Source organism: Rattus rattus, chromosome 7 (genome assembly GCF_011064425.1).
Source record: "Rattus rattus isolate New Zealand chromosome 7, Rrattus_CSIRO_v1, whole genome shotgun sequence".
NCBI lineage: Eukaryota > Metazoa > Chordata > Mammalia > Rodentia > Muridae > Rattus > Rattus rattus.
In genome coordinates this window covers 48,322,723-48,466,901 of record NC_046160.1, presented here as the reverse complement: position 1 = coordinate 48,466,901, position 144,179 = coordinate 48,322,723, and the positions used below count along the sequence as shown (strand labels likewise).

At 38.5% G+C, this 144,179-nt stretch overlaps 1 protein-coding gene across 1 annotated transcript; it reads right to left on the bottom strand.

The window, feature by feature from the left end:
* Nucleotides 1-29,476: 29,476 nt before the first annotated feature.
* Snx13 (sorting nexin 13) lies at nt 29,477-132,490 on the bottom strand. Its single transcript, XM_032907648.1, is given in 27 exon segments — nt 29,477-32,882; nt 35,859-35,971; nt 37,759-37,827; nt 38,050-38,195; nt 43,266-43,337; nt 44,478-44,639; nt 48,554-48,664; nt 50,052-50,159; nt 53,530-53,702; nt 58,754-58,823; nt 60,623-60,660; nt 63,980-64,112; nt 64,598-64,702; nt 66,060-66,253; nt 68,271-68,348; nt 68,351-68,369; nt 70,316-70,404; nt 70,754-70,892; nt 73,176-73,259; nt 79,735-79,823; nt 81,014-81,115; nt 81,200-81,321; nt 91,106-91,227; nt 92,188-92,277; nt 94,997-95,099; nt 98,939-99,051; nt 131,767-132,490. Coding segments are annotated over 27 exon segments (3,432 nt in total). The 5' UTR covers nt 132,307-132,490; the 3' UTR covers nt 29,477-32,634.
* Between the last annotated feature and the right edge of the window lie 11,689 nt (nt 132,491-144,179).

Here is a 144,179-nt window from a genome sequence, read left to right as displayed (position 1 = left end):
ACACACACACACACACACACCACATACATGCGCACACATGCGTGCATATGTGTGCACGGGCACACATACACACATACATGCATATGCATACACCCTACAACACACACACACTAAAGCATACACTCACACCTGCACACACACACACACACACATGCATGCACACACAATTTCTGGATCCCAGAGTGTCTTCAGATGATGTGGACTCGGCTTGGCCTGTGTTCTGACCCAGTCAAAACTGATAATGCAGAATTCCAAAGCCACCAAGAGCAGCAAGAAGATTCATTTCTCCTGTTTCAAACTTTCTAGAAATTTTATGTCTGTAGTGTCTCAGAGAGATATTCTGAACCACCTTCTGCATTTTATTCAAATCCTTCTCATAAAAACAATTTCTAAGACCGGGGAAGTCCAGAGGGACAGTTCTCATGGGAACCTTGGTCCTACTCCTCTCCAGAAGCAGATCGTTCTGATATATTATACAGTCAGATAGTTTCTTCTGAAAACACTTGCCTGAGAAGCAACCCTAGCATCATTGCCAGGATGCTACAGCAATGGCCGACAGTGTAGCCCCCCTCAGGGGCCTCCACATATTTCTCTGCATAGGCCAGGCATCTTTGATTCTATCTACTTCTCTGTGCTTCCAGCGGTCCCTTTATCAATAATTAGAGCCCACTGTCAGCATGGCTTAGGACTCAGACACGTTCTGTTTTTAAGGAAGCCAATTTTAAGGAAGAAATTGTCACTTTCTGGGCACTAATACTTGCTCGGCTCCCATGGCCACCAAATGAAAACTGAAATGCCAAGTCAAGTACCAGGAAGGCATAGTGCAGTGTGCTGCTGTGTGTGCTGCTGTGTGTGCTGCTGTGTGTGCTGCTGTGTGTGCTGCTGTGTGTGCTGCTGTGTGTTCTGCTGCTGTATGTGCTGCTGTGTGTCTGCTGCTGTATGTGCTGCTGTGTGTGCTGTGTGTGCTGCTGTGTGCTGCTGTGTGTGCTGCTGTGTGTGCTGCTGCTGTGTGCTGCTGTGTGCTGCTGCTGTGTGCTGTGTGTGTGCTGCTGTGTGTGCTGCTGTGTGTGCTGCTGTGTGCTGTGTGTGCTGCTGTGTTGCTGTGTGCTGCTGTGTGCTGCTGTGTGCTGCTGTGTGTGTGTGCTGTGTGCTGCTGCTGTGTGCTGTGTGTGCTGCTGTGTGTGTGCTGCTGTGTGTGCTGCTGTGTGTGTGCTGTGTGTGCTGCTGTGTGTGCTGTGTGTGCTGCTGTGTGTGCTGCTGTGTGTGCTTCTGTGTGTGCTGCTGTGTGTGCTGCTGTGTGCTGCTGTGTGTGCTGTGTGTGTGCTGTGTGCTGTGTGGGTGTGTGTGTGCTGTGTGTGCTGTGTGTGCTGCTGTGTGTGCTGTGTGTGCTGCTGTGTGTGCTGTGTGCTGCTGCTGTGTGTGCTGTGTGTGCTGCTGTGTGTGCTGCTGTGTGCTGCTGTGTGCTGCTGTGTGTGCTGTGTGTGCTGTGTGTGCTGTGTGTGCTGCTGCTGTGTGCTGCTGTGTGTGCTGCTGTGTGTGCTGTGTGCTGCTGTGTGCTGCTGTGTGTGCTGCTGCTGTGTGCTGCTGTGTGCTGCTGTGTGTGCTGCTGTGTGTGCTGCTGTGTTCTGCTGCTGTCTGTGCTGCTGTGTGTGCTGTGTGTGCTGCTGCTGTGTGTGCTGCTGTGTGTGCTGTGTGTGCTGCTGTGTGTGCTGCTGTGTGTGCTGTGTGTGCTGCTGCTGCTGTGTGCTGCTGTGTGCTGCTGCTGTGTGTGCTGTGTGTGTGCTGTGTGCTGCTGTGTGTGGTGCTGTGTGTGCTGCTGTGTGCTGCTGCTGTGTGTGCTGCTGTGCTGTGTGTGCTGTGTTGTGTTGTGTGTGCTGTGTGCTGCTGTGTGTGTGCTGCTGTGTGTGCTGTTGTGTGCTGCTGTGTGTGCTGCTGCTGGGTGTTGCTGTGGGCTGCTGTGCTGCTGCTGTGTGCTGCTGCTGTGTGCTGCTGTGTGCTGCTGTGTGTGCTGTGTGTGCTGTGTGTGTGTGTGCTGTGTGTGCTGCTGTGTGGTGCTGTGTGTGGTGCTGTGTGTGGTGGTGTGTGCTGCTGCTGTGTGTGCTGTGTGTGCCGTGTGCTGCTGTGTGTGTGCTGTGTGCAATGTGAGTGTGTGTGTGTGCTGTGTGTGCTGCTGCCGTGTGCTGCCGTGTGCTGCTGTGTGCGGCCGTGTGCTGTGTGCCTGTGTGCTGCTGTGTGTTGCTGCTGTGTGCTGCTGTGTGCTGCTGTGTGCTGCTGTGTGCTGCTGTGTGTGCTGCTGTGTGTGCTGTGTGTGCTGCTGTGTGTGCTGCTGTGTGTGCTGCTGTGTGCTGCTGTGTGCTGCTGTGTGTGCTGCTGCTGTGTGCTGCTGTGTGTGCGGTGTGTGCTGCTGTGTGGTGCTGTGTGCTGTGTGTGCTGCTGTGTGTGCTGCTGTGTTCTGCTGCTGCTGTGTGCTGCTGTGTGCTGTGTGCTGCTGTGTGTGCTGTGTGTGCTGCTGTGTGTGCTGTGTGTGCTGCTGTGTGCTGCTGTGTGTGCTGCTGTGTGTGTGCTGTGTGCTGCTGTGTGTGCTGCTGTGTGTGTGCTGTTGTGTGTGCTGCTGTGTGTGTTGCTGTGTGTGCTGCTGTGTGTGCTGTGTGTTCTGTGTTTGCTGTTGCCGTGTGATGAATGCTGTATGGAGACAGCTCAGTCAGAATCTCTCTGCTCACATGGGTCTGCAGAGATTGTGAGCAGCGTTGTGTTTACATGTTCCCGGCAGCCCTTGTCAGGTGACCTTTCTGCTTAGCATTGCCTCCATTTGCAGATGAGCAACTTTTGCTAAAGGGGGGGTTGGATCAAAGGGCTGGGAAACTGATCTGGTAATGGCTCTGGGGAAGTGACTGAGAGAAGCAACTGGCCCTGAGACTCACTTTTCTGCCCATGTGTTCTCTGTTCACCTGCACAAGTTCATCCCAATGCCTGCAAGTGTGCCAACTGTTGTCTGTAGAGACTGAGGCACAGCTCTGATGGTCATGGGGAAGAACAAACCAGTGAAAGAATTCCTTTTAAAGACATGACTTTTAGATTCCTCCCTCACAAGAGACCCTGCAATGTGTGTGTCCCAACTACTGCAGAAGAAAACCTAGCAGATGAGACGATGGATCAAGGGAACCAACCTGGACTTACCATGCACCATCCTGAACATGAGGCTGTCAGTTTGGCCACCACTCAACTTGGCTGTTTTAATCCAGAGGATTTGAACCAGTCTTATCCCACCACTCTCCTACCCCAGCAATGCAGCTGCACCAATCACAGAAAGATTAAGAAGCTGAATTGTCCTCCCATCCTGAACAACAACCTGGTCCCCAGAGACTCTGCTTAAAGGCGCCTCACAGGTTCGATGGGAAATAAGTACAAACAACAAGTTCATTAGCTTATGATAAATGTTTATAAAAGAACGAGGGAAACACTTTTTAAAAGGAATAAAGTTGCTACTTTGATAAAGATGTGAAAACAGAGAAATAATTTGGTGGTGATAAAATAACTTGTTGACAAAGTGTGTTGTATGCCTATGTTATGCATGTGTATTTTGTATGTGTGTGGTATGTATGCATGTGACACATGCACATGTGCATTCAGGTATACACACCCATGCCCATGTAAGCAGAGGCCAGAGGGGGCTATCCGGTGTCTCCCTCTATCACTCTCCACTTTATTGCCTTGAAACAGTCTCTCACTACGTTGGAAGCGCCTTCATTCAGCTAGGCTGCTGCTCCAATGATCTAGCTGGCTGTGTGCCTTGATGCTGGGGTTATGGGCATGGACAGCCAAACCTGGCTTTCTGTGTTGGTGCTGGGGAATCCTACTTGTATCTTCATGCTTGGATAGCAAGCTCTCTTATCCACAGAGCCATGTTTCCAGTCCCCCAAATATTTTAGTTGGCATAGGAAATAGTATGTATGTATATATATATATATATGTATATATATATATGATACATTCAGTAAATGTGGTGATTTAAAATTGATAGAAAATCAATTTAAACAAACAAAACATTCACAGAAATAATAGCTGTGCTGAGTAAGACTCCATGAACAACGTAGCAGTCCCTCTAGGTGCTATACTGTTATATTAGAAAGAAAAACTCAGAGAATATACAGGGGCTGGGGAAAGGGCTCGGTATTCAAGAATACTTGTCGCTCATGCAAATGACCTTACCAAGCAGTTCCCAGCACCCACTAAGGGACTGACAATCATGTGCAACTGCAGTTCTGAGGAAAACGATGCATTTCTCTGCCCTCTGTGGGAACCAGGCCCAAATGCACACACATGCAGGTAAGCACTCATGCACGTACAATTAAGACTATTCTAAAAGAGCAGCATACGTAGCATTCTGTCTGTTGTATAATGTAGATAAAGGGAATGATATAATTTAGTAACAACCACACAGAGGGAATAAATCTACACTGAAACATAGTGTTAATGGACAGTCTCAGGACAGAGAGAACTTCAATGTAACCCTACACTTTGGGAGGTGTTGGTGTTGGTGGCTCTGAAAGGGTAATGTACTGCAACTAGGAACAAACTAACAAATCCAAGGACACTGTCCAGAAGCAGAAGTTCCAGAAGTTGGAAAAATGGCTCATCCAGTGAAGAGGCTGCCATGTGAGTCTAGAACCCACATTTTCAAACTTGGTAATGTATGCATGGATCTGAAACCCCAGCATTCCTCTAAAGGCAAATGTGAGGAGAGACAAAAGAATGGCCAAAACCAACATGCTGACATACACAGCAGCGAACTACAAAGGGGAGACCTATCTCAAGCAAGGAGGAAGATAAGGAGTGATACCCGAGGTTGTCTTCTGACCACTTTAAACCCACTGTGGCGTGAGCACTTACAGACACACACACGTACACGCACATGCACCCACATACACCAGAAGTTTCAATGTAAGAGAAGTATCATATATATATATGTATATACATATATATGTATATATACACATATATGTATATGAATGGGCAAATAAGAAGCATTCCTACATGTTGATTTTAATTAGAAATATCAATGTAGCTGATAAACATAGAAGCCTAACTTAATCTATTGAAAAGGTCTGTATCTGTCTTCATTAACAGGGAACAGCAATCTGTTTAAATAAATAATTGGTTACCAGATTTGTATCAGTCTTGAACAATTCATTGCACCAGAAACCAAGTAGCCAACATTAGTAAGACCCGAGTAAGAAGACGCAGGAACTGACTTTAGAAGCCATGCACTGGGCTACACTCACAACAAAAGAGAACACAGCCGCCACTAAAAAGAATCCCAAGCTTAGAGCTCTGTAGGACGTGTCTAGACTATTCCAAGGAGACAGTGACCAAGAACAGTGTGAGACAGTAGATTGTTCTAACTGAGGGAAGACTAGAGATACATTTAAAGGCATAAAGTGTTCAACATAAACATAACGAAAATGTATCTTTTAGAAAGGGCATCAAGTTTACCAGGGGTTTTTTTGTTTGTTTGTTTGTTTGTTTTTTGTTTTTGGGGGGTTTTTTTGTTTGTTTTTTTTGACAGTCCAAGGAAGAGGCATGGCTCCAGAGCCTGATTCAATTCGTGGGATACTCATAGTGGTAGGAGAACCCACTCCCCACAAAACAAAAAAACCTTTTTGTATGTCATGTTACAAAACAAACAGGGGTGGAGAGATGGCTCGGCGGTTAAGGGCACTGGCTGCTCCTCTTCTAAAGGTCCTGAGTTCAATTCCAAGAAACCACATGGTGGTCATAACCATCTACACTGTGATCTGACACCCTCTTCTGGCATGCAGGTGTACATACAGATGCAGTACTCATAGATATAAAAATAAATCTTTCAAAAACACAATAAAGTAAAAAACAAAGACTTCCTTAGGTTTTGAATTACATCCATGAGGTTATCAGTTTGGGTATGAATGAAACTGGTCACCATCATCCAAGAAACCATTTTCCTTCTTAATTTAAGGGCTCCAAACATAAATTTGTGTGTTTAAAAAGTATCTAGTGGGAAACAGCAGGAATTTGCTCTAAGGAGTGGAAAATGGGATTGTTGAAAAGCATCTGCCAGGAACTGCCGAGTAGCCACCAGCATGCAGTGGGCAAGAACCTGTGGAGCAGAGCATGAGACATGCCTCGATCCCTAAACTCTGAACTCTGAGCTGGGAGAGTCCTGGGTTCTAGACCAGCCTGGGTTATTCAGTGAGACGTCATGAGCTGGGGATGTAGCTGAGTGGCAGAACCTCATCTCCCCGTTTCACCTCAGGAAGAAGAAGTTAGCACAAACCCCATCAGCCTCTGGTTTTACCTATAAGCAGATTCTGGATTCTTGCCATATTTTTCTTGAGAGTTGTTGTTATGGAAACAGGTGGTCTCCTTTGGTTGATTGGTTGGCTGCCTGATTCATAAGCCTGAAGATCTTATAGCTTAAAAGGCCAATGAAGCGAAGCTCCCCGCCGCCATCCTGAATGGGAATCTGCTTTAAAACACAGTGTTGGAGACCAGGAGAGCAAAAGGTCTCTAGTCTCCACCGAGATTTTGCCTTCTGTAACAAAGCTATTAGACAAATGATTAAATGATTTGGGAAGCTAAAAAATAAATCACTTGAAAATTAAGGATGAGTCCGTGTGAATGTCACAATAGTGTTCTTGCAACTTAGGGGAAACATGGCAAGAGATAGTCTCCTTTTGGTCAAAATGAAGAAATGTATTAGTGCCTTTGAGTGACCCTAAGGTGCTATATAAAACAGAGGCTTGATTTGATAGTGTTTATTGGATATTTCCTTAACAAACTTTTCTTTGGGAAATCAAAATGCAAAGAGACTACATCAGGTTCCACTGCGTGAACTACAAGCAGAATTTTTTTTTAAGTGGGACAGGGAGGGTTGGAAGAACAGATGAGTGATGGGAACCTGCCTCCATCCCCCACCCCATCCCGTGAAAGGAAGCCTTCACTTCACTGCACTTCAAAGGGGACACTGGGGAGCAGGTGGGCTGCCCTGTAGGGAAGGTGAGGGGCAGTTGCTTGGTTGGAATGCACATGTGGCCAGGCAGCAAATAAGGGTCGAGAAGATCAAAAAGAAGCCTGAAAATCACAAGTCACCCCAGTCTGTCCCTCAACTAGGGTTACAGCACCAGGCATCTGAAAGAGAGCACCTGATCCGTTCAAGGTCAGGAGCCAGAACCCCAGCGCATCAGTAACCGACGCAGGATGGTCTGCCTCACTGCTGCCCAGCAGAGAAAGCATGGCCGCTGCAGAACTCAGCTCCAGGAGCTTTAGAGTTCACAGAGGAAACCTGCATTCCACAGGCTCTGTGCTCCTCTGAGGCATCTCTGTAGGCAAAAGGATCTTTTAGCTCTGCTCACTTACAGCAACCGCTCACCAACAGTAACTACTGTTTCCCCCCAAACTAGCCCTGTTTTGTTTGCTAGCACACAGGCTGACACCCAGGTTGACCAGGTTGGCAGTCTTGTGCCCTACTGCCCTGTGAAATAGTCACACACATGCAGAAAAAAATAATTATAAATCCTTTCGGGTATAAATGGGATCCAGTTCCAGTAGCTTACTTGTTAAGTCCTGGTCTTTTTCCAGACAGACATAGAAAAAGAAAGAGGGAGGGAGGGAGGGAAAGAGGGAGGGAGGAAGGAGAGACAGGAGATCCTTTTTAGGTTGATTTAGCTTTAATTTCCCATATGCAGTGTTAGCAGAATCAGGGAGTGAACAGACTCTGAGATATAGCGAAGGGCCTGGAGGGCACTATTTCCTTGCACCCTATGAAAAGGAAAATAACCTAGTCATTGATTCTGCTAATGACCTCTGTGAATACAAGCAATGCATAGGATACTCTGTACTCTGCTTCTCACTCTCCTCAAAGCTCGTAGTCCCAATGGTACATATGAAAAATGTTGACTAGGTCAACCTAACATCTTAAATGGTGGCTCACAGACTAAAAAGTCAGTCAATGTTTTGCTCCTGTGTGTCATAATAGATCCCATTTCCAAAATTAAATATTTGATGGACTTCTACTACTTCTCTTTAATACTAACATTGAAAAACGTATGTAAAATATAGTCATAGTTTGGACCTCCTTGGAGGAAAGAGCCTCTGGATTGAAAATAATTTTCTTCTAGTTGAAATCCATACTTATGTGAGTAATGTAAGGACTATTACATAGGGCTTTTCCTCCTCAGCTAGTGCAAAAGTATCTGGATAGGTTAGACAAAAGCAGACTTAGTTCTGTGGCTGATGTGGGCAATTTATTACATTTCATATCTCAGCTTATGATGTGAGCACATATCCAGTGTGCCCATCAGCAAAATTTCACAAAATAACAAATCCAGTCCAATAAATGTTTAAGTCATGCTCTTTCTGTTCAGGTCCCTAGTGATGTTTATTTGATTTGATTACAAAAGAGCAAATCAATAAAATGCTACCGCCAGAAAATATCAAGCTGTGCCCACTCAATAAATGTATTCATTCGGTTGTCAGAAAACACGGCAACTCACAGAAAATCCATATTAGCTGATTGTATGGGGTTAAAACTGAAGCACACCCAAATAGGAGACAATGGTCGTTTGTACAAAAACTCTGGTAGGGAATCTCCAATCATAGGACAATCAAGTTTTCTGTTGAGGAATTATAAAATTTGTTATTTAGAACCTTTAAAGAAAATAGGAACTGAAAAACATGAACTCAGTTATAAAGGTCTCAGTTACAGGGAACGTAAGTGCCAGTGACTTGTGGTGACTGTCACAACAGAATAAAAGGGAAGGTCTCATCACTAAGTGAATAAATGAAGTGGTGTCACTGAGGCAGGGACAGCAAAGGTGCAAGGTGGCATGGTGTCACAGTGACATCCTTGCGGGTCATACAGTATCGGGGATACACCCAACCTGTCATGGTGTCTGTTGCATTGTTTTCCAGCGTCCCCATAGACTGCATTCATCTGTGTATGTTTCTGATAGATGCCGTCTCTCCTTCTAAACCACATTTGCTCATTGCTACCCCGACTCATACTACAAGTACAAAGTGTGATTGAGGAAGAAGCGTGGTGAATACAAGAACATCAATGTAGATCTGAGTGGGGGACTAGGAAAGAAAGAAGCAAGAAACCACTGGAAAGTCGCTACTTATCTCAGGAAATGGTACCGCAGCTGACTAGAGAGCTTGGGGTTTTTTTTGTTTGTTTGTTTGTTTGTTTGTTTTTGTTTTTGTTTTTTGGTTGTTGTTTTTTTTTAAGCTTGAGGTACTGAGGCTACATCAGCAGGAAATGGAGAAAATGTATTCTGTTGGCCTATGCTGATAACACAGCAGGGTTGGGGGGAGAAATATGGGCAAGGTAGTAGCCCGTTAGAAAGCAGAGGACTCTCATATTGCTCGGCTGCTGAATGCAATCGTGTCTGGGCTTCCTCTGTCAGTGTTAAATCCCTTCCTTCACAGCCTCTTGACTCATCAGTGACTTGCCATCAGATCCATCTCAATACAGCACTAAGAAAGCGGAGTCTTCATCTGAGTCTTGGCTACATATCATGTTCCCAAAAGGAGCATGTGAGGACCCTCCATTCTTGCCTCTCTCCTCATAGGAACAATTTTTTCTTGATTCAAGTTGCAATCCCTGGCATCCAAATGCTGGATGGTCTAGGCATAAACACTCTATCACTCTTATTCCTAATGGTACTACCAAAGTCATGACCACAGCGTCTTGGTGTCCACCTTCCTTTGCATTAGCTTGAAACGCACAATCCCACAATGCCTTGCCTTATGCTCCAGGTCACTCTCTTTTTTTCCTCCAGCTTTTCCATTGTGGTTGAATCAAGAGAAGCTGGGTGTCTTTAATGGTCATACGTTTGCATGCTGGAAGTGTTAAGATCAAGCGAAGCAATCTTTTCCTCAGAAAACCTGTTCTAAGCTTGCTAGCTCGTACAGCCTCTCAGAAGACAGCCCTGAAAGGCAGAGCAGTCAGCTGCATTGGTACCACATGAGAGCAAGCTCAAGGTGCCAGGCCTTGAGCAGTTCTTTCTTAGCAGTACCATTCCTATTCCTTCCCCTCTACTTCTCTGGGACTGTTCTCCCAAATAACACATTGATAAAATAAGAGACACGAGTTTTGCTGGCTGCATTTTCTCTAGAAGCTGATCTGAAGCATCCCTGGTATAAAGTGTATCATCCCAACCTTCACCTTAGATCTCAGCCTTATGTCTTCATCTCCCCCCAAATGGAAGATATCCTACATTTAAAGTATGCCATCCACTTTGATATTCACATTGAGGGAGAATCCAGTTGGTAGCCTACGGTTTTGCTTTGTTTCTCTCTGCCTTGTTCTTTCCAGAGTTGCTCTTTCCCCAGACTACCTTGAAGTCCAGGATCACCGGTCTGACAGACAAATTCATTTGGGTCCAGATCATCAAAGATGTCACTTCTTTTCATAATGCCCTCCAGTGTTGATGGAGCTCTCCTCACGTTAGGTTGTACTGTACAATTCAGCAGGAGAGAACCGTTTCTGGTTCTGGCAAAGCTCTTCAGTATCTACAAAATACCCTTTTGGTTCAGAATCCATGCTTATGCTGGACTGATTTTACTCATGGTTTCCTATGACCTCGAAGCTTGGGTTTCAGAACCCTGAAGATGTGTTCACCAAAACATGTGTGAAGTTGGGACTAGGTGGGGTTCATCAGTCACTACCAACATAGTGAAGAAGCTCCCTGGGTACAGCAGAGGGGGAGAGGTGCAGAGGCTTGGTAGGAGGACTCTGGGTGGGCAGGCTCGGGCTGTAAACATTGAGTAGAGGCTGCTGCTGTGCTAGTTTTCGCGCACTCTGATAAATCACACATCCCACACTCACAGTGCGCCTACCGACCTCTCTACCTGACCGATACTGGTAATGGCTTTGCCAATTGCCCCATGGGTTTGAGTCCCTTGGAGTGCTGTATGTGTGTGGAAGTACTCATTCCCTCAAAACGTCACCACTGAAGCTCCCTCCTCCACTTCCCACAATGGCTGATGATAGCTCCCAATCCAAGAAAAGACTGCAGCCTTTAAAATCACATTTGCCCCTGGAAGTCATACTCTGAAAATCTTATTTCTCTTTATTAGTGGGATACTTTTTTTTTTAATGTGGTTGACTGTGGCAGATTCACCACCAGAAGGCACTGTGCGTCTCGGAGCCCGTTGACTCTGTCCATAATTCAGGTAAGTCTGCCAATGATCATCAGAGATATTCCATCTTCCCAAAATACTGATGAGAAATAATAAAGTGACCAGAACTGGTTCTAGTTGGCTGTTTTATACATATGTACTTTTGTCATAGGGAGATAGTTAAATGAAAAGACCAACCATATTGTGGTGATGCATTCCCACACTCTAGCACTAGGGTATGTCTTTCTCACGGTTTCTACTGCTGTGATGAAACACCATGAAAAATGTCACTTGAGCAAGGGATTTACTTGGTTTATGTTTCTACACCACTGTACAGCAACTCAAGCAGGGCAGGAACCTGGAGGTAGGAACTCCTGTAGAGGACACAGAGGAGTACTGCTGACTGGCTTGCTCCTCATGACTTGCGTAACCTGATTTCATATAGAACACTCAGGACCAACAGCCCAGGGGTCCTCCCTTACAGATCACTAGTTAGGAAAATGGCCTAGAGCCCAGTCTTAGAGGCGTTTTCTCAATGGACGCTCCTTCCTCTCTGATGACTCTAGCGTGTGTCAAGCTGACACACAACCAGCCAGCAGAGGGCCATTGTGGAGGATCCTGCTTAAAGTCAGTCTGAGGTATATGTAGAATTTTATCTCAAAAATCCAAGGTCTGGGCATGCAGCTTAGCACTCATGTACTTATCCATCACTCACAAAGGCCTGGATTTGATCCCCAGCACTAAAGGACAACAATAAAGTCCTTATTCTGCTTAAGTCTTCTGTGCCAGAGACAGTCACAGTAGTGAGTCTGTGCTTGCTTAGATCCTTGTGCCTGAGGCTGTCACTGTGTTTTTACAGTTACCTCCTAACACCATTATGTAATCAGGGTGCAGGTGACTGATGTCTAGACAGCATAGCTTTTCCCTACCTTGCCTTACAGATACTAGAACCCAAGACTATAGAAGGGCAGAGGAGGACACAGAGAAGGCTGGGTATGCTCTTAGCCACTCATTCTATATATTTCTTGCATTTGAGCAAAATTATGTTCATAGCCAATAAAGCCCATCCACTGAGAGCTTGCCTTTTCAAGAGGTTTACATTATACTAAAGGCACACTGCAGGTAGATTATCAAGAATATGCCTCCCCACTACAGTGCGAAACTAAGCCAATCCCAGACTAGGTTGTTAGGGGGAGCAAATGAAACATTTAAATGTAAAATAAGCACAGAGATTATCCAACACAACTCTTCAATAAATTAATTTATGACATACATGATTGATATAAAAAGGTGCCATATGAACTCACAGTTTATTTCAGTGTATATATATATATATATGTATATATATATATGTATATATGTATATGTATATCCATGCCATGGCCTTCAGCTCTCTAAGTATAAATAAGACAGTTGCATATTCTGGTTTTTGAAGAAGAGAATGATACTGCCTTGAAGGGAGAAAGCTGAGGCTATATTAACACTTGATAATAATATATGTAATCCCACTCCCTTCAGAGAGGACAGTGCTGTTGGTAAAATAGGTCACAACATCGTCCACCTTTTGGTTGTCTCAAAAACTAGGGAGCTGTGCTGACATTCAGTGAGAACAGGGACTCCAGTTAAGCTGACAATACAAAAAGTTGTTCCACGGTCCTTGGAATGTCCAAACAGTGATTCATTTCCAGCAATAAGCAAAAATACCCTACATTGTAACTGTCTATAAATACTCAAGGTGGGATCTATTGCTTTTTGACTTATAAACTCCAGTGCATATAAACATGCTTCTTTAAAAACTCAGAAACTTGGGAGGTTATGTGCCAACTGCAGTGGGAACACTTCAGCATTTTAACAGCCGAGGGTCCAGATCGGTCCAGATGAGCTAAGGCTCTCAAAGCTTGCCGCTGCTTTGTCGGTGTGTCAGGGAGTCTCTGATCCTGTCCTTTGCTCTGGTGCTCAGAACGTGAAGCTCTCGTGCTAAATTTACAAAGGCTTGTCCTTTGTGTGGCTCGTAACTCAACATCTCACCTTGCATTAGATGTGACAATTTGGAAGTGAGCAGAGCTTTCAGGATAATGAATTTATATCATAGTTCCTAACTTGCAATTAAATTGTCATTTCTCTTTATACTAATTCCTAGCAGAGTAAGTGGATCACACAGATCAGATTTCCTGTCAGAAGGGTAATTGTCAGAGTCAGGACTATACGTTTCTTTTAAAATTTTATTATTTAATTTAAATTGGAAATTTCGTCTGAGTGTGGAGTTATGTTTTTATATACCTAGCTATAATATACATTTTTTATGTTTTGTGTAGTACATATGTATGTATGTACATATGTATGTATGATATATTATGTGCTATGTATGTGCATGCTATAGTACATGTGTGACGGTTGGAGACCACCATGCAGGAATCAGTTCTCTCCTTCCACCATGTGTGTTCAAGGGAAAGGACTCATGTAGTCTGCTTGGCAGCAAACTCTGTATATGGCCGAGCCATCTTTGAGATCCAAAATACTATACCATATATACTTTGTAAACTCAAAATGTAATCATAGGTGGTTCTCAAAATTTTATATTTCAATAAATGATGTAAAAGACCAGAGTTGAGTATTCCCCAGCAATGCTCACTGCATCAGGCACCATGGTCTGTCTAGGGATCCTTGGACATCCATCTTTGTCCTTCTGCACTGCCACGGCACTTCTGTGACACTCATGGTGACATTGTTCCAACATCAAGTGGACACTGGACTGTCCCCATTTGTTTCAGCCTATTCAAGCAATGTGGTCCTCTCAGCACACAATTCCATGAGCAATGATTTTACCGTTGTGAGCCGCATCTCAGGATGGCAATGAACCCCTAACTCCAGCCATATGCAAAAGGCTCAGATATACCCATTTCTTCTCTTGACAGTGGCCCATGCTATCCTAATGTTAACCTTTCCAACATGGAGCCATCTCCTCTGCCTCTCATGCCTAACCCCAGGCCGTGGCCAACACACTCGACACAAATACCAAATCCTGCACACCATGGGCCCTGTGCACCTACAGGGTCCTCTGGGGCATGTGAAAACAAAACAAAACAGGTTTTAAGTAATTTGCATGCCCATGCTTTTTAAGGAAAGTTTAATTCTCATGTTCGTCAAGCTCTCCAATTAAAAGGGCAGAGGTGATAACAGGCAGACAGGTTACATCGTGTGTGCAAAGCCCCCTGGAATTGCAAATGATGTTTGGTTATTTATGGGTATCCCAAAAGAATTTTAATACTGTCTGTGGGGAGGAAACCGTCTCCGAGAATAGAATACAAGTTCACACATAGGAAAAGGCACTTAGATATGGATGGAGGGTACCAAACGTGCTTTTATAGTTAAATGTCTCATTACTTGGTAGGAGAGGTTCCTATTGCTTTACTCGGGATGGTTTCTTAATCCCTCCTCACAGCCCCCTTAACCACGAATAATGATTTGCCCTTTTCTGTTATTTCTGCATATCAAGTAAGCATTTCTCTCGAGGTACATTGAGACTTTGCAATGTTCCTTCTGCAGAGTTACTGGAACTTGGATCACCCTGAGCTGGTTACAGGCTTGCAGTGCGGTACCTGGTGAAACAGGCTGTTTCAGAGGAACGTTCCTTCCACCTCATTTCTTTTTGAGGCCAGCTTTTTGCTTTTCTGTCTTGAGTGTGCACACCCAACAGGAAAGCAGAAAATTAAGGAGAATAGCTTTTGGCACAAGAACGGTCTTTGACCTTGTGAGCCTTTCTGTTAGTGAGCTCTTCCTGGGCATTTTCACGTGTGTTTGTTACAAAGTCCAGTGAGGCTTACAGAGTACAGTATATTTTGATTTTTGCTTCAGAATAAGTTTGGAATCGCAGGACAACAAGCAGTACTGTACATTGTCGCATACGCTAACTTAACTAAAATCATAAACATCACAGCCATTATTTGTACAGACCTTTATACACTAGGGCTTTCAGAAAAGTTTCCAGAAAATTTTGCCCATAGGCTTCCCAGCATCTCACAGTCTGGGGCGAATACCTACCATTGAGCTGCTTCCCAACCCTCTCGGTTTTAATTCTGAGACACTGAATTAGCCAGGCAGGCCTTGACTTACAACCCTCTTTCCCTGTTCATATTAAATCTTTTGTAAGAAGTAGTCGTGTAGGACACAGGGGGGAAGGGGGCAGAGAAATGGGCAATGGTAACAGCATCACTGAAAACTCTGTGTTGATTTGGTTTATGACCTTTGAGGGAAATGTTAGTGGTTTTTCTTCTTCAGGTACAATGGTGACTTGCAGGAATTTATAAAGCTGACAACAGGTTTATATGATATCATGTATTAATAGTAATCCCAACAGCAATTTATGTAAAACTGCCCAAGTATGTCTCTACATGCAGGTCCAGAATCATGACCTCTTAGAACTGAGTACATCAAAGTATACAGTAATATTTTGGCTAATACCTAGGGTGACTATGTTAAAAAACTTCCTACCACCGTAGTTGATTTATTTTGTAGAAAGAAAAACCAGCCAGACATGGTACAGAACTGTAATCCCACTACTTAGAAGGCTGAGTCAGGAAGGTCATAAGTTCAGGTAACAGTGAGACTGTGTCCTACAAACAAATGGAACATATGTTGGTACAACATTAAAGTCAAAACATGTTTCGGGTCCCTGAGATAAACATGAGTCCTGCTCTGGAATCCCCACACAATGGACCAAGGACACAACCCCTTGCCCACATGAGCCTGCTGCCCTCCAAGGGTTTTCCAAAGGCCAGGGTGAGAACACCATTCCCTTGAGTTCCTTGGTCAACAAGGCCCTGCATACAGAGACCCACTGGTTATGACCAGATTCTCTACCCTCATCCCACCTAGCACACAGAAGCCCCATGGCGTTTTTCTGTCAGTGTACCTGGAATGCAGTCAAGGAATCTGCTGTTTCAGTGGGGTCATTTGATGATTCTGAAAAGCACCAATATCAGTGCATCTAGACCAGTACCCCAGGACATGTCCTCATGATGGATTGGGGCTTTCTGTGTTCTCAGCATCAGTCTGCCTCTGCATCCTCAGGCTACCCCTCAATAAAATGGTGAACCTGGGCAATGCATATTAGAATTCAGGCTCCTCACCAGGTTTAAGGACATAGATCTCATGTTAAACCATGCCTGGCTATCTCTCTATGTTGCAGAAGCTTTGAGCATCACAAATGTTATACAGTCAGAACCCAGGATTTGCAGTTGATGACTACTTTTGAGTCTGGCGATGTTGTCATGAATAAAAACAGGTTCTTCAGCCATCAAACAGATGCATTATCTATTTCATGTTATTCTTTTATTTTAATAGTTCATTTTACTGAGATTTAGTTACATATGGTGCATTTCAAAAATACAGTTAATGGCTTGCAAAATGGCTCAGTGCACAGAGACACATGCAAGCTGACCTGACAATATGAATTCAAGTTACCAGAGCCCACAAGGTGGCAAGAGAGAACCGATTCTTGAGAATTGTCCTTTGACCTTCAAGTGTGTACTTTGACATTTAAATGTGTGCCTGCTCCAGTACTCAACTTTACCCACAGATCCACTCAATGAACTCAAGAAACTTTCTCAACATTGCCAGCCGCAGAACTGATAATCTGGGGTTCAGATTGAACAATTAAAATGTATACATCTTTCTGCCATACCATCAATTTCAATTGTGTAGCACAAGAGTTAAGTTTTAAACCTTTAAACTTTCCCTTTTCTATAGCATCTCAAAGCAGCATTATAATATTAACATGACTGCCTCGAGAATACACACACTGGACTCGGGGTTAGAAATACAGTTCCCTGACCTCCACATAAATTAGGATGAAAACCACAGATCGGCTGGAGACAGTTACAAAGTGAGCACCTCGATAAAGCCAGCAGCGTGAACTCTGGAACCTTACTGGACCTGTCTCCTCTGGGCTGGTTTATGAAGTTATAGAAAACTCATGGCTTACCTTTTAAAGAACTTGAACCTGACCAATTTCCCTAAGGCCTTATACTTTAACATCAGAATCTTCTACCCAAGGACCATTGGCACTGCTTAAGATGCTGCCGTTCTCCAGATACACAGGCAGCAGAGGATGGCCTTGTCTGACATCAATGGGAGGGGAGGCCCTTGGTCCTGTGGAGGCTGACACCCCACTGTAGGGGGATGCTGGAGGGGTGGAAAGAGAGAGGGTGGGTGGGTGGAGGAGCACCCTCATAGAGGCAAAGGGGAGGAGAGGGAGGTTTGTGGGATGGAGGACTTGTGGAGGGGTAACTGGGAAATGGGATAGCATTTGAGATGTAAACAAATGGGATGATTAATTAAAAACATAAATATTAAAAATAATAAATAAAAGAATTTTAAAAAAGATGCTGCTATTCACTGAAGTGCAATCCCAAAGCAAATTAATTAAAATGCAGCTTCCAGAGCCTGCCCTTCCGCTGAATGGATCCCAGCTGGTATACTTCTGAGCAGCTCCTCACTGGAAAGGAAGAAGCCCAGGAGGTTGTTGCCTCACCCTGGGGCTGACTTTGCCCCAGGAAGGAAATAATCTTCTTTAACTTCTCTCAGGGATTGGCACTTCAACAGACTGTTTCATGACTTTCTCTGGGAAATAAATTCTGCTTAGCACAGACAAGAGACCAAGACAAAAGCAAAGGAAATATTGCACTGAAGTCTACCTTGGCCAATCAAGGAGTTGAATTTCCATCTCAAGGGTGGCTACATCAAGAAAGGAAAGGCTCCTTCTCCTAGCCATCATTAGCTACTTGGCATCTGCAAAGATGGATAGCACATGCACACTGCCTCTTGGGCAGTGTTAGTGGGCCCAGCCCTGTATCTCCTGCAGGCTACCACATCTGTTCTCATTTTAGTACTGCACTGGCCATACCACGCCTGGAGAAAGGGTTTTATGACAAGGCAGAAGTTTATAAAATCAGCAAAAAACTTCTATTGTCTAGAATGCAGTGATGGCCATGACATTTCTGTCATATTTATCCTGGCCCAGATGCCATTCTAAGTATTTTATCTATATATCAATAGGCTGGATAATCACAGCAGTATAATATTGACATTATTAATATCAAATCTCTTCCATACACTCAAGGCTGGGAACTGAAGTTCCCAAAATTAAAAGTCACACCTGTTTTTAAATACTCCACAAGGCACATTGCCTGATAAGAACCCCAGAGATTGTAGAGACATGGACTGTCATACAGGTCAAGGGTAAACTATCCTGGCTTACTTCAGCTCCCTTTGCAGCCATCCATTGTCTACTTCCGTGTTTGACTTAATCACCAAGCTTGTGATGGGTTATTAGGCAAATATTTATGAAATGCACCATCACCTTCCAGCAAAGCGAAGGCTGAGGATCTCACCAGATCATCTGAGTCCATAGCAGTTTTCCTCACTTTGGCATAACCCACCTGACAGTCTCATCAGTAAATCTGAAATGTGCATTGATTATAAAACCTTCATGAAACTGTTACATTGGAACATGCTATTTTTGAGTACCTTAAATGAGCCCCTCCAGGCTCTAGGGACCCATTTTCAGCTCTGGAATAACCTACCTCTTATTCCACCTGAGACAGAGGCATTTTGTATCAACAAGGCCAAGTCCGTGCAGATTGAAAGCAGGAAAGCCAGAACTTGAACCACAGGCAGTCAAGTCCACAGTCTGCTCTCCTAAACGCTGCAGTTCTTCCTCCTGGGAAAAATGACTCGATGATAAACTGGGGGAATTGTTTTTATCAAAAGTGGGCTGGTTAAAGAAACCATTCTCCCAATGAAACACACTACCAAAAGGTACCAGAAGCCCTCTTTGAGCTGAAGAGCAAGGTGAGGATCGGTACTACACACGCTGCCTTTCTAGTGAAAATTATTTGTTAAAAATAATTTTGGGGACACCTGTGAATATCGTGTGTATTTTGGCACCTTTCAGGTCAATTTCAAGTTGTCAGCTTTGCTTACGAATAATTTACAAGTTGGAGGGGTTGTTATGCATTTTAATTAACCCTTATTTCATGTCTCTTGGATTCCCAAGTCACCGTTAGAAACATCTTCCTCATTTCAGGAATACCAAGGAATTCTCTATTTTCTTCGGGTGCTCTTAAGACTTCTTTACAATGCGAATTTGTATAAGATCCCTATGACATACAGGTAGGACGTAAACAAACCTATCTATGACAACTCACATTGTTAACTTGCCTCCTTCTTCTGTTCCCCGTTCCCCACCTCTGCTTTGAGATGCCTTCTCTCTTGAAGTAAATTCTCTTGTGCAAATATCAGCCTAGTCCTGGCCTCATTTTATTTCATGGGGGGAGGGGTGTTTTTCATTTCTAAAGCAGCCTGAGGCCTTTGTGCCCAACTATCATTTTATTTCTTGAGATAAATTTTTGTTGTGTTTAGTGTTTTGTCAACTTTCCTTATCATCCTGGAAAAGTCACAGAAGTGCTTTTCCTGCCATGCTCTCACCAGAAACAGGCTTCCAAGAAATACTTTCCGGGATCAGACCTCTCTCTGGTTGACTTTCAAGTTTATGTTTTACCTCCTTAATTCTATAGGTAACTTGCCTTTTGGAAAGTAGCGGTAAAGTCTAGATGGCCTCTAACTTGCGGTTCTGCTTGACAATGGTTCAAAGGCAAGAGGCATTCAGTAGAGAGCAAGCTGGACCTCTTTTTCCTGTATAGCAAGCCACACCCACAAGTCAGTCATGGTCACAAAGTGACCAACACTCTGTACAGTGCTTACATTAATGTTTGGAAATAAACTGCACACATTCTAAACTCACAATGATGTTAACTTAGAATGTGTGTAATAGGACATGACTGACACTACCTCTGTCCATCTACATCTACCTGGCATTGTGGAAAAGCTCAAGACCCAAAGTAATCTTTCTAAATACCTAGGTACATGCATCTGATGTTTGCTCCTAGGGTCTTAAGAGTTCACTAAAATTACAGCTGCAGAAGTATGAGGAGGTCAGGAAGGCTACTCTAATCAAAGTCAGTTTTCATATTACAAAGGCCAGGGATGCGTAGAATGCGAACTTGCTAGCATCTACAAGGCCCTGGGTTCAGTTAGAGAAAGGGAGGGAGGAAGGGAGGAGGAGAGGGGGGAACCTGACTGCCCACACTGCAAAGCTCATCATGGGCCACTCGTTGATTGAGGTTCCTTTAAAGTCTGTTATAAATCTGTTTGAATACAATAAATGTCCTGAGATTTTGAGCTTTGCACAGTACACAAAAGATCCACAGTCTCATGTTAGCAGTAATGGGATGAGGCACTGTTCTGGCTGGTCCTCAAAGTCTCGATGTAATGTGGCCAGTGATCTTGGCTTAATCCCTGATCCCTGTCAAGCTTCACCATCACCAGCTGCAGTGGGAGATTTTTTTCTGTGTGTGTGTGTGTGTGTGTGTCTGTGTCTGTGTGTGTGTTTGTCTGTGAGTCTGTGTGTTTATGTCAAGCTTCTGTTCTTAAGTACCAACTTATGTCTGTGTGGGTCTCTCTCTCTCTCTCTCTCTCTCTCTCTCTCTCTCTCTCTCTCTCTCTCTCTGTGTGTGTGTGTGTGTGTGTGTGTGTGTGTGTGTCTGCAGGAGCTCTCTCTCTCTCTCTCTCTCTCTCTCTCTCTCTCTCTCTCTCTCTCTCTGTGTGTGTGTGTGTGTGTGTGTGTGTGTGTGTGTGTGTGTGTGTGTGTGTGTATGTCAAGCTTCAACATCACCAGCTGCAGTGGGAGATTGTGTGCGTCCCCCCACCTCAGTTTGGACATCTGGGAAGACAGCCACAAACAAGTTAAAAGGTGTAAAATTTGGTGGAAAAAAATAACAAAATAAGATGACAAAAACAGGTGCCAAAGGGCGTTTGCACTCAACTCCATCGGTTTCAGTTCTTTGTGTGTGATTAGCAGCGTGGCTGCAGCGGGGCACATTCCATGCTTGTTTGCTCTTTTGATGTCCTGGGATGAAGAAGGAGCACCTGCCCCTGAGTGTACCAAGAAACCTGCAGGCAACTGCCCTACAGTAGGCAGAGCCCTAGACACTGGTCCTTCAGAAGCTCCTCAACACGAATGGCTGAGCAGTGTAATGGTGCCCCTTATCGGGAGTTACTGAATTGTGAGGGGAATATCTAACGTCTTGGCTTTCCATTAGGAAGCTGCAAGCTTTCATGACAACAGCACTGACTGCTCTGTCACAGTCCAGTGGTCTCTCAGATGTCCTGATCATTCATAAATTCTGAGCCCACTTTGATGGCAACATCTCCACAACTCCATCCTATGCCAGTAGGCATTGACTGTGTCACCGCACAGCGCCCGATTGCTGAATGGCTGTTGTCGTCGGGACTGGCGGCTGTATTTATGCCTCAATTCCTTCTGAATTGGTCTAGGAAGTATCCTTGTGGCTTAGCCTGATCTCTGAAGCCCTCCCTCCCTCACCTGCTCAGGCTTGCTGCGTTGTGTTAACTGCCACGGTAGAATGTCTTCCAAGGTTACCCAGGAACTTTCCATCCTTCCTACACCTTATGAACTCTGGATCAAAGGGCCGTCTCTTTGTGCTAGTGTTCAGATTTCTGACACCATTTGTTCTTGGCATGCTGGAATGACTTGTTTTGACCTATCCTGTCATTATAGTCTTCCCCTTTTGGATTCAAAGTGATAAGATTTAAAATAATCTCATGAGCATCAGGCATCCCACTCTTCTCTTAGAAGCCTACCATAGTGAGTCCCCTTCCTTCATTTGGCACACGCTGTATCCCAGAAGGTTCTCAGTCCCTGCTGGGAGTACACCTCTGGCCTGTCTGTTCACTCGTTCAGTCCTCTAGCCAGCTCAGATCCAAACCAAACACATGCTGGTCTTCTCTTCCTTCTGCTATTCCAAGTAAACCACTTCAGACATTTTGTATCTTCTTTAAATTGGAGTTCTGAATGTATGATCTTCATAAGAAGTGGCTCAATAGTTTCACCTCTGACAAGTATTAGAACTTTGTTATTTCTTTCCAAATTACTGAAATGGGATAAGAACTGATGATACAAAGAACCTGATCCATTCCTGATAGGTCACAGATACATGCCTACTAATCAATACAAGATAATGATGACATCATTGCCTCCAGAGCACTATAATCTTAGATTCATGAAACAAAGACTGTTTGACCTCTCATGACCTATGCTGTCAGGCTTTAATGTCCCGGGTTTACCCCAGTGTTACTCAAAATTCAGTCCCATTCCTTCCAAGCTAGGATTTCAACCTGGTCATGTTATACACACTATTCATAGGTAGAATTATGAAGTCACGGAGAACAAAGTGGAATTCTGGATCCACCAAGTCTTAGCAGTATGCCTTTGCACAGGCTGTGTGTACTGCCCCTGTAATTAAGTCTCTGTAGGTACAGAACAGGGCAATGCTAACGTTCATCTCATGATGATCCTTTCAATGACACCGGAGATAAAGCATGTAAACCACTTGAGCATCAAAACTCAAGAAATATTGCCTAGTGTGATTCATCATCAACCAAAACTCTACAGGGCCACTCTAACCTTCAGTGCTAGAAGATGCAATGCTCTTCTTATGAAATGTAAACGGAGTCTTACGTGGTTTAACCTCCAACACTGCAACAATAGAAATAAACTGACTCTGAAAGCAGAAGGCTAACACGTTGCACTCGCCTTGCAGTAACAGCAGAGGGCGCTCTGTGTGTCCTGGCTGCCAGACAGACTGAAGGGATAGACGATTTTAAACCCTACCGATTGAAACTTTGGCATTTTACCCATGCAAGAAACCGCTCCCACCCTGCAAAGTAATCTGTACAGTCAGCAAAAACTGAGAAATTACAAATAGCCCTGCAAAGGACAGTGCAACCTCACAAAAACAAGGGTAAACCTGGCCTGGCAGAGCACACCTCTAATCCCAGCAGAGTAAATAGGACCTCTGCGTTCAAAGCTAGCCTGGTCTACAAAGTTAGTTTCTGGACATCCAGGGCTAAAGAGAGAAACCCTGTCTTAAGAAGCCACGGTGGTGAGATGTGGGCAGGGGATTTCTCTCTCCCTCAGACTGACAGGAGAATAACTCCTAGGGAAACATGCAGAGGGAGAAGGGCCAGGGACTTCATGTCTGCCAGGTCATGGGCCTGACAGACACAGGGCCAAGATGTGCCCTGTCCTCCAGGGACCTGGTACAGCAATCCCGCTGGTGAGAATTCATTCTGGCTCCACCTTTGGGTGGCACAGCTCCTAGGTGATTGTCCTGTCCGAGTCAATGCCCCTCATTATTTCTTCGTTTCAATTATCTGGCAATGTGGTTTGGCAGACACTCCCTCACTTGTCTTAGGGATTTCTCTTGTAAGGACACTCTAGTAACCTCCCTGGAAAGAATGATTTTTGTCAGTGACCTGAGAACTCACTGTTAGGCTGAGTACTCCATTGTCCTTTTACGCCGCCTGTTGCCTTGCTGGGTGACAACAACTCATGTAAACTGAATAGCAGCCATAGTTAGGAAGGGACAGGGTCTCGGCACAACTAATAAAGGATTCTCCTCGGGAATCACTCTTCAGCAGAGGGGATTAGTGGATTCTTAAAAGCCCCCCACCCCCGCTCCTTTCTTTTGTCCAGCTCTGCTTTGCCATCTGAGGATAGGAACCCACGCACCTATGACCCAAGCTGCAGTTTACCACTGGAGGTAGGGGACACATGCAACCCCTCAGCCCTGGTCTATTCACCATTTGAGGTTAGAGAGCCTACACTTCATCCTTAGCTCTGGGGTTAACCACCTAAGGTTGGGAGTATACTCATACTTTAGCCAGTTTCTGGTCACCATTTGAGGTCTGGAAGTACACTTTGACTCTGGCTTACATACCACATGGCCCTGCTAGCCCAGGGCATCAGCCAAGAAGACACAGTCCCACACCCAGTCTCTCCCAGCTCTTGTTGCTCTCTCACATTCTCCCTTATTTATATAATCCCCAAGATCCCGCCAGTCCCTGGGTTTTGTTTGCATCTGCCATATCCCAGCATCTTTCCTTGGCCTCTCCCAAACAACACAGACCAGCCCAGTTTACAGTGTCTGTGGCACAGCCTCCTGAGAGATGACCGCTCTTCACCTCTCTCTTCATGCACCATGAGTTACATTCCTGTAGCTCACTCCTTACTTTTGCTTTGCTTCTGCCAATGTCCCTCTTGTCCTCTGCTCCTCTAGTTCCTAGCTAGCAAGTGAATACTATTTAATCTTTCTGGCAACTAGTATTAATTCTTTCTCTTTTCTAATTTTTATTCAGTCACAATAAATGATTGTGTATTATATAAAATATAATTATATATAACATTATAACTTTAGAAAGTTAATTGGGAGTTGCTCTTTAAATAAGAATTTATATTATAATTTAGAAACCCTACCCTGAAGATTTGTCCATAGACTTGTACATGAGTATTTATTCTGATATCACCTGGTTTTATGCTAATATGACAGCTAGTCTCATACTCCATAGTCTGAAAACATAATCCAAAGAAGACTTATCTTTGTCTGATACCAGTTTTTCTTGTCAGTAAACAGGTTTCTGGGAGTTTGGATCAACTGGCAATAAATCCTACAGGATTTATTCTTAGGGGCTTTGAAAGTTCAACAGAGTGAATTCAGAATCCAGGAAAACACTTTGCCCCCGACTGAAGTGTTACTACAAGAGAAACAATTAGGGCAAAGAAAGAGGTGGTTTTAGAGGCTGTGCAGCAGTGTTCCAGGCGGCTTCCTGTGGAATCAGATGATGACGGGCAAAGGATACAGCAAAGCCCAAACAGAATCACATGTGCTAAGACTTTTCCATCACCAAACTGAAATCTAAGCTGTTTGCTTCTGAGAGCTGACCTTCATAGAGATGAGGAAATGACAGCTAAACCCAGTGAAGCCAACAAGATTCGTTTATATCTTATAAAAATGTCCAACCCATTACTTCTTCTCTAATCTTCCCTCTGCTTTTTGCTGCCTATAAACCCCTTGCTCTCTGCAGTTCCCTGGCATTCCTTCTGATTTTGCAGACAGGATGCTGACTGATTCACAGGTCATTTTAAAAAGGCAACTCAATCTTGGAAACTACATTTATTGACATTTTGTTCTTTGTATTCATTTTGCACACTTAATGTGCTCTCCAATCATATAAGCATGCCAGTCTATTCAGACTTCTTATTGGAGTTTCACTTCCTGTCACAGTGACTGGTCATGACTGGAGGGCAACCTTCATCTCTTTTTTCATGGATGATCTTTCTGGAGAGTTGTTCCATCCTAAGTCATTTCTAGATTTTTTTTTTAAAAATTATTTATTTACATTCTAAATGTTGCCCTCCCTTCTTGGTCTCCCCTCCAAGAGTTCTTTACCTCATCTCCCTTCCCCTTTGCCTTGTACAGGGATGATTAACAGACACTCTTAATATCCAGGAAAACTTACAAAATAGTTTCTTCTAATACTTGTGACAGTGTTGTTAACAATCACCAAAGCCTTAAAATAACTCAATTTTCCTCCAACTGGGTAAATGGATAAACTGTGATTCCTCCAAACAATATGATTTTGTTAACAATAAAAATAATGTACCAAGACAGATAAATTTCAAAAATTAATCAAAAAGGCTATCAATATGCACCACTGTATAATTTCAACTGCAGAGGATTAATCATCTTTTATGAAGCTCCGATTCAGCTGTTTTCAGATCAGAGCAACTACTGTGTGGATCAGTTTGTTCTTATGGAAGGAGCTATAGAATGTAAGTGACATCTGTAGCCTCTCTCCATTAAAATACAAGCAGCAGCTTCTCTATGGCTACCAAGTGTGTCTACTAAATAAATACGAAGTCCAGGGGCAAGTGTAGGATACTTCCTTTTGAGATTTTTGACCACAGAGAACTCACAATCTAACCCCTCACACCCACCAATATAAGTAGTTGCCATTATTCTAGGTTGCCTGTTAGAATGAGATACAACCCTACTGCTAAAGATATATTTTAGTCACAGAACACAGAGAAATCAAGCAGGAGCTGAACTGGAAACTTCTGTCTGCTAGCTTTTATAGTGCTCAAAGGTGCTATACAGACTAATGGGAAATTCATTAATGGTGTTAGGGAACTGTGAGCCCTGAAAGTACAATATTAACCTGCCATGAAACTTGTGCCCATTGGTGTAATAGTGGCAATGTCTATTAAAGGAGTAATCAATTGCTACCTTGTAGGATTCCAGGCATGCTCCACACAAGGGAATTCACACGCAGTGCTGCTAATCTCATCAAAACCCCATGCATGGCCGGGAAGGTCACAGGCCCTAGATGTAACTACTACTGCTATTTTGCTATATGAGCATGTAACAGTGGCTTCCAAACACTTATGTTTTTACCTACAGATTGGTGCAGTGCCCAGCCTTGGTCAGAGACGTGCTGACTGTTGCAACTGGCTGTGGTTAATGTACCCACTTAGAACTGGTGATACTGGAGAGACTGTTTAGTGCTCAGACCTACATGTGACATCTGCATTACTTCCTTCAAGGCTCAGGGATCATCACAGAAGAGGAGGCTGAGAACATTTACGAGACTGAGGATGGGAAAGGGTGCTATGAAAAGCTGTCTTCTGAACATGAAATAGTCTGCTGCATTCATCAATAAACAGCAGAAGTGGTTACAAGATTTATAGTGTGGACCATCAATACTACCATGGAGGTGGGGCTCATAAGCCCCCATCCACCCCTTCTAAAGAGGTACAGGCAAGTTAATGGTCACTGGGGAACTGGGATGTTCCTCACTGGAAGCTGCTAGTTAGGCTGTCCTTGTAGAGGGAAGTAAACCCCCATCCATGGTCATGCCAAGTGACCCTATTTAAATGCAGTAAAGAAGCCATGAAGATGAAGAGGGAGTTATCAGAAAGAAAAGGGAGGCTGGCAGGAGTAGGAAGGATAAGGACACCTCAGATACATTATACGTGGATTCAAGAAATAGTGGGTGTAAGGGTATTCTCAAATATTCCATGAGGATGAAATAAAATATCTTCCAGCTTGGGGAAAAAAATCTCTGAGCACATTTTTTTTTTAAATTATCAGAATCTTAAAATCCTTTGGGGACACAAAAAACCTACTTTGAACCACTTAATTAGTTAGAAAGTCAGTACTCAAATTGGGCTTTCCAAAAGGGAAATATAACTAAGTTTTACATGATTAGAGTTTAATATTGCTAGTCTCTTTAGGAAAAATGTCTGTTTATTTTAAATTATCAAACATACATAATTTATCCAAATATTTTGTTTTGTATTACCTAAGCTTCTTCACTATTTACATATCAGATTGCAAACACTTTGCACTTTAAAACCAATCGGCACCGGCACTCGTTCTTCTCGTTCTTCTCGCAGTTATTTGACAATGTATGTATCCTGACTTCTCGTAATGCAGCCGTTGAGGCCATTACTTTAAACCTCTTTCCTTGTCCACTTTCTTTGCCAGAGTCGAGTTGCCATAAATACTTAAGCTAGCAAAGGTACCCACTCCTGTTTTGGTTAAGTTCTAAAAATCATTTGGTTCTCTTAAATTTACAGCAATCCTACTTAAAGTAGCCTGTGTCAAGACCTAGGGACTGAGGGGAGAGGAAACAGAGCCAGCATGGCACAGGAGGTGTCCCTGGACGTGAGGTGTGCCTGGGGGGCGATGAGCATTCTGTGTACCATCACCTCAGTAGGACATCCACCTACCAAAAGAAAACTCTTGGGAATGTGGTTGTGAATTCACCTTCATGTAAACCTTTGCTGCCGTGTTTCTCCTTGAGGTTGTAGATGCTCCAACACTGAAAGTTACAGGGAAGTAATTTTCAGGCTTCAGAAGGACAGATTCAAAACAAAAATATTTGAAAGAAAAACATCTTTTGTAAATGCCACTACTACTCAGTTACCTAGGAAACAAATGATCAATTTTCTCATATATAATTGTCTCACTACTTCATGTACCCTGAAACATCTATTTTCTTTATGCCTCTAAACTCAGTTTTGGAGTGGTTATGACCTAAAGGTAAGGAAAAATGCTTGGTTTTTTTTTTTTCTGCCTTCACCCCGCCCTACTTAAAGCAGGTAGGAATTTACTTACCTTTTCTTAGGGAAGCCACAAGCTTTTCAGATCTTTTCTCTTTGAGCAAAGACTCCTTTTGTTGTCAGGATGGCTGCCCCGTGTATAAAACAGCATGTCACATGTCTGTGTTAGAGGCCAGACCGTCTGGGGCTGGCTGCTTTAGTACTTCCCAGTTGTGAAAGTTTGGAGAACCAAGTCCCATCCATAAACTGGAGAAGGCTAAATGGCACATCAATGACCTGTTCACTTTGGTCATCTTTACTAGAAATGCAAATCGTTCTTCCCAAACAGTAACTACTGAACACTCTCCCTTCACATCATGTCAATCTTTGCTGCCATGTCTCTACTTGATGGTGTATGTGTTCCTTAGCCCTTCCTTGGAACGACTGGGCTGAAGCAGTGGAAGAGCCGGCCTGGCTGGTGCCTGAAAGCAGGGCTGTTGGTCAGCATGGTTGGTTCAGCTGTCTGAGAACTATGTTTTACGAGTGTCCCACTAGTAGGATAGCTCGAGAAACCTAGACTATAGGAAAACCATGGTTTATACAGAGTATATGCTTCCTTTGAGTCTGGACTTTTAGTAAAAGCCAGGAAGTCAGGGAAGAGGATGTCAACGATTCTGTTTACAATGAAGTTTAGGAAGTGGGTAAGGTGTTTCAAAGACTCTAGTACAATATACTGGGCTGTCACCATTGTGGCATTCTGGCCACCACTACTGACGGTTCTGTCAAAGCACATCTTAAAGGACATCTTAAAGCACAATAACTCATCTTAAATGGGGCTGATATTTACAGTAGTATTCTAGGAAATATTATGCCAGTTCTTAGTAAGGTAACAGGTATTGATTTGATGTCTGAGCAGTTTCTGGATGTAGACCAAGAAAGCTATACATATTTGACCAACAATATTACTGAATGTCAAATTGACTATCTTTTAGGACAGAACATGTCTAAATACCAGCCAAAATGTGAATTGCAAATGACATCAAATAAAACTTGCTAAGTTCTAGACCCTTGTCTTTCAGAAAGTCACTATATAATTTTATGTGACAATAAAATACAGTTTCTTTAAAAGAAAAAATTAAATCCATCCAGTTTTAATTATTCTGTAGCTCATCTATAATCTTGGAACTTGACTGCTCAAATTCTAAACCGAAATTAAATTATTCAGAGACGATAAAAACAAGACTACCGAGCAAGCATTTTTTAAAATAATAATATTGCCAAGTAAACTCAACAGAATTGTTTGTTAATACTTTATTAGTATTTTCTAACAGACAGAACATAACACAAACCAAATAAAAATTTTAATTCTGTAGTTAATAAAAATAACTGACATTCTGATTCTTTCCCCTTGGTTAAAGAAGGAGAGCATTGATAGAGCGGTTAGGCACAATTGACACTTATGTACAATGATATGCACAAGGTAATTTTTTAACAATTAAAATCTTAAAATGTGCTCTTTAGTTTTCCCTTATAATACAGGAGCCAGGCTCCCATAAGCGAAACTTTCTACTAAGAAAAGAATTTTACAAGGAGTGACAAAAAGACTTTTAAACAAGTCCTTAATTAAGGTGCGGCAACAACGGAATGAAGTTGTTGGGTTAAGAAGACAGTTAAATTAGATCTCAAACATTAAAAATGTAGTTATTTTACAGTTACTCAAATAAACATGCATTAAATGAAAATATTGCACAAAATTAAAACTGCAGATTGTGAAATTTATGTTGTTCTTAATTTATTTTTTAAAAAATGGTACACTTTCATTGCACTTAACTGTTTTTTTTTCCCAAAACACCTGCAGCAAACTTATAGTGATCAAACTGATATATTCAAGAAAATTTTTTTTTGTTTTAAATTAAGGCTAACAAAGTGCATCCACTGGTCAATGGCACAACTGTTCCAGCAACTACGTGGAACACTCGAATTACAGGAAATACTCATCTAAGTGCTACATTTAAGTCAGACAATCGGACTTTAGGAGAGTAAGCTGTGATAGTTTCTTTGCAGTTTTACGGTACCTGAAAAAATATCAGAAAACCCAAAAGAATGATTAATTTCGATGGTTCTTGCCTAAAGGCACCACTGACTTAAAAGCATTCAGCAGAAAACATAAAGCCTCTTTGTGTTTATGTTCATATGTGCAACAAATACACAAAATATAATAACTTTATGAAACGCAGAACACTGTACTTTGCTTATGGGTTAAATACTCTCCATGGCTGGACCAAGCCTAGGCTATCTGCAGCTATAGCATGACCTCAGTCTCCGTTGTAAAACACAGACGTGCACACAGACACGTGGCCATTCGACATTTCTGCTCCTGAAATATAAATGCTTCTCAATAAAAATTACCTTAAAAAACTATTTACTCAAATAGTTTTCTCTTTGCTTTACTCTGTTTGGTGTGTTTGCAGTTGTCTTGCAGGGCTATTAGAAGAATCTGCATTTTACATGACCTCTTTTTCCCCTGGTTGACAGTTTTCTTTATATAGAAACACTTTTCACATGTACACACTAGGCTCTTGCATCATGAATCCTTCTGTATACATTTTAATGTATTCACGTAAAAATATAATTGAAATTGGAGGCTATTTATGAAATTATTGCACTTGTGGCCATGCTGATGCTTCCTAATTTTAAGCCTGGGGCCGAGGAAGGGCCGGCAGGGCAGGGGCAGGAGCATATGATGAGTACAGGAAACATTTCTTCTGCCAGAGAGACAGAATCTTTTCTCACTTGCAAGTTTCAAAAAGGGGTTTTACTTACGTGATTCTGAAAGACATGCAACACAAGCTGAACATGTGCACACTAAACACATATGCACGCAGCACTGACAGCATCCTAAGCTTCACAGGAATGCTTCCCTCGCATTACTAGGCTGCACTGCATAAGAAGGATCTGAGTGACGACAGCAAGAGCAAATCCTATTCCAATCTTAAAGCTCCCAAGTAACTGGATCATCAATACTCTGTCCCTTTACAGTGAGCACCCAAACATCCTTTAAATAGCAGGGTACTGGCTCAGTGGTCTGAAAAGTAGTTTCACTATTTTAAGGTTTTAGTGTTAAATATTTTTAAAACAAAAAGAGCTGATATATCTAAACCCCTAGTCATTGGAAGTATTTAAAAGTACAGAAATCCTGCATATATGGGATATGAAGACTTCCTTATGGACAAAATGGAGAACACTAAGAAATGCAAAGGCTTCACACCTGGAAAAGGTATTTGTTTCACTGATATAAAATATTAGGGCGTTAAATGTATACACCAAAGGGTTTTGTGTACTAGCTTTATTTAGAATTTTACATTATGCGAAATATAAATAAAAGCATATTTTTAAAAATAGTACAGTTCTGTTTTCATTATTTATTTTCATATATGTACACATAGTAGAATTAGGCATTTGTATGTTTACATAGGACTATAAGCTCATTAATCCTTTGATTTGCTATATTGGTAGTTACCTAAGGCATGTCTAGATCATACGATTTAAAGTTATCATATGGTAACTTTCAATAGAGTACTGTTTTAATTTCCAATTTTTAGAAGGACAATGTATTTGGCAGTTCTTACAATAAATAATTTCCCTTCTATATAATCAGTAATCTGTTAAAAGATTAAAACCTGAACTCATAAGAGAGCTACCACATGCTTCTGCCCAGATGCCAAAGGAAGGGTGGACAGCTGAGTGCTGTAAGAGCGAAGCTGAGCCCCAAAGCACATGGACAAAGACAGTCAATGAAAACTCTATCGATGAATAATAAACCCAATCAAGTTGTGGTTTTGATTGGTTTTATTTTATAGTGCTTTACTTTACACAAGACTGTAATTTGGGAAGGGCTGTTTCCTACACTAAGGGCCTTCTTTCTCTCACTTTGCCCAGGCCGCGTTGAAACAATTGAACAATTGTTCTAAAGATCAATCTTACCTGCTAACCCACATGATAGCAAAATGCTGACGACCCACAAGATCCTTGAGTGAAACCAATCTCTCCAATTGTGCACTGCGCTCTGCAGCTACTAACCTAGTTAGTTAAGTTACCTATGACCCACGGCTGCATGTTTCCCTCAGCTCTCACACATGCACTCTGGCACTCTGGCACTAGGAGAGAACGCTGATTAGTTTGGAACGGAAGAGGCCAACTCCATTCTTGAACGAGATGGGGCAGTATCCTCTCAATGTTGCAAATTATGCACCAAATCATGTAAGACACAGGAATCTCTCTTGGTAGTGGCTGGATTACAGAGGAGAATGAGAGAACAGTCTATGGGTGTACTAGGAATCTGTGTTGAGACATGGGAAGACTGCTGTAGACGCAACAGTATGTGAGTTACATCCCAGATCTGTCCACACCATTAGTCCTGGACAAAATGAACACCACCTTCACAGGTTGGAGTGTCACCTTTTTTGTAAAGAAGGCGCTTGAGTACTTTGAAGTTTTTGTTTATATTTCTGCATTTGCTTTGACCTTGAATGAAGTTTGTTGAAAAGTTCACGAAATTTATACTGTGGAAATAAGGTTTCTAAAAAGCCTTCTAAGAAGACATACACCATCCTCCTGTTTAACTGGTTGTGCTGAAACATTTCAAAAACACGAAGAATACCTTTCCGTGTTGTCTCAGCGCCAATAATGTGCTTCAGTTCATCTGAATGAAGTAGAGAAAAAACACAAATATTCATTCCTCAGAAGGAAATACACACCTAAATTATGATCCTAAGTGTGAATCTAAAGCACACAGCCGAGTAGCTCGTAAACAGTAAGTATACAGTTATCAAGCTCTGTGTAACTGAGTCTTAAAGCCTATGCATACCTCTACCAGAGAGAGAGAGAGAGAGAGGGAGAGAGAGAGAGAGAGAGAGAGAGAGAGAGAGAATGAAAATGTGAGGAGCCATACTCACAGGTTATGGACTACAGTCACAATTCTCTCTTAAATCCCATGTGGTAGTCACTTTCTTTCCCCCACTACCGAATGAAGATTTCTAATAACCAATATCCTTATAATTGTACAGATTTGTAAGAGTTTAGTAAGATGTAGAAGCAATGACTGTAGCCGATTTTGTTAAGTGGGCAGGCTGAGGACAAATACAAGGAAATTAAGGATTATCCCAGTCACCAGCATATTAGTAACCAAATGGGAAGTACATAAAGCGTGGTGAGAACCGAGGTAGAGAAATCCGGCTGGAATTTACAATGCCTATAAGAGAAAGTAAAAGACAGAGACACTGTCCGGACTGTGAGGGCAAGCTAGTGTGGTGCTTACATGGACAAACCAAATTATCAGAGAGAGAACAATGGAGAGCCACTTGGGACTGTCCTGGAATTATTCATAAGGACCCCCAAAACAAAGCCACCATTTTGCTGTGTTAGGAAGAAAAAGCAAAATTTATAAGTTTACAGATGTAAAATGTAATAATATTAAATAAGAAAGGCCACACAATCTCAGAGAAAAAGAACCATGCTCTCCCTCATATATGGAGTCAACCCAATAATGTAAGTAGATATGTAAACAAAGGAACGTGTCTGTATTGCAAAACATGTAAAACAATGAAGGCTAAATATTAGATGGGGAACAGCTGAAAGCAGGTAATGCACATGAATTATGAAAGAGGATACACAGCTAACTGTTTTTCTAGTTCTAATTCTGTGGTGGGGTTTTCATTTTTTGGTGGTAGATAAATACATAAAAATATATTCAATAGTAAAAGAACTAACTGTGTAGAAATTCATTGACATGTATAGACTCTGGATCTGATTAATTTGGGTATATGAATTATGTTTATTTGCAAATTTTTAATAGTAAAACATTTTAAAAACATAAAAAAACTTGCAACTTCCAAAAGGTCATCATTTAATTAGAGATACACTATAATTTAGCAAAAATATATAACCGTACCACAAAACACAGGATTAAGTACATACAAAAGTCATACAGTTCCATCTACCATCAACCCTCTTTAGGTCTTCTTTGCAGGAAGAGCTTCTCTGGCAATTCCCTCTGCAGCTGGAACATATGTGACACAGCTTCTCTCTTACTGTACTATTTTTTCTTTAGAACTGATCACTATTATATTACGTCTTACTTGCTTGGTTTGCTTCTTGTTCCCTCTAAAATAAGCTTCAGGAAAGCAGAGCAGTGTGCGTGAATGCCTAGCACACTGTCCACACATCAAGTAAGTACCTGTGTGACTCAAGGGTTCCTGCAGCAGGGCTGGCCACAGCACAGCCTCTTTCATTATAAAGGTGCATGAGAAGTAGTCTACGTCACTGTTTCTTTTATTTTTTCTAAAGTATCATTTCTTTATGCCACCAAATTTAAACAAGTATAAGGAGAAAGTAACAGCAATGTGACCGATTTCTAATTTAAGATGGAAAAGTAAACACTCAAAATCTAATTATAAGTCATAACAAAGGTCAGGCACACTGGCTTATGCTCATGTCTATAATACAGAACTTGGGAGGCTGAAGTAGGGCTGCATTGAGGTTAGACCAGCATGGGCTACCCAGTATCAGGCCAGCCTGATCTACAGCATGGGATACCATCTCAAAAATAGTAAGAAAAAGAAAAGAAAGTAAAATTGTAAGTAAATAGGTAACTACAGATGAGACAACTTGTAAATTCATTTTATCCATTCTCTACATCCATAATTAACACAGGAATATATCTAGGCATTGGCTAGTAGTTATACATTTTTCAAATACTTGTGGCCCAGTGACAAAACTACCCTCATCATCCCCTACTCAGAAAAGCCCATTGGTCACAGGCTCTCTTTCTTAGAGGAAAAAGAAAAAAGAACAAATAAATCTATATTAATGACACCAGAGTATCATAAATATTCAAGAAAGATCAGCAGCGTGCTCATTTAAGAAATTAAGTTTAATATGCATAGAAGTTATGACCAATCAGTTACCTGTACATCAATGTACTTGAATATTCCTTCTTAAAAATTCATATTGGTTGTTGTTGCTGTTGTTGTTTCAGTTAGGAGAATCATGTAAAACAGGCTGACTAAATGCTAGGAATACGGGCATGTGCCTGTGACGCCCACAATATTCCATGCTAGGGATCAATGCTAGGCAAGCACTCTGACAACTGACCTACATTCACAGCTACATTCACATCTGTCTTTGGAAAGACAGACAGACAGACAGACAGACAGACAGACAGATGTAAGCAAATAAGTTAGGAGGGGGACGCGGAGAGGGAGAGGGAGAGGGAGAGGGAGAGGGAGAGGGAGAAATAATAAAAGGCTATTCCCCAAACCATGACCTATCTAGTTCCAGGTCATACTCACTTCTATTAGCTCATTCATCTGTCACATTTTCTTTACATAATTCTCAGGAATATTTTAAAGCAGTAGAGTAGGTTTTACTCATTCAGACATGAGTCGGAATCCTGCTACGCACTACTTACAAACCTTGGGTAGGGACTTCGAGCCTGTATCCTCATACATGAAATATAAAGTAAATATTGACTTGTTTCAAATGACCTGTTAGAGAAACACTTACATAGTCCTTGGTAGATAACAAGCCATCATCTGGTAGTCATTAGAATAATAAAAATGAGGTCAAAAGTCAGAAGAAATAAAAATAAGTCCAGTCTTAATCAAATGTGTTCACTCACCTGGCATAACTGCAAATAACTTTGTTTTTCCTGCAATTCTTGTTCTCATCCTAATGGCTTTATCCCTGCATGGAGCAGCCTCTGCTAAAATGCCATTGGGCCAAAGTGCGTCTCTATTTAAGAAAATGAAACAATGTTGTGAGCAGTTTCATCTGACTAATGATACTAGTTGACAACTCATTACAAACTGCTAAAAAATATTCAAACAGAGAAAGCATTTCTAAAATTTTATATAGACAAATAACAAAGAGCATCTAGGAACAGGGTTCGATTTAGGGGTGAAAGAATATATACATGAAAAAGTAGCAGGTGAATCCTGCTTCTGGTTCTTCACTAGTAAGATGGGATTATATGGATCAGCACATGAAGAACATTTAAACTCAAAAGTGGGGACCTGTTAAGTGAATATCTTCTGCAAATCCACACATAGCACCCTGAAAAGGGACAGCCTAGCATCTCAACAGCTCTTCTCTCTTGGTTATGCCATCCCATTGTCATCCTAACTCAGCCAGTAAGAATCTCAAGTTGGTGTCTGCAGTGTACCTCACTCAAAAAATTCATTCTCCTGGACTCCCACCCTGCTTCCTATGGTTTGGTTCACAGGTACCTGCACTGAGCAGGTCTGGAGGAATGGGACTCTACAGGCCATCAGAGTTTTCCAACCTTTTGGGACAGAGACATAATCTCAATACTGTCATCTATAGATATGCTAAGCCCCTTCCATTGTTATCTGGGCCACTGGTTGGCCATGCCGGCAGAAAAATCATCTTAATATGCCCCAGAAACACTTTAGATATCATGAAATAAAACGACCTATTGTGCAGACCTTCTACCTGTTAAACCAACCCAATCATCTGGAGAAAGATGCACACAGAGGTAAACTTCCCAGTTGAGTCCCATCTACAGTCAAGGCTGAGAATCACTGTCACAGAATTCAACTGCCCTGAGTGAAATGAACAGGCCAGGGCAGGCAGTCCAACTTTAGGAAACAATAGAGTCTAAAAGGGAGAATCTTTGCTTTTGAGCAGAAAACCAGCTCCCCTCTTGCCATCACTAGAGCCTTTGGGAAAACTGCTTTTCTTCTCTAACCCTCTGCTGCCTCATAACCAAATGAAGAGAAGTTGCTTGGAGCTGATGAAAACGATGTAAGATCGCAAAGCAGATGGGGCTCACGGGGAAGAAGCAAGTTAGGACAACGGTGACAGCTCCTTTCTCCTTCCTTCCTGACAGCCAAGGTCCAGTGTCAGGAGTGGCTATGCAGGTTTCTCTTCCCACTCACAAACGGGCTTACTGCTCTATTCATCAGCTGTGCTTCAGCTTCTGATCCTCTCGCCTCTATCCCAAACCCCATGCCAAGTTTTCTAACACGATGTCAATAATTTCAAAGATATTCTATAGGATAAATATCTAGCCTATCATTGTAGAAATGTTTCCTTTGTGCCTTTGCTAGTCTAGATTAGAAAAAAATCAATAGCTCTACAGAACAAAGTGCTTATTTATAATTATCATGTATGTAAATGCAGTGTGTGTGTGTGTGTGTGTGTGTGTGTGTGTGTGTGTGTGTGTGTGTGTGTGTGTGTGTGAGAGAGAGAGGGGAGGGGGGTGCATGGGCCACAGAGAGAACACATGGGGTCAGAGGAAAACAGTATAGAAGTCGATTCTCCCTCCTTTAGGTGGATTCTGGGAACAACCTGGGGCTGCAAGGTTAGTGTGGTAAGTGCCTTCACCCTCTGAACCTTCTCAGCAGCCCCCAATACTTATTATGATTCTCCTACGTCTTTGCTCACCAAACACACTGTTAAGGCCAGTAAAGAAACAAAGGTCATTAAGTGAAAGTCGACTGGGTATAGCAACACTAAACTCTGGGGTGTGTGGACAAAGTGACTGTCCTGAGATATACCTGAAACGCTTCACCGAGTCAGCCACTTGTTCCGGTGAGGTCATCCAGTCAACATGGTCAACTATTTTTCTGAAAGTAAAGGATCTTGAATGAGTAAGCTTAAAGTCTTTAAGGCAAATAAAACTGACACAAGTTTCACAGAGTGATGCTTTCACTTCAGGATAAGCTGTTTCTGAGAAGAGGAGCTCTAATGCTCTTTAAAAGCCCAGAGAAAAAAGTCCACAAGTCATTTATAGAATTAAACTCTACTCATCAATGGGCTTGAAGTAAAAGAACGGGAGACACAGTTACCTGTTAATAGTATCACCATATGTAGCTCTAATAAGTTGTTGCAGTAAATTCTTGATATTCCTTCTCAACCACTGGTTTCTCTCTTTTAAGTCAAATACCTCATCCATTAGAAGCAGCATTACCCTAAGTGGAATATTGTCATCCACCTGAAAAAAAGGAGAAAAGAAGATTAGGATAACTGATAATAGCTTTGTACTGTGAATGGCTATTTCTATATAACAAACAGTACAACTAGAAGAAATCAGAGACTATGTGACATGAAAGCCTCCGAAGGCTCACATTACATACTAATTCAATAAAAATTATTTCCTACAGCCACATTTTGGGGGATACAGAATTTTACAATCCTTCACCCAGAAGTTCTTTTATTGTTGGGAAATGTTTTTGCTGTCCAGGATTTTTTGTTATTTCAAATGAATTTGCAAATGGTTCTTTCTAACTCTATGAAGAATTGAGTTGGAATTTTGATGGGGATTGCATTGAATCTCTAGACTGCTTTCAGCAAGACGGCCATTTTTACTATATTAATCTTGCCAATCCATGAGAATGGGAGATCTTTCCATCTTCTGAGATCTTTGTTTTTCCTTCAGAGACTTGAAGTTCTTGTCATAGAGATCTTTCACTTACTTGGTTAGAGTCACACCCAGGTTTTTTTATATTACTTGTAGCTATTGTGAAGGGTGTCATTTCCCTAATTTCTCAGCCTGTTTATCCTTTGAGTAGAGGAAGGCTACTGATTTCTTTGAGTTACTTTTCTATCCAGACTCTTTGCTGAAGTTGTTTATCAGCTGTAGGAGTTCTCAGGTGGAAGTTGTGAGGTCACTTAAGTATACTATCATATCATCTGTAAATAGTGCTATTTTGACTTCTTCCTTTCCAATTTGTATCCCTTTGACCTCTTTTTGTTGTCCAATTGCTCTGGCTAGGACTTCAAGTATTATGCTGAATAGATAAGGAGAGAGTGGGCAGCCTTGTCTAATCCCTGATTTTAGTGCCATTGCTTCAAGTTTCTCTCCATTTAGTCTGATGTTGGCTACTGGTTTGCTGTATGTTGCTTTTACTGTATTTAGGTATGAACCTTGAATTCCTGACCTTTCCAAGACTTTTATCAGGAAGGGGTGTTGACTTTTGTCAAATGCTTTCTCAGCATCTAATGAGATGATCGTGTGGTTTTTTTCTTTAAGTTTGACCTCAAGCTGTATTACAGAACAATTGTGATTAAAAACTGCATGGTATTGGTACAGAAACAGGCAGGTAGATCAATGGAATAGAACTGAAGACCCAGAAATGAACCCACACACCTATGGTCACTTGATCTTTGACAAAGGAACTAAGACTATTCAATGGAAAAAAGACAGCGTTTTCAACAAATGGGGCTGGTTCAACTGGAGGTCAGCATGTAGAAGAATGCAAATTGTACATTTTATCTCCTTGTACAAAGCACAAGTCCAAGTAGATCAAAGACCTTCACATAAAACCAGATACACTAAAACTAATAGAAGAGAAAGTGGGGAAGAGCCTCGAAACATGGACACAGGGAAAAATTTCCTGAACAGAACACCAATGGCTTATGCTCTAAGATCAATAGTTGACAAATGTGACCTCATAAAATTGCCAAGCTTCTGTAAGACAAGAAGGACACTGTCCTCAGGACAAAATGGCAACCAACAGATTGGGAAAAGATCTTTACCAATCATACACCCAACAGAGGGTTAATATCTAATATATACAAATAACTCAAGAAGTTAAGACTGTAGAGAATCAAATAATCCTATTAAAAATGGGGTACAGAGCTAAACAAAAAATTCTCAACTGAGGAATATAGAATGGCTGAGAAGCATCTAAAGAAATGTTCAACATCCTTAGTCATCAGGGAAATGCAAATCAAAACAACCCTGAAATTCCACCTTACACCAGTCAGAATGGCAAATTTAAAAAACTCAGGTGACAGTGGATGCTGGTGAGGATGTGGAGAAAGAGGAACACTCCTCCATTGTTGATGGGATTGCCAAGTTGGTACAACCACTCTGGAAATAAGTCTGGAGGTTCCTCAGAAAATTAGACATGGTACTACCTGAGGACCCAGATATACCACTCCTGGGCATACACCCCAAAGATGCTCCAACATATAACAAGGACACATGCTCCACTATGTTCATAACAGCCTTATTTATAATAGCCAGAAGCTGGAAAGAACCCAGATGTCCTTCAAGAGAGAAATGGATTAAAAAAAGGGGAGTACATTTACACAATGGAGTACTACTCAGCTATTAAAAACAATAACTATATGATATTCTTAGGCAAATGGATGGAACTAGAAAATTTTATCCAGAGTGAGGTAACCCAGTCACAAAAGAACACACATAGTATGCATTCACTGAGAAGTGGATATTAGCCCAAAAGCTTAAGAATACCCATAGGAAGAACAACAGTATCAACCATCCAGACCCCACTGGAATTCCCAGAGACTAAACCAACCAAAGAATACACATGGGGGAACCATGGCTCCAGCTGCATTTATAGCAGAGGATGGTACTGTCTGGCATCAGTAGGAGGAGAAACCCTTGGTATGTTTGGGCACTTTTTGTCTCACTGGTCTTTTGCTATAATAAATTATGGTTTCCAATTTGTGTTTTTATGATTTGGGAGTTTTGTGCATGAGTATCTTTCTTGAGTATTTTCTCTATTTCAAAATGATTTGTTGAAGTCTCCCAAGGTGCAATGTGTGCTTTGAGCTTTACTAAAGTTTCTTTTATGAATGTGGGCGCCTTGTATTTGAAGCATAGATGTTCAGAATTGAGTTCATCTTGGTAGATTTTTCCTTTGACAAGTATGAAGTGTCCTTCCTTATCTTTTTTGATAACTTTTGGTTGAAAGTCAATTTCATTTGATATTAAGATGGCTACTCCAGCTTGTGTCTTGGAACCATTTGCTTGGAAAACATTTTTCCAGCCTTTTACTCTGAGGTGGTGTCTGTCTTTGTCACTGAAGTGTGTTTTCTGTATCCAGCAAAATGCTGGAACAGGGTCCCCAGTGGAGGAGTTAGAGAAAGGACTGAAGGAGCTGAAGGGATTTGCAACCCCATAGAAAGAACAACAATGTCAACCAGTCAGACACCCCAGAGTTCCTAGGGACTAAACCACCAACCAAAGAGTACACATAGGAAGGAACTCATGGCTCCAGCTGCATATGTAGCAGCGGATGGCTCTGTCTAGAGCCCCTTGGTCCTGTGAAGGCTCGTTTCCCCAGTATAGGGGAACGCCAGTGCACAGGAGGAAGTGGGTGGGTGGGTGAGCACCCTCATAGAAGCAGGGAGAGGGAGGATGGGATAGGGAGCTTATGGACAGGAAACCAGGAAAGGCGATAACATTTGAAACGTAAATAAAGAAAATATCCAGTAAAAGAAAAGAAAAAGAATAAAAATGGTTTGTCTGTTTTCTAAAGAAGGGGAAGTGGGCTGTGGAGCTGGGTGGGTGAGATGTGGTGAAAACCTGGACAAGATGGGAGAGGAAATGCATGATCAGAATATATTCTATGGAAGGGTTTTATCAATTAAAAAAGAGAAAATAAATTAATATACTTTAATTGTAAAAGCCTTCAATTATATACAAAACAGAAAAAAACAGCTATAATGCTTTTATGTGAAAAATTATGCATGCCAATAGATAATAGCAACTGATTTAGAACTATATATAAGTGATCATTTAATGATTTTCAATAGTTTAATGCTCATTTCCTAATTAACGCTATAACTGAGAAGACAAGAAAAAGTATAGGTTTTTAATTTTCATAACTATGTTCTAAACATTTGATTAATATAATTGTTATGCCATGAAAGGACAGTTTATAACGTAAACAGTCCACAGGGCAGAGGGATTCACTTTATTACTGTGGTAAAATAAATACTGCTCAGTTATCTAATAAAAAAATCAGTGTAATGATCCAAGACATTAAAAAAAGTAACTATATAATCCAGAGTAAAAGATGTTACAGATATTACACATTAAACTCAGTAAGTGTCTTAAAATGATCTTGAAGAAGGAAAATATATACATATATGATACTTTATTATTAACAAATCTATCTGGAAATTGAAAACAGAAAATTATAAATTTAACATAAATCTGTGTAAGAGCCCAGAAACAGATTAACAAATCAAAACAGAAGCATACTTAATATGGTAAAGAAAAAACCAGCAGTGGGGAGAGATGGACTTTTAATAAACGGAGCTGAACTCTTTTTTAATCTATACATATAATTTACCACAGATGAGGTACAAATTTAAATGTTACCATGGCAAATCAAAAAGAACTGCAAAAAAGAGTCACAGAGCAACATACAGAGTTACAAAAGCAACAGACAGAGTCGGCGGAGGTATTTCAGAAATCCATAATATATATCATATCTATGTTACTCATACTCAGATTATATTCAGCACCCAAATTAATAAAACACATAAAAAATAAACACATCCAAGTCAATAGAAAAATGAGATTTAGACACCCATAAGACATGACACTAATGGCTAACATACATGAATCTACAGACATATAAATATTGGCTCTTGCCAGGATGTAGAATATTAACGTTCATATTGTGCTAGTAATAGTAAAAATGGTACGGCTTTGGAAAAGTATTTAGTAGCATATACTACAACTTTATATACATATATTTTTTTCCTGACTCTTAAGTAGAAGAATATATATTTATCTTTTTTAGTTTTACAATATGCACAAAATATTCAGGGTTCTGTGCATAATCCAATATATAAATTCACAAGACTAAATACAAACACCGCAAAGACACAAGAACTGAAATATAGCTACTAAATAATATGACATAAAAGACTATCAGAAGGTTGAACAACAACAAAACAAAGCAAAATAGACATAAGGGAACACATACTGCATAGTTTCATTTAAAGTATAAAGTATAAAACTGGGATAAAAGTTAGGAGAGCAGTACATCCCTGGTGGAGGAGCAGGCTGTGACAGCAAGAGAAGAGGGTGGTTTCTATGCCCTGGTAATTGTTCGTTTGTTTGTATTTGTTTAAATTCAAATGTTGAAGTCAGGAACATAGGCAGTCTGTAAGAATTTCTCATGTTTAACAATATGGGAAACTGAATGAATGAAACATATGCACATTTACTAAGATTATCTGCCAAAAATGATTTGAATTATAGCTTAAATAAAATTATAGAATAAAGTTAACTCACATTATCATCAAGCTGAGCTGAGACTCGACAATGCTCAGGATCCGAATCAGTCTTTGTAATTAAAGGAGGTACCTAGACATTTAAAAAATAAAAGTGAACACAGTAGCACAGCAAAAAATTCTAATACCATCAGAAACCAAAACAAACCAGAATTTGATTTGATTTGATTATTGGTGCAATGTGTTAACAAAGCTTAATGTTCTAAATTCTGAACTTAGCATCCCCAGGGAACAGACGTCGTCCAATCTTCTAAGCTCTCTTGAAAGCATGTTAATAGGCTTAAGCAGTTAACAATTACTTGATAAGGGGAAGAAAAAAAAGCAGAATGAGCTGAAAACCCACTGCAACAGGAGAGTCAGCTAGGACCATGTAGGGGCTGGAAAGGTCAATGGCTTCTCTGGCCAGCCAGGGTCACATGGCTGACTGCCAGCAGAAGCAGGGCTGCCCCTCACAGTAGGGTTTCACTTTCACAATTGCAGCTAGGGACAAGCAGCCCAGAAGGATAATGGTGAACAGAAAAGGAACAGCCTCTAACACACAAGACAATCTGCCTTCAGTAATGTGTCTGTGCCATTCAGATTCAGATGGAATTAGTTATGACCCTCTTCTACCCCTCAAGTTTTAGGTTTATGGTTTGCTATTTACAGCTTTGATGGCATCCTTAAAAAGGGGAAAAAACTGTCAAAATTATTTTAAAAGTGTAAGGTGGAAATGCAACAAAAGTACTTAGTTTAATCCCATTATCTAGACATCAAATAAAAATGCTTCCTGGAAACATCTATACCACCCAGAGGTGTGTATATTAAGGACAGGTGGAGACACTGACCAGGTGAAGGACTTCTTACTTTGATTTCATGACCCTCTACTGTGTGAAAAATGGAGAAATCAGACTTTATATTTCAGTGGATGAAAAGTACAACTCATTTGCAAATATAACTTATTTGCAAAGCAATCTATACCATTAAAGAATCAAAACAGCCCAGTGCAATAAATTGATACTTAACTAATTTTAAATTTGTATTATAAATGAATTTGTAAAATTCTACTAAAGACTGATGAATGAAAGGATTTTTAGTATCAGTATCTAAATTTTTCCTTTTTAACTTTTCTTTTTTATGAATACATGTCTGAAAATTTTGGAGAAGAAGCCTAATATATCATAGTGACATAAAAAAACGTTTGCTTTAGAGATCACTGGAAATGTCTTTTTACCTTAAAAAATGACTGCTTTATGTCTTGCCCTAATCTCTCTGACATTCTGCCCACGTTGTCCGACATTTTTGTCACTCCTTCTGCCAAGCTGTCAGGAAGGGACTTGACTGCATTTGAAACATTCCTCATAGAGTTACGAAGGGGATTTACAAAAGTGTCCATCTAAAATGAAAAAAAAAAAAAATTATACTCAGATCAGTTCCAATCTCAGAAGCCTAAGAAAATACAGAGTTGCAACCATGTGAAGATAAAATGATTTTCCAGTCAATAATATGCCAATGCCTTCAAAACAAAGCAAACAAAAACTGTTGATATATCTTAAAAACACATCTTAATACACACATAGATGACTTTAAAATTTGACTGAGGAAGATACTATTAGGATAGGAATATAAGCCTTCACTGTTTGCTTATTAAATTCTGAATACCTTCCCAAACAAAATGTGATACAAACAGAATTAACTATCCCATACTGGTTGGGGATTTAGCTCAGTGGTAGAGCGCTTGCCTAGGAAGCGCAAGGCCCTGGGTTCGGTCCCCAGCTCCGAAAAAAAAAAAAAAAAAAAAAGAAACTATCCCATACTTTCACCACAATCCAAAGTAATGGTAAGTAATGCTTTGCCAGAGCATGAGATATCTACCAAAAACCACAGAAAGAGTGGGACCACACAAGAGAGACAAGTTTGCTGCAAACCAGCCAGCAAAGCTGAGGAGTAGAGCCATAAGCCTTTTGACAGCAGGCATGGAACTAGAGCTACAAACGGCGGCAGCTTCCCTGCGGGATTGTGGATGTGCTTTGGTCCAGTGTTTTCTCACTATTACCATGATCCTCCCTTTTGGAATAATAATAATAATGCATATTCTGTGAAACTGTATGTTGGAAGTATGTTATTTGCTTTTGATTTTTACAGAGGGTTACAATTAAGTGATTGTCTGAAGACTCAGAATAGACCTTGGACTGTGCAAGGAAGGCTCTGGGGACTTTTAAGAAGACTAAATGCATTTTGTGTTCTGTATGGCCATAAGCCTATGGGAAGTCAGAGAGTGTGATAGAGTGGCCTTAATGAGAATGGGCCATATTGTTGAATACTTGGTCCCCAGTTGATTGAATTGTTTGAGAAGGATTAAGAACTATGGACTGAAGGATAGGATATTAGCAATTCTCATATAGTATAATATTCATTATAAAGAGAACGCCACAAGCATAGGGACATGTTTTGAGGTTTAAAAAGAGATACACCATTCAGTGTGCTATCTGATCTTGCAGATCAAGACATAAGCTCTCAGCTCCTGATGCCATGGACTCTAGCCCTCTGAAACCATGTGGCACAAATAAACATTTCAAATAAAAATTGTCTTGATCATGGTGTTTTACCACAATAGAAAAGTAACTGAGACAGCCAACAAATAAAGCAGGTATGCTTTGTGGAATAGTCAATCTTAGTAAAGAACACACAAATAGAATTCATTTGTTTGCCTGTTTTGTTTTTCAAGAGTAAGTTTCTTTGTGTAGGTTCCTGGAAGTCCTGGAACTGTCTCTGTAGACCATGCTGAGCCTGGAATTCAGAGATCTCCCTGTCTCTGCCTCCTAAATGCTGGGATTAAGGGCCTGCACCACCATGCCCAGCCCAGCATACAGAATTCTAAGAGAGTCCTTAAGAGAATATCTATGAAGCATCTATTACATTTAAAACATGCAACTATAGAGAAAATTGCAACCCTCAAATATAATATTCACTAAAAAGAACTTCGCAAGCATGAGAGTCCATTCTACATTATTTCTACAAATACAGGGTTTGTTTAAAATAGAACTAGAAAGGATTCTGAAAACAAACAGGAAAAAAAAAAAACAAACCTTAAAACTATGAGACACAAGAGTAAATCACAGAGGGCCAGCACAAGCACACCCTCAGCATAATTTATACAGGTGCTGTCTATATACGTTACCAACTCTACTCAGTTCTGTTCTAGTAACATAACATTCAAATCGAATTTTAACTTAACACTTCTAACTATGGTTTCACATAGTGATTCGCATAATGATTTCACACAACATATCCTTAAATAAAAAGTTACTTCAACCAGAGAAAGTATTCTTATTACTTATTCTATGAATTAATTTTTCTACAGATTTTTTAAAAAAGAAATTGACAAAATCAATGGTTTCTAAGGCATTTGTCAAGCTGTGAAAAGCCTCTCATAAAATGTTGCAGATTATTTAATTTAATGACTACTTAGAGGGGTCTTTAGACTTTATTAGTAATTTAAAATGTAATATGCAACTAACCTGCATGTACTCCTGCAGATTATTTAAAATGATGGTGCATATTTAATATAAAACTTAGTTTATCTCAAACAACTGTTATCAATTCTATAGTTAGAATTAATGTACTCATAAAATAGAAAATAAGGCAGAAAACTGAAACACGTCTCTATTAACATGTAAGAGTGCATCCTGAATACAAATACTCAGGAAATAAAGCTTGAAAATATGCACATGCATATATGTGTACTTATATACACATATGTATATACATATAGATACACACACACTTTACTATTTTAAAGTCTATTTATGAGAATTTATTTTTAAAACATTCAACTTAGGAATGTTAGCATCCATTAAGATGTTGAAATTTAATATGAACTCCAATTTATAAATCCTAAGTATTATTGATTATTTTGTATCAATTCCCCAACCTCTTGTTTTGGTTTTGGTTTTGGTTTTGGTTTTTAATGGCGAGATGGGAAGAAGTGTGGTTGAAGCTTTTCAGTTGTTATTTTAAAATCATCTAAAGTTCTAAAATGCTGGAAAGGGTTATTGCACACCATCCTAAATTTTGCTTTGCTCATATTATTTATTACCAGCAAACATTTATTAGTTATGTGTGGGATATAGTTAAACACAAAATAAGATCTTACTTGATTTATGCAGTGGCTTAAAAGAGAAAAACCTTGGTTTCTTGAGAAAACTAAAGTTATAAAATGAAAAATACACTGATGACCCCTAGCAAAGAAGGAAGCAGGACTTTGAGGACTGTTTATAAGGCTTCTGTTGATACCACAACACTTAACTCCAAGTGCAGGCCTGGTACCATATTTTAAATTAACTGAAACAGTTTTAATAACAAACATTTCACCTAGGAGGTAAAAATACTTTCAGGACACATCCTATTTAACATTTTTTCTTGTCTTTAATTCAACTGAAACACATTTCCTCTCAGTGAAATAATGAAAAGTTTGTAACCTAATTCAGGCAAACTTTCATAATGGACTAACTACTTTAGACGTTTGTTAGTTTGTTTTTTCTTTCAAGCTCCACTAGATCATAATGTAAACTTATATATATAAGATATGATAAATTAGCCTGTTCCCATCTTTGGCTTGAGAGCAATCCTATACTAAAGAAAACCTAGGTTCATTCTTACTTGTGATTAAATCTGTTTCTCAAGGATTGGGCTATTAGCTTGCCTGTAACCTTAACTATAAATGGTTTACATGGCTCTTCTAGGAAACGACAGCCATATCTGTTTCAAAAACTTGTTACAACCATCTTACAACTGTATCTTTGTCTTAAAAGGTTTTTATGACTACTTGCTGTTACAGCTCCCTGTGGCTATGACTGTCTTATGCATACCTTGCAGTCATATCTTTTGTTTCAGGAGGTCCTTCCTATGGTTAACTTGTCATGCTTCTTCTGCTCCTGTAGCCCTGCCTACTTTGCCTGCCGCATTCTCCGTTTGGAAACCTCCTCCCTCTCAGCAGTGAAAACCTCATCTTCTTCACATCTAATGTCGACCTCCTGAGCCCCACTTGTAGGGAGAAGCAGCCCATGCACATAAATGTTTAAGAGTGTGCTTCAATTAATTGTTTGCATGAATTAATGTGGCCATGATGATTTGGGTCAGTGGTCTATCTTTTGCATCTTTGGTACTAACAGATACTCCAGGCAATAGCATATTGACTAAGCCAAGACATACTTAACATATCATTTTAAAATATATGTAAATCTATATCTTCCTCTATTAAAAAAGAAGCAAGAAAGATCTTAAAAGGAAATTCAATAGTATGCTTACCTTTCGAGCAAAATCGCCCTTCCCTTTACTGTAGGCTTTGTTCTCAAGGAAATCATAGACACAGTGAGCCAGCGCAGGGGACGCCTTCAACATTTCAGGGGTCAAGAGTAACTAACAGGGAAAAGAAGAAATCATAAGAGGGTAAGATAGCACTGATTACAATTCTATTTTATAAAATGTCTGGCTCTACAGCTTATCCATACTAGAAGACTGTGCTGTTGATATAATACTGCTAAAGTTTAAGAGTAATAAAAATAGAATTTTATGACATACTTATAGAAACTTTCAAGTGCTATAAAAAAAAGTCCAAAACATATTGCCTTCACAAATGCAAATGAACTTAATAATTTAGTTTAGTGGCTTCTAAGCCAAAAGTGGTGATACACTTAGTGCAGGAGCTAAAAGTGCAATAGAGCCAGTCCCCTTTAAGAACAAAATATACTACCAAAATTGGGAATGTCATTTTATCAATTGTAAAAACATGAACATTAGGGATCTTAATACAACTAAAACTCAGTATTTTTGAACTAAAGTGTTTAGCAAGTTTTATAAATGCAACTTATGCACTTCAGTTCCCAGTTGGGAAAGTAGGAAGTGACAGACAGCTTTCTTCCTTTGCCTCCTGGCCTTTCAATACACAATAGCAATTACCACTACTGGAACTATACAAATCTGTTACTTGTGAAAAACAAAGCAAAACAAAACAAAACAAAACAAACAAAAACCCATCTATAAGCCACAGATATAAATCCATGTTCCCAAACAGGTGGTTTCTAGCTGTAGAACACAGGAAGCTAAATAATGGAATGTTTACTGTCCGATGGGATGACACCTTCCTTAGATATATAAATCATTATAAACCACTAACTAGATGACCTGAAAAGGTTCATTACTCTACCTGGGTTTGGATATTCAGATGTAAAATCAATCTCTAGGCATTCACCAGTCTATACAATATGTAACTTGTAAAATATGGTATTTCATGTGAGAAAATTTTATGACCAAAATGATGGACCCAGAAAACATCTTCAGCTCTATTTCTCTTGAACTATTCTGGGAACAACAAAAGGTACCAGGTTTTGAGGTAACCTAAAAAGCTCATATGTATTAAGTTATAAGCATTTAACTGTTGGGTACACCTTACTATATACCTAGTTATAATAACCTGAAAACCATGTTACATATACTCATCTAAACACAAGTAAGCAAAAGTCTTGAGTGCTTAAAAGAAAATGTCTAAATTTAACATTAAATACAGAAACAATAAACTATCGAAAAGACTACATGTCACATTTGATACACTATTAAAATTGGTTACTCGTTCACAATTACAGCCAGCCACAATATTTGGTTGTGTTGTTCTTACTGCTAATAAGGCTGGATATTGGGGCACAGGCATGCCATGTATATGCTGCACCAAACATAACTCAATAACAAAATCGATCTACTTATGTGCTATAACAAATGAAATCTGAAGGAAATAATAAAATGGCCTTACCTGCAAATAAGCATTTAAATCCTTTTTCCTCTTCTCTAAAAAATCTCTATCCATATTGTTGAAAGTCTTTTTACCAGGAAGCTTCAATATACTTGACAGATTTTCAAACTAGAAGACAAAATACATTTAATACTTCTCTTTTTAAGAGAAATAATTTCCACATAACAATTTCCCTACATGTCAAAGTATCTTAATAATAATAATAATAATAATAATTCAGGGCTATATTTTCTTACGTTAAATAAAACATCATATATATTGTCCACAACACCAAAAATACAGTTACCCTTCTTAATCATAAAGAACTGGCAATGGGGAATAATGCCAGTGAAAACCTGATGAAACAGGCATTCAGACATACCACTTTTCATTTTGGAGTCTAATTTTCAGATTAGTCAAAATTCCATAGTAAAGCAGTTATATTTTTCTTAGCAACCATTTGTCTCACAAATAGAGTATTAATAAATTTAAATTTGATTCGAAGTTATGATATTATGACTTGTTAAAATCTAAGGGACTATTTCAATATTAGTGACTATAAAATAATCACTGTAATATGATCTTTAAAAAGCAGAGAAGACAAATTACTAATTACACGTAGGAACTGTATTATAACTCTGCATATACTTATAATAAATATTAATAAACTTTTCTCATCATCATATGAAAAATAAGCTCATAAATTACACTATGAAAAAGACCCAAGAGTCACTCTTATTGTTTTCTCTGTAATGTAAAAAATACAGAGCAATATAGCAGTCTAGGCTTTTCAGACTTAACATTGGGTGCAACCAGGACAGTAATCTACTATATCTTCTCAAGCACGAGGTGTTACTACCCCTATTGCTAGAGTGATCTAGGACAAGGCCTGGCCAACAGCCAGTACCTAAAACTTTAGGCAGTCTCTTCCCTCTCTGCATATTACACACACTGAGGCAAGCAAAAGTTTCTGTTGTTTAAAATATATTATCTTTATGAAGAAGACCAATTCCTGCTGCAGACATTAAGAGGAAGAGGAGGAGGAGGAAGGTGGGAAGAAGGGAGGGAGGGAGGGAGAGGAAGAGGGAGGGGATATATGAGCTTCAGAATCATCTCCATCCCAAACAGGAAGATTCTGACAGTTAAAATCAGTGAAAAATATAATGGTTGTTCAGAATGAAAACATGAACAAGTTCATTGCATAGTATATACGTAAAGTAATTATTTTGCTTCAATAAGTATCAAGAAGAAAAAGCAGACGGGCAATACATTGAAAGTATAGAATAGTAGTGACAACTCACAAATTTGACTATATAAATGAAGCCAGAAGAAACAGTATTCATTGCATCTATGCAAGCCTTTAAAAAATTACACTTTGTGGAAGTCAACATGTATGTTGTTTCCAAAGATACACAATTTCCTAGAATATTACTTATACATATGACTCTAAATTACCCACTCATTTTTTTTTTCAGAGTGGATGGTATATATCCTTTCTTCCTAAAGAACAGGGTCTGAACTGCATTTCACCAAATTCACATGTGGAAGGCCTTACACTATAACTACATATTCTAAGACAGGGTCAGCCTGCCTCTGTGCTATACTCATAGCTCACACCGGGAATGCACAGATACAGGGAAGAGGCCAGGTTCTTGTCTGAAACAACTGAGAAGCCTTAGGAGAAGCCAAACCTTTTACCTGATCTTAAGACTGTCAGCTTTTAGAATTTCATCAAGTTTAGATTTGTAATACACCACTAAAAGTTTGAAGTAGGTTTAAAATTATGTTAAGAAAAATTCAAATAGGGGATGGGGGCTTATGGAAAAAAAAAGAAAAATTCAAAATGTGTTAATACTCAAACACATAAATTTACTCATTTGAATAATGAATATTTAATATCATCATTGGCATCAGTATGTTTGTGTACTTATACAGACTTTACAAGGGGAAACAGAAATGTGCAGTATCTATACAAATGTATATAGAATCTGCCTGTCTGGTACACTGTTATTTTCCTAGAACTGAGAAGAGTCAGACACACAGGAAAATCTTAATAAAAATTTCTCGAATAAATAAATGAGCAATTCAGTTATTTAAAAATGCATGTGACATTCAATTCTTAACTTTTAGTTTATCAACTCTGTCTATAAATATAAGACCTTTATAAATATAAATACAAGGTCTTTTAAAAAAAATAAGGGATTTTATACTCATTTATTTAGATTGATAAAAAACATTGCTCACTAAATTAAACAAAATGAAGCCAATTTTAAAATAATTTCACCTTTAAATACTACTTAGACTTAACAGTTGTGTTAAGAGAAAAATTTACAAGTATTTGTACAGAGAAAATGTCCTACAAATTCAAATTCCCATTACTTAGTACTAAGTAAAACAATTCTTAGCTGTATATAATTTTTAAGAACCTGTGACTGGGTCAGAGCATGAAGAGAAGCGATAGGGGCTTCATGCTTTTAGACAATGATCTAATAGATAAAAGTGAGCACTCTTCCTCCAGTGGAGCAGGAAACTTTGTATCTACAGATAAACCAAGCTAGCACCAAAATGAATACATGAAAAGACATATCCAAAGGCAGTATGATTAAAGGTATCATTAATGCTGTTAACAAAGCAGAGGAGTGCATCAACACCTCTTCTTTTTAATCATTTTAAGGCTATCAGCATGTCTTACTCTGGATGTAGAATATTTTAATGAGAAGATTATCATAATACCAACCAAGTTTTCTGGATATATTAAGTGAAAAGGATATTTTCTGACTCTACAGTATATGTCATTTGAAATCTGTGTTATCTTTTTTATTGACTTGATAGTACTTATACAATTAAAATTTTGACTCAATCAAAGATTCTCCAGAGGAAAAAAAGGAGGAAAAAAAATCTTTATCAAAATAGGAAGAAACAATTTCTTTTCATTTAACTTTAAAAATCTTTATACTTAACTCTACAAAACAAGACTAAATTTAGTAAGAATTTAAAACAGTATTTCGTTAATGTCAGGTTCATTTTAGACTGTGGTTCAAAATGACTTAAGCAAAGGATTCAAGCTTAGCAACATTTTTGGATGACGTACCATTCAAAATAACGGTAGCTTTGACTTAAGCCTCTGAAACCCACCTTTGTGTTCAAATGAGACACAGCAGTCTTCTTCCCTGTTCCAAAGCAACTCCTCTCAAAACACAGGCTCTCCCTCCCTTCCCCTCACCCACTTGCCTTTCTCTCACAGGACAGAAATATACACACATTTAACTATCCCATTTGAAATACCATTGGTGCTTTGTTGTTACTCCACAATGAACTAGATTGCCTTAACATCTCATTTAGTAGCTCAGCTCAAAACTATGCCCCCAATTTTGCCAAGTATATAAAATATCAATACATTTATATAATATGAACATCCTTACAGAAATGTAACATCAAAGCTGAACCAAGAAACAGTGTAAAGCCCATCAGCTTGACACAGCTTTACAAACCTCATTACCTGCTCAGTGATTCTCATGTGGAAGTCATGGAAGTCACTATAGCGCCGATAGGTTTTCCACATCTCCTCAGTGTTGAGGCTGCGCCGGTGCACAGTGATGGCATACAGTGCATATGTCTTGCCATGATCATTACAAACGCCTGCCACAGCATATGGGTCATAGTCAGCATATACTAGTCATTTCAAACAAAATGAAGAGGAGGGACAAGACACCAAAGGAGGGAGATGAAGAACAAAAACAAACAAAAAAGACAACATGAAATGAAGAATTTGAAATGACAGACTGAGACAAAAGAACGGCAGCAAAGGATAAAAGATTCCTATCCTCTGTGCACACATGCTTATGGTATTATAAATGATGACTACAACATAAAACATCCTCAACATTTATGATGGCACCAATCCATCATAAATTGTGGTGTCTGCACTGAATTTTCTTCCCAAGAGCTTTTATTCATTATCAAGGATGCTACCACAGTACTACTCAGAATGAAACAGTACAGTCTCCTAAATCCATACACCAGGAACCCAGAAACCAAACAATAAGCTTTTACCATCCCTTCATATTTAACTAAAACCTGTTCAACTAAACAACAATAAAACAGCCACAGGGTAAAGCTTATCTCCTGGTAATTCTGTTCTCAGATGACATTGAGCATTTCTCAAATGTACTTTATACTGGGACTTAGCAACAGCAGGAGAAAAGACAAAACCCCACAAAACTTTCCCACATACCATAAGAGTCAGGGAGCCTTTAAAAGTGAAATCTGCTCTGTTTCTGATTTTGCTACTCTTAGATAAAGAGAAGAACTCTGAATTATGTTCTTGTCTTTCTAAGCTTGTTTTCCATTTCATTCTAGGGTAGTGGTTCTCAACATTCAAAGCTGTGACCCTTTAATGTACAGTTTTCAGTTGAATTAACACCAACCAAAGAATCATTTCGTTGCTACTTCATACTTGTAGTTCTGGCACTGTGAATCATAATGTAAGATATGCAGAATATCTGATTCCTGTGGGCACTGTGACCCACAAACTGAGAAGCACTGTCTAGGTCTCCCAAACCTTGTTGCTTCCTTTCCATATCTATCAAGTGTGTGTATACATGTAGATGTGCAAGCATGTGAGCATGTGTGCATATGCATTAGAACAACACAGTATATCAATGTCAGGTATCTTTTTCAGTCTCTCATAGAACTTGGAGTTGTCCACAGAACTGACCAGACCAGTTAACCAGTGAGGCTTGGGACACTCCTGTCTCTACCTGCCCAGCACTAGGTTCACAGGGGTAGGCTGCAGTGCTGACATTGGGATGCTGGGAATCTAACTGTGATACTTCACCAACTGAGTCATAATGCTTCCTCAAAGTCTATGGCACGTATATACTCCGTCCTTCAGTCATTTTATCTAATGCCATGTGTGGCAGACAGCATGGCGTTTACCCTGCTCAAGGTCTTAAATCAAGTGCTTATCTTAATTTCAATCATTGTATTTTTTATTTTACATTTTTTATTGGTTCTTTTTGTGTTTGTCTTAAAATTTACTCTTCTGAATAATTTTCAACATATCTAATTACTATTAAGATTGTCATTTCTGGTTTCTCAAAAACACAACTTTTCCTTACTGTGACTCTTACTTGCTCCTGGAGCTGCTCTCTAAACTTCACTTTCCACCTTAGCCACATGAGTGTTTTGTAATTACGAAAGGACACACTAGGACTGCTGTTCCCATTGTATATGCAGTTTTCACAGTCAGCCCTCCTACAATCAGCAACTGAGCAAAACATCGTTTAGATGTGCTTGTATTAATATGTACAGACTTTTGTTCTTTCTCTTATTCTCTAGTCATCAACTGTTTACACAGCGTTTCACTGCACGGGGTTATAGAATCATTCTAGAGCTGATTCAAAGTATATGGGAGGATATGCATAGGTCATATATAATATTCTATAACTTTACATTTAAAAATAGCATTTTTAGGAGTTGGGGATTTAGCTCAGTGGTAAAGTGCTTGCCTAGGAAGCGCAAGGCCCTGGGTTCGGTCCCCAGCTCCGAAAAAAAGAACCAAAAAAAAAAAATAATAATAATAATAGCATTTTTGCTATCTGAAGGTTTGCAAATTCATAGCCCATGACTTCTGAAGAGATACTGTATTACCCGTCTGGAATTGAGACCATGGGGTATATGATCACTAGAGACAGTAAACTGCAGTTACACTCAGGTTAGACATAAACTGAGGCTTTGCTTTCTGTGGATATCGGATACACTTCCCTACCATGGTCCTCAGAGTCCTCAATCTTTACACCTGAATCTAAACAAGTTTCCTAGTTCTCGCTTCATGTTTAGCTGTCCTTTATGACGCTAAGTTGTAAGTAAAGAACTCAGTTCTGCTGTTTCTCAACCCAAGGGCATAAAATCACCATCAAACCAAGGCAGTGGTCTTCCTGTTTCTCGTGCCTCCAGGCTTCACTGCCTCTTCGCCTCCCAGAACTCGTTCCTCCTCATGCCCTATGGTGCCTGGACACTTCCTCAACTATTTCATAGCACTGCCCTGTGTGGGAGGCACTGTGGGAGTTTAGACTACTAGCCAAAAGTCTAAAAATGATGTAATGATATGATACAATGATCTGTAATTGTGAAGAATTAAAAAAAGAGGTTTTAGAGCTGACCAAATGTTTTTCTGTTTTGCAACCATCCAGTAGTTTCTATGTACCTTTTTAGTAAATTATTTCAATAACAAAAAAAGTAGATATCTATATTAGCAAATACACATGAACTAATTCTAACTATTCACAGTAACTTTTCTAAAATTTGCACTTCCTACTTAAAATTTGCTTTCCTTCATCTTATATATATTACCGATATTTTTGGCCAATGATAATTATACTGATGATAATATTAGTAATAAAAATACTTTGGTCATCACACTCTACCCACACATTTTAGGTGTATTCACTGCTAACATTTACTGTCAACTTTTTCATATACTCAAGCAGATAAAAGGATCATAGACACATTTTTCATCAAGTTAAAAATTTGGCTTTTCTAAACACTGCTGACACATCAATAAAGAAATGGTTTTATCAATTTTGATCAAGACATGTTTGGAAAAGGTAATATAGAAGCCAATTAGGTAGCTCACCATAACTAATTACAAATTGATAAGACGAGGAGAATATCAAAGAATAGAAAAGAGACAGACTATGTATTAAAGTACTTTTAAAAAGAATCATCCAGACCGGCCACAGATTGTTAGGGAGAGGAGCCTACCCAAGTACATGTACAACAGGGGAAAAATGAAGCTAATGTTTTCAAGTGCACATAACACACAGCTTGACTTTAAAGGAAGACAAGAAGCTACCGTGTGTTATAAAGTTTAAGAAGATGGAGACAGAGCTGGAATATTTTGTTTTAATAAGGCCACTGCCACCCCCAGAAGCCATATACACATGACCATGTAAAGAATTAATTTGCCAAATTTAAATTAACTTCATCATCCTAATCACATGTAGCTTGTCAAATATTTTTAAATAAGGAATTTTGATGAAAGAAGACTCTAGAGGTCATGGGCTCAGCAGTGCACTGGATTCCAGTTTTTATCTTCGATAACAGAAATGTTAAGGACATGAGATCATGAATCAGTGATCAGTTGGAAAATATTTTCAGTAAGCACCCATACATGATGCCTGTCATACATAAGTACCTGCCAGTGTAATTAGATAGACCAACAGCTATCTCACAAGATAGGCATTTTTACCCAGGTTCCTCTCGCCAAAGGGAGAAATTCCAATAGAGCCCTCACAGGAAGGAGTTCATCTAAATGAGGCTACAGAGTGCGTGGTCTGAGCCCAGGCGACTATGTTCCTAAACCTACTGTACGATGCTGCTTCCCAGAATTTCTCTATGTTTGAATGAAAGAAACAGCAATTTATTAAAAAGTCTTATGCTTTCATGCCTTTAAAGAACAGTATGTTGTTGAAAAATAAACAAATGAATAAAACAACTAGAAAATCATAACAGCCTAAAAATAGAAATATTAACACCAGAGACATGGACATAAATGTCTTCTCCTAGATATAAAATTTAATGTTCCTAAGAAATAAAAACCTACTCTATGAATAGACATTTAAAATTAGAAGAAAATCACCAAAGAATATGGAGACTTTTTCAAATCTTTAAAAATTTATGAAAGGAAAAAGTAAACAGTTACGCCAAAAAATTGAAGGGAAAAATAAAAAGACCTCTAATTGAACTGACACTGTGTTCTTGAGTGGTTTCTAAAAGAAGAGTAATAGGAATATCCACTACATTTCAAAGGTGAAGAAACGGGTGACAGATAACTTAGTATAACTTAGTCCAGAAGTCCAGCAACAAAAGAGCATAAAATGCATCTCTAACGCCATTGAGAATCACATAAAATCAAAGCCACTTTTAAAAATGCAGACTATTTTAAAAACTAGATTTACATAACAAAATCTCTTTTTTAATGTGTAAAATGAAAACTAAATGAAATTTAATTGATGCACACAGCTGTATAATTTAGCATGTAAGGTATAGCAAAAACACTTCTACACTCCAGGAACAGGGAGAGGCCAGGGAAGAAAACTGTAATTTCTAATATGCATTACCAGTATTAAGTTGACAGTTAATGATAAGGATATTATTTTACGTATTTATTTTTAATTATCTATCTATCTATCCATCCATCCATCCATCCATCCATCCATCCATCCATCCAACCATCCATCCATCTACCTACCTATCTCTGCCTAGTGCAAAGTACTAGGTTACTCAACCTATTAGAATATAGGTGAGATTCTGTGAGAATGTGTTCAATTCCGCCTGCCCTTGGTATTTATGCCAACTCTTGAGTACATGAAAGCAAACACAGATCAGAGATCTTCGTGAAAAAAGAAATAGGAATTAGGAAATTGACTATCAGCAACATTCAAGCACAAAGAGGAAAAGAATGGCTTATAGAATTTACTGGAAATGATAAAAATGCTTAGAAAAGTAAGCACTTTCAAATGTTAATAGGGGCAACCACAGAAAAGAAAAATGTACACAAGCAACCAAATATTACAGGACTTAATGAAGAATGTGCTTCAAGGAAAAAAAAATTAGAAAATATAATCATAAAACAAACTGAATGTAATATTTAATGTAAAAATAACAAGGATATTAAAACAATCCATATTTAATAGTAGTGTTTTCTACAAGTCTCTTACCAGTGTCTGAAATGTAGGCATGAAGTTGTACAGAATCATCAGACGTCACACTTGAAAGGTCATCTAAAGACTGTAAGGAAAAATTAGGGACAAAATATTACAGGACCAGTATTAAGAACTGTAAAGTACATGTCCGCCATTCACACCTCCTACATACCTTTTATGGCATGTGCTCCAACACCCCCCCCCCTTACTCCATGCTCTCACTACACTGAGGGAGCTATATTCCTGTGCTCCTACCACTTGGGAACCTTAGGACATAGATATTATCTACTTTAGATGCATATACCTCATGATCTAGTCCCAGACACCTAATACAATGATGTAAGTTGTTAGTGAGTGTAATACATTTAAATGAGTTACTCAGTCATCCACACAACAGGAAGTCATTTATCACAAAATGCATTCCATAAAAGAACCCTACTTCCTGACAACAATTGCACACTGGTGATATTCAGCACTTCTCTGGTTAGTTTCCTAAGACAATCGGATAATGACGTTTAGTCCTGGTGACACCTGACACCTGCACAGATTTCAGGCATCATAGCTACTCTTTTCCATTTTCATTTCCAAGATAAAATGGCATTACGAACAGTTTCACCCAATTCAATTCACTGACTTCCCATATGATTTCTGATCTAGAGATTTCTGGATCTCTCTTACATTTATTTAATGGGGTTATTTCCACATAAGGAACCACATAGTTGCCAGAACAAGACAATAAATCTCTAAACACAGCACAAATCACAATAAACTTCTGAACGTATTAGAGAAAATTTAGAAGAAAGGGAAAGAAAAGCAGAAGTTTTGAAAAGCCATCCTTTACCTCTCTGCCTTCTCCATCTCCCCAATCCACCTTAATTCTGAACTGAATATTTCACAGAACATCATATTTCTTCTTAACAATATTTTAGGAAATAAGTTATCCAATGGCAAGAACAGATGTATAAGAGAAATATGTTCATTATTGAACATAACATCAAATATTACCCGTGGAGTTTATAGGCTAAAAACCTATCATTCTTAATTCTTAACCTTAATAATAAGATAAAACTGCTATAAAAGTCTGAATAAAAGTATTTTGTTTTGTGTACATTTTATGCATATGTGGTAGTTGAATGAGAATGTCCCCCATGGACATATGTTTGCATGTTTAGTTCCTAATTTGTAAACTGTTTGAGAAGGAGCAGGAGGTGTGGCCTTACCACAGGAAGTGTTTCTTAAGGGTAGGCTTTTGTCTGCCTGTCTGATGCCCCAACTTCCCTCCATAATGAGAATGGCCTAATAAGCCTCTGAAGCTAGAACCAAGCCCTCAAAAGTTGTCTTCTCAGAGCTGGCTGACCATGTCTCTTCACATGTCTCTTCATAGAAGAGTAGCTAAGGTGAAGGCCAGCCTAACAACTCAATATTTCCTTTGAAAGTAAGAGAAATGATTTAAAGTTTTAAAGATAATAAATATGTGAACACAGTATTTTAAAATGATGAAATTTAGCTGTTTTTTTTTTTTTTCTTTGAAAGATATGGTCTCACTATCTAGCCCTAGCTGGCAGGGAACTTTCTATGTATATCAGGCTGGCCTTGAGATCAGAGATGCCCTGTCTCTGCCTCCAAAGTGCTGGGGTAAAGAAATCAATTCCTTTATAAAATGTAACTATCCCTATGCAGAAGTGATCTACTCACATTTCTTAAAAATGAAAGCTCAAAGTCACATATATCTTATAGAGTTTGTATTTCTTTAAAAGCCACAACAATGTCTTTTCATTCTAAGGAATAAATTGAGGCTCCTAATATTTACTAACATATATCAAAAATCTGTCACATTATTTTCAAGTTACTTTACTAATTAAAGTACCCATAAGTAGTACTTACCAAATTTATGCTTCCTGTAGGAGACCCATTAAAAGATTCTATAAAAGAAAACCACAGCTTAATACATAGAAACAAAAACAAAACCTAACAAAAATGTACAAAGCTGGTGTTTAAAGTTTAAACATCAACGACACAGATCATATACAGTCATGTTTTTCACTTATAGTATCTAACCTCTTAAATATCCAAGCAAATTAGGCATTAAATAAAAATATGCGTCTGCCTGACAGGTGGGAACAAAGAAGCTCACACTCCAGTACCAAGTACCAGTGAGAACCATCTTTACACTTCTTCTCATGCACCATCAATACTGTTTAAGGCAGCATGCACATGGCAAGAGCCTGCAGGTAAGGAGCACTAGGTAACTGCAGAGACTAAGAAGTCATATAAATAGTATCGGTCTTCAGTGTGAGATACAAATACTAGTTTTAAAGTATCTGATAGTCCACTGTTTCCTCATAGATTTGGCATAAAAACACTGAAATCTAGATTCTGAAATTATTTGTATGCAATGTCATTTAATTAAGCTAAGCAATAATGACAAGAAAACAGTTTTGTTTCGTATGTTAATGAATATTAGGAAACTATCTGGTCCTAAAGATGGGTGCTTATAAAGAGACAGAAACATAGTCAGAAATAGGAAAGGAGAAAACAAGTACAAGATGTCATGAGACTCACTGCTTTGTAAGCTGACTTAAAACAAACAAAAATCATAAATAAAACATTAGCAAAGCAGTCAAAGATTATTAACAAGCAGTAATCTGCTCTTCTTTCCCCTTGGGTTTTATTACAATCTAAGCAAATAAAACTTTCAATTAACGTGTCTCTGCTAAAAAACAACAACAACAAAAAAAAAACAAACCAAAAAACAAAAGAAATAGCTATGCTAAAACAATATTCACATACAGATTGAAGTTAATGTACCTTTCCAGATCTTAATAATTTATAAATTTAATTTTTTAAAATGAATCTTCAAAAAGACCGAATTACTGGTGCAATCCTGAAAGAGGTAGCTGGTGTGGCCTTGTATTCTAAACAACATGTTATACAAAGACCACTTCTTAGTTCCCCAAACCTCTGACCTACAGAAAATTTCATTTAGCAATACTCTTTGGTTTATAAGCAGATAATTCTTAAGTAAATAAGTACATTGACTGTCCTTCTTTGGAATTAAATGTTTCCTACTCATTCTGTGGTCTGGCGACCTCTTAAGCCTTGCCAGCAAAGAGAAGGTTCAAGAATAAGTAGTAATAGAAAGAATTAAGCAGAAAGCAGACAACTTGAGACATTAGACCTGTGGACTAGAATCTACGTATAAAAACAATCAAGCTGACAGTCATTTAAATCATATTATTTCTCTAATATAATGTGGCTTTCACAACTGAGTTACTTTCTATGTGCAAAATGTATAAAAATCTATCAGTTAGGATAGTAAAATATTAGAAAGCAATAAAACATTATCCTAAAATGTGGACAACGAGATGTCTTAACAGATTAAGGGTGACAGGTACAAGTTGAAAACCGAGAATGGATCTGCCAAGTAGTACTCTGACCTTAACATGCGTCTCTCACAAACAAGTGCACGCGCCCATGCACACATATACACACATGCACATGCATACGCACATACACACATATACACACACATGCACACGCACAAACACACACATGCACATGCACAAACACGCACACGCACAAACACGCACACACACACATGCACACACATATACAGAGACACAGACATACATGCACACACATGCACACATTCACACATATACAGACACATACGCACACATGCACACATGCACACATGCACACACATATACAAACATGCACACACGCACATACATGCACACACACACACACAGACACACACGCACAATATAATTACAATCTACAATCAGTGATTCAACATGAAGACACTCAATAACGGATACATGAGAGAAGTACATGTACTTTAGAACAAAGCCAATTCAAAACATCTTAACCTAATTTATGTTTAAAGTATAATATTTGGAATGAAAGGCTAGAAATGTGAACTGAAACAGTAAGCCAACTCTATTCACATAGAATATGCAGGTACTATCAGAATTTTTAATCACATAGCACTTAGGTTACTTGACCATGACTCCGTTTATCTTGTTCCATTCTAGACTAAACAACAAACACACTTCAAAATTAACAACAACAATAAAAATTTCTGAATGGATGAAAATACAAATAAGTACTTCACAATAGTTATTATTTTAGTATGGTAAGTTGACAGATGCTTTTGCAAACTTCATAAAACATGTAACATTTTCCAGCAGTGATATGAAATACTGGTAAACTGTACAGCTTTACTATACTCTGCCCTGCAAAACAAATTACATTTCAAAAAAATAAACTACTTCCTTCGCTACACAATAATAAAAGGCTTGAGTACTACTCTATCTCTGTTTTCAAATGATACTGTTCAAAAAGCTTATGGATGAGTAAATGGTCACAGTCAAAAACTTTCTTACAGTAATTAGTTCATCTAAAACTTCCACTATCTTTATACTGCTTACTTAATTAGAACATACGAGAAAGTTCCAACTCAGATAAATAGTTGGTCCTTAGCACAATCTCTGAATTTTATCACAATAAAATAACCACTGGATTTAGGAGTTTGTGTTTGAAGGCCACTTGCTCCCCAGAATATATTATTTTCCACTTAGTAACTTTAGGTTGTGCTTTCCCTCATAAAACATTTTAACACACAAGTTTGAAGATATGACGATGGAATATCACTCCAGATTGACAAATGACAAAAAGGAGGCTTGCAGCAAATCAGCTGCTCCACAAAGGTGGTGATGAGCGCAAAGAGGGTGACGTCTAAATGTCCTCTGACCTCAAAGCATTTCAGTAGAACATGTCACACAAATCCATTTCATTCTCAGTATCATCATTTGGAAAAAAAACAAAAGCTAGAAACGAATGACCTCGGCTTCTAGTAAAAGCCTCATCCTTAATGAGTGAGCAGTTGAAAGTGACACAATTAGAGGACGCAGCTCTAACCCTGTCCTCAGCTTTTCAGCCTGGGCACGCTCTCAGAGGCACCGCTTCTCTCCTCAGTCATCACCCTCAATTACTCGACCTGTCACACAAAAGGGTCACTTCATGATTACTTATTAGCAAAAGGGAAATCATCATAAAAATATTTTGGCTGACCTACATAAGAAAACATTCTTACTCTGACATTCATTTATATACTTTAAAATATATTACAATTCACATTTAGATTTTAAAAACAACCATCTTTCATTATGTTTCAAAGGTCATTTATTTGGTAATCAGAATGCACACTGAGGCACACACAAACACTTTCTACCTTACCTCCGTCCCCATCATCTGATCCTCTGAAACTGGGATCTTTTAACATGTCAAGCTCGGCTAGCATTCGCACATAGAGTGGATTCTGCCTAAAGGAAGGATAAAATCTTTCATCTCGTAGCATCAATTCATATACCTGTTAAAATAATTTAGGTATTCAAAAATTAATGCACATTAATCAATGCCTTTACTACATAAAGTATTGCAAAAGCGTCACTGATTTTTTTCTACAATGTATCTTTATTTTAAAAGCATCAACAATAAGATAATGTAACATATCTGTATCTTTCAATGACTAAAAGGGTCCCACCTTAATATAAGTTATGTGAAACTACACCATTTTTATGCTCTAGGAAGCAATACTTTCTAAGAAACAATTATATATTTTGAAGACTTATTTTAAGATGGGGTTTTGAGGCATATATATATATATGGATTCTAAGACTACTCACTGTCTTGCTTTTAATTCAGACTCAAAATAACAATTTTTCTTATTGTCCATACAAGGAAATAAAAAGTCATTTACATTTCTGTAATTAAGTTATTACTACCCTACCATCATTTCAGTAATTAACCTGTATGCAAACAGAAATATTTTTTCAAGAAACAGACTACTAGTACCTTTCTCTGAATGTCATCAAAGATTTCTGGAGTTGGATCTTCATGATTCAAAGTATCTGCTAATTTTGCTACTAAATAGTCATCAACAATAACTCTTGGAGATGCCTAAAAAAAAAAATAATGTTCTTTTTAATTTCTAAGAATAAGTAAGCACTAATAGGAGGTAATAACAGAATCATATCATTTATGATTCTGATCAGAACCACTGCCTTCAAAAAACCACTTCAATGTTTAAGAAAGGTAAAAGACAGCTATAGTGTTTCCTCCTTTCTGTAGATTGCATAAGACTGACATTTTTTTTCTTTTTTAAGAGTTTTTACTTTAAATATCTAAGTATTCTTTTGTTCTATGTATCGCAGGTATTCCTGGTGCCCAAAGAGTTAAGAAAAGGGTGTTGTATCCCTTGAAACCGGACTCACAGGGAGCTGTGGGCTGCCCTATGGGTGCTGTGGATAGATCTAGGTTCCCTGGAAAGGCAGCCAGTGCTCCTGCATCCTAAACCTTCTCTCCAGCCCCTGCAGACAGATTTTAACTCTTGGTTTTTACTGAGCAAATTTCCTCTTACTAGGCCTTACTCCTCAATTGGAAAAAATGGAGATAGTTCTGCATAAGGTTATTTAGGGTTCCTATTAAGGATTAATAAGGATTTACTTAAGTCATCCCGGTAGAGTTTGGCATACAGAATACATTGTCATCAGGAGATAATCAGTCAAGCAGTGAGTAGTTAAGAATGTAAGTATTATATAACTCACTTATTTGACACCAGGCAACCCTTCTGAATGACTTCTGTTACCTGAAATTTGTTTTAGTAACCAATGTTGTACCAACTTCCAATGTGATACAGGAACAAACTAAATCAGAAAGCAAATCTATTACTAGAACTTCCATTTCAAAACATATGGTACGAATGCAGATACAAAGTCTTGTCTTTCTTTCTATATGGTATTGGGGGGACTGAACTGAAGGCCTGTGCAAGCTAGACTGGTGCTGTACGCTAAGGTCCACCTGCAGCTCTCTTCTGCTTCTATCACATGTTCTATTTCTGTACCCTCATTTCCAGCCATCATGTCCTTGAATCTAAAGTCACTACCAGTCTTGACTTAGTCAATTTGTATTTTTCCATGAACCTGAACATATATATATATATATATATATATATTTTTTTTTTTTTTTTTTTGGTTCTTTTTTTCGGAGCTGGGGACCGAACCCAGGGCCTTGCGCTTCCTAGGCAAGCGCCCTACCACCGAGCTAAACCCCCAACCCCCAACCTGGACATATTTATTTGATTTTATAAACACTGGATTTCTCTCTTGAGCAATGATAATAAAAATACACTGGAAGATTATCCTCAGGAATAAACAAGGTAAAATGACTGAAGCCACCATGCCCAGTATAGTATCACAGAAATCATTATGAATGATGCTGCCAAAGATAGAAAATGGTGGCTATAATGAACCCTTACCTTTTCAGATAAATACTGTTCATAAATTCCAACAGCTGCTGCTCTTAAAAGACCTTTGGTTTGGTTGGTCTGCTGTTTGCCATCTCTCTGACGACTCGATAGAACCTCTAGCTGCTGCTGGGCTGTAACCCGGTACCCTTCCACTGTCATCCAGAAGAAGAGATGTGCTTGGCCTCCAGTTTGCTGCATATAATCTACCACACAGACACCACAGGAAAGACAGTTACTAATGTTGTACTTTTAGGTTCATGTTACTGCATGACAAATACGAAGGATACAATTCCAAATATCCAGAACTCTACATTTCACATACTGAAGCGGACTGGAAAAAATCCATGTGTCCTCAAGCCTACACAAAGAACTACAGGCAACTAAGAAAAGCTGAGAGGGGAAGAGCACATCACTGGGTCATCCAACTCCAAATGGTAAGTCCTGAAAACAACGCCTACAAGTACCAATATACAGACAGGTCAGGCTCTGTTGGATATTAAGAAATATATATGTATATACATATATGTATGTAAACAGTTAAAGAAAAAGGAGGTCACCAATTTGAAGAGCAAGGTGGAGTACATGAGAAGGTGTAGAAGGAGGAAAATGATAGAATTATACTAATCTTAATAAGTAAAAGCTTAAAAGCAAAAGGTTTTTACTAAGTCTCTAAAGTCAAAAAGTAATGTTAAAATGTAATTGTAAATTGGTTATGCTAAATAACAGTTATATAGGAAACAGGAGAATACATTTTCTTTGTTTTTGAGAAAAAAAAATCTCACTAGCAGTCCAGGCTGGCTTGTGACTTAAGGTCTTCCTACTTAATCCTTATGAGGATAGGCACAAATCACTATGCTCAACTCAAAGCTTTTTAGTACCATGTCTTGAAGATAAAATTTCTAGTGAACATGCTTCATGAGACTTTACATTACTAACTACTTTAGAAACATTCAATACTCAATCTGAATAAAAGAAAAGTTAGTGCTAACATGAAACCTTCTAGATATATTAAAATTAAGATTAGCATTGTATGAAACCACATACACTTTGATCAAACAAGATGACTCAAGGATTTTTACTAGAAATGTCTACCATATAAAGACAATTCTAATGTGATATTAAAAATATGCAAGTACTATAAAATCAGCATAAAAACAAATCATTCACAACTAAATATAATTTTACATACTACATGTTTCCAATAAAGCACTACTTTTGTATGTTTGTTTTGAGACAGGAACTCGTGTATCTCAGGCTGGCCATGGAACTGCTATAGGGATGACAGCCTTGTTCTCCTAATCCTTCTGCTTCCATTTACCAAGTACTGAGCCAATAAAGTATTATTTCTCAATGAATTTTAAAACATACTAGAATTTCTATGATTTATGTTAAAAATAGTTGGCCAAATGTTCATTAGTTATGAAAAGCATTTTTATTTCCAAACAAATATCTACCTCCATAGTTTCTAAAGAAAAAAAATAAGCTCAAACTGGAATGTAAAATAATCATCCAAAATTCACCAATACTTTAAATTATTAAATGCAAGATAGCAAAACAAGAAGCCAACTCCATGATGAAGTACTGGCAGAGCCTGAGAGAACTCTAAAGGAAGCCTAGAAAGACCTGGAAGAGTGAACTAGTGAAAATGTAAAATGGGGCAGTCACTGAAAAAGAGTATGGTGGGTTTTCAAGAAATTAGTACAAAAACTTAATATGATTCACTAATTCCACTTATTGTGATATACCTAGCAGAGCAGAAAGAAGTATCTTAAAAAGCTACTTATACATCTATACACACTGTCACCTGACTCACACTAACTAAACTACAGAAGCAACCCAAGAGCCCTGTGAGGATATGCAGACATGCAAAGGGGACTGGGGGACAGGGAGGTAAGTACACATGCACACATGTGTGTTCATGTAGGCTACAGCCTTGAAAGGAGGAAACTTCTGGCATATGCTACAACATGGAGGAATCCTGAGGATGCTGAGAAAGTAAGTCAATCACTTCCATAAGTAGGAAGTCTGCCAGAAGAAAGAGAAGAACCAGTATAGAGAGAGACGTGGAATGCTTGGACCTTAACAATGTATTTAATATCACTGAACTATACACTTAAAACTATTATGTTTTGGAAATTTTGTATTACTTGTATTCTTACCACAAGTTCAAAACCCAAAAAATATTAATTTCCTCTATTATTTAAATAAAGTTTTACCTACCCATAAAAAATTGTAGTGCAACATTGTCTACAAGAATGCTGTCCAAGGGGACTGTACAAAGTTTCCCAAAGTTTGGTTAGGCTTCACAGTATTTATTTCCTGGCAAAACACAAGTGGATACAATCTTCATTACTTCAATCATCAATCATATGTAGGATGTATGTGGAATATAAAAATGCAATATTCTATCAAATGTGACAAAAAAAAGATTCCCTCCGTAGGGATGGTTCCCAATAAAATACTCTCTTTCTCAGTAACTTAAATGCCTATTCATTTTAAGAAATAGTTAGCAAATGATCATTTAAAATAGAATAAACATTTATTTTCTCCAATATAAAATAATCTGTATCACTGTATTTTCATGTATTCTCTATTTCTACATATTCTACAATAAAACACACATTACAGGAAATAAAAGCAAAAGACTATGTTTGAATGTTTCATGTATTCAAAAATCCATAATGAACCTCATTAACTTTTCGTTTTGATTAGCATTTATCTAAGAGGAAGAAATATATCCAAAAAGCAATGTTGCTTTTTACGCAGTAAAACCTCTGTTACTATTAAACCTATATATTTCTTTCAGACTATATAAACAGTAAACTATATAGTCAGAGCAATACAGTAAAATAGCTACCCGCAGAGAAGTAGAGAAAAGATTCAAAATTAAAGAAGCATTTAGTGCCAGGCACTACCCTAGATGCATTCCATATATTACTTCATTTAAACTGTATAGCAATTCTGTTGGTTACTACCAACCTGACTTTACAGACAAGGCAAACAGACACCAGAAAAGTTGGTTACTGTCTTTACTGATAATGGAAGTGGGAGGGCACGTCCCACTATGGACAGCTCACTAGACTACTTGAGTTTGTACTGTGTAAGAAACTAGCATCAGGAGCCAAAGAACAAGTCAGTTAGCAGTATTCTTTTATGGTTTCCACTCCAATTCCTGCCCTGACTTCTCTTCATTATGGATTGTGACCTAAAGTGTAAGACAAAAATGCTTCCTTCTTGAAGTTGTTTTTGATCAGTGTTATCCCAGCAAAGAAAGGCAAGCAAGAACACACATGATATACAAGTTGACCATGAACACTTTCTTTTCTGTACTCATCTCTAGTCATCTCCAACTGGGCTTCAGATTTTGTTCATACCAACTAACTAAAACACTGTGGGCTAGCAGTAGACCAATATAATCTGCTGTACCATTACCTGTTAGGACAATTTGCACATCAGATGTTGGTAGTGCACGTGCTGATTCGAGAGACTACCACATCACTTTCTCTGTGTCCATAAGCAGTCTCAGAAACTAAACCTCTGTTGTTTCTAACAATCATCATCAATATTTGGGGTTTTGAACTTATTTTTGTCCTGATACATCAAAGTGTTTCAGAAACAGCTGTCAAATTCATCTTATCATCACATAAATTTTACTAATAATTGCTTAAAGCAAACCACATTCTTGACAACTTTAACAAACCCCATCCTATAAAACTGAGACCTTGCTCCATAGCTTAACAGAGGTCACCAGAGTCCAGCAGCACTGCACAACTTTCAAGCAGTGTTATGATGAGTCTTCCTGACGGCTTTGGAAAGTAGCATACTGTATCACGTACAGTTATTGCTTTGGGGCTAAGAATATGCTCAGCTGGCAAAGTGCTTGTTGTGCAAGCATGAAGATTTGAGTTCAGATCCCCAGGACTTATCCAAAACAGCCGGCCACAGAGGCTTGTTTCTACGTCCCGAGTACTGGATGATATGGAAGAGACAGTGACTAGCTACTGTAGTTGTCGGGTAAGCTCCAGGTTCACGGGAAGATCCTATCTCAAAATAAGTTAGAAAACAACCATGGAAGACACTTTTAGTACACACACACACACACACACACACACACACACACACACACACACACACACACACGAGCAGTGCAAGCATACACATACATGTGTTCTTTTTGTTTAATTCCTGTTGTAAATAGTTCCATTAATTAATATCCTAGGTTTTTCCACAAACTAGGCATTATTTTACAAGTATTTTATACTTACTTTGCCCGACTGTAACCGCTGTATTCTTGAGTCACATACTTTCTTTACAAATAATAAGCTATTTATTTGATTTTTGATAGTGTTAATATCTGAAAGAAAAACAAATTTATTATAAACTAAAAAATGGTTGAGATATTTCAGAATATTTTCAACATTATCATTGTAAATTGACAAAATATAGCAATTTTCTTTCAATAAAAAGATGATTGTTTCATTAAATTACTTATATCCTGTAATTTAATCATACCTATTATCTGCGTGCTCGATGGAGAAACTGCAATGCCATCACCCTCACATTTACAAAAACAATGCTGCTACTCTAAGAACATGTTAATACAGCAAGGAATGCTTAAGTTGAGCATTAAAAAGTTTAAGACTCCTCTTATGTAACTCCAAAGTTTTATTAAGGTTAGGGTAGCCCTTGAAGAGATCACTTACCATCACCGGCTGTGTCTAAAGATCTAAGGTACTGTAGTTCTTCTGCTGCCTTATCTCTGACTGCTTCTAACTCTCCAATATTGTCACTTAATTTAATAATGTTCATAAAGGCCTCATAGTTGCAATTTGTATCGCGGATCTAAAAATAAAATTTTAAAGAATAGGTTGGCAAGGGATTGCTTACTAAGACAAACGTTCACTATGAGACCACAGACACACGCCATTTCCTACAAGCCAAGTGTGTAACCAAAGGGACAAAGCACTGTGCAGGTGCTTACATCAAAATGACACACACTATATAAAGCAAACAGAAGCACACATATTACATACTGAAAAGCACAGCACCATGCTCAGAATGAGTGACAAGTAAGAAAGTCAAGGTGGCTGAAGCTAAACCAAAGACTTCACACCAGAAGATGAACTCAACAGGAACAGAGTCAAAGTTCGTTAGTACTGTGAGGGGTTGGAAGAAACCAAGTCAACTAGGGCCAGACACTCATCTCTATTCCTACTCTGCCTTGTACTCTTGCTATTTTTCTTTCTTTCTTTCTTTCTTTCTTTCTTTCTTTCTTTCTTTCTTTCTTTCTTTCTTTCTTTCTTTTTTTTTTTTTTTTTAATTTTTCCATTACTTGTACCTTTTTAAAAAAAAAAAAAACCAGTCTTGGTGCTGTATGGGAAACTTTTCCTGGGACACCCAATATGTATACGTCTCCTCACTCCAGAAAGAGAACCCATGGCAGACCAAAGTCAAGTGAACCAATGAAATATTATTGGGACTACTATGGGGATGTAGACAAGGTGTTTCTTACATGGGGCAGGGATGATTTAAAAGCAGGTACATAACTGAATAACCTACCCCCAACATGGGTAATGACTTAGAAAAGTTACAGCTCTGCAAGTTTACAAAGTTTCTTGGCCTGGGCTGGTATTAGTAGTCCCAGTAATAAGTCATTATTTATTTGGTGTAATTATTACTTTGGTCTGCCATCGGTTCCCTTTCTGGAGTGAGTAGACATACATCTTGGGTGTCCCAAGAAGTTTCCCATACAGCACCAAGGCAGTGTTTTGTTTTGTTTTGTTTTGTTTTGTTTTAAAGATGGGAGTAATGGAAATATAAAAACAAGAAAAATACCAAGAGAACAAGGCTGAGTAAGAATACAGATAGGATGAGTCTCATTTACAAACTCATAGTGATGGAAGATCCCTGATTACAAGCACAATCAGCAACTACAGGAGGGGGCTATGTTAGACTTACTCATGGCTTTGTTATCACACGGTGAGTAACTGAACATTTAATAGCTGCGCAATGATCTCTATTTTAATCACTGTTTTAGATAAAACACTTCCAACTAGGCCAAACAACAGAGCTATGAACAGGTAGCAAAACTCCTCTAACTCTCAGCAGAAAGCCAAAGAACTAGAGACTCCACAGGTTCAGAGCCACAAAAACAGACTGTCATGATACTGACGCTTGCTTCTCGTTAGAAACAAGGAAAGCAAGAAGACCGGCTTATTTTCTAATCAAATACCTTTAAAAGTACTAACATAAAACTGGCGAGCACTCTAGAGAAAATAGAGGTATTACGGAATATTAGAGCGAACATTTCCCAATAAGCGAAGGCTCAGTGAGCTGAACGCTATTGTGGCCAACAAATATAAAAATTATACAAATCCTACAAGAAAAATTTCAGAATAAAAGAAAATAAGAAAAAAATTAAAAATTATAAGAAAAATGTGGATCATTAAAAATGATACATGTAGACTGATACTCGGGTTTTCTTTCTCCTTAGTTTTTTTTTTTTTTTTTTTTTTTTTAAAGAAACTATGATACAAAAGCCTAAGTCGGACTACTAAATGAATTCTTTACATGTACAGTATATAAAATATACGTGACATGAGTCCACAGGGCAAGGCACAGACTAGACATGAAACACTAGTCTATACTTACGCTGTTGAAGCAGCTCATTCTAACTTTTACAATAACCACTAAAACTGTAATAGTTACAAAAGAGGGGGAAGAAATTCACTGAAAATTCACCTGACCTACTAAAACCTACTAAAATGAAATACTACAAAATGAAGCCTAAAGACCAGAATATTAAAACCATAAGCCTCATACTTTGGGGCCAGCAAGACAGGTTCTAACCATTTCAGATAGGTAAGATGTAACATATAGAAAGAAGCATTGTTAAAAGTATGTCTAGATAACACAGGCAGTAAAAGCCATTACTGTAAAATAAATGGTAGCAGCACCATAATAGTAAGGAAGGTACTAGAAAATATAGAGCGATTTTTAAAATTCCTTTTATTTCATTTCTTTAACATACTGTTGGTTTATCAATCTGATCTCCAGACATTACTTTTACTGCTAAAATCCTATTTTAGACACTCAAATACAGGTCACAATTTAAAAGGTACTTACCATCCATATGACATATTGATTAATATAATCAGGATCACTGAGTTGATTTATTAATGGAAGAAGAATTCCTCGTGCAAGGATCTCCTAAAATTAAGGTTAATAATACACAGCTGAATTAATTTAGCATCTTGTCAAGTCTATAGTAAGAGCTGTAACACACAGACATGGAGTCACGAAGCAGGGGAGATGGCTCACAGCCAAAGTATAATAGGTGAGCCAGCGCCCCCACGTAAATCAGATAAAATTACCCATATCAACTTAACCACATCTCTGTGACAATTAGAGGGGAATTATTTAAAAAAGCAAGAAAGGGACACCTCTGGTACATTAGTATTTATGTGAATTTTTAAAAGACAAAATATATAAAGGTGTTTATAGACTCAAGAATCTGCATTAGATGTATCTAAAACTAAAAAGGAGAGGATACACATCAGTGTGAGATCACGTTTACTTCAAGTGATGAGATGGAACAAGGACCATGGAGTATCAACATTAGATAAATTTGAATAACTGGAACGCAAGTGTCTCCTCCAGCTGAGTATTTTCACAATAAAAAAAAAAAAAGAAAGAAAGAAAGAAAGAAAGAAATACCCACATCATCTACAGTCCTAGGCCTTGCAGTTTTTATGCCCTTCCTCTAAGAACCAATGATTCCCTGAGCCTTCCAGCTGAACTTTTGTTCACTTGCAAGTTTAAAGCACAGCTGTGCCTTTATGTCCAATATTTGTCTTTTAGTATTATTCTTATGTCTTACATTTCCCTGACACAGAGTACTGCCTAGGAACTCCCATATATAAACACAATTCCTCAAGTAACCTAGTTATTTACTTATCTTTAAGTATATTTACCCACTCCTCTAAGCTATTTTAAGTCCAACATGGTCATTTATTTACACATTTAAAGAAATGAAGACATAAAGATTTAGAACTGATACTAACATAGACTTTTATAGCACGTTTCAGTTATACTTTAATACCTGTGATATCTGAAATTATCAAAATTCATTCTTGAGAATACGCATAATGCTAACAATACAGTATTTACGTAACTAAGTAAGACACACATGCGTGCGTGCATGTGTGCGTGTATACACTTATGCATTCAGAAGTCTTTTTTCTTTAAAGAAATACTGTATAATCCTGCAAGAGCAAACAGTGTCACCAACACCCATTACCCCCCCCATACTGAATTAGAATTTTAACAAGCAATAATGTGGGGACGAATAACCTAGACACTGAGATTGAATTTCTTTACGGTTCTAGATTATAAGGAATTGATCATTTCAAAGTGAGCTGCAGCTTCTAACTTCCTTGTTTTACTCCTGAGACTGGGTCCAGGTAACAGAAGCTGGCCTCAAACTTTTTATGTATCTGAGGATGACTTTAGATACCTAACCCTCCTACCTCAGCTTCCTAACTTTTGGGATTATAGGCACAAGCTACTATGCCAAGCTTTCTAATGTCTTTAAAAATATTTTTATATATGAAATTCCTTCAAATTCTGTTTCTAATCCACATGTCCAAAATTTAAAATGTACTTTATAAGGAAAAAAATTCAATTCCCCAAAATCGGTTTTCTAGTTTCTTTTCAAAATGAGAAAACAACAGCTTGGAAATAAATGTCATTTTATGTTTATTATTTAACATAATTAGTGACTCTGTCTTAGAAAACTACTCTGGCCTTCTAATTCTCCTCATAAAATGTCTGGCAGGATGAGAGTTTGTCACAGGATTATACTGTATCCCTGTAGGCCCAGGGATGCAGTCCCAGGGATGCATAATAATGTGCCTCTGGCTTGCAACTCTTAAAGTAAGACCCTCAACCTTTCATGTTTTTTTACATGGTGGTTGGGGGACACAACTCGGCACGCGTGGACAGAGGAAAACTTGCATGGCCTCCTCTTCCATTATGTGGACTCTGAAAACTGAACTCAGGTCATCAGGCTTGATGCAAATGCCTTTACCCACTGGGCCTTCTTGCTGGTCCAAGAGCTCAAATTTCCAAAAGACTGCACCAAATGCCAATAGAAGTTACTGAATCCATGAATCCTTCAGTGAATAAAGCACAGTAATAGGAGGAAAGGAGAAGTAGTTCAATAGCAATCACCTCGGACAATTACTGCATTTGTACAATCTATACATCAACAAGATCCATACCACAGAAAGACCTCTTTATCATTTAATCTAAACAAAACAAGCCAAGTAAAAGTTTGAATTTAAACAAAGAAAACTGATAAAGAGCTAGCTATAAGTGAACAAAACTGAAATCAGTGTTGTACTAAAGTAGATTTGACTAAAAGAATGAAATCTGTCCTAAAGCAATCAACAGCAAGACAAACATGTTGACTACCTTTTTGTATATTTCTAAACAATAATGGCACTTCACAAAGCATAGCTTCATTCTTGGCTCTGCAATAGCATGTAAGCCACAACCACCAAAAAAACAAACAGGGCTTCATCTTTCATCCCAAGAGTCACTGGTTTGTATGGGGTACATATCACACACTGAGCTAACCACTAGACTTACAACAATATAGATACTGGTTGGTATAGTCTCCATTCCTATCCCATTATGGAGAAAATCACCAATTTGTAAACACAAAAAACAATTTATCGCTTTAAATACAGTAAATACTATGAAGGAAAAGAACTCAGCTCTACCTTCAGGACTGGGAAAAACAGAACATAAATTAGCTAAGAGAGTAATCAAAGTCATTCTAAATGAGAATAGAGAAGCATGAGACAACCGTCAGTGAGGAAAAAAGAAAATGGTACTTCTGTGGGGAGAAAGCAGTGTAACTACAGTTAACTAGTACAGCTTTTTCCTCAACCCAACTCTAGTTACTTAAAGCCTCTTCCAAGTTAGACCTCAACCTGCTTTCATCATTGTGGCAAACATTTTCACAATAATCTAACCAAAGGTGTTTAGCTAGAATGCCTCTACCCTCAATCTTGGATCAAACTTCTCATCCTCACTCTTGCTATCTGATCATCATGGCCTACCTCTAGCAAGAATCCTAATGAGGTTGTGTAACCATGGCTACCCCTTATCTTTCATCTGTCAGAATTAGCTTTAGCTATCAACTTGATATAGACTTGAAGAGTCAATAAGGAAGCTCAACTAAAAAACTATCCAAGTCAGATTGGCCTGTAGTCACATTTGTAGGGCATTTCTTAATTGCTAATTGATGTGGAAGGACACAGGCACCATGGCCAGCCTAACCTATGAAAATAAAGTGAGCTGGCATGCCAGCAAGGATGCTGGGTAAAGGGAACATTCGCCCACGCTGGTGGCTCCTGAGGAAGCTGGGAATAGATCTACCTCAAGAGCCAACTATGTCACTCTTGGGTATACACCCAAAGGACCCTAGATCCTACCGCAAAAAAATCCATGTTCATTGCTGCTCTATTCGAAATAGCCAAAAACTGGAACAGACTAGATACCCACCATTAGAAGAATGGATAATAAAACTGTAATGTTCAATCCACTGATCACCCCCCCTTCCTTGTCTATAAATTTCCATTTCTTTTTCCCATACTCAGACTTAGTTGTAGCTCTATAATAAAGCATTATTTCTCCCATTTGAACCATCCCTGAATATAATCCCTTTTTGGAACTTTACATCACAAAGTAAGTTTTCTTTGACACTATGTCATAAAGGCTTGCGATAAAAACCACATCACACAGAATCCAGGAGGACTCCAGATTTGAAAACCTTGCTTGATGGCTATAATATACTCCCTGGAATGTAAAGGGAGCAGGGGAGGGGGTAAGCTAAGTTGGAGACATGATATAGAGTCTAAAATAAAACTTCCATTTTGATGTTCCAGGTTTTTTTCTCTTACCTGTCCATGTGCCTACCTGTGTATGTATGCTACATCATGAATGTGGGTACTCTCAGTAGCTCAAAGAGGAACTTGGCTCTCCTGGAACAGAGCTACGGATGTTTGAGAGCTACCTGATTTACATAATGACTACAAATTTGCACTCACACAGCAGTGAGTTCTGGCAACTGAACTCTGGTCCTCTGTAAGAGCAGCTAACCAAGAAACCGTCTCTCCAGCCTTAGCACTTTCACTGTGGTTAAGAGTAACTGAGTTAATCAAGTAGCTATTTCAAGTGAGGAGCTGGTCAGAGTAACATGGGATTCAGAGCAAAGTTTGAACGAAAGACACAAAGTCACAGCTCATCAGCATTTGGACAGGATTTAAAGCCATAAGATGGGTAAGAACAGGGCTTAAGACTGAAAAATTTAAATACTGATAAATTAGGCAGAAGAATTTTTAAAAAGTGCAGATCTGAATCTAGTAAAAGACATAATGGGAACCTACCACCTTTTGCAATGATGACATGAATAGTAATCTATCATACTTTTCCCATCAAAACTTTACCACTCATTTCTTATAACTATCATCAACATGTATGTAAAACAATGTGTATGTATACAAATGTTGGAAATTGTGTGGAACTGACTGAACAACAGCACAGAGTCATAAAAGCAAGGTTGGAGAAATGCTGTATACTTTGGAGGAGAAAAGACTTAGGTATTTGCATTTTAGGCCAATGTACTTTCACTTAACCCCCTTTACCAGGATATGCACTTCTCTCTTCATTCCTAACCATCAGTCAAAGCCAAAATTTGTATTTACACACTATACAAAAGATTTAAATGAGAGGATATGATTCATGAGCATTGCTCTCATCTTGGTCTTGTTACAACTAGAAAAAGCTAATTTCATTTTTAAATTTCTATCTAGAAATGGTACCACTATCTAACCTAATTAATGCAAAGTTGTAAGCCAAACCAAAAATTTTAAGTCTATCCTTCTTGTTAGCCAACTGGTCCTCATGGAATGCTCTAAACATCACAAGCTGCTGCCAAGACTATTTGGTTGCTCACCACAAACATAGCAAGGTCCACTGTTGAAGATAACTATGCCATCAAACATGGAAGAGTTAATCCAGTGTCTAAAGAGAAGCTTCACCCCTAATGACGAGCACTCATGATACTGAAAGGTCGTCTACTGGAGGGGGAAAGCAATCAGTACCACCTAGCTATAAAACCTGAGACTTGCGATGGTGACCTCCCTGGGTGATGTGCTGGTACAACAGTGGCACTGGGATAACAGGTCTAATCGATCACTTTCTCACTGGATGTAAGACTCACTGATTCAGAACCCATACCTGACACTGCTAAAATGACCAAGAGCCTGAGAATGGATAGGGTCATGGGCTTAAAAAAACCCTACTAATATTCTTCAGCTAAAGGAACACAGCAATAAAGGAACATAGAATAAAGTAACTCTTAATAATATATTGCTATACTCATAGATCTATTAGGATTCTTGTTGAAGCAGAATGGAATTAGCACAGAGACTCACAACTGAATAATATGCAGAAAGAGTGAGTCTTTGGCACACTCAGTCCTAAAAGTGGTATTTTCACCAAACCCCTCATCTCAGGGTTCAAAAAGTGAGGTAAAGGAAGAAGCAAAGGGATTTTAAGAGCCAAAGGTGATGGATAACTTCAAGGGAACATTATCATTCAGCCACAACAGGACTCACATATAATCTCAAATATTGTGGCCACATACACAAAACCTATACAGGTTCAAGACAGACAGGGTCCCGGCACTGAGAGGGGAAGGCAATACAAAGTCCAACCTGTAACCAAGAAGCCATCTATAACTAAAGCTATTGGTAAAGAGGAAACCAACTTTCTCCCCTGGACTCTCACAGGGTATACCAACCACACTTCAGGGAAGGTCCCATGCCCAGGAGTAGTTGGCCAACCCAAGACGAACCCACTGACAGTTTGTGGACTTCATGTTTTGTTTTGTTTTGTCTTACTGTATTTCTGCTAGTTTGTTTGAGATTTTTCTGTTTCTTGTTTTCTGCTTTGTTTTGTTTGAAAAAAGACACAAAAAAGGAACATGAGGTAGGTGGGTAGGGAGATCTCAGGGAGGAAACATGATAAGAATATATTGTATGGATATTTTCTCAATTAAAAAAAAGTCTATGTATTATAACCAAAGATTAAAGCACCTAACTCTAACGCAGTTCTCAAAAGTATTGGCCAATGACCTCTGGAGAATTCAGAAAAGGTCCCCAAGGTCATTTCCTCCATTCAGATACTAACCAGGCCCAACCCTGCTTAGCTTATGAGATCAGACAAGATTGGTGAGCTCAGGGTAATGTAGCCATAAATCCAAATGTCTCAAAGAATGAACTCGGTCAAACCCATTTACGTAATGACACTTTATTTACATTTTATTCTCAGGCTCTAACAAGCATATAGTAAGACTTTAAAAGTAACAAGGTGACTGTCGGTGATCTATCAGTTAATGGAGTACATACTCATGGTTTAAAATTTTGTTTTTTTATTTTATAATACATATATAGTATAGCATATACAGTATATATATATAGATAATCACATTTTAAAAGGCTCCTTGATGCTTCAATAATTTTGAAGTTTAATTGGGTCTCGTGATCAAATATTCTGAGAACTATTGCTTTACCTTCCTTTATGTCATTATTTGGTATGAATTAAGGCTTACCCTGACAAAGTATCGCATGATCTTGCTCTGGAAATCTCCAGGAGGTAGCAATAAATATAATAAAACCTCACACAAATCCCTTAGGAATCCTAAAAAGAGAAAACATAGCTATAACAACATGAGAAAATCTAGAGTCTCTATCTATTCTTATTATAAAAAACATTTTTAAGATTGTCCATGTTTATAACAGCTGCCTACTTCACTACTTACAAGTGTTCACTAAACTGTCTTCACTGTTCTCCAAATATGACTTCATTAATCATAACAGCTTGAACCAGTCTTATTAAGCATGAGAAATTCTAATGACAAAATTGTTTTTCTCTAAGACAGTTTTAAGTGCACAATGTACTTTTCACCTCTGTTATGTATTGATTATCCTTGCATACTCAGAAGTTATTTGTGCATGTAAAGAAAACATAGTAGTTATTTCAGGAAAGCAGTACTTTTACAAACTCAGCATGTGAAAACCATGTGGCTATAAGCTCTTCTAGTATACTGGTTTAAGAAAGCTCACCTCAGAAGCATACTTCCTTGTTACTTAACTACTATGTCTCACAATGTTTATGAACCAGCAGTGAAAACTGAAACTGAACTTAATAACAAGTATAAAAAGGAAAAAGGAAAAAATGGGAAAGAATAAAATAATAGTAAAGGTAAGAAAAGTTTAGCAAATTCTTAACACAAAAAAAAAAAAAAACAAAAAAACAAAAAAACTTCCAAAACTACTAATTCTTCCTTATTGTTGTTCCCACATGGAAATTTCCTGAGAAACAATTCAACAGCTAATCCCACTGGTAAAAGTACATGCCGAACAGGAAACACCTAATCGTGAGACTAAACTGAAATTAAAGAAAAAAAATCTCTACCTAAAACTTGTCTAACTTCTCATCAAGAGAAATTTTATTTGAACATCAAGAAGCACTTATTCCAGTATCTAGTCAAATAAATAAAACAGCATATAATAATCTAAACATTTTATTTGAAATTAATTATACTCTTAGGGTAGAGATAATAAATTGAAATTACCATTGTTCTTAAAATGAAAGTGCTCAATTATTTAAAGATAACCTTCAGGATGGGAAAAGAATGCAGAAACTGAAAGGATTACAATAAATCCTTTTGCATATGTGTTTTGTTTGTGTGTTTTGTTTATGTGTTTTGTATACAAAGCTATCCTGTGCAAAAAAAAAAATCAAAAAAAAATGCCATCTTAGACTTGCTCTGCCAACTTGTCTCTATCCTGCAACTGGACTCAAAAGGGTTATAATAAAAGTAAAACCTTCTTCATCTTTGGGAGAAGTACACACTAGATCCCGGCAAACATCCTTCTCCATTTCAACTTCAACTTCAAAAAAAGTTTCTACCAGATCCTCCGCTGTACCTAGAACAACAAGGAATAACTGAGAATACAGAAAGAAATAAGAGATTTTTAAATCCTGAATTTCAAATGAAATAAGTTCAGTACCTTTTACTTGATCATCTTTCTCTGTTACTCTCTGTTGGGCCTTTCTGAATACTCGTAGGTGAGTGCCAAAATCATCTACCATGCGTGTAGTAAAATAAGGCTGCCAGTCTATTTCTTTTGACCTTGTTAAAAAAAATTAAATCATTATATAAATGCTTTACAAAAATTTACACCTACTTTCATGAAAGTAAACGTCAGATCCCCTGGAATAGGAGTTACAGCAGTTGTGAGCCCCTTGTCTAGGGTGTCAAGAAGCAAACTCTGATCCTCTGCAAGAGCTGGAGATGCTCAGAACCAGGAGCTTCCCTTTAGCCCCTCATGTTGAGATTTTGTTCCTTAACTACTCTTCTATCTCAGAGTTTATTATATAAACTCTTAAGTACATCAGCTCTTATTTCACTTTGTTTTCTGACATTTTTAATTAATGTCAAAATGTATAAAAATTTATTTAAATTCTTAAAATTAGCAAATATAATAAAATGGTCTCAGTTAAATCTGAAACAAGCCTCCCCATAGGTACATCATATAATTTCTCAGCCCAGATATAAAAACACCTGAGAGATTCAGAATCTCTTAGTTAAGAGTGTTTCAGGCATTTCTCGGTTTCTTCAGAATCCATTCTAAATTTTCGACTCATTCTTTTAGTTATACAGCCTGTCTTCTGAAACCAAATGTCTGTGGTAACTTATTCTTTCTGTATATACCAGCACTTAAAACTACAACCACTAAACAACAAGACATAGAGAACTGTTTATCTAATACATGATGGTAAGCACAGCATGTACAAAACAGCTTAGAATACAAAATGTTCAATACTGGTCCTATGAAATTATCTAGTTCAATATTTCAACAACAACGAATCTCAAGCAACATTTTAGTAACTAGTCACACAAATAAAAATAGCAAATAACTCTGATAAAACTTCCAGGGTCATACTTACAGCAAAGAAAATTAAGATATACTCATGAAGATGTTGGTCAATGAGAGAACCCAGGCCAATGGGACCAGGAAAGAAGACAAACTCATTGTGACCACTGACAACACATATAAAATGAACAACTCATGTAAATGTTTACTTGATGGCTGGCCCTGTGTTCTTCTCAATCAGAGGCTTTGTATTCTAGCAAATAAACCAGTTTTAATAAGAAAGACAAGACACTGAAGAGTCAGATAAACACAAAGACAAGATGAGCATTCTGCCTTTTCTGTGGATATCAAACTATCCCCAAGCAGGCTGGGGGTCCTGTCATCAGGCAGCACACAAGTAAATGTCCATAAAACCCAAATCAAAACAGAACTGCTAAGAGGAAACATTGGAGAGTAATGATGACACTGAAAAAAGCATGGATTATTTTCCAAAACAAATCTTGTCTATTAATTATAAAGGCACACTTATAGTTTGATAAACAAACCTTATCTATTAATTGTAAAAGCACAGTTATAGTTTGACTTACATGAGAAGGCAGAACACTGAATATAACAGTGTTCAATCTTTAGGAGCTGAGAAAGAATCAATGGTCTCAAACTATAAACACATGTTTAAGCACACAAACAAACCTGGCAACAATATTATGACTTAATATAAAATATGAAATAAAAACGTAAACCTCCCCCATGCCTTATTAAAAAAACTAAACAAAACAAACAAACGAACAAAAAGGTCCAGTCTGTCATGTTGATACACATGTGTGCTCAAAGCAAGTAGCAGCTGAAGGATCTCAAATCAGAGGCAAGTCTAGGGATACACACTGAACCAGAGACCAGCCTTGGTTACCCAGTGACGCTCTAGTCTTAAGAACCATTTAAGTCAAAGTTTATGTAAGCAACTTTCAGTTTTATAATGTACAATGTACTCACTATAGGCCTTTTATTCCATAAGAGGTTCCATCAAACAACTTTGGGAAAAAAATATACTATTTCATATTTGTTTTTCTTTGTAGAACAATGCCATTCATTACTGAATTTTTCAAATGACATAAAAATTGCCAAAATTAAAAGGCATTTTAAACCCATCTCAATTCATTAGAACACCTGACATTTAAAATTAATAAAAACCATCAAATAATGCTATTGTTTAATATAGACGGTTCACTACTAATCTAGATTTCTATTTCTCAAAGTAGAAATAAAAGGGTGAAAAACAATACACTCCATGTATTTTGACTTTCTTACAATTACATGCAAACCTAACAGAAATTTGAACTTCAAAGAATTTCCTACACTAAGAACAACCACATTATTGTTTTTTCATTTATACTAGGAGAATACATTAAAAATGTTTAATATCTGTCTTGACAAAGCAGAAAAGTGAAATGAAGTACTTTATAAAATGGTGCATGATAAATATGTAAGCAATGAGGTGAATATGAATAGAAAGCATTCAACTGCACATTCCCAACACAGCTTCCTAAGAGAGTCTTAATGTCAATGGCTCTAAAGTTACAGCAATGGCACGCCTTTGTTCAACTGTTTACAACACTACTCTCAGCGATAACTACTGCAGTAAAAGCGGTCAGGTTATTGCACAAGGAGACTGACAACTAACACCTCCATCTTGTCATTAGTGATGAGGCAGTACTCTTCACACTTAAAAGCATATGTCATCAAAATGGAAAAAGGGAAATAATACGCTCTAACCGAAAGAAACAAGTGCATGTGCCCCCCGCAGCTTATATGCTTTGACAAAATGGCCACAAAAATAAGAAAATTAGCCGCCCATGAAACAAGGCAATGGTATTTTTTTAGCACAAGGCCAAAGCATTGCACATTATTTTCTTCACACTTAAGTTCTGTGTGCCCTCATTTCTGTGTCTAGTCTTACATCTTACTCCTTAGCACCTCCCTGTTTCTAGGTCTCCCCCACCTAAGTTTTAAATACAGATATACAAAGAATTAATACAAAATGAAAGCTTTACAAGCCCTACAACACACAGCCCTTGTTATTATGGTCACACATAAATATATTCTCTCCAATCCTGCATGCCTTAACCCTTGCTAACCCTCTTCAGTCTTCAGTTCCCCTCCCTCAAGTTCTGCAGACTGGAAGGCTCTCACTGCAATTCTCAAGCTGAATGGCCTAACTCTTCAAATGTGTCTAGGTGCCACTGAACAAATAAGCCCCTCTCAAGTCTCCACAGACTTCCCTTTGCTCTCCCATGCTTTCTTCAAAAGCCCAATTTCAGCTTCACACAGAACTACCTAAAATGGCAATACTTATATGGTAGGCTTCACTGACTCTTACCCACACCACTACGGCCTCAGATTAGGTCAGGTTCTCTAGTTACATGTTCTCCTATCACCACACTATACACTTCTTACTGTACAACTCATAATTAAATGTTCTCATTGTTAAACAAAAACAAATCTCAGGAAGGCATACCATCTTTTAATGTTTCCCTGCTTTATTTACACTTGTATCCCTCAGTGCTAAGAGGAAAATTCATAACACTAAGTGCACTGGTAAAGAAACTAGAGATCTTACACTAGCAACATAACAGCACACCTGAGAGCTCTAGAACAAAAAGCTAATTCACCCAAGAGTAGTAAAAGGGAGGAAATAGTCAAACTCAGGGCTGAAATCTACCAAACAGAAAAAAGAGAACAATGCAAAGAATTGGCAAAACCAAAAGCTGGTTCTTTGAGAGAATCAACAAGACAGATAGATCCCTAGACTAATTAACTAAAAGGCCCAGAGGCAGTATCCAATTTAGCAAAATCAGAAATGAAAAGGGAGACATAACAATAGAGGAAATTCAAATGGAAGAAATTCAAAAAATCATCAGATCCTATTACAAAAGCCTATACTCAACAAAACTGGAAAATCTAGATGAAATGGATGGTTTTTCTAGACAGATACCACCTACCAAAGTTGGAACAGGTAAATTTCTAACCAGGCCCATATTCCATAAGGAAATAGAAGTCATTAAAAACCTCCTAACCAAAAAAAGCCCAGGGCCAGAAGGATTTAGTTCAGAATTCTACCATACTTTTATCAAACTATTCCATAAAACAGAAACAGAAGGAACACTACCTAATTCATAACTAAGCCACACAAGGACTGTACCAAAAAAGAGAACTTCAGACCAATCTCACTTAGACATATCAATGCAAAAATAGTCAATAAAATTCTTGCAAACCAAATCCAAGAAGATATCAAAACCATCATTCACCATGATTATTAAGTAGGCTTCATTCCAGGGATGCAGGATTGGTTCAATATACAAAATATAATCTACCATATAAACAAACTCAAAGGAAAGAAATCACACAATCATCTCATTAGATGCAAAAAAAGCATTTGACAAAAAAACAACACCCCTTTATGTTAAAAGTATTGGAGAAATCAGGAATTCGAGGCCTATACCTAAACATAATAAAAAGCAATTTACTGCAAACCAACAGCCAATATCAAACTAAATGGAGAGATACTTGAAGCAATCCCACTAAAATAGAGGACAAGGATGCCAACTCTCCCCATAGCTCTTCAATCTAGTACTCGAAGTGCTGGCTAGAACAATAAGACAACAAAAAGAGATCAAGGGGATACATATTGGAAAAGAAGAATTAAAGGTATCACTATTTGCAGATGATATGATATGATAGTATACTAAGTGACCTCAAAAATTCTACCAGAGAATTTCTCCAGCTGACAAACAACTTCAGCAAATTGGCCGAATATAAAATTAACTCAAATAAATCAGTAGCCTTCCTTTATACAAATGATAAACAGGCTAGAAACAATCCCCTTCACAATAGCTACAGATAATATAAAATATCTTGGGGTAACGCAAACCAAACAAGTAAAAGATCTGTATGAAAATAACTTCAATTCCCTCAAGAAAGAAATCAAGGAAGAGTCAAGAAAATGTAGAGGTCTCCCATGCTCATGGATTGGGAGAATCAACATAGTAAAAATGGCCATACTACCAAAGGCAATCTACAGATTCAATACAATTGCCATCAAAATCCCAACACAATTCTTCAAAGACATGGAATGAGCAATTCTCAAATTCATCAGGAAAGAACTTCTATGGGAATCACCATCCCTGATCTCAAGCTCTACTACAGAGCAATAGTGATTAAAAACTGCATGGTATTGGTACAATGACAGACAGGTTGATCAATGGAATAGAATTGAAGACCCAGAAGTAAAACCACACACTTGATCTTTGACAAAGAAGCCAAAAATATACAATGGAAAAAGAAAGCATCTTCAATAAATGGTGCTGGTCTAACTGGCTGTCTGTATGTAGAAAAATAAAAAGAGACTCATATTTGTCACTAAACACAAATCACAAGTCTTAGTGGATCAAGGGCCTCAATATAAAACCAGATACACTGAACCTAATAGAAGAGAAAGTGGGAAAGAGCCTTTAACTCATAGGCACAGTGGGAAATTTCCTAAACAGAACTTTAATGGTTCATGCACTAACATCAAGAATTGATAAATGGGACCTCATGAAACTGGAAAGCTTCTGTAAGATAAAGGACATAGTCAATAAGACAATTCGGCATCCTATAGATTGGGAAAAAAATCTTCACTAACCCCACACCTGATAAAGGACTAATATCCAAAATATATAAAGAACTCAAGAATCTTACCACCCAAAACTCAAACAACCCAATCAAAGAGTGTGGTATAGAATGAAACCAAGAATTCACAACAGAGGAATCTTGAATGAACTGAGAAGCACCTAAAGAAATGCTCAAAGTCCTTAGTGGTCAGAGAAATGAAAATCAAAATGACCCTGAGATTCCATCTTATAGCAGTCAGAATGACTGAGATCAAAACCTCGGGTGACAACACATGCTGGTGAGGATGTGGAGAAAGAGGAACACTCCTCCATTGCTGGTGGGATTGCAAACTGGTACAACCACTCTGGAAATCAATTTGGAGGTTCCTCATAAAATTAGACATAGACCTACCTAAAGAACCAGAAATACCACTCTTGGGAATATACCCCAAAGATGCTCTATGATGCCACAGGGACACATGTCCCATGTTCACAGCGGCCTTATTCATGATAGCCAGAAGCTGGAACAACCCAGACGTCCCAAGATGGAAGAATGGACACAGACAATGTGGTTCATTTACACAATGGAACACTACTCAGCTACTGAGAATGAGGACATCCTGAGTTTTGCAGGCAAATGGATAGAACTAGAAAATATCATCCTGAGTAAGGTAACTCAGACCCAAAAGGACATGCATGGTATGTTTTCACTAATAAGTGGATATTAGCCAAAAAATAAAAATAAAAAAGTACAGAATACACAAGATACAGTCCACAGAACTCAAAAAGGTCAACAAGCTAAAGGGCCCAAGTAAGGATGCCTCGGTCCTACTTAGGAGGGAGAAGAAAGCAACCACAAGGGGAGAGGGAGGGAGGGACAGGGAAGGGAATAGGGATGGGGAAAGGGGGAGAGGGGAACATGATCTGATGTTGGGTCGGGGAAAAGGACTGAAGAAGCCCTGAGAGCCAGCAGAAAGAATGGAAACAGGCAACCTCAGGAGGAAGGTTGGACAGACTCTCTAGAATGTACCAGAGACCTGGGAAGTGAGAGGCTCTCAGGATTCAAAGGGGGGACCCTGGATGAAAGGCCCTACAGTGAGGAGAGGGAACTTGTAGAGCTCATCTCCAGCAGAAAGATGGGGCATCAAGTGAGGGGATGGGGTTGCTATACCACAGTCAGAGCTGTGACCCATAATTCTTCCTGTCTGAAAGAAATGCAGGGATTGAAATGGAGAAGAGCCTGAGGAAAAGAAGGTCCAGTGACAGGCTCAAAAGGGGATCCAGCTCAAGGGGAGACCCCAAGACCTGACATCACTATTGAAGCTATGGGGTGTTCACAAAAAGGGACCTATCATGACTGCCTTCCAAAAGACCCAACAAGCTGCTGAAAGAGTCAGATGCAGATATGTGCACCCAACCAACCAACAAAAGCTGCTGACCCCTCTGGTTAAATTAGGCAAAACCTGGAGGAAGCTGAGGAGGAGGGCAATCCTATAGGAGAACTAGCAGGCTCAATTAACCTGAACCCCAAAGATGTCTTAGACATTGGATTACCAACCAGGCAGCATATACCAGGCAAGATGAGGCCACCAACACATTTATGGTAGAGGACTCCTGAGTTTGGGTTTAGTCAGAGAAGATGCACCTAACCCTCAAGAGACTGGAGGCCCCAGGGAGTTTAGAGGTCTGGTGGGGTGGGTTGGATGGGGACATCCTTCTGGAGACTGGGGAGTGGGGGAAGGTTATGAGATATGGAACAGTTGAGGGGTGGAATGGGAGGGGAATAAAATCTGGAATGAGTGAATGAATGAGTGAATGAATGAATATTAAGAAAGAAAATATTAGATCAGCACATATATCCCTTATTAAAACTGATCAGTTCATTAGCTATGAAGTTATGCATATCAGAGAACATGCTAGAATCTGTCTTCCCTAAGAATACTTACAGCTTTGTAAGTATAATCATACCAAGCTAACAATACCCTGTTGACCAAAATAGCTATATAATGCACTGTAGCATCAAATAAGGAACCCAGTTCTACACCGGGTTCCAAATTCCGTGGATGTCAAAGTTCTGGGTATCCAGGTTCTAATAAAAGCAATAACTGAATCAGGTTCTAATAAAAGCAATAACTGAAACCTTAGGCTAAAATATATCAGTCAAGGTAGATGGTAGGAAATATGAAAAACTGAACTCAAGATGTTAAGCATTTCAATAAACAGGAGTCTTGCTAAGATGTACTTGTGAAATAAGACATTCAGTCTCAACATGTATGTAAATGTAGGCATATTTATACACACAACACTCACAAATGGAAATTCAATAAAAATTTAAAGTTCTAATATTCAACATTCTATCAGATACAAGGCAAATACTGCATATTAGTTTCTATATCACTTCCCAAACACTAGTGAAAGCAAATGAGTTTCTTTTCAGAGTGTCAAGTGTGGTGGTGCACTCCTGCTGCACCAGCATTGGGAGGTAAAACTTAGAGGATCAAAGGTCAGCATCATCCTCAACTGTACAGGGAGTTTGAACCCGCCATGGGACCAAGTGGCCTGTTAAATAAAAGCACCTTCTGCCAAGACTAGACTTGAGTTCAATCTCTCTAACACACACACTCACCCCCCCCCCCCCCCCCCCCCCCCCCCCCCCCCCTCTCTCTCTCTCTCTCTCTCTCTCTCTCTCTCTCTCTCTCTCTCACATGCGCAGTTATACATTAAATAAAAATGCAACCTAAATGAGACATCTGTCTCACACTTTCTTGCTCCAAAGTTTGGGGATCATCAAAGAGGGAGCAGAAAAATCCTAAGAGCAAGAAGAAAGGGAAGGTCTGTAGCAACAGTATTTGCCAGGCATGACAAGTAGCAGCACACATGGACCAGGAGCCACAGGAACTGCATACACAGGACCTGCTGAGATCAAGCCAGCCACAATTTTGAAATTAATTTTACAAGAGAATAGAAGAATATAAAAAGTCATCTTGGATATCTTTACTCTGATTATTATATGTTTTATTGCCCATCTATGATGATAAAGCAAAATACACAATTTATAAAATGCAATTTTTTCTTTAAATTTATGGAATAAACTATACTTAATCATAAATTGCAAATCACAAAATCAATGCTGGTAGTTGTTGTACTTATAAGGTCACTGTCGGGGTTGGAGATTTAGCTCAGTGGTAGAGCGCTTGCCCAGGAAGCGCAAGGCCCTGGGTTCGATCCCCAGCTCCGAAAAAAAAAAAAAAATAAGGTCACTGTCATATATATTTACAAAAGTAGGTAAATGATACAGCATAACTACTACTTTGATACATTTCATATATGTTTAATGTTTCTTAAAAGACTTGGTGGCAGAGATGAGGAGAGAGCAAAGCGGGTCCGAGCACTGACTGCTCTTCTAGAGGACCAGAGTTCAGTTCCTGGCACTACACAGCAGCTCCCAATGGTTTGTAATCCCAATTTTAAGTGAACTTGACACTCTCTTTAGCCTCTCTGGGTACCACACACAGAGTACACATACATAAACGCAGGCAAAATGCCTATAAATATAAAAAAATAATTTAAAAAGATTTTTAAATGATGACAGATAAACTTCCTTTTCTAATGAGACATATAAAAAGTATTTTATTGAATGCCCTTCACCTTTGTCACATCCAGGCAACTTAACCAGAGACTACGAAGACTGAGAGAAGTACAGACAAATGTGTGTTAACTATCCAAATGGAAAAAGGCTCTCTAGGTCAACCTGGCTATTCTGCTGTACTGGAACTTGCTAGGTAGACCACACTGCCCTTGAATTCACAGAGCTTCTCACTGCCTCTGCCTCCTAAGTACTAAGATTACAGATGTGCACTGCCATGTCCCATGGGAAAATATGTCAAGTAATAAAGTACAAGTAACCTTATCTTAAAACTGAGCAAGGGTGTGACTAGACATCTCCTTACTGTTGATAGACAATGGCTAGTAAGCATACAAGAGGATGTTCAATGACAGCTTTCAGAGAAATGCAAGGCAAAACCAAAATGAAATGCTATCTCACTCCTACTAGGTAGCTATAATCAAAAATGATGGGCATGCAGCTGTCAATAAAAAGAGAAATATGAAGTTCTGCACACTGCTAATAAGAATGTAACACAATGCAAACACGTCTAAGAAATGTGCATTTACTCAAGATATTAAATATAACTGAGGTATTAAATAGCTTTTTAGATATAAGTTCAAGAAAAGGAAATAATTATTCATGTAAAGAATGTGATCATCATATTCCATAATAAGTCTCCTTTTCTACTTATCTTTTAGTTAAAACCCCCTTACATTTGGAAGTTGTTTTCCTGTTGTAATATGACATATCAGAATTTTTTCTATATAACCATAAGCAGAAACTTACCTAGTAGCAAACTGAATGAGTGCATTTTGAAGAGTTTGCCTAATTTCAAGAAGAAATGTCTCATCATCACTTAAAGTGTAATACCAGTACTGGACATAATCCCTTAAGGAAAACTGGATAACCTACAGCAAAACATTAAGGGATAAAAGCTTTAAGGATTTAAACACTAACAGCAGCAAAAACTAAGACATATTTTTCTTACATTCTTCCTCCATACATCTTAAATAGTGATAATAAACATCTATCTTCACTATAAAAACTTCATGTTAAAAGCCATTATACAAAAACTTTTAAAACCCCAACTCATTCACTTCTAACTTTTAAGCAAACTCAAACATCATCTAAGACTACCTACATTCATACAGAGAGTCTGAAAAACATTTTCAGTCAACTCAACTCAGTTCAATGGATGAGATGTAAATAATGCTGACAGGCATTCAAAGAAACAAATGTTTTGAAGATGCCTTCATAATGGCCTATATAAAGCCATTATAATCTAATTACAATAACTAACTTAATTCCATTAATACCTTTAATGCAGTCAGTGCCATTAATCCATAACATCAAGATTATGATTTCTACAAGTCATGTAAGTTAATGAAGGGTTCATTTATAAAATGTTAAAAGTTTAATGTATAGATTATTTAAAATGATTACATAATCAAAACATTATCAAATATCTGTGAGGTAGATATCTTTATCTAATTCTAATTAACAATTTTGACCAAATAAGAGATATGCAATTTTAAGAATGAAAATAACTCAAATTTAATTTACCTCACCAATGAAATTACTCAACAAGGTTGACACATTAATATTTTAAATTACAAAATTACTAGAATATTAGATGGCAGCAAAAGTTTTCTAATCTAGAGCTAACCCATAATAGCTATCACATTAAATAAACTATCTCATTATAGGTACCTTGTAAGTAGAATTATTAAGTACAAAATTTAAAAATAGCATTACGATATAATTTCAGAACATTTCTTAAATACCTAAGAGGTGTAACTTAGCATTTGCAAAAGAAACATACATCAAATACAATAGATGGAATTGAAATACCACATACTGAAACTCACTTGCTGGAGAGGCTCATCAATTATATTGGCACCCGTCAATCTTCTATCAATCTTAATAGTCCTGGCTTCTCGTTTCATTTCTTCTAAGCACTTAAGGAAAACCGTGATCCATTACTGAATATCTCCTTGATTTCAGATCTCTACAATTAGCTTCAAATTGAGGTGTTATTAATACTTTCCAGTATTTCCCAGCCATTAAATAATTTAATAAAATAAGTATAAGCTAAATTTGATTTCTTAGGGCAATAAAATTAAATATCACTATTTAGGGAAAACACTATTATTTTTTTATGTTACATTAGCAAAGGTGAAAAAGGTGTGGAAACAGAAAAGAAAGGTAATTGCCATTGTTCGACCAAACCTTCAAACTATGCAATTAATATTTATGATCTGTCCATCTACTGCTCTTACTGATCATCTAAGTTTTCCTTCCTAGTCTAGCTACCAAGAGCATACAGTCAAACAAATTTTAAAGTTGATTTTAATTAGAGGCAATTTTAAACAACAAGGAAAACATAGTTCTCTACTTATTAGCAGTCATCAGAATAATTTATGCTGGGAATAGGGAAAAATGAACTAGGAGTCTCTTAAATAAGTCCAAGGATCAGATACAGTCATACACCAAATAACACCAGCAACTATGGGCCAAGCAGCTGAGAAATTACCACAGTGAAGAAGCAAAAAGGGAAAAAAAGGAAATACAGATGACATGCGCAACAATTTATGCCTAAGGTTTAGCAGAAGTTTTTACAGACTTCTACAAGCTCCCTTAAAAACCTTGAAAGCAAAGCCCTAATACTTAAATGGTTTTATCAGACCACTTTTCTTGCTTGCTTGATTGCTTGCTTGCTTGTTTTGTTGTTTTGTTTTGTTTGAGATAGGATCTCACTATATAATCTTGCCTAGCCTAGAACTCACCATGTAGACCAAACTCTCCTCAAACACAAAAAAACTCCTTCTGTCTCCCAAATACTAAGTTTAAAGCAATTAAAGGAGTGGCCCACCACAGTTTCTTTGCTTCTTTTCAGTTTAGATAATGCCAATACATACCATTGACTAGTGTGGTCGGAGTATTTATTATACAAACATACTAAGCAGTGTGTTGTCTAGAGCAAGATCACATGCGCTAGGTAGGCAATAGGCTATACCATTTAGGTTTGCTTCTGCACATTCTATGATACTCATACTAATAAAATCCCTTACAAAGTGGTACTGCTTAGAATGCCAACTTTTTTTTTTTTTCCCGGAGCCGAGGACCAAACCCAGGGCCTTGCGCTTCCTTGCGCTCTACCACTGAGCTAAATCCCCAACCCTTAGAATGCAAACTTATGGTTAAAGAATGCACAACTATATTCAAAATTCATTTTAAGTATAATATGAACAATAAGGATTTTTTCTTAGACTATATTTATAAATCACACATTTAAATAAGAAGTCAAAACTTACAAAACTGATTTATAAAAACATAACTATCTTTATTATCACCATGAAAATCTTAATTCTTATGTTTCCTATTCTTTGTTTTGCACCTTCCAAATGAATGAAAACTACAGACGGCTAAGAAAGAAAATGCCTAATTCCTTAGAGTTTTGTAAACAAAATCAAAGAATATGCAGTGATAAAAGTTCTAAAGAAACAGAAAACAAGAAGTTCAGGTAATTAAGAAGGTTTTAAGAATGACATCTAGCTGTACCACTCCACGGTATTCACCTTTGGAAAGGTAAGTCAGTATTCAGAGATAGGTGCACAAGAGCCAAGACAGCCACCCCGAAGATGAGTAAGTCAGTATAGACATGCAAGAGAGTATTACTGTGCCATAGGGAAGAACGAAATGAGGCCACTTGCAGAAAAAGACATATCGTGAAGACAATGTATTAAACAAAGTAAGTCAAACAATGATGACAAAGTTTCATGGTTTCTCTCATATCTAGAAAGTCACAGACAACCTGGTAGTGTAGAGGGACAGCAAGGATAAGGATGGAACTAGTGAGGAGGGAAAGATGACGAAAATAGGCCAAGGGTGAATGTGATCAAAGCATGTCCATATAAAAATTTTATACTGAACCCACTAATGTGTATAATTAATCTGCACTAATAATTACAATAAACAGTATTAAGAAAACAGTTGTAAAATGTACAAATGAAACATCAGCTGATAAACATAAAACAGAATGTGGGATTCTTTCACTTCTATAATATAAGCTAACACAGTACATTACTTACTTATTCGTTACATTTTAGCATTAATGTACTGTAAGGTTAAATTATTGGCATCAATTTTAAACCATTTCCCTCTCCACCTAAAATGAGACCCACATTACACAAAACTTGAAGGTACAGCAATTATGAAATCTATGTACCCACAGAACCCAGTATCTACCTCATTAATAAACTTTAACAGAAAAATAGCATTATTCAGAATGATAGCTTAACTGCAATCTACGCTTTTCAAAATAATTAAGCAAAAAATATACATTTTTCTGTGAATCCTATTCACTTTATTTCACTCAAACCAAGTCACTGGCATTCTTATAAATTATATAAGTGAGCTTGATATTAAGACAGGAAAACCAAAGTAAGCTAATAAATTTCTATCTTTGCATCACATTTGCATTCCCATTTGTTTACATCTAATACTAAGAGAGTTTCCAAGATGATGTTTAAGATCCCCGTAAGTTCTCAGTAAGATCAAGCAGCTCTCATTACTACGTACACACACTTGTAAAGGACAGCCTTGCTTGGCCATGCAGATGCACTGATCGCTGCACACAAGTGTACTGTGAGGAGTACATTCCTTTACACCACCTACCTTAGGGACCCCAGGTGATGCTGGAGGAAGAAATGAGTGTTCACACTGCTCTAGGTATTTTTCTGAGTTAGTTTTCCCATACAGAAGAGTAACCACTAAACCCCTATGGGGGAAAAAATAATTATAGGTTAAAAAACAAAGTACTTCTATACTTTATCATATTTATTACTAAATACACTTCTCAGACTTTATGGTTTAGCATTTCTTAAAACTTAAGTCTTGAAATTTCAAAAATCAACATTGACAGATTTTTGTTAGGCTCTGAAACAGCTAGAAGCATTCAATGAATTACAAAGTGTTTTTTCAAAGTTTTACTCAAATAACTTTAATTTTTAAAACCTTCAGTCCTACAAATAATGGAGTATGTCTTTAATTCTAGCACTCAGAAAAGATAAGGGCAAGCAGATCTCTTGCATTGGGGCCAGCCAGGGTAATATAGAGAGACCATGTGTCAAAAGACCAAAACCAAAGCAAAACAAGGGGAAAGGAGGAAGAAGGTCAATACAGAAGGAAGGAGGAAAGGTTAAAATGACACTGATAATGTGTAAGAAGGTTTGAAAGAATCATATTATTATTTATTTACCTAAAATACATATTACATCTGTGTGTCAAAAATGTGTGTGTGTGTGTGTGTGTGTGTGTGTGTGTGTGAGAGAGAGAGAGAGAGAGAGAGAGAGAGAGAGAGAGAGAGACCTGCACTCGTGTAATTTGTCTTCAGAATTTGTGATACATATCCCCTGTAGATGATATGCCCTTGTGTTTTGGTCCTGTGTTTCAGTTTGATTATTAGGAGCACTTATAAATACAATAAAGTGATTATTTAAAGTTGTACTCTTAAGATCATGACTGATAAGCACTAATCTTATCTTAGGCAAGAGTAAGAAAGCAAGTTCAAAGAGCACTTGTAATTATAAACTAGTCAATTCTTCTAGCTGATGCTTAAGTACAGCTAGAAACTACAACTGGCCAGAGGATAGCTGAAGCACTAAGGTTTTGACTCATAATCAAAACCTAGGGGCTATAAATTATTAAATAATCCATCTAGCTGGGCATGGTGGTGCATGGCCTTTAATCCCAAGCACTTGGGAGACAGGTTCAAGGCCAGCCTGATCTACAAGTGAATTCCAGGATAGCCAGGGCTACATAGAGAAACTGTCTTGAAAAAAGGAAGTAAATGAATAAAGAAATAACCCACATAATAAATACAATAAAACGTCCTGAAATAATACAATGCTAAAAATTATCCCATGATTTAACAACCACCACCACCCTTGTGCTTCCCCCTGTCCCAAGTGTGTTTCTTAATATTGCAAATAAATGAATAAATGATTAGCTTTAACTGCAAAAAAAATCTATTATCACCATCATTTTCGATGAATAAACTATAGAAGACTTTAAAACTTGATAAGTTCTTTTATCAAAGAGCCAGATGAGTTGTTCACAGGAAAATATACTCCTTTCAAATGTGTGCTTTAGGTAAACAGCAACACATCTTTAAAAGTTAAGAAAAAGCTAAACTAGCAAATGACTTTGAATTTATAAAATGTCCTCACTTGACTCTTAAAAATATATTTTGTTGCTTAATTTACAATACATTGAATGATAGAAAGTTTCACTGAAGGGACAATCAGTCCACATAATCAAGGTCACAAAAAGAGAAGATATGATTCAGAAAAATACAACCTCGTTGGCCATAACTAAGCATTCTGAGAATGTCTTGATTAGCTAATTTTCTTTAACTGGGCTACAAGGAAAACAAAAGACCCTTATTATGTCAGGGAGTCCAATGGATCAGTGGGCCAGTACAGAATCACACTAATTCACAGCACAGCATTAGTTTGGAATCTCACACTCTGTCCTATGACTATAAACATTATTTAAAGAGGTTTTACTAATTTCACCATACCTTCCAATAATCTATTTTTATCTAAAACCTTTACAGAATTCTAAGTATGCAAACCATTTTTGGAAATTATTCCTTGATAAATTAGCAAAATCAGAAAAAGGTCAATAAAACTTATAGTAACTGTAGTGAGTAGATGATTGCCCTTTCATTTATAAATTCTTATGTAATTTACTGTTAAGAAATCCTTCTCAAAGGGGCAGTGGTGGCACACACGTTTAATTCCTAGATCTCTGAGTTCGAGGCTAGCCTGCTCAAGTTCCAGGAGAAGCAGAGTTAAAGAGAAACCCTGCCCTGTCTCAGAAAAGGAGAGGAGAGGGGGAGGGAGAGGGAGAGGGAGAGAGAGAGGGAGGGAGGGAGGGGGGAGGGGAGAGAGAGAGAGAGGGAGGGAGAGAGAGAGAGAGAGAGAGAGAGGGGGGGGGGGGGAGAGAGAGAGAGGAAGAGAGAGAGAGAGGAGAGAGAGAGAGAGAGAGAGAGAGAGAGAGAGAGAGAGAGAGAGAGAGAGAGAGAGAGAGAGAGAGAGAGAGAGAGAGAGAGAGAGAGAGAGAGAGAGAGAGAGAGAGAGAGAGAGAGAGGGAGAGAGAGAGAGAGAGAGAGAGAGAGGGGAGGGAGGGGGGGAGGAGGAGGGGGGAGAGAGGAGGAGGGAGAGAGATATCTCGATCCTGCTTATTGTCTTAGAACTCTCACCTTTGTCTCTAAGGCTACAATTTCCTCTCTTTCCAAAGTACTGGGGAATATCTTTAAATACTTTTCCTTCGGTCTTGAAAAAGGACTTATTTTAATTATGAAATTAGAGGAATCTCTACCTTTCAGACTCTTAAAGTTTAGAAAAGCATCTCTTTATGAAAAATAATCTTTCCAGTCAGTAAAAGCAGCCTTGACCATGTGGCAACTCAGTGTAGTTAGAGATCTCTTCTGGCTGTGGACCGGCACATTTGGTTTCAGACATCCTGTACCAATGCTTTCATTAAAGATATTCTGAACTCTGTGTCACCTGACTCCTGTGGCTGAAATAGATTTAAATACTTCAGTTCAAGACACTGCATCTAGGAAATTTACTAAGAAAATATTGAATCTAACAAAAATATAGTTTTGTGGCAGAACTGCTCAGTAACCAATGGTGTGCTCCCTAGAAAACGACCACACCTAACTTTCAATATACACATATATACACACTGCAAGTCCACCTCAAGGAGAGGATGGGTAATAGATATCTTCAGAAGCCATCCCGTCCGTATCTCACAGACTCTATGTCCTGGTTTATGTGCTCATTCAATCAGCTCAAGCCACCTGAAACTGTATGTTCAAAAATGCATCCAAACAGAGGCTTCAAAATATTTTTAAAAAGTATTAGGAAATGTACATTGTATTACATAAAATGGACTTTATAAACACAAATGCAAGTCAACAACAAAATATTCATTCTAGCTGAGCTACACTGGATGGTGTTTCACAGGCTAGAATTCTACCATCTAATCTTTCCTTATAATTTTGTCAAATACCAACAGTTATGTGCACAAAGTTACAATATAGTTTGGCTGGAACCTTCTTGTGTAAATGTTTATAATTTAAGGAAAATTACAATACTATAAACCGAGCAACCATAAAGAGAAAACTATGAATGCAAATATTTATCTGAACTGTCTGGACCAAAGTAATAACATTCATCTGAAGGCACAATGATTATTTTGACATCTAATTAATGAAATTGTATCTCCTTTAATTTAAAACTAGATGTGTTATCTCAGCTGATCATAGTTCCCCAATAGATAATAAAATTCTAACTTTAAACCAAGAATATTGATTTTTATATTATCAAAGATATTTTTATGTTTAGTAATTAAAACTTCATTTCTAAAGATAACCACGACATACAAAAGAGTATCTTAATTTCACTTGAAGTTTTTATAAACTTTGATAAACAAAATTTGAAAACTAGCATTCACAAATAAATGATACTCCTAGTTCTCAGTCAATTTGTTTCTATTTCAACAGAATATCACATATAAAATTATAAAATATTCACTGCACATACTTACCCTCCCACAAAGCAGAGGATATAAAATGCCAAATAAAATATTACAAAGGGTCCAAAGGTTATTAGAAAAAGGACAATGCCAAGGCTTCCCCATCCCCATATGGATAGACTGGCCTGAAATAAAGCAAAGGAACAAAAGGGGGGAACGTAAATAAAAACAAAAGAAAGAATTCTTCATATAAATTAGAAAAAAAAACTTTTCAGAGATTTTTAATTTCTCCTTTTAAACAATAATGACTTAAAAATTTTCATTTTATATATTTACAGTATAATTTAGTAAGCATTAAAGTATTTACTTTTATAAATGTTACATATCATTGGATATTCATCTCTAAGAAACAATATACAAGAAATTTAGTGGTATCATTAATAAGTACTGAGGGGAAAAAGTGGTAATACAAAGTTGCAATAAGAGATAGTTATACAAATTATTGAATGAAAACCTGCATAAGAAATGAAGTATTTATAAGATAAATGAATATTTCTATTTGTAAAAGCATACAGAAAAGTACTGGGATAACTGACTAGTTTACAAAGTTAGTATTTACAATAGTTTAAAATTACATCTCAAGAACTATAACATAAACATTTTTAATTAAAATTTCAATGTACATTATCTTACTGAAAACTATATTTTTATTATATCCAAGTACCACACAGAAACTCAAGAAAATATACTTGAGAAAACTCCAATTTCTATCACCAAAACTAGTAACAAGTCTAACAAAGTATGTCCAAAATCTCCATCTTTTAAAATAAAAAACAAACTAGTTATAGAAAAGCACACTGTTTTATTCAGTAAAAGTATTCCTTTGTTAAAAGCAAACTGGATTTCTGCAATTTAAGTCTTAATGAATAAATAAAGATATTCAATTCAAAGAGCTTCTCCATAAATTTGCTATGCACTGTGATATATACAAAGATGGTATTTGTCTCACTCCTGTTACCAAGAACAGAGACGACTGTCTTATGAGACAAAACAATCAGACAGTGAACCAAATGAAAGAAAGAAAGAAAGAAAGAAAGAAAGAAAGAAAGAAAGAAAGAAAGAAAGAAAGAAAGAAAGGAAGGAAGGAAGGAAGGAAGGAAGGAAGGAAGGAAGGAAGAGAGAAAGCAAGCAAGCAAGCATTACAAGATATTACACTAAACAAAATTAGCACCAAAAAACCTATAGCACAGACAACACATATTTTCCATTATGAATGAAAGGGTTCTATGTAGTCATTCACCAATCACTGACTCCTTTGTATGCAGCTAAGCACAGTTGAAGGTGCTGATAATCTAAGTAGCAAAGCACAGCCTTGTCAAAGAAGCACAGACATGCATGTCTGCAAGGCTCCACGTGTCTACATTGTGGAGAGAGTAAACACAAACTAGTGAAGATAGTTTATCAGATACGGCAGCTCCTCCAGAGCAAACAGGCAGCTAAGAGTGATTAGAGAACACAGAAACAGAAGACTCTTCCGCAATGAATTTGTATTTATTCATATTCTCTTCTATGCTCTTCATCACTCTTTTTGCCATCACCACCTCCCTGCTTCAAGGAGTAGCACATCTATTGTTCATTTTTATTTCTGTCATCCTTTTTCTGTATCCTGGCCACTGACGCCTTATAGCCTGAGTCAGAATAGTCATAAATTAAAGTAGGACAGAGGTTGGAAGTAAAGCAAAAAGCACCCTTGTCCCTGTGATCATCACTCAACTCAACAGATAGCACCTACATCTCACCACAGTATTGCCAGACGCACAGCAACAAGAAACATTCTGTCTCCCAACGTCCACCTTTTGTTTTACTTACAGAACTCTTGGGGGAAGTTGGTAAATTCCCCAGAAAGGTGAAACTAGATGGTTCAGCCCACCTTCTCTAGTGCAATCTGACTTAATATTAACATTAATTCTCTTTACGTATACAGATTGATGCTTGTTAACTAAATAACTTGTTGATTAATGATATATTCATAAGTTTTTAAAACAGTAAAACTGCTATCTCAGCTTGGAGAACAAGGGAGCCTTCTCAAATACTTAGTCGCTAGACTATTTAGTTCTAATTGTATAAATCTTCTATTTTAGTCTTATGTTTGAATAATATCTTTCTCAATTAAACAGATTTTCTTTTTTTTCCCCATCTTTATTAATTGGGTATTTCTTATTTACATTTCAAATGTTATTCCTTTTCCCTGTTTCCAGGCCAACATCCCCCTAACCGCTCCCCCTCCACTTCTGTATGGGTATTCCCCTCCCCATCTTCCCCCCAATTACCGCCCTCCCCCCAAGAATTCCGTTCACTGGAGTCCAGCCTTGGCAGGACCAAGGGCTTCCCCTTCCACTGGTGGTGCCCTTACTAGGCTATTCATTCCTACCTATGAGGTCAGAGTCCAGGGTCAGTCCATGTATAGTCTTTGGGTAGTGGCTTAGTCCCTGGAAGCTCTGGTTGCTTGGCATTGCTGTTCATATGGAGTCTCGAGCCCCTTCAAGCTCTTCCAGTTCTTTCTCTGATTCCTTCAATGGGGGTCCCGTTCTCAGTTCAGTGGTTTGCTGCTGGCATTCGTCTATGTATTTGTTGTATTCTGGCTGTGTCTCTCAGGAGAGATCTACATCCGGTTCCTGTTAGCCTGAACTTCTTTGCTTCATCCATCTTATCTAGTTTGGTGGCTGTATATGTATGGGCCACATGTGGGGCAGGACCTGAATGGGCGTTTCTTCTGCCTCTGTTCTAAACTTTGCCTCCCTATCCCCTCCTAAGGGTATTTTTGTTACCCTTTTAAAGAAGGAGTGAAGCATTTGAATTTTGGTCATCCTTCTGGAGTTTCATGTGTTCTGTGCATTTAGGGCAATTCGAGCATTTGGGCTAATATCCACTTATCAATGAGCGCATACCATGTGTGTTTTTCTGTGGTTGGGTTACCTCACTCAGGATGATATTTTCCAGTTTCATCCATTTGCCTATGAATTTCATGAAGTCACTGTTGTTGATAGCTGAGTAGTATTCCATTGTGTAGATGTACCACATTTTCTGTATCCATTCCTCTGTTGAAGGGCATCTGGGTTCTTTCCAACTTCTGGCTATTATAAATAAGGCTGCTATGAACATAGTGGAGCATGTGTCTTTGTTATATGTTGAAGCATCTTTTGGGTATATGACCAAGAGAGGTATAGCTGGGTCCTCAAGTAGTGCAATGTCCAATTTTCTGAGGAACCTCCAGACTGATTTCCAGAATGGTTGTACCAGTCTGCAATCCCACCAACAATGGAGGAGTGTTCCTCTTTCTCCACATCCTTGCCAGCATCTGCTGTCACTGGAGTTTTTGATCTTAGCCATTCTCACTGGTGTGAGGTGGAATCTCAGGGTTGTTTTGTTTTGCATTTCCCTTATGACTAAAGATGTTGAACATTTCTTTAGGTGCTTCTCAGCCATTCGACATTCCTCAGCTGTGAATTCTTTGTTTAGCTTTGAACCCCATATTTTAATAGGATTATTTGTCTCCCTGCATCTAGTTTTGTGAGTTCTTTGTATATTTTGGATATAAGCCCTCTATCAGTTGTAGGATTGGTAAAGATCTTTTCCCAATCTGTTGGTTGCCGTTTTGTCCTAACAACAGTGTCCTTTGCCTTACAGTAGCTTTGTAGTTTTATGAGATTCCATTTGTCGACACTCAAACTAATAGAAGAAAAAGTGGGGAAGAATCTCAAACACATGGGCACTGGAGAAAATTTCCTGAACAAAACACCAATTAAACAGATTTTCAAGGAGCTGGCAAGATGGCTTACCGATAAACATTCCTGCTACCAAGCCTGCAGACCTGAGTTCCTATCTGGGACCCATACAAGAAGAGAGGACTAATTCAGGCATGGTGTCTTCTTTACATGCACACAGTGAAACGTGTGTATACACAAAATAAGGAATAAATGCACAAATAAATATGTAATATTTGATTTAAAAATAAAATTTCAAAGCAATCACAATTAACTGGAATTAGTTAGCAAGATTAATTAACAACACAATTAGTTACCATGGAAGACACAAAATTTGTCTTACATCCCAAGTTTTCTGTAGTGGGGGTAGTGAAGGAGAATGCTCAGGCAGACTATATCTAAGACTGGCCTCAAACTGGTCATACATATAGTCTAGACAAGCTCAAACACTGAGCAATCCTCCTAGTTAGTGTGCATAACTATACCCTCAAGTTTTCAGATTCTTCCAAGTCTAACAGGAAATTAATTGTACACATAAGAAAAAGTCAACAAACAATGATTTGCTTAATTGAGGAGAGACGTTTTGTTTTGTTTGGGTATCCTAGCTTGTTTTGTTATTTACTTTTTTTTGCAATTTCATTATGTGTATGTGTGCACATTTTGGTTATATTCTGCAATGCCAATGATCTAACCCTCTGAACCTGACCTTCTTACACTCTAGGCAAGTGCTTTTTGTTCAGAGCTGTATCTCCAGACCCAGGAAAAAAATTTAAAATCCTACAGGATAACAAAATTAAGCATGCTCAATTAAGTCAAGAAATCATTTGTTTGGCTGTTATTCTCTTACACCAATCTACTAATTTCAAATTAAAAATTCCTATTGAAAGATCAGAACAGTGCATTATCAAAAAGATTTTTTTCATTAAAAATTTTATCTAATGCTAGTTAATCTAGTTAAACAGTTGTAATTCTAATAACTTCCTAAAATGATCATGGGTGATGAAATTTAGGATAATTTTGACTATGTCAAAAATCTTCATGAACTCAGATAGTATCACCTAAAAAGGATGTCAAGAAAAAGAGAAAGAGAGAGAGAGAGAAACCTACATTTACATTAAATAATCCTTCATATATTACCATTTTCTTTCTAAATTCACAAATCAACACTGAAATATCCATCCTGGTTTATCCAGGAAGCACTCATAACTCAAAGCTGAAGTCTTTAATGTCATCACCAGGCTTCTTAAACGTCAAGTACCTAAGCTGCAGAGTCACGGCATTTGGAGCTGAGGTAGGGTTTTTCCTAACACACTGTCAGAATGGTTTAGACTTTAGACCAAATTATATAGTTATAAATCTTCCTAAATCCAGATCCAGAAAACATTATATACAATTCTAAACTCTAAAAGGCTCTAAAAATCAAAATTATACTAAGCACTGTACTTACTACTTAATTCATTCCTTGAAATAACTTAGAAAATAGTGAAGTAGATGTTTATACTGATACAAACGTTTTCTAAGCTCTGGAGTTAAAGAACTGAAGTTCAAATTTCAACTCTACTATTGATTAGCTGCCTATCGTGTGCTTTCATTTCCTCAGCAAGATTATGCTGTCACTGTGAGAACAAATGAGCCCATGCCCCACTGGCCAGTTTTAATTCAATCACTATTGTCATTTCCAATGTAAGAGGAAAGAGCAGCTGGAGATGTATGCAGCTCAGTTGGTACACTTTTGCCCAGCACACAGGAAATTCTGGACACGGTCCTCAGAAGGAAGTGTTAAACGCCTGTAACCCAGCACTCCAGTGGTGAGAGCAGAAAAATCATAAAGTTCACCATCCCCAGCTACAGTGAATGAGCTCAAGGGAAAATTGGGCTACTTTAAGACCGTGCCTCAAAAAGAAAGGAAGGAAAGAAAGGAGAGAGAAAGGAAGGAACAAGCAAACAAACTGAATGTGTAACACACACGCAAACACATATTAAAGAAATTAAGATATAAGGATTTCTTTCAATTTTCAAGATCACATACCTAATACTGCAGTGGATGACAGTTAATACAGACACTCTATAACTAGCCAAAATGCCAAGAAAAAGTGTTTGGTGATAAATGGGACAATATTATCAATTCTCCAAAGTTTCAGGGTACATACATCATAGAAGAGGGAACAGGAAAACAGTACGATACCATGAGGATGGCAGAACCATACAACAGAAAGATGACGTGACCATGAGAAAGCCATAGCATTCATGCATTTGCTGCAGCTCTGGTTATATGCACGAGATGGAACTTCTAAATATGTTATCATACATGGGGGAGTGACCCCAGAACCCACCCCTCAGAACCCATTGACAGATAATGGTTACTACAAGAGGGAGTGTCCTTTTCTTCAATGGAGTAGCCTGATACTTTATTCATACTCCAGTAAATAAACTCCAACCACACTCCTGCAAGCAACTCTAATTAAACTCAGTGGGGCACACACAGAAAAAAACTTGAAGGTAGGGACAGGTTGTTAAGAAGGGATTACTGGGCAAGGGAAGATGAAAAATAGAACAAAAGCTTTGTTTTTAAAGACTAAAACTCCTATATACATGCATGAGATGATCAAAAATTTTATTATTTCAAGACAGTGTTTGTCTGTATAGCTCTGACTGTCCTGGAACTCACTGTGTAGATGAAGCAGGCTAAACTAAAATACACGAAGGCAGGCACCATCACTGAAAGCGCAGCTGTCACATGTTCCACTATGTTCACAGCGGCCTTATTTGTGATAGCCAAAAGCTGGAAACAACCCAGATGTCCCACGACAGAAGAATGGATACAGAAAATGTGGTTCATTTACACAATGGAACACAACTCAGCTATTAAAAATAAGGACATCATGAGTTTTGCAGGCAAATGGATGGAACTAGAAAATATCATCCTGAGTGAGATAACTCAGACCCAAAAGGACATACATGGTATGTACTCACTAATAAGTAGATATTAGCTAAAAATGTACAGAATACCCAAGATACAATCCACAGAGCTCAAAGTCAATAAGCAGAAGGGCCCAAGTGAGGATGCCTCGATCTCACTTGAGAGTGGGAAGAAAACAATCATCGGGGACAGAGGGAGGGAGGGACCTGAGTGAGAGAGAGGACAGGGAGAAGAAAAGGGCAACATGATCAGGTACTGATTGGGGAGAGGGAACAGAAGTGAAGCCCTGAGGGACAGCAAAAAGTATGGAAACAGTCAACCTCTGGGGGGTGGGGGATGAGGGATCTAGAATATACCAGTACCTGGGAGGGGAGAGAATCTCAGGACTCAAAGAGAGGGCCCCTTAGATGAAATGTCCAACAGTGGGGAGAGGGAACTTGTAGAGCCCATCTCCAGCAGAAAGACAGGACATCAAGTGGAAGAATGGGGTTGCCATCCCACAGTCAAAGACTCTGACCTAGAATTGATCCTGTCTAAAAGAGCTACAGAAACAAAAATGGAGAAGAGACTGAATAAAAGGAGGTCCAGTAACCAGCCCAACTTGGGATTCATCTCAAGGGGAGCCACAAGGCCTGACGCTACTGAGGCTATGCTGTGCTTACATATAGGAGTCTGGCATGGCTGTCCTGAGAGGCCCAATAAGCAGCTGAAAGAGTCAGATGCAGATTCTTATATCCAACTAATGGACAAAAGTCAGAGATCCCTGTGGTTGAATTGGGGAAAGATTGGAAGAAGCTGAGGAAGAGGGTGACCCCAAAGAAAGAACAGGAGTCTCAATTAACCTGGACCCCCAAGATCTCTCAGACACTGAGCCACCAACCAGGCAGCATACATTAGCTGATACGAGGCCCCTGACACATACAAAGCAGAGGACTGCCTGTTCTGGCCTCAGTGAGAAAAGACACACCTAATCCTCAAGAGACTTGAGGCCCCGGGAGGGGGGACGTCTAGTTATGTGGGGGTGGGGTGAGGATATCCTCTGGGAGATGGGGGAGGAGGAAATAGGATGAGGAACTGTCAGATGGAGGGCTGGGAAGAAGATAACACCTGGACTGTAAAAAATAAAAAATGATTAAAGAATAATAATAACAAAAAAATCCTTCAAAGGTCTCACAATCAAGAAATAGAATAAAATGATCATAGCAAGTAGAAATCATTCATCTTCTGACACTTTATGTCTATCAAAACACACTTACGTTCAAAATTTGAAGTTCACACATACAGCTAATACTAGAAACTATGCATTTCTATAAAATTACTATGTATCTTTTAATGTAGAATTCTCAAAAGAGATATCTCTCAAGTCAGTCTGACCATAGACTATTGTTACCTAAGCAGCGGTGCTCATAAATGCACTGCATATTGCATTTTAGTCAGTCCTAGAACGTCCTGGCATGCAAAAACAGCTATTTTTGATCAGCAGGTGAACAAGCTGTCAGAATCCCCACATGAAGTACTTTGGGCTCAGATTTGAGTTACTAGATGGAATACTCTCAGAGCTATAAAAACCAAGTACATTCTTTAAATTTTTATATATTTATTTTATGGCTGCTGTTTTGCCTTCATGGATGTCATGTGTGTACCTGGTGCTCACAGAGATAAGATATGGGTGTCAGATTCCCTAAAACTGGAGTTACAGACAGTTATGAGCTGCCATGTGGTTGCTATGAATCAAACCCAATCCTATGCAAGAGCAGAGAGTGCCCTTTACCTCTGAGTCATCTTGCCAATCACCAAGTGCATTTTAATACATTACATTCAGATGGTAACCAAACAAATAGGGCCAAGAATCAAAGTGTATACAAATTTAGTGCCAACCTAGGAAATTATATATAGTTCAACAACCAAAACAGCCCTAAGAGTGGCATTATCACAAGTCTAGCGTGTCTCCCTCCCACCTGATTCTATCTATAGTGAGCTGGAAGCTATTCTCTAGGAATTTCATTGAATGTTATCTTGACAAGAGACCCAAGCCTCATTTAAGACAATAATATAATCAAGGTCTGGTATATACATGCCAACTTACTAAATATTAATCCATTTAGTAGCTCAAAAGGAAAAATAGAAAGAGAATAGAAGAGAGAGAAATACAGGGCAGGATATGGGGAAAGAATATAAAAAGCAATGCTAAATGGAAGTTCACCTCTTCAGCTGACCATATGGCTTCAAGCATCACATGGTCCTGAAGTACAACCCATGCCAACATCCCTTTCCAAAACAAAACCAAATCAGAGCTCTATCCTCCTTCTCCCCGGGGAATAACATAAAAATAGTAGCAATCTCTTGGCTAACTCCACGTTCTCTGGCACAATCTATCTAACCATCATGATTTGCAGGAGCAGCCATACAGGCATCTGAAATATAAATGAGCTAAGGGCCAACCTTCACTTCTCATGCTCAGTAACAGAAGAACAGAAGAATCTTCCACTCACCCAATCCAAGGTCCCTAATGTACCTTTGGGAGGATGCCTAAAGATGGTGACATGGTATAAGTTTTCACTACAGCTGTTAAGTAGACATGGACAGAGGATTGGTGAGAACAGACATTTCTGTCAGGCACTTGGGTCTCAAGGCTAGCTAACCAGCAAGCAGGAGAACATGATTATAACAGAATACCCTCAGAGTTTCTCTTTCCTGTTACAACTGGAAGATGACCACAATAAGTAAATTATATATATATATATATATATATACACACACATACATATTGGTTCTTAGGTAATATAACTTTCTCCTTTATACTTTATAAGACAATTACTTGCATATGTGTAGATGACTTCCAAACAAATCCTTAATATTTTTATTAAAGCAATGGTAATATATTATCTCTCACAAGCTAAGAGGACACCAAGAATCTAATAATTAAAAAAATATGAAAACAAGCTGCTATGAATTCAGTAGGTTTTAAGAGTGTGTTTCTTCTTATTGCATGTATAACTGACGCGCACATGCACAGGGTAGAGGACTACTCTCTGCAGCGGGTACTTTCCTTCCACTTTTGCATGAGTTCTGGGATAAACTCGTGTGTACAGCAGTACCTTTACCATCCTATATGCTCAAATTCTGTGTTTTTTTGAACTAAAGTTTATCAATTCTAGATTACCTACATAAAGTATAAAGTAATAGGCAAAAAAATAATATACACTACTATTCAGAATACAAATTAGATTATGCTGCACTCTTCCTCCTTGCTCCTATAATGTAAACAGTGGAATCAATGAATTAGGGACCAGAAACAGCTAGTGTTAAAATTAAATTAAAAAGTCATTATTTCCTGACTGCTTTCTCTGATCCAGAAAGAGCATTAAGGCTACACAAAATGCTGACAGGGTGTACAGAAGTAAGCAATCCTAGCAGACTTCCCACAAATACTCAAAGTCAAAAAATGCATGACTGGTTTGCTACAATTTTCTGGATTTCTGATAAGAGGTTTAGCAGACAGTGAGGTAGGAATCAGGCTAATCAAGAAACTACTAGAAACTATTTATTATACATATCAAAAAAGAGTTTTTAAAAATAAAATTTTAATAAAGTTTTTTGTTTTTGTTTTGTTGTTGTTTTTGTTTGGTTGGTTGGCTTTTTTTTTTAAATGAACGTGAGGGCTGGAGAGAAGACTGAGAGGTTAAAGGCACTGGCTGCTCTTCCGGAGAAGCTTGTTTGATTCCCAGTACTCACACAGTGACTCACAACCATATATAACTCTAATTTCAGGGATTCTGACAACTTCTGGCTTCTGTGAACACCAGGCATGCAAATGCTGTAGACATATATACAGGCCAAACATCCACACACATAAAAAGTAAATAAGTCTTAATTTTTTAATCATTTATTTTTATTTAATGTACAACAGTGTTCTGCCTGTATGTATATTTGTGTGAGGGTATCAGATGCCCTGAAATTGGAATTACTGTGAGCTGCCATGAGTGTGCTGGTGGTAACTGAACCCGGGTCTTCTGGAAGAGCAGCCAGTGCTCTGAACTGCTGAGCCATCTCTCTAGCACTATAATCTTTTTTTAAATAAACTTTTCAACACTCACCAAAAAACAAAACAAACACACACACACACACACACACACACACACACACACACACACACAAAATGACAATGCCCTCACTTGTCCATTATGCCTTAAATGTTAGTACATGCTATTAAAAGAATGCTTACTTCAGGGAGGATGATCTTATGACAGAATTTTCACTATTTACAAAACATGTTGGTATTTATAAACATTTCCCTTTGCCAGATTAAGGTCAATTTTAAACTCTTTAGCAATAACACTGATGTACATCTTATCCAAAAAAATCTCTTAAAAATAACTGAAATAAAAAAATAATTAAAAGCCAAAATTAAATATACCAAAGATTAAAACACTACAATTCCCACTGTGAGTTAATTATGAGTTAACAGAATTCATTACAGCAAAAAAAAAAAAAAAATTAGTCCTATTTATTTTGAATAAACTGTTTCCACCAGCATATTTACTCTATTATTTTCACTACATAAAACTGTATATATACTGTTAACATATGCACAGCTATCAAGAGAAAATTATAATGCTCCCTTTTTAAAGGAAATGATAGGCAGGTTCTATCAGGTAGTGCGATACAGGAGACGGGTGAGAGCTATATATTTCTAAAAATACCTTGTTCTATACATGACCTTCGAACAGTACAAATACTTTACATGATTATGAAAATTATGCTCAGTGAGAATAACCACATATATATAGGCAAACTCCTTCCAATGTTTTCACAGCATGGCAAACTGACGGTGGATCTTTACTGGAAAATAACCTAAGAATAGTAGCCAAAATACTTCTATCACTTTAAAGAGCCTTAAGTATTTTCTCTTTCTGTAAAGAGCAATGTTGGCAATAAGATGCATCGAGACTAACTGGAAGAATGACTGATCTGAGTCAGGAGCAGAAATGTTCTTGGGATGAACCGTCAAGCACAAGAAAGTGGCCAAGTTACACAAGGAGGATTCCAAAGACATCTGCCTCCCCACACACAACATGGTCAGAGCAATGGCTGTGATGGACTGACCCTGGATGGGCTCTGCTTTTAAGTCCTAGTGATCTTTTCTAAAGACTGACAAACAGTCCTGTCATTCTTCTTAAAGGTAGGAGAGAATCAAACATCCACCAAAGTCATCAGTGTTGTTAAATATTTCATATGATGATGGATGTATGCAATTCCTAATGAATTGCATGTCTACATAATCTAGCTGCTAATCCTTGAACAAAGAGTAACAGACACAGATGCCTCATGGAATAATCCTTTACAAATACCACTATCTGGAATGTGCTACTGGGAAAATAAAATTAAACATGAACCTTACTTTAAAAATGCAGAAAACTAAGAAAATGTTACAAATGTCATGGAGATAAATTAACCAAAATTTGTATGGTGGGAAACACCAGAGGGCAAAATCAGGAGGAAACAAAAGTGAAATTCAAGAGGAAAAAAGAATGATGTGGAATAAGAACAGGAAGCAATCTGTAGATTAAAACAGCATGTGTTGAAATTTCTCAAACTAATTATAAACAAAGTATTGGGGGGAAGCAAGAGAAAAAAAAGGCATTTGGTAGTTCTAAGCATTATTAGAATAATGATATCAATAAATTGCTATGCATTTCTTAGCTGGCATAATGACATTATAGTTGTTTTAACAAAAAGAATCTTTTAAATATATTTTCAAGATGAAATCAAGTCCCTGAAATTTTCTCCAAGATCATCTTCATGATTCTTAGTGGAGAAAAAGTAAAAAGCATGTACCTACAGCAGGCTGCGGGTTGACAAGTGCCTAAGCTGGCATGAGCACAGGGTGCTTGGTACATTGTTCTTCCTACTTTCCTGTTTGCACATCATGTTTCCTACTTTTATACTTGGAGTCTTTCACTGGAATATTTATAAAACCCAACCATCCTAGCGCTCAGTTTGACACTACTACACTTACTCTCCAGTAGTCACTGCAGAGGAATACTGTCTAAACAGGCCGCATGTTTACAGACTAGACACTCCATTGAGTCAGGCATTTCCTATGACTAGTTAACAGTGGTGCAACACACATGAAGCCATTACACTACGAAAAACATTATTCTAAATACGAAACTATTGGGCATAAAGAAATATACCTATACCTTTAGTCCCAGCACTCAAGAGGAAGAGGTAAGTGGATCTCGCGAGTTTGAGGCCAGCCTGGTAAGGTACCAGGACAGCAAGGGCTACACAAAGAAATCCTATCTCAAAATACAAATTAATAATAATAGTAATAATAATGATGATGAACTAAGTACTGAGCTCTAATATCTTGTTTTATATATAGGAACGTAAACACTTGATAGAAAAGCTATTGTCCTTTGAAAGATTGTTTTGGACGTTTCAGACTGATTGTATGATAATTGGTTAGGTATGTGTCAAGCCTTAATGTTGAAAATATAAATCAAATAGCTTCTGCCTCCAAGGGAAAGAGAATAATATACATTTTGCATGGTGGTTTGTGCCAAAATCCCAACATCTGGAGCTGGATGCAGAAGGATCCAGTCTGTGGCCTGCATGTCCTAGAATGAAAAAGGATGGGGAAAGCAGCTACATGGCTCAGCAGGCTACAGACTTCTGTACACACTTGGCAACCTATGGACAGGAGAGACTCTACTCCAAGTCTTTCTCTAATCTTCCCACACATGCACTGTGGCACACACGCAAATGCACCTTGTACACAAGTACATATATACTACAATAAATTTTTAAAGATAAAATACACATGTGGCAACATGAAAAGTAGCACATATTAAATGAGGAATAGTTTTTTAACATAAGTTAGTGCTTCCAGACCTGAAGCAGTTCTCAAATTCCTTTTGAACTGCCTTCAAAGGGTAGTTTTATGGTCTGGGACTATGTATTAGAATAGAGTGCATCTACACAAGAGAAACCCATAGAAAAAGTCATGGCCTTAGTTCCCAGTATCAAAAATAAAGCTAACACCAACACAAAAGACACTTTTGCACTTTGACCAAAAAAAAAAAAATCATATTTGTGTCGTTTTGCTAAATTGACATATTGTCCAACTGCCTTCTGAACATTTGTGCTTATCCACATAGGTTAGTTCTGCTCTCGTCCTAGCCAGAGACGCTTCTGTGTGCAGTGGGCAGCAGTTAAAGCAGTGACTCATAAGCGGTCAAACCGCTGACAGTAAGTTAATGTTCAGGGTTCAGCCCTAAACAGGATATCCACAACAGCAGCCCTACTCACCCAATCCATGCTCAGAGAACATCACAGAGGGGGGGCAAAACTTTATAAGATCCAGAGGACATTCTGAAATGTTGTCTGCTAACCCATATTCACACATTCACTGCACAGGATCAAGCCAGCTTGGTCAAACAGCATTAGAGCAGGCCAAAGTAATGAGTCCTCAGGATTACAAAAAGAGAAGATGAAGAGAAGACAAAATATGAAGGTGAGAGAGGAGGAGATGCTGGCGATGACCTGAGAGAGCAGAAAAGGGAATTGAAGATGGTATTATCAAAATATACCAAAGAATAAACAAAAGGTATGAAAGAAAAACCATCTCTTCCAGGAGTTCAGCCCATCTCCTTTCCACTACTATCAAGAGTATTGCAAAATGTTGCAGTGAATGATGCTGTCTTGTGCTTATTACAAAGGATTGAAAAACTGAGAAAGGGCTCAGAAAGTCAGACCATTTCATTTGTCCAACATATATATTTTTCTTTCCTAATATTCTAGGTTCTAAATAAACATTTAAAAAATCATTATGAATTGATGTTTCTGACTTAAAAAAAAAAAGAAAGAAAGAAAGAAAGAAAATTCTGGCTCGGATCAACAAACTTGAGATCTTAACAAAGCTGTAATCAGATGAAGAAAGTCCAACAGTGACATCAACCATGAAAATGAACGTGATATGCACTAGAGCTCTGGTCTCCACACGTACTAGTACACTTGATGCTGAGTCTAATTTTGTTTGAAAAATGATCTCTCACTAGGTTACCCTCTCTGGTCTTGAATTCCTAGCCTCAAGTTAACCTGCATCAGATTTAGGAGTAGCAGTCATGCTGCAAAGGTAAAATTTTACTCCTGCTTTAATTAAAGAGACAACTGTCTATACATAAGTCACTATCAAAGTGAAAAGACAAGAGACTAATTTATTTTAAGCTGCAGACAGTCCATTTCTTAGTGAAGGTTAAGGCATAAACACATGCCCATTTCACAATGGGATTTGACTTAAGCATTCCTTCAGCCTAGTTTAAATTTATAATAAATCCAATTACCTAAGGAATAAGTAACTCAATGGAGTAAGGGAGGAAAAAAAAAATCAGAGTTTACAAAAGGGGGATGCACACAGAAAGTGTCTGTAACTTGATAAGAGAAAAGGAACCAAGAAAAATAAAAATTACTCTGTAAATATACCTGTGGGTATTTCTAAACACAAGAAAATATAATCCTCAGGACTAGCCTTACAGTTATGCACACAATCCTCAAATGTTCTTGGTTTTCTAACCCATCACTTTTTCTGAACATATAACATCAAGTTTCAGTAACTTATATTCAACACATTCTACTTATGCCAAAACTTTTCATGGGTCCTATAAACTCATCATGGGTACTATAAACTCATCATGGGTACTATAAACTCATCATGGGTACTATAAACTCATCATGCACAAAATCAAAATCGCTGCATTCACCAAGTATCTCCTTTATTCCCTCCCTTAAGAGACTAATGCCTACTCAATAATTATGGGCCCATATGCTCAAATGTTTGAATATTTGACTCACAGTTGGTGGACTGTAGGTAGGGTTAGAATTAGGATATGTGACTTTGTTGGAGGTGAACCACTGGTGGTAGGTTTTGAGGTTTCAAAAGCCCACAACAGACTCAGTCTCAAGATGTCTCTGTCTCCATCTTGGGGATCAGATGTAAGCTCTCTGCAACCACTCTAATGCCATGTCTGCCTGATTGCCACCATGCTTCTGCCATGGTGATCATGAAGTGACCTTCTGAAACTGAAAGCAAGCCCCCAATCAAATGCTTTCTTTATAAATTGCCTTGGTCATGGTGTCTCTTCAGAAAAATAAAAGTGGCTAAAATACACTTACTTTCCTACATTTTCCTTAGTGTCAAAACAATCTTTGATAAAGATTACAAAATACTTTCCCAGAATAAGACCAGTTAATTCTCCTGCTTCTGTATGCTAGGATAGAATACTTTTCCACTCCAGAAAGATTCTCTTTCCAGCAAGTTCTTTCCAAGAGCCAGCACAGTACTATCTTTCATGAAGCAAAAACCTTCCCTTTTAGACACCTGTACTGGATAGTTTATGTCAACTTGACATAAGTTATCTGAAAGGAGAAAATCTCAATTGAGAAAATGCCTCCATTAAGATCTGACTCCAATTTTCTTAATTAGTGGTTGATGGGGAAGGGCCCAGGCCATTGTGCATAATGCTATTGATAGGCTGGTGGTCTGGGTTCTCTAATAATGCAAGGCATGGGGAACAAGCCAGTAAGTAGCACCTCTCCATCAGCTCCTGCTTCCAGGTTCTTACCCTGTTTAGTTTCCTGTCCTGTCTTCCTTCGATGAAGAGCAGTGATATGGAAGTGTAAACTAAATAAACCCTTTCTCTCTAAGTCGCTTTAAGAGTCATGGAGTTTCATTAAAGTAGTAGTAAACTAAATTAAGACAGCCACTGTGCATTTGTACATCCTTAATTTTAAAAGAGTCTAATATTTTTCATAATGTAGTGTATGTAGGAAGTTCCAAAGGAGTGAAGACCTTGGGACATGGGGCATAGCCTGTTGAGAACTCTAAGACCAATTGGCCCATGAGAAACTGGCCAAGTCATTACCCATATGGCCAAGCTGAAGAGAAAAGACAAAGCTGATCTCAGGAGTCCAGAATGAGTGTTTATGAATGACTGGTCATTGTGCAAAAAGACTAACAACTGTGGCGTCCTCCTCCCTGATGTCGACAGTGGCGGAGACTGCAAGCCTACACAGCCATGCACTGAAACTGGCCAACCTTCCCATACCCTGTCTCTAATAAACCTGCTGAGATCCCAGGTAGCCCTGGAGCACTCTGCCTGTTCTCAGGTTCAATGTGCAAGTCTGTGTGTCTGTCTTTTCTTTAATGTCAGATCACCCACGCCAATGCGAGAAAGGAACATATAACAATAAGTAATAAAAAACAGAAGGCATGAAGTTTAAAGAAAGCAAGGAAGGATATATAGGAAGATTCAGAGAGAAAAAAGGGAAGGGGGGATGATGTAATTATATTAAGATCTCAAAAATTAAAAAAAAAAAAACTTTTAAGATAAAATGCACCCGACTGGTCTGTAGATCTCTAATTTTTAAAAACAAACTAAAAAACTTTTATTCAAAGTGTCTATTCCAATTCTTTCCTATATTATAAAAAAGGCCCTATTATTTTTAGTGAACCCAGCATGAATGTCCTATTAAGTGGGATAAAAACTTTTAGGTATTTTTTTAAGAACAAATTATTCAAACAAACCCCAATTCTTACATAGAACTTAGAAATGATACAATATAAATCTATTTCCCCTTCATTTCTGCATTTATATATACTTTTATTAATAGGATGATACAATATACACTAACTAAATATCTGACCATGAATAATCCATTTAGCAAGATCTTATTAATGCAAATCATGTGCTAAAATTAGTCTATTAGTCAAACTATACGCAAAGACAGAAATTAAAAAACCTAATCATTACTGAAAATAAATGAGTAGTAATTTTAAAATAGAGACTCTAAAAGAAAGGTTGGAGTAAATTACTCACAGGCCTTTTTTCTACTACCCACTTTGCAGGCTTTGAGGGGTGCAGACTCAGTCCCTGACTGCTGACTGCTGATGTTCTGTGCTCAGCACTTAGTACTCCCCCATCAGAGCTGGTAAACCTGTACCTAAAGCTCAGATGGGCTACAAGAGTACAGGAGCCCCACCATCCCAAAGTCAAAGACTACAGCAAACCCAGCTTTGGATATATTCCAATATTGCAAATGATGACCTGAGTTACCTAACAATAACACCACACAGTATAACAAAAGATTTGGAACCTAAAAATTTTTAGCAAATGTCACCTGTCACAGCCAAAGAAAAACCGTAGTACTCCTACAAACACTCTGAGCTATGGCACTAAAACTGAGACTGCACAGTGAACCTCTAAAGACACGAGAGGTAACTTGCCAGCTAGAGCTCTCCGACAAACACCAACCAAGGTTTTAAAACGTGAGGAAGAACCATACCCCCTAAGCATCGGATAAATGAGAGTAGTTCACGCAGAGGAACACAAGCACAACTCTGCTCCTCAGTTTCCATCTTGCAAGTAAGCATATCTAAAACTATGAATACAGAGAGCACACGTAAACACACATCACAGCCCACCTCTAACAGCATACTTTTGATATAGCTAAAACCCCGTAACACAAGCCAAGCTTCATCTACTTGGCATTACCAAGTTATTCTGAGTCTTATAACTCAAATACATGTGAAATTAAGTAAAAATATACAAGATCATTTAATTTAAAAAGAGTAGGGTCAGTTAAACAGTTCAATAAGTTTCAGCACTTGCCAAAAAGCCTATCAACCTGAGCTTGCTTCCTGGACACACAGTGTAGAAAAAGAAAAAAAAACGACTGCCAAATTCCTCTATGCTCCAACACAGCAGCAAGTGTGCCCACACACAAAATAATTATAATAAAAATTTAAATTTTGAAGTATGGCATGTGTTCTGCTTAGTAAATGGGTTTTAATTACTAGTTAACATGGTAAGACTATAATTATGTGCAAGTTGTACTTTCACAGTATGGTTTTCTTATTTCTCCTATAAGATATCAGCAAACTTGCTTTACAGTTCACCTAATTCTCACTAAACACTTACTGAAATTATATGAAAATATTTTCAGTAAAGTCCTTATTCATACTCATCATATTTGCCCAGGTTCTTTGTTAAAGTCTGTATGTACTGAACTTCTAAAAGTGTTTGTTTTTAAAAGAAATTAAAGCAATTACTGACAGTCATGTCTGACGTCTCATATTTTCAAGTTCAATGGAAAAAAACGAAAACTACACGTAAAATTAGCAACATATGTTGGCTGACAGGTTTGGTGGTACATACCTGCAATTCATGCACTCCAGAGCATGGTCAAATTCCAACGCTAGCCTGGGCTGCATGGAGCTCTGCCAAGTGTATAAATAAGTTAAGGATATGCTGATCTTCTTTCAGCAAATGAATCAGTATCAATCACAAATTTTCAGTCCCATGTAGGTTTTTCTTGAGAATAAGGTAAGTAGTTTCTTTACAAAAGGTTTTTCAAATCACCATACATAAAATCCTAATGCAGAAGAGAAATTGGCCTAAATAGGATTGTCTCTCATTCTGTCTTAAGTCTGTACTGTTATACATTAAAATCTATCAAATCTGGAACTGCACAACATACATTATTTCTGAAAGGCAGCATATATAAAAACAAAAGCATATGCTAGCCTTTGCAGTTCACTGCTAGGCACATACAGAACACAACCCCTGCCCAAAGCAGAAATGGGCAAAACTGGTGTGCTAGGCTAGGAAGCTCTGGAGCCTTGGTGGTCCGCGTCAGAACAAGCAGCCTATAACAGTGCACTCACTAAGGAAGCCACCGAGCAACAACACAGACTTGGGGCTCTCCTTGTACCTCACAGAATCAATCCAAACCCCCTAAAGAGGACACACCCTACAACTTTCTAAAATATTCAATACATCAAAGGTTGCCTGAGGACTCTTCATCCAATATCCAATTATAACCCACCATAGGATTGGTCAACATACTCTTAAGAGTATTTCTGAACCTATGAGGCCCTGTTACCATGAAGCAATACATTTATTATTAGTCCTGCCCCATACTCTAACAATAGTTCTTCTCTATCCAGTTTCCCACTTTTCCCTCCTGTCTAAAGCTTCCCTTTAGGCTCATTCTATTCCACAGTAAAAACAAACACTCGCATAAAACCAAGACTTCACTGTCTTGTATAAAGAAGAGTCACTTTTGCTTCCCCTACAACCTTCTCCAAAACTAATTATAAATTATAAATTTATAAAATTCTTCATTGATTGCAATCTGTAGACATTTTAAAAAAATACTAATTCCCAAAGCAAAGCTAGCCTTTCAGAGCACAAGGATACGTGGAATCCAACACTCTTTTTATCCCACATACCAGATATCCCAAGTCATCTCAAAATACACATGATCAAGCTACTTCATACTCTTTTTTAATAAGCCTTTCATCTCAGCCAACATTCATTGCAACTCCACTTAATCACGGTAAGACCACCCACCCTTTCTTTCACCTTGTCTTCTAACTAGGACATGCCAAAAACGCCTATTTAATTCTCTAAGCCTTCTAGCTTTAAGTCAGTTGTGGAGAGTCCGTATATGGTTCATTGTCATTAAGCGTTTCCAACAGTTGGTTACCCTACTTTTCCTTTTTAGCCCATGTCTACAGCTTTAGCCTTCTAGACTGGACTGCACGGGTTCACCGTTTGAAGGCTCTCTGGCCAGCATCCTCATTTATCACTGTATGCTGGAATTACTCTACTTGCCCATGGTTACCACATGCATTACATCTTATGAGGACCTACAACTGTGTTTGCCCTGTTCATTGTTGTATACCTGATGTGGCACCTAAAATAGACTCCTAAAACTATGTACTGAGTAAGTACAAGCATACGTAAAGACAGATCTGGTAAAGCACCCTAAGCTAAGGCCTTGGAAATTAGGATTCTCTTCCTCCAACTCCTCTGAACACCCTCTCCACTGAACTTTCCGTTTTGAGGATTTACTGACTTCTGTATACTAGTGTTTCCTTTGCCTTTGAATTCTGTGTTAAATCAGTTTACTAAAAGACTACTTTTTACTGAGCAGGAGTGTAACAATAAACAAAAACTACTAAGAAATTAAATGAAAACTATCAAAGAAGATAGTTCATAGCATTATACTGTTATTTTTCTAAATTTAATGAAAAGTCTTTCATATGCATATACACAAGAAAATAACATAAAAGGGGGATTGTTTAAAATAGAAAACTGAGGCACTAGGGAGATGGCTCAGGTAAGCTGCTTGCTGTACATGCATAAGAATCTGAATTCAGAACCCCAGTACCAATGAAAAAGCTGGGCCAGGCAGATGTATCCATTCCAGGTTCAGAAGCAGAGTAAGGCAGATCCGTGGGCTTACTGAGCAGCCAGTCTAGCCAACAGGAGTGCTCTAGATGCCTCAAAAGTGAAGTAGAAAGGATAGAATTTGGCTTAGTGGTTTGCCTTGTATGAATTATCCCTGAGTTGAATCCTGAGCATTATAAAAATAAAAAATTAAGGTGGAGAATTATAGAGAAGATTGCCAATGTTGAACTCCGGTATCCACAAGCACACACACATGCTCCCATCACCATGGTCACATACACACACACACATAACACACTCATATACTCACACAAAAAAAGGAGAAATATTTTCTATACCTCTTTATTAATCAAGTTGTATGTTATTTTGAAAAAACAAAACAAACAAAAAATACTGTAGTCAGTATTATTTTCCAGTGGACAGGTCATCTTTCCGGTTAAAAAAAAATTCATCTTAAGTCATGTTTTGTATCTTCAATTAACAGCCAATGTTTTAATAAGAAAGAAGAAACCCAATACTACAGCAAGTATATAAATTTTCATTTCTGTAATAAAGATGAAAACTTTTAAATCAAAATTGTTTTTAAAAATGATTCTACAATATTCTATCAACATTTGTTTAGATATAAGATGAGCCTGCCTATATAGCTGCTGTATTAAGAGACCAAAATTATTTATATGCTTAAATATCCATAATTGTTACTTATATAAGCAAAAATTTTATTTCCAATAACAGCCCTTTACACAAGTGTATTCTAGAGGGGTTAATTTTACTATTTCTCACCTTTTAGTTCCCCGTTTAATAAAAAAACTCATTAGAATTTAATGAATTATAAAATAATCCATCCATTTGACATTCTAAGGCTTGCATTTCAATTATTTGGAATGACTTTACATGAAATTTTATCGAGCTGACAAGAATCATAGTCCTTTGCATATGAGAACACTGTATAGCAATGATACTTTGAAAGTGTAATATGAGTGTCCTGTAATGTTCTCTTTCTTTTTATCTACATTAAAAGCTTTTATAGACATAAGAAAAATAATAGTTAACCAAATGTTCTGATTTTTGGCCAATTTATATTATACAGGTGCAATCCCTCTTGATTTCCCTCTGAAATTAAGTATAAATCTAATCTTCTAATTCACACTAGAAATATAATGCCTAAGATAAGTTACTTAAAACTGACAAAGGAAAATATTAGATTATCTGGCTCAAAGAGGTTCAGAAGACTAGGCACTTCACCAAAGTCAAAAAGGCTTAGAACGCCAAAAGTTATATTCAAACCAAGCAATCCTGCACGTCATCACTCCTAACCAAAGCACACATGCTTAAGAAAGCTAGTTTGTCATCAAACCAAATAATCCAATTTAAAAATGAGTACAGCCCTACACAGAGAATTTCTCGACAGAGTAATCTCTCATGGCTGAGAAGCACTTAAAGAAATGTTCAACATCCTTAACCATCATGGAAATACACACCAAGGCAACTCTGAGATTACACCTTACCCCGTCAGAATGCCTAAGATCAAAAACTCAAGAGACAGCACATGCTGGTGAGGATCAGGAGCAAGGGGAACACTCCTCCATTGACCGTGGGAGTGCAAACTTGTATAACCACTTTGGATATCAAGTTGGCAGTTTCTCAGAAAACTGGAAATAGTTCTACCTCAAGACCCAGCTATACCACTCCGGGGAATATACCCAAAAGATACCCCACCATAAGGTCACTTGCTCAACTAAATTCAAAACAGGTTTTTCATAATAGCCAGAAACTAAAAACAACCTAGATGCTCCTCAACCAAAGAATGAATAAAGAAAATGTGGTACATTTACACAATGGAGAAATTTGCAGGCAAATGGATGGAACTAGAAAAGGCCATCCAGAGTGACATAACCCAGACGCAGAAAAAATAAACATGGTATGTACTCACTTATGAGTGGATTATTAGAATAACTATGCTACAAACCACAGACCCAAAGAAGCTAAGTAAGAAGGAGGGGCCCAGGGTGGGAGGTGGGAGGACTGAATCTCACTGAGATGGAAAAATAAATTAAGACATTTGGTGTTGGATAGAAGGCTGGGAAAGGGTAGTATAGGTGAGAGAGATTGCAACTGGAGAAACAATTGGATTGGGGGTGGAAGGCAGGCATCTCTGGGACAAGCTAGAAACCTAGGGCAATGGAAACTCCCAGGAATCTGTGTGACACTAGCTAACACTCCTAGCAATAGGGATATGGAGCCTGAACTGGCCATCTCCTGTAACTAGGTAAGACTTCCAATGGAGGGACTGGGACACAGACCCATCCATAAAACTTTAGGCCCACAATTTTTCCTCCCTTCAAGATGTGGAAGGTTAACAGATGGAATAGAATTTGAAGTAAAGGCCAACCAATGACTGGCCCAGTTTGAGACCCATGCCATGAGAGGAAGCCCAGCCCTGACACTATTAATGATATTCTGCTATCCTTGCAGTCAAAAGCCCAGAATACCAGTCATCAGAGAGGCTTCACCCAGCAATTGATGGAAACAGAGACAGAGACCCAAAGTCAAACAGTAGGCAGAGCTTGGGGAATATAGATAGATGGATGGATGGATGGATGGATGGATGGATGATGGATAGATAGATAGATAGATAGATAGATAGATAGATAGATAGATATCACATAAAAACACTGATTCGAAAAAAGAAAAAGGTTTATTTCAAATTCAGAAGCAGAAATCAAGAATGGATTACAAAGTATCTTATGGCTTGAAGAAACACTGGATAACATATATCATCATATCTTGACATCGCATCATTACCTTATAAAATTTACGTAATAATTGAAACATGCTGAAACTTTTGTTTCAGTTATTTCTTCCATTGAAACAGTACTTCAGTCCGTTTAATGACCTCCAAACCTTAAAAGATGGTGATCTGAAAGGCTTATCTTTTGCATATGTTGGTTGTCAACAATGAAAAAAAAACTTAAAACCTCACAATGCAAAGGATTACATATCTATCTTGTTCCAAACCACAAGCAGGCTAAAAACAGACTCAATATTTCAGGAATAAAATCAATTCAAGATTAAATAAAGCAACATCCAAGGACTTTTCAAATATGAGGTTCAGGTCAAGGATTAAAGCTCAAAGAGTCAAGATTCACTTTAGGGTTTTCAGAAAGGCATGAGACTTTAAAGGGTGTCTCGGGAAACTGGAGAAAACGGTGCTACAAAGTTAACATGAGTTGACACATACTTGCTTCTCATGCTACAGAACTCTATGTAGATCATCACACCACTTTAAACATCTAAACAAGGCGGAAATGTGTTATTAACAACAGCAAACTCTCCTGATACATATTACTTCTGTAAACAATAGATAGATGGACAAAATGACCCAGTAGTAATCTGTGCAACTAAGAAATATTTTAATCCAGAGAATCTGGTAAGACCTGAACATTTTGAAAATGTTCCCTGTCCCAAATTTTCCAACTCTGAAATCAATGATAACATTTTTCATTCATACACATTTGTAAACTTTCACAGGAACATTAAAAGTCATCAAACTGAAAAATTCAACAAAGTACCATGAAAATCAGTCATTTTGTACTATTATAAGTGATCATATCTAAGTTATTTTTCACTCGTCTTAATTTTTCTTGAGGAACTGTTTAAGATTCCTTCTATCAACACATACTTTAGTGTGAAGTATTCAGTTTAAAGTTCTGTTTCAGGCTGGGGAATGAAACTTTAATCATCACATTCAAGTACTCACACTGGTAGGAAAAAAAATACACTAAATAAACATAAAGCATGCATCGATCAGACCAGAGTGCAAGTATTATTTCACTAGGTGAATGGGATTTGACAGTCTGTCAGTAAAATGTGATATACTACTCTAACAATATGTAAATCTTTTGAAAAACAAAGAACTGGACTCAGAGGTCTTACAGCTTTTGCTTAGTAACAGAGCACCTGCCTATGGCATGAATGCAATAAACTCCCAACACCCATGGAAGAAAACAACCCAAGATTCACAGACTTTCTCTACCTAGCCTTCTGGATTCTTTTCTAGAGCAACTGCAGGTGGACAGGAAGTGAGGACAGTGCTGCTGTTAGAAGCTGAATCAGGACTGCCAGCTCACCCAAACACAGTAATAGCTTCACCTGGAGTTGTATGGCTAAACCAAGGCAGATTCAACTTTAAACCACATTCTCAAACCTTCTTTTCCTCTTAATTTCACTCATTAATGAAATAACTTGTTTCATTCTGGCAAAAGAATTTAAGACCTCAGTTTTAATGGCCAAAGTGTGGCAAAGAACTAAATTTAGCCATGACAGTGAGGCGTCTGAACACAGGTTTCTTAGTCTGACTCACCACATCACCAGATCTTATTAGCATGCGTTTAACACAAAGTAGCCAGAGTCTCATCTGATAAACAAACGTACCTCCAGTACAATTTTAACTAAAGCCTTAAAGATATTATTTATAATAACATGTTTCAATCTTCTTTTCACAAATTTTCCAAGGTTGTTATTATCTCATTTTTACTCACAAGGAAACTAATGGTTACAAAGTTCAAAGGACTACTTCATGATCCCATTATTAAATAGGGATTGTGAGTCATTCCTTATAATGCTCAGCGTACAGGCTAATTTGTATGTTGTCTCACTCCTGTAATAATATTAGCAACAGATTTAAAGTATACACCACCATTATTCAAACATACGCATTTCCTCAATTACAATATTTTTTAAATACTTAAAACAATTTTTTAAAAAGATTTATTTATTATATGTAAGTACACTGTCACTGTCTTCAGACACACCAGAAGAGGGCATCGGATCCCATTACAGATGGTTGTGAGCCACCATGTGGTTGCTGGGAATTGAACTCAGGACCTCTGGAAGAGCAGTCAATGCTCTTAATCACTGAGCCATCTCTCCAGTCCTTAAAACAATTTAAAAGCTATCATTTGCTGTAACTCAAAGTTCTCTCTACTAAATATTTGGGACATTATATTATCAAAATAAAACCTGTCTCTAAACTAGAAACAGTTCTAGAGTATTGCCAGGTGAGAAATACATGACAGCCTGTGGAATCACGAGATTTAAGAGCCACAATCGGAGAAGCTTGCTCAGGAGAAGAAATCCGTGAAGTCACTTATCTTTCCCACCAAATGGCGTTCATGGGCCAGCACTGGGCTCAGGACAGAAGGCAGTTCCTCTCTTCTCTAGTCCATGCTCCCTATCTTTCACTGCTGCAGTAGTGGGCAGCAGTTATTGTTGCTTTCCTCCCATCACGATCTATTTCAAATATCCCCGCAAGCCTTTTAATGCAACTAGAAATAGCACAAATCTTCAGTAAGTGTGAGTACTACACCTAGCAATATTAAACATAACATTAAAACATACAGCCTTTTATTATCTGCAAAAGTTTGCAGGTAAGTGCTGGTAGTGTTTAAATTAAGAGATATACAACAAAAGATTTTGCAATGACCATATGATTTATAAAGGCCTGAAATCTTGAAGTTATTTCCTACTCCCACCCCAACGTTCAACTTATTTCCCCCAAACTATAGGAAAATTTGTAAATATATACCAATGTCAGAGAGCTTCTTATCATACCCTAATAGTATACCAATTATATTTCTGCAAAAAACTGATCATCAAATTATTTGGTGTGCAAATACCACTTCCTTAGCATGTAAAAGGCCTTCAGATATAGGTGTTAACTAAAATATCACTTTTGGCTTTTGTTTGCAGTCATAATACCTCCTTATAGACAGGTGGCATGATGACAAACATCTATAACTTCAATTCTCAAAAGAATAAGACCGGAAAATCTAAAGTCTAAGGCCAATTTGTGCTACACAGTAAGACCCTATTGCAACAGAAAAGAATTTAAAAAAGAGAATAAGGGCATGATGAATTAAAAATAATAAAAATAAAAATAATCACTTTATTTTGATGTCTAACCTCTGAAAACTTGAAAAAAAAAACAAAACAAAAGTCAAGCCCCTTAAATTTCTTGAAAATATATATACCATTATTATTTAAAAATTAAAAATAAATCTCTTTTAAAGTTTTGTGCACAGGATGGAGGAAAGAGAACATGTATAGTCTGGATCCGAGGACAACTCTGTGAAATCAGTTCTCTCTATGAATTCCTTCATGTGAATTCTAGAAATTAAACTCAGGTCACCAAGCTTGTAAGCAAGTGGCTTTATGTGCTGGGCCATCCTACCGGGGCCCCAAATTAAAGTTCTGGGATGGGGAGTTCACACACACACACACACACACACACACACACACACAATAAGTAAAGTTTAAAGATAAAACAACTCATAGAATGGTAGAAAATACTTGCAACTCTGATAGGGTTTACTGTTCACAACATATAAGAGATTCTAACATTTTAATTTAAGAAAACCAATAACCCATTTTAATACTGAGCAAAAGGTCAACATAGAAATGAAAAACTGCTCACCATCAGGAAAATGTAAATTAAAGCTACGATGAGATTACTTCATATCTCCCTGTTAGAGTAGCTCTTATCAAAAAGGTAAAAGATACCAACAGTAGCATGGAAATTGTTATGGCTGTCACAGAATAAGACACATGGCCATTCTTCAAAAAACTGAAACAGAAAAACTTCTATGATCCCACAATATAAATTCTGTATATACATGTGAAGACTTGTCAAAGGGATATGTGCACTGTACATGACAACACTTTTCTCAGCATCCAAATAGCTAATCAACTTACAGAGTCCATCAGGATGAGTAGAGGGAGCTTCTACGAGATAAGTGAGCATGGAGCTCATTATGATAAATTAAATAAACCAAGCAAATACTTCGGAGTCTCTCATACCGTCTGCAAAATGAGCTCACAGATGAAAGGAGAATGGCATTATCATCTGGTAATCAGATGGCAATAGTTGGTCAAAAGCTACAAAATTTCAAATAGGGAGAAATGTTTAGGTAAACTAAACAGAGGGACTAGTACCAATGTATTTATTAAAAAACTAAGGAAAGTTCATTTTAAAAAGGATGCCTGTAAACCCTGGAAAGGCTGTAACTGCTGTTGATACTCAACAACATGCTAGTATTGAGGTATGTGTGTCTCAAATTATATTGATAAAATTTGAACTTTTGGAGGTTTTAACTGTGCTATCAACTTAGCAAAAGCGTATACCAATTTACTATGGTAAAAGAACACTACACAGAAAATAACAGTCATATTTGGCTAGAAATAGTAAACAATTTTCCACTTGCACAGAGGTAATGTACTGTATTAAATATGTAGTCCTACCTATAAGAATTTGACTACAGAAAGAAATTAAGAATTCTCTAAATAATGAAAGAAAAGGTGGTGATGGGTGTTATTTAGCTTCACCGAATCATTTCAAACTGTATACATTAATTCAAATACCACACTGTACTCTGTTAAACATACAAGATTGTGAAAATAAACATTCATTTAAAAATTAAATCTTGTGGGGTAGTGCTGATGAATGTTTTTGACCCCAGCACTTGGAAGCCAGAGGCAGGAGGATCTCAGTGAGCTCGAGGCCAGTTGGGCTACAAAGCAAGCTCCAGGTTAGCTAGGGCTACACAGGAAACCCTGTCTCAAGAAAAAACACATTTTAATAAAATAAAAATTAAATTAAAAGAGAAGTAACATTCAGCCATGCGTGGTGGCACACGCCTTTAGCCCCAGCACTGGAGAGGCAGAGGCAGGCAAATAGATCTCCATGAGTCAAGACCAGCCTGGTCTATATAGAGTTCAAGAACAATGAGGGCTACATGAGACCCTGTCTCAACAAAGCAAAACAAAACAAACTACTATTCAGCTCAGCTCCTCTAAACATGCCAAACAAGGGAAGTGTAGACTAGCAAGCCAGTGTCACTCCAGTGAAACCTTCCACTCCCTTTGTACAGTCCTTTTCACACCTCTTCACATGCCTTGAATACCAAGAAGCCTTCAAAGTTCTTGTTCTGGTTAGCAGCCTTTACAATGCCATTAATAAATAAAGAAGCAGCTCATATAGTTTAAGGATTAATCGATCCCAAGAGTATTTCCACCATAAATACACTAATCAATAAAATCCTGCCATAGTATTTTACATAGTACTTAGAGGCAAGGGTATTTGTACAGTTGTGTACTAAAGGGTCCCTAGAAGCTCAGCCCTTTCCTTGATGCACAACCATCCTCCACTAAGTCTCAAAGCTTCACTACATAAAGCACAAGCATTTCTGGAAGTCTCCATGGTCACATAAGTTTGCAATAAGCTATAACTGTATCACTTTCTTTCTGAGTCAATCACCCATAGAAAGCAATGAGCAGTCCTCCAGAGAGGAAACTGATTTCATTTTCTTTGAACAAGTATCCTCCTAATTCATCTGAACCACAAAGCCTTTTAATTTCTTAACAAGCTGGGACTGCTAAAAGTCCTACCATTAGGGTCTTTTCCATCTGTTTCATATCTGTTAACCTTGAAGTAAAAAGCCAGTGTTCATATCTAAAAATCAATAAAGCTGGGTGAAGTGATTTAACACAAATATAAACTATTTTATTTAAAATTCACTTAATGTTCCATATATACAAGTCTAGGCACTTTCTATTTCTATCTTTCACTGCACTTCTCATTCTCGTTTTCAGCTGTTGTCTGTTTCTGAGGCAGGGTCTCATGTAGCCCAGATTGACTTAACAACCAGATGCTGGCCTAGCTCCTCTGGCTCCTACTTCTCGGTGCTAGAACTGAAGGTCTGAACCATCTTGCCCATTCACTGTCCATGCCCAGAAACAGCAAATGACTGACAACTGATTATACAAAACAGCCTACTCCACCTTACACAATCAACTTAGCACATTTTCCTCCATCTCCTATTGCTTTTACTTAGCTATCATAAACTATTTCCAGAATTATCATAGCTTCTGAATCAGTATAGCTTCTGAAATATCAAGAAAACTTTAAAAGTTTACTAATGAAATTCAGTGATATTTAATATTTTAATACTGAGAAAGTTCACACTAATTAAAACAAACGTTGACATTAAAAAAGCCCCAATTTTGAGATGTAAAGTTTATTATTCATAAGCAGAAAGCCAATGTTATAAGAAAAACATTAAAAATAGTGACAAAATCATAGAGAAAAAAATCTTAACTGTATATTAAAAGTACCTGTTTCATCCATGATGGAAAATATAAAGATATACAAATACAGAAAATAAATAGCCTTCCGAATAATTCAACTGCACTAACAAATACTTTAAGGCAAAAAATGAAGCCAAAAAGTTAAAGATGAGAACTGCCTAACCAGGCCTGTACTTTCATTCACACTATTATCTTTTCCAGGTTTCAAAGTTCAATGTAGATATTAGTTTGCTTAATTGAGTAATTTTCCTTTTACCTTATTTAAAATTGCTCTTAATGAATAACTCATGTTATCTCATTCCTGAAGTTTCAACCAAATGCATAATTTGACAAATGCAAAAGTAAATATTTTCATATGAATCATTATTACTGATAGTTTGATCATATATCTATGTACCCCTACTTTACTTTATTAAAGACTAGCATAGCGAAAATATCAGAAGTGGAAACAAAATAAAAAGGACAGGAATGGAAGAAAGGAGGAGAAAGGAAGAAGGGAAAGAGAAAAGGGAGGAGGAGGGATTCTACATTGTGTGGGAGATCGCAACATACCACAGAACTTTAAATAAGAAGGCTTAAGTGTGATTCTTATTCTGTGGTTTTTAATCAAGTTATTTTCACCTTCTCAATCCATTTTGTCACACAGCTAATGGTGACAATATCACCTACCCTAACTCACTGCCTTCTGACCAGGGAAAATGTCTGCTCAACATGACTGATAAAGTAAGAAAACCTTTCACGATGCAGCTCATCACATTCGATTTTGAGATCTAACAATTAAATCATATCCCCCAAATCCTAAGACCTGCTGACTGGTGTAAGTTACCACTTGCAGACACACAGTCATTTGTATCTACAATACTTCAAAAAGGGACTGTTTATGGGACTTTAAAAAAAAAAATGGCAAGCTAAGTTCAGCAAAACTCTCGATGAATTCTTTTCTGTTCATCTGATGACAATATTCAGATGAGGAAGTAAGATGTTTTAAAATTGGTCAAGAAAGCTGAAAACTACTCACTGAAAGGCTGCTGAGCAAAGTGGTTGGTCTCTGAGCTGAGTCAGGGGATGCGATTTCTAGTGTCAACTATTTCACTAAGAACTGTTTGACCTTGGACAAGTCTCTAGGCTTCTGTCTGCTTATCTATAAAATGTATACTGAAAATCAGAGACGAGATCAAAGTACAATTTAATCTGAGTTTTACTTTAGAGCAGCAGCTTCAAGTACTGCTTGATAAAATAGCTCTACAGGAACTGCCCGCATTGGAACACTACTCTGCCATAACAAGGCCGTGTGATGTACACATACGTACACACACACATAAAAGGACAGCTTACTACCATCTCTGACCTGTTTAAAATGCTTCACTGAAACATTAAGTCATATTAAAATACACACGATTAGAACCCTCAGGGTATCCAAATCAAGACAGTATCCTTGTATTAGCTCGCTTTCATGTGAAAAGATCAAAACTCTAAAAAGTTTTTGCAAAACATTTCATGCTATATATTATAGACACCACTGAAAAGTTATTAATACTGATATAAGAACAGCTTCTCATTGAAATGCTATTTGCTTTTTAAATCTACAACTAATGACAACTTACAATATAACCAAAGTCTGTGACAATGAAAGTAACTTCAGAAATATGTAGAATTGGGACACCTAAAGTGAATGTCTCACTCCTAGAAATGTGTGGTTCATAAGCTAACAATCAAACAACAGGGATTTCCCAGGCATGTCGTGTATGCCAGATTCGGGACACAGATGAAAACAAACGGTAAAGTACAAGACGGCTTAGCTAGACAAGTTCCCAAAACTTGGAAAGTTCAGTGTGTCCTATTGTACCATCGCTTTTCACCCAGTAAAATCCACTTGTTTCGAATGTTTTTATGTCCTTTTGGCCCGTGTAGGACTGCTTTCCAATGACCATCAACGTTATTACCCTCACATCAGCTCACAAAGATGTCCAAACCAGTCCCTGACATCAGGATCCTAAAAGAACATAACTGAGCAGCTCCTGGCATTTTTATCAAATATACAAGCGTCAGACATCCACACCTGCAATAGACCATTAACACAGCTATGTCACCTTTGGTCATTAAACTAGTTGCACCGATTATGTTCTTCCCCCTAAAGTATTGCTAGTGCAGGCAAACTCTACTTCTTCAAAAGTCTGGTTTTTGCACTGGACAGTGGGCACTAAGGAAAGGGAAACTGATTGGTTCATCGTTGTTGCCCTACTTCCATTTCAGGTCAAATGAGAAAAACTGTTCCACAGAGAGAAGCAAGGGGGCCATCCGCAGGTCAGGAAGGTGGATGCCAAACTGAACTTTGGGATCAGGGGACTGAAGGAACGTGACGGGATGTGGGGGCAGGGGAGGAGGGCACGAGGCCAGCGAGTGTGGCTGGAGGAACCTGGCTCACTTCGCGGAGCAGCCAGAGTAGGGGTGAAAGGCAGAATCGCTCAGGCTGGCTGCCACCGCCACAAGCTTGACCCAGCCGGGAGGGGAAGGGCCCCGCAGCCCAGGGACGCGGACAAGGGCCGGCACACGGACGCGGGGACCACGACCGCCTCAGGGCAGCGGGACGCGGACTCCACGGAGAAGCGACAGCTCGGGCGAAGGGGAGCGGCGGCAGGAGGAGGTGGAACTCTGCCGAGTCAGCACCGCGCCCACTCGGTGGCACTTGTGGGAACCCTGCGGCTGCCCGGCCGGGCCGCGGCTCAGGTCGGGCCCAGCGCCGGGAGCGGCGTCTGTGACGGGCTGGCGCCGGCCGCTCACCCGCCTCTCAGGTAAACACTGGGCGCCGCTTACCTCTGTTAACATCATTACACCCCGGGGGAGTGACGTCCTCCCTAGCCTCGCCGCATGGCAACAGCCGTAGCAGCAGCGGAAACTGCCCGGGCCGCCGCCAACGGCGGCAACTGCTGCTTCAGTCCTGTCCCGGGCGGCGGCTTTACTCGGCTTCGCTGGCTTCCCCCCGGCCCGGCTGCTCGCGACGGACGCGCCGCCATCTTGGAAGAGCGACGTCCGCGTCTCCCCGCGACGTGCGCTCCCATTGGCTGGCGGGCCGGGCGCGAGCGTCTTGTGACTGTCTCCATGGCGCCGGCGCGCGCAGGGACGGAGGCGGGGGCTGGGCCGCGCGCGATCCCGGGCCTCGGCTGCTGGCTGGATCCTGGACCACGGAGGTGGCCGGTAAACGGGCTGGTGGCGCAGCGCAGACTGCGTGCTGGCGGAGAAACTTCCATCGCGCAACTCCCCGACCCTGTGGAGACCGTACAGTGCTCGGGACACTCGGCTGTGGTCCCCTCCGTCGCGCGGTGACCTGAAACTGCCGCCCGCGCCGCGCCTCATTCCGAAACTTTGGCCGAAACTTGTCTCTGTTGCTGCCAGCGCTCAGTAAGTCCTGTGCTGGGTGAGCGACAGGTTGTAGACGTGATCCGGGCAGATCGCCTTCACTCCGATCCTGGCAGAGTTAAGAGCTGCTGCTTTGCTGATTGGCCAGAACCTGCCCAATCTAGAAGGCTTAGTGTTTCTTCCTCCATGGAAAGCCTTCGAAATCAAGCAGCTTTTACCCGGTAGCTGCAGTTTCCACAGCTATATTGGGATAATTTTTTAAAATACTTATAGAATATGTTTATCAGAGTGAATGAGTTTCAACAGATGTCTCTATAACAGTAGTTACGAATGAAATGAGACGAACTCTAAAATCCTGCTGATAGCATGACACCTGTCTCAGCCTATTTCTACACGAATGTAGTAAAATTCACTCCACTTCTTCCTGAATTGCGGTGAAGTAGTTTTCCTGAAAAGCCTCTGCCGTTACAAATCAATTTATAAGGAAATTGAGAAGTGTTTGGACTTGAAAAATAAAACACTTGTGTCGCGTTCTTACAAAAAAAAAAGTTTATAAAAGGAATTGTGGAAAACTAAGGCCAATAGTTACTTCCTCTGTACTGGAATCTTTGCACTTAACAATGGTACTATTGTGCTACATGTAATTTAAGTAGGTACTCATAAGTTCTCACAACAGTGAATAAAGCAAGTGCATTACAAACCCTGTGTTATCTCTATTCTGCTGTTTCCACCCAAGGAAAAATTCATTTATGATATCATACAGACTTTGAAGAAAAACCCTGACTGTTCCATTCATCGAGTTTATAACAAAGTCGTTTTTTTGTTTTTAACTGGGCAACGTATATCTAATTTCTACATTACTGGAACAAGAGCATTCTAACTTCTGCCATACAATAAAATATAGTTTGCAGATTAATCTATAAATAGGAAACAAGACTGAAAAACACAAACTGCATTGACACTAAAAGAAACCAAGAGAAGAAATAGAGGAACCTGAAAGAAGATACTGTTCCATCCTGTAAATAAGAATGCAGAAGGTTCATTAATGTTTAAAATACCAACTACTGAATTAAAACTGTAATTTAGGTGGCTTCCCTGGGTATTCTGTTCCACTTTTTCCTTTCCATCGTTTTCCTTTTGTAGAAGCAAGTTGTCTTCCCTTTTTATAAAGGTGACAGATTAGGAGCCGTGGCTGAACATGCACAGAGCCCCCTCCGTTAAATCCCCAGTACCACATAAGTCAGCTGGAGCAACAAATGCCTGTAACCCCAGCACTGGGGCTGTAAGCCTAGAGAACTAGACATCCAGAGTTACGGCCAGTTAGAGATAAGTAAAACAAGTTCAAGACCATCCCAGGCTAAGGGACCCGTGGGAAAGGGGAGAAGAATGGAAATGTATTTGCACACAAATCTGTGCTGTGACGTGGGTAATGCCTTTAGCTTTCAGAACTTTGTAAGCCTGGGGACAAATCAAGATTTCTAACCCTCCCAATCAAAGCTCTGAACCAGAACTTACTTCGTCTATACAATTGGTTCTGATAACATAGGCCCAGGCCCTGCTCCTGGACATCCTACTGTCTGAGACAGTAATTAGCACAGCTAAACAGTAATAATTAGCATAATCAGCTCTATTCAGAAGAATGTATCAATACCAGGAAGGAGACCTACCCTCCGCTCCCCTTCACCCACCATCATCTCTTCTTGCTGTGTTCTTTTCACAGTACTTATACTGGCTAGTTTTCTTTCTGATTTTTCTGCCTTCTCGTAGAATGCAAGTTTCATGAAATCAGGAATCTCTCTCGTCTTCAGCTATGTCTCCTTGATGCCCCCAAATACTGGACCCAGTCAGTATGTGGCACAGAGTGGGCGTTCAATGTTTCCTACATGAGCAGTGAGCCATTTCCTGAGAGACCTCTGGAAAATACCCTAATGAAAGCTAGAAACAAATCCTTTGAATTAAAAATTAAAAATATTTAAAAATTAATGTTACCTATTCTTATTTTGTAATTATGGGACCATCACTTTGGTCACTGTAAAGCTAGAGGGTGTCAGGACAGACTGTGAGCTTTGTATTGTCCTGGTGACACTAGGTATGAACCTAGGCCTCACTGACTACTAGAAAAGAGCTGTACCAATGAACTATATCTCTAGATTTCTTGTTACTCTATTTTTATATAAAGTCTCAATGTGTTCCTCCCGCTGGCCATGAACTCACTGTAACCCAGGAGGGCCTTGAGTTTTCAATCCTGCCTTGGCTCCTGAGTAGCTAGGATTACTGGCCTAGTTTCTCATGGCCATCTTACAATATTGTTGTACAAAAGTGTTGGATATATGTCAGTTTGCTAGCTAAAGCAATAAAGTAAAATGTACTTTTGCAGAAAGTTACAGAAACTGGAGAACAAAATGCTTATACAAGCAAGTAACTCTAAACATCAAAGCAAGCCCACAATTTAGAAAGGGTGGGAACTTCATTCCTGGTGGCCTTGAGGATGTCCTATTGGAAACCAGTTGGTTTAGAGGAAACCTAAGATAGGAGGTTGCTGGACTGCTGATAAGAAATGTAAAACAAAACAAGCTTTCTTTAGAAGCGCGTGATACTGCAAAGGGTTTGCTCCTAATAGCTGTGTGGACCAGCCTAAGCAACAGAGAAGATGGCCCAGAAGAGGTAATGAGCAAAAGTTAACTGTAGATCAGGCCACCAATGACATTGATGGCTAAGCCTCCAAAGACGGAATATCTATTGCCAGCTTTTTTGGTTTTGAAACAAAAAGAATTTCGACATATTCATCTTTCCACAAAATGGGTCCAATTTCATTTTGAGAAACTGAGAAGGTATGTGTCCTTAACTTCGCAAACAAACTGCATTGATCCAGAAGTTTTCATCTTTAAATTTTTGTGCAATAAGGCCAATTTTAGTTGTATTTGTAAAGCATGATTATAAGATTCACAATGTTGCAATATATGTATTCAGTTAAACCAAATTAGGAAAGTTAAATATTTTATTATCTCTATGATGAAAACTTCCAGATCCTCTAAGAAATATGAAACGAGTCATTTGCTGGTGCTGTACACTGTCCTCTAGTGAGCATTGAGCATCATACTTGTTAACAAGGTCCAGAGCCAAACCCCATAAAACAAGACTGAAATAACACATTGACCGCAGATGTACATTCTAAGAACAGACAACAGTGTATCCCCATTCTGTTAGAAGTTAGTAGGATAATTCCAATGTCAGAGCTGTAAAGTCAAGCTTTGAATAGCCCAGCATAGTCTTTCCTTCTCTTGCATGGCACTTTATTGAGGATCTACTGACCCAATTCAACAGTAAGACAGGCAGAAATAATAAGGAGCTTCTTCATAGAGAGCCCCAAAATGACAATGTTCGTATATCTCTTTATTAGTAGCTCTAAAACAACATTACACTAAGATCTATATAAAATGAATATGTTACAAATATGTAATAGCCTGATACTTTAGTAGTATAATAAGTTACTTTTAAATCATACTTTTAAAAACAAATACTTCAGGCTGGGAGATGACTCAATGGATAATGCTTGCTTACTATACAAACCTGAGGACCTGAGTTCAGATCCCCAGAACACATGGAAAGCTGATCTAGGTAGGTCAGATCCGTACCCTGGCTGCTTCTCCAGTGAGACAAAGTTTGAAGGCCATCTTGCCTGGTATCTGAAACAGGAAGAACAAAAGAGACCTTGCCTCAACCAAAGCAGAAGGTGAGGACTGGCACCTTTGGTTGTCCTCAGACCATACATAGGCCATAGCATATACATGCCCCCACCACACACACACATACAAATAAGAGATTCTTTTTTCTTTTGAGTATTTAAAAGCACAAAAGCTAGATATAGACCACTTTTAAACTTTTTATTCTTAACCACAGAAACTGTTGGTAGCTTTTAGTATAACATCATAGCAGGCATTTGAAAGAGCCCTTACAGATCCATGACTGGCTTCTCAGGTCACCTGCTTTGACCTCACTGGGACTGATGTTTGTCCCTGTGAGGTGCTTCCCTCCTTCATGCTGTACTCCTGGAAAGTAAGTCACAAGGGGCAGTCTGTTCCTAGAAAATGGAAACGTGTGCTCTCTTCCCTGGGGACGGTGCATTAGCAGATTTCTTGGAATTCTTCTCCATGAGAGGTCTGTCGATTCTCTATTTTGAGAGACTTGTTTGACAGTTTCATACAAACAGTATTAAATTTTAGTCACTTACCATCTTCTTTCATACTTCCCTTCCCTCCCTCCCCCTACCTTCTCCCCATCAAGCACTCTCTCATGTCTGCTTTTTGTGTCTAACACTCCAAGGTTAATCACAGCACAATTGTGGGTGGCAGGTTACCTACTGGAACACAGGAAGTGTCAAATCACTCATACAGATATGGGTTGTAGTCCAGCACTGGTTTATTGATCCGATGCTCTGCTTTTTATCCAGTGGTGGGTTTTAAATTGCCCTTTGTCCCTTCACGTGTCCAGGTCAGTGTGGGATGAGAGTGGTGGTTGTTGTTGTTGTTGTTGGGGATTGATAGGGGTTGAGTTTTCTGTTTGTTTGGTTTTCCGTTTGACTACTTCCTCTACTTATGGTTGCATAGGCCTTTTAACTGGCCCTTCCTTGGCCAGGCCTAAGACAGTTATTTCTCAAAGAAACCTCCATTCATTGAGAAATAATATTAGAAAAAAGACCTGGATCTACAAGTGCTCTTTGCTGCTTGGACGGCTTTTCATCTGGGGCCATCAGAGCTAACAGAGCCAAGAAACTTCCTGGGTTACTTTTCTGGTTGCTGTGAGAAAAGCCCTGATAAAAGTAATTGAGAGATTAATTTTAGATCAATTTCAAGAAATGCATCCCATCATGGCATGGTATTATAGATCAGTCTACGTCAGCAATAGATTGCACCTTGTTCAGTGCAACCAACCAGGAATAGAGACCACCTTTAAGGCCTACCCCAAGAACCTATTTGTCAGCCATTCCACACCATCCTAAAGATTCCACAACCTTCCAAAACAGCACCACGTGAGTGTCACCAAGTGTTGAAGCGCGTGCATCTATTGAGTACACTTTGCATTCAAACCAGAACAGAAATGCATGTGTATACACTCGTCTACACGTACATTTGTATATAACCATCTGGATTAAGCTAAACATAACTGTTCATGCTAGTTCAACCCTATAGTCCCACTGATTGGGAGGCTAAGGCAGGAATTCAAGACCATCCTGGGATATATGAATCAATATCTATAAACAAAAGTGTATGCAAATTTCCCCAAATCTAGTATATTACCAGAGGGTCATTCTAGCTTTCTCTCCTTATGTGTGATTCCTACTTCAATAGTAAGAAACCAGCTTCCTGTCATCTGTCTATATTTAATTGTTGCTTTCAATATATAGAGAGACCAAAGAAAGAGTTGACTCAGTAAAGTGCTTATTTTGAAAGCATGAATTTGATCCTCAAAACCCATGTAAAATTTCTGAGAATTACAGTGCACACTTGTAATCCTGGCCCTGGGGAGACCTACCCAACCAATGGCCAGCCATCCTAGCCAATGATGAACTCCAGGGAAATCAAGACTGTGAAAGGAGGTGGACAGCATTCCACCTGAAGCACACCTGAAGCTGCCTTCTTGTGTACACATGAGCACACGTACACACACACACACACACACACACACACACACACACACACACACACACACACACACACAGGGCACACATGCATTTATAAATGTGTGTATTGCAATGTCAGATTATTAGCATCTACTCTCATGGGAAATGTTTATTTCCCAGAGTACAGAGCTTATACCTGCAGACTCTTTAGTTTTACAGACTCAAACGTTTCTAAAGTTACTTGGGATAGCACCTCTTCTCCCACAACTTTCAACGAGATTGCTTCATGTTTTTATAATACAGTTGGATTCCTGGTGGCCATTGGCTTTCATTCCTGAGATCTACACCATCTAAATGGCTCAGTTATCTTTTTATTTCTGAATGTCACCTTGCTGCCTGTGATGTGAAGTTCCATGAGTTTCATTCATAATGTCATGTACTCACCTTCATAATGTTAATACAGCTTACTCTCATGACCCTAAAACATAAGGGGAAAGATTACGTAATTGCTTTCACACGTTCATCAGTAGATCTGAACAACCAATGCCTTTATTGAATGAACATATCCTCTATAATACCCAACCACCTAATATTTAGTTTTACTTATGCCAGATTCTAAGTGCTTTCACAACAACCCCTTAAGATAATAACTGTTATTATTCCCATCTTACAAAGAAGAAAATTAAAGCCTGAGAATAAAAATATTTTGCCCAAGTTATACAACAAATATAAGTACAATCAATATTTTAAAAAGTATATATGCATAGGTGCCTTTATCTTTGATATATACTTACATATAGTCTTATATAGATGTGTATATATCATGAGAGTTATATGGTTAGTATTATGTTTGTATTTATATTCAGAAGCACTGAGGTAAACCTTAAAACTAAATCATTTCACCTATCTTTGTCTTCGATTTGACATGAATAGTGAGTGTGACTGAACTCGGAACTCCTGTTTTTGTCTTCAAAGGAGGAAATGAGAAACGGAATCAGTTCTAGACCAAGCCTAATATGTCTGCTTATATAAGGCTTACCTCAGCTATTTCCATGTTTACAGAGGAAGGGTGAAATCAAAGACTGCCATTATATTGCTTCCTGTCTTACTGGTCTAGTAACTAAGGTTGCTAGCTTTCTTAATAGTTCATTTTAAGAACTCTAGTATATTTTTCCATAGTAGTAGTTTGTTAGTGGGCTTGAAGTTAGCCTGGCATGCCTTCACCCTTTCATCAATGATATTTTGTTTTCAGTGAAAATTTTAAGCTGAAAACTACTTGTAGTAAATATATAAACAGCTAAATGGAAGAGAAATTACACATGTGCCCTGGATAATTATTGCCTATGGAATAAAAATAAAGCTGAGAACAGAATGTTTGCAGCGTGGCCCTGCCTCTTGATATTAATAGGAACAAAATCCTTGCAGTGAAAAATCACCAGCTCAGTTGTAGTTTCCTTTTCTGTAAAGGTAGATTGAAACATATCGTTAGATTAGCCCTACTATGTGGCCCATAATGCAGCAGGTTATCTTAATCACTGGGCAAAAACCTGTGCAGCAAATCAAAAGCTTCTCGGGTTCTTTCTGCTTTAAAACTCGCTGACAAGAAGCAAGCTGCAGTTTCCTATCGCTTTTCTTCCACAGGCACATTCATCCCCCACCCACTTTTACAGAACCTCACTGCTGAGCCTGCACACAGGCTGCTGTGAACTGTGTTGGGTATGGTAATGAGCTTGCATTACCACCTTTCCACCTAGGACACCTCCCGCTTCTTCACAAAGTGTATGTGTAAATGATCAGAAATCAGAAGAAATGGGGGAAGAGAAAAACAAAACAAAACACCAAAACAACCGCCAAAGCCCTGCTAACATATAAGAAATCAGTCTGTTCTTGAATCTATAAGGACCTTTCACCTCTCTTGGATGAGTAAGACTTATAATTTGTCTTGTTTGTTAAATCAGCAAAATGCTGAGGGTTTCACATTTTATTTTTAAAAATAGATGTCCTTTTCGGGCTTTCCTGTTGCTGGGAAGTGTTCTTTCCGTTGCTAACCAAAAGCTAAATGTTCTGCTTTGAATGGGACCTGTTTGCTTATATTAATAGAAATGCGAGATGGATGAGTGAATGAAGGAATGTGTGTGTGCACATATGTGCATGCGTGCATGTATGTGTGGTGTGTGTGTGTGTGTGTGTGCATGCGCATGCATGCATGTGCATTTTTCCATTTCTACAAGAAAAGCACCTGCTTTGAAATACATGATTGATAGAGGGCTAATATCCTAAATATACAAGGAACTCATGAAGTTAAGACTCCAGAAAAACAAAAAACTCAATTAAAAAATGGGTACGGAGCTAAACAAAGAATTCTCAACTGAGAAATCCGAGAATCACCTAAAGAAATGTTCAACATTCTTAGTCATCAGGGAAATGCAAATCAAAAAGACCCTGAGATTCCACCAATAAGAATGACTAAGATCAAAAACTCAGGCAACAGCAGATGCTGGAGAGGATATGGAGAAAGAGGAACACTCCTCCATTGTTGGTGGGATTACAAGCTGGTACAACCACTCTGGAAATCAGTCTGGAGGTTCCTCAGAAAATTGAAAATAATTCTACCTGAAGACCCAGCTATACCACTACTAGGTATATACCCAAAAGATGTTTCAAAATATAACAAGGACATGTGCTCCACTATGTTCATATTTATTTATAATAGCTAGAAGCTGGAAACAATCCAGATGTTCCTCAATGGAAAGAATGGATAAAAAAAATGTGGTACATTTACACAATAGAATACTACTCAGCTATTAAAAATGATGACTTCATGAACTTTGAAGGCAAATGGATGGAACTAGAAAATATTATCCTGAGTGAGGTAACCCAGACCCCAAAGGACACACATGGCGAGTTCTCACTGATAAGTGGATATTAGCCAGAAAGTTCAAATACCCATGATATAACTCACAGACCATATGAAGCTTAACAAGAAAGAAGGCCTAAGTGTGAATGCTTCAGTCCCACTTAGAAGGGGGAACAAATAATCATGGGAGGCAGAGGAAGGAAGGGATCTAGGTGGGAGGGGTAGGGGGGGAGAAAAGGGGAGCAGGACCAGGTATGGGAAGAGATAGGAGAGAAGTCCAGAGGGCCAGTACAGTGAATAATGAGATGGGGAACTTGAGGAACCACTAGAAAGTCCCAGACACTAGGGATGCAAGCGGCTCCTAGGACATAATGAGGTTGACATTAGCCAAAATACCCAATAGCAGGGAGAGAGAATCTGAAGACACGGACCCCAGTGTGGGATGGGGCCACTCACCCATCCAAACATTTTTAACCCAGGATTGTTCCTGTCTAAAGGAAATGCAAAGACAAAAATGGAGCAGAGGCTGAAGTAAAAGCCATCCGAAGGCCACCCCATTCTGTGATCCGATCCAATCCATCCACAGACACCAAACCCAGACACTTGCTGATGCCATGATGTGCTTGCAGACAGGAACCTGGTATGGCTGTCCTTTGAGAGATACAGATACAGATACTCAAAGCCAACCATTGGACTGTACCCAGGGACCCCAATGGAAGAATTAGGGGTAGGGCTGAAAGAGCTGAAGGGGATTGCAACCTCATAGGAAGAACAACAGTGTCAATTAACCAGAGGCCTCAGAGCTCCCAGGGACTAAAACACTAAACTGGTATACATGGGTCAGTCCCAGGCTCCTGCTACATATGCTACATATGTAGCAGTGGACTGCCTTATCTGGCATAAGTGGGAGGGGAGGTGCTTGGTCCTGTGGAGGCTTGATGGCCCAGAAAAGTGGGATGCTAGAGGGTGAGGTGAGAGTGGGTGGATAGGAGGGGGTACATCCTCTTAGAGGCAAAGTGGAAGAAAATGGGGTGGGAGTTTCATGGAGGGGAAACTAGGAAGGGGGATAACGTTTGAAAAGTAAACATAAAATGAGTAATAAAAAATTGTTTTAAAGAAATACATGATTGGCTAGTTACAAGGTAATTCTTTAATAGAATCATGGAATTTGCTCCTTTGTTTACACATTGTTTCTGATTAACCTTAAAGTGGGCTGACTATTCAAATGTAAAGATTGCAGATGGCAGAATTCTTTCTGGAAACACTCAGCATCACTCACCATCTGGTGATTAGGGGTTTCAAAGAAGGCTTTTCTGCTCTTCACATTTTTGCCTGACATAATTTAGCCTCGAATAAGAGGAAAAAAATAGATGGAATCTGACTCTCCCATCAAATCCTATGGTCACAGAATTAAAACGCAGTGTGATTCTCTGCATCTTAAGTTGCTTTTCCTGTTAAGCTATCCTGACAAAAGCAACTACCAAGAGAAAGGATTTATTGTAGCTCACAATACAAGTACAGTTCATCATAACGAGGAAGTCTCAGCATCTGGATCTTGAATCATTGGTCACATCACTTCCACAGTCAGCAGACCGGAAAGGAAGGATGTGTATGCTATTCAGCCCCCTTTCTCTATACAGTCAAGGATCCCAGTCAAGGGAATGGTGCCATCCACAACAGGCAGATTTCCCACTTCAATTAATGCAGTGAATATGATCCCAACAAGCAAGCCAAGAGGTCCATCTCCCAGATAAGTCTAGCTTTGGTCAATTGACCACCAATACTAACCATCACTCTCTATTTAAGGAAAGCTTAGGGGGAAACATCACCAACAATATAATGCAGTGTATCTGTATACCCAGTGCTCCAGGCTGTGAGAAAACATACTAGGGACAGTAGTACAAGACTGGAGTCTGGGTGGACATTGAGGCAGGAAGATGACAAGTTAGAGACCAACGTTGGCACATAGTCTGAGGCCAGCCTAAGTCACATAGGGAACTGTGTTTAAACGCAACAAGCTGTGTGCAGATGTGCGGTACACTGTGATCGTTTCAGCACTAGAAAAGGAGATTGATACTGATGGGTCACTGGAGTTTGAAGACATTCTGGCTTACAACCTTGGATTAGCGGCCAACCTGGGCTACACAGTGACACAATGAGACCCCCTTCTCAAGGAAGAAAGAAAGAAAAGACTATCTGATTATCCCATGCTTATGATAGGACAGAAGCTAGAAAACAGATCATAATGTTGTCCAGAACCTTCTGGACCTGAACTAACAAGTCCCTGCACAATTGTGAGCCACTTTTTCTGCTGTCGACCAAACTGTGTCCCTTTGGGAGAGCAGCAAGTGCTCTTAACCATTGAGCCATCTCTCCAGTCCTAAAACTACCAGGATTTTGTTGTTGTTTGTTTCATTTTGGGTTTTTTTGGTTTTGGTTTTGTTTTGTTTTATAGTTTTGAGAAAATACCTCATTTTGTAACCCTGGCTTGCTTGGTCCTCATCATGTAAACCAAAGTGGCCTCAAACTCGGAGATCTACCTTTCTCTGCCTCCCCAGTTTGAGGATTAATAGTCTGTACCACCATACTTGTCCCCAAACTGTTTCTTCTTAAAGAAGAGTTTTTACTTTAAGGTATATTTATTTCTCTGGGTGTTTTTGTCTAGCTTTATAGATACATCAGAAATTGTGGTTACCAGGAATCTCTACTCTATGAAACTATATTCAAGTTTGTATCTTCCACATGTAGGAGCAAGTTGATATTAATTTATGAGCCACCAAAGTGGCACATAATGTCTGTGCTACTCCTTATTGATCTGTGGTGTGTCATCCTGTGTGCTCAACCATTCTGTTCTTCCTGAGCATGGAAGGACATTGAGTCTCCTGTCTATCAAGGTAGGGGTAGGGAGCCTGATTCAGTGTCATTGGTAGAATGTAGCATCCCTCTTCTTTTCTATCCTCTTAAGAGACTCTGGATGCTGCAAGTCAAGATGTATATACTGAAGATGGGAAAACTCATCCACTACTTTAGATACATAGGTTTTTATGTGAACAATTATTATTATTGATTATTGTTAAGGCAGCCAGCAAATTCAGTAAAGCATTCTCTGGATTAAAGCATTGTCTGGTTGAAAATCAAATGCATCTTACCTGGGAAATGCTTCTCCTACCTTATAGTTCCTCATAATGATTGGCCAATTTAAGAAACATTGCTGAAAAAGATCTGCAATACATACACAGTTCTATAAAGAGACCTGCTTGAATAAGACCTGCATGCTAGAGATTAAACACATACTCCACAGAGATGAAGACCCAGAAGCCTATGTGGTAGCCTATGTGCCTGTCATCCCAATGTTTTGCAAGTAAAGGCAGAAGGTTTAGGGGTTCAAGATCA